The sequence below is a fragment of the Xenopus laevis genome, chromosome 1L (assembly GCF_017654675.1).
Source record: "Xenopus laevis strain J_2021 chromosome 1L, Xenopus_laevis_v10.1, whole genome shotgun sequence".
Taxonomy (NCBI): Eukaryota; Metazoa; Chordata; class Amphibia; order Anura; family Pipidae; genus Xenopus; species Xenopus laevis.
Genome location: NC_054371.1, coordinates 90,433,103 through 90,577,281, shown reverse-complemented (window position 1 = coordinate 90,577,281; position 144,179 = coordinate 90,433,103). Strand labels below are relative to the sequence as shown.

General features: G+C 39.0%; 3 protein-coding genes across 4 annotated transcripts; 2 read left to right on the top strand and 1 right to left on the bottom strand.

The window, feature by feature from the left end:
* The first annotated feature begins 58,603 nt into the window (after positions 1-58,603).
* hpse.L (heparanase L homeolog) lies at positions 58,604-85,791 on the top strand. Of its 2 annotated transcripts, none has more exons than XM_041591177.1 (13): positions 58,604-58,762; positions 60,802-60,961; positions 63,378-63,508; positions 63,914-64,045; positions 65,110-65,283; positions 66,551-66,722; positions 67,518-67,565; positions 68,766-68,859; positions 70,002-70,108; positions 72,788-72,902; positions 73,673-73,797; positions 74,068-74,214; positions 85,015-85,791. In XM_041591177.1, the coding sequence occupies exons 1-13, from the start codon at positions 58,723-58,725 to the stop codon at positions 85,055-85,057; spliced, it is 1,488 nt and encodes a 495-aa protein (XP_041447111.1). In that variant the 5' UTR covers positions 58,604-58,722; the 3' UTR covers positions 85,058-85,791. The 2 variants fall into 2 exon arrangements, with proteins under 2 accessions (XP_041447111.1, XP_018124376.2); XM_018268887.2 differs by lacking the exon at positions 85,015-85,791 and adding an exon at positions 77,227-78,068 and having other exon boundaries at positions 58,659-58,762.
* On the bottom strand, positions 81,642-105,248 carry hsd17b11.L (hydroxysteroid (17-beta) dehydrogenase 11 L homeolog). Its single transcript, NM_001092841.1, has 7 exons — positions 105,020-105,248; positions 90,021-90,128; positions 88,617-88,748; positions 87,941-88,047; positions 86,810-86,947; positions 85,463-85,579; positions 81,642-81,846 (listed from the first exon to the last, which is right to left on the bottom strand). The coding sequence occupies exons 1-7, from the start codon at positions 105,227-105,229 to the stop codon at positions 81,756-81,758; spliced, it is 903 nt and encodes a 300-aa protein (NP_001086310.1). The 5' UTR covers positions 105,230-105,248; the 3' UTR covers positions 81,642-81,755.
* Positions 105,249-107,447: 2,199 nt separating this feature from the next.
* LOC108711396 (UDP-glucuronosyltransferase 2C1) lies at positions 107,448-141,786 on the top strand. The gene is made up of 8 exons (XM_018253095.2): positions 107,448-107,455; positions 108,765-108,931; positions 127,751-128,326; positions 131,001-131,149; positions 133,672-133,803; positions 134,374-134,461; positions 138,267-138,486; positions 141,470-141,786. The coding sequence occupies exons 1-8, from the start codon at positions 107,448-107,450 to the stop codon at positions 141,744-141,746; spliced, it is 1,617 nt and encodes a 538-aa protein (XP_018108584.2). The 3' UTR covers positions 141,747-141,786.
* The last annotated feature ends 2,393 nt before the right edge of the window (positions 141,787-144,179 follow it).

Here is a 144,179-nt window from a genome sequence, read left to right as displayed (position 1 = left end):
TTTCTGGACAGTGGTCAATTCCTTACTTACAGAAATACTTGGTATCCGAATCCACCTGACACCGGCAATGGCACTACTCAACCAGGGCTTACAAGAGCTATCGCCCAATATAAGGAAAATTACATTTCACGTGCTCACTGCAGCCCGCCTGCTGATACCCAGGCACTGGAAAAACACGAGTATACCCAACAAGGACGACTTGATCACCCTAATAGACTCAAACCTCACACATGAGAAATATGCAGCTACGACCCCAACACAAATCACAAAAGACATTCCCACCCACAGTCTTTGGGACACCTGGAAAAAGAAACACAACGCAAAATAACTCAACAGCAAAGGACGAAGCGCACTCTGAACCTCTACAGAAGAAACCATGTAACTATGTCAAACCACCCCCCCCTCCATTAAGTTACAAACCAAGGACTATTACAACCCGCTCCATAGACTATCCCTATACCCCCCCCACCCTGTTCTATACTTACCTTTCTATTCACCACTTTTTTTTTTTCTCTACTGTTCTTCTCCTTTTCATTCTAAAAATCAATAAAAATTCAAATTATAAAAAATGTTATGAACTTATGAATTTCGTGTGTTAAGTTGCTGCAGGATTTGCAACAAAAGAGCAATAACAACCGTTTCCCGCCAAAAACAGTAGTAAAAAACAAAAACGGCAATAATGTAGTTCTGCAAAATTGACAGTTACTCGCATTCACTTAATTCTATATCGCAATGAACTGAATTTGGTGAAATTGTGCATTCATTTTCAAAGGTAAAGACATCTTTACTTTATCGAATATTTAGCACAAGAAAGCAACTTTATCATAATAACTGATGTCAGTTATTTCCTATTGTACTAAAATTACATTAGACATACTGGTAACAAAGTACTTTATTCCAGTCATACAAGATTTTAATAGTACTTGGAATACTTACTATGTACTATGAATACTTTTTAGCCATTATTATTCTTGCTGCTCCAGTACCAGAATAGAGTTATTAGAAAAATTGGCATTCTTAGATGCACAAATTAGGAAATTCTTAGATACACAAATTTACCTGTACCAGTAGTTCTTAAGTTATTCAAACATAATTGCTTTTTGAGTGCATTCACTTAGCTTCCCACTTTCTACCTTGAGCGGCAGAGTGCATGAAACCATTAAAATGACTTGCTCAGACTGAACTGAATGGCTGGGATGGCTGGCAGCCAGGTACTTCACAGGATGATATTGCATATTTTGCATGTACAGCCTGTTTATTGTGCACAGCATTGCAAAATGCATTTCAGTGAAAATATTTTTCTTTACAAAACATTTGATTGATTTGAATCCAAGCTAGTGGATGACTATTAGGGGTAGTATGAGCATTCTATAAGCAACAAACATGGGGTTCTAAGAACCCTTCGTCCATAGACAAAGGGTGATAGTTTTGTTTGGGGAGGCTAGATATAGCACTGAATTGCCAACTTTGTGTCTGAATGCATTTAGGGGCCCATTTATTAAATCTTGAATTTATCTTGGCGAGTGTTTAAAGGGAAAAATTAGAATTTTCAGAGGAAAAACAAACCTCAAATTTTTAGAGATTCATTAAACCCCAAAGCTGCTAAAAATGCAAACCAGAAAATACTAAATCTCAAACCTGTCGAGGTCATTTAGAAGCCAATGACAATGTCCCTGAAGTGTTTTCTTGACATTGTGATTTGTGCTGGATAATCCAATAAAGTCAGGTTTTTTAATAAAAAGCTAAATAACTAAAAAAGATTGATTGCCAATTGCAAATCTGAGTACAAAATATTGGCATTTCCACTGAGAAAAGTACTTTTTTTGTTATACACCATTTCTGGAAAACAATACTCACCTTCTTATATTTTTTCATAATTTTTTATGTGACACATAATACTTAACTCTATGCCACGTGTAGTGCCACCTTTTCTGTTTCCCAGCCATCCAGCAGTAAGTGCAGTAAAGTCCTATTTACTAAGACTAGAATTAAACAAATTTTTTTCTTAAAACAAAGTCGACCAAACTCCCTTCTACAATTTAACTCATTTATCAATAATTATTCTCAAAAAAGTTTGAGCTAAAAAACACTATGAAAAAAATCATGTGCAAGTTTGTATCCAGACGAAAACTCAATTTTATCGAATTTATGCTATGAAAACTCAACTTTTTTGGATTATCCAGCGCAGATCACGATGCCAAACAACTTCAGGCACATCTGAAATTGACTTCTACAAGACCTAGACAGGTTTTAGATGACGCATTTTTGGATTTTTAGCAGCAATAAACTCTCAAAATTCGAGTTTTTATTTTTCCACAAAAGATTCGAGTTTTACCCCTAAAAAAATCAAGTTTTAATAAATGGGCCCTACATGTATGACACATTATCACTAATTATGCAAATAGCTCACATATAGGGCAACTGAGGTTGTGACAAATATAACGGTGCAATAGTAAAAAATTACCCACTTTTTTGAAGTGAAATCTGGGGATAGATATGGGAGGCAAAGCCCGTGGCGACCTAGGTGCGCCGTAAAGAGAAAGCCGGCCCTGATAATATGCCGTATAGTTTGGTCTCCAGTGCTCAAACAGGACATTATTGAATTAGAGAGGGCACAGAGAAGGGCAACTAAGCTGGGAAAAGGATGGAAAATCTTAGCTATGAGGAAAGACTTGCCAAATTGGGGTTTTTCACACTGGAGAAGGGGTGATATGATAACTATGTGTAGGATTGTAAGATTTTCCTATAACCCAGGAAATGTTTTCGCCAGCTAGGCTGGGTCCTTTTTCCCCTGAGGGGAGGGGGAGTAGTTTCCCAGAGGGGGAGTAGTTTCCCAAAGGTTATAAAAAGGGATGTTGCCATGTGTTCTGCCTCTTTTTAGTGCACCCATTCGCTGAAGGAGGTGGTGTGTAGCTGGGAGGGCTTGAGGTGGAGGTAGGCCTCAGTATTAGAGCAAGCCAGTGTCAGGTCAGCAACTGTGATAGGTCACCATAGGAGTGACCGATAAGTTCAGGAAAGTTAGTGAGGTGCTAAGGCTCCAACGAGGAGTTAGTGAAGGGTTAGCACCCTGTGGTGACATTGCCTCCAGGTTAGGGACTCACTTGGTTAAAAGAGAAGGAACCCCTTTTGCAAAAAACCCTGTACCCCCCACCCCACGTAGACCCCCCTCCCTCCAGACTAATGCCCCATGCTCCATCCATCTTCTGCGTCCTCTGTAAGCTGACTAAGAGATCGGTATTTCTGCGCATGTGCAGCTGGAGCAGCTTGCGACAACTGCACATGCGCGGAATTACACGGAAATTGCTGATCTCCCAGTCAGTTTACCGAGGATGCGGAAGATGGATGTGTGGAACTCCGCTGGAAGAATCTGCATCGAGGGGTAAGTATGGAGTATGGGGCATTTTCCCCCTTGCTTCATGAAGTGTACCATCTGAGCACACATCTTGAATCTGTGACAGAGTATTGAGACTTGTACCATCAGTTTAATAAAAATTATGCTGTGTTAAAGAATCACTGGTGCCCAAAGTTTATTTGATCAAGAGTGAATACTGTGTGTGCTTATACCAAGTGGTAAAATCTTCCTCCAAACCATAAGTGGGGGCCCCACCTGAAGATAAAGAGTCTAATTATAGCGTGCCTACAGGGAGTTTCTGGGAGTTGGACCCCTTGCCCAGGTACTGAAACCAATGGATAGTAACCAAAGGGAAGGTTTAGGAAGACCCTGACCCATCCACCTGTTTCATATGTATAAATATATAAGGGGATCATATAATAAACTCTGCTTTATTTACCAGTAGGTCTTTCTAGCTGATGCAAGGTCACCCATTCCAATTAGAAGAAAGAAGGTTCTGATTAAATATTTGGAAAGGGGTTCTTTAGAGTGAAAGATGTGAAAATGTTTAATACTCTACCTGAATCAGTCATACAGGCTGATACATTAGATAGCTTTAAGAAGTGGTTGGATGGATTTATAGCAAGTGAGGGAATAAAGGGTTATGGCCGACAGCTTGTAGTACAAGTTGACCCAGGGACTAGTCTGATTGAAATTTTGGAGTCAGGAAGCAATTTTTTGCCCTTCTGAGTCAAATTGGAGAGGCTTCAAATGGGGTTTTTTGCCTTTCTCTGGATCAACTAGCAGTTAGGTAGTTAAAATAGAGTTAAAAGGTTGAACTTGATGGATGTGTGTCCTTTTTCAACCTAACTTAAGCCTAAATCATGCAATTATCTTGAACATAACTACTACAGTGTTTCTATTTGGCTCTCTAAATGATATACCTATATAAATATATGTACTAAACGAACTGTAGCCCTCACTGTGAAGAACCTCCTATGCTGCTTCAAATGAAAGTTATGTTCCATTTACCAGTTTAATTGCATGTCTGTACATTCTTTCCAGCTCATTAATATCCTTCTTAAGGACTTGCTAAGTTTTAGATGGGAAACTTTTTATTTATTTATTGTTTTAAACAGTTGTGAAAAAGACAATTCACAAATGAAAACAAAAGTAATCATTGCCTTAAAGTCAAGCAAGTACAGGTATGGGACCTGTTATCCAGAATGCTCGGTACCTTGAATTTTCCAGATATTGCAATCACACAGGGGACCACATGCTGGAGCCTTCCACTACCCTGCCTCAGGCGGAACACTTACTGAGGACTCATTTCCCCTCTCATCTCTAAATTAGGTCCAACAATTAGCTGGCCACACTAGGGAATTTCCAGAACATGGAGACGTTAACCCTATGGACCCTTACATAAATGAACACAAACCTAAAGATGAGCACTTCTTGACCAATGGAATCTTACTTCCATCAATTTCTTTGTGGGCTAAATATTAAAACATACATGTATACCTTTATTAGGGATGCACCGAATCCAGGATTCTGTTGGGGATTCGGCCAGGATTCTGCCTTTTTCAGCAGGATTCAGATTTCCTTCTGCCTGGCCGAACCAAATCCTAATTTGCATATGCAAATTAGGGGCGGGTAAGGAAATTGCGTGACCGATACGGTTCGGTGTTCGGCCGAATCTTTTGCGAAGGATTCAGGAGTTCGGCCTCCCTAACCTAAATACACCATAACTACATAAACACACCCATATTTTTATGTTAGTTAAAGGCACTAGGAAATAAGGCCTAGTCCTAGCTATCAGCATCTTTAACAAATATTTATTAATGGTATTCATATTATTATATAGACCTTTTTGTCTTTAATAATAAAACAGTACTTTGTACTTGATAGTAACTAGCATCGATGCTTGTTGGGGGCAAAATCATTCTACTTTGTTTTTTTTAACGTTTATAGGTTTTTAAGGGAATGAAGGCATGTTTAATAAAATTACAGTACAGAAAAAAAAATGTTATGCAAATAAAAAAAAAAACAATCGAAAGTCCCAGCCATTTCAAATAAAAGATCTCATACTGTATATGCATAATGCTTGGGCGTTCAAGGATATTTATTGAATATATTAAACACAGATCTAGCTCAGAGCTGTATATGCATAATGCTTGGGCGTTCAAGGATATTTATTGAATATATTAAACACAGATCTAGCTCAGAGCAAGTCTTTTGAATGATCACAGAGCTGTCAACTTCAGCGAATGGACATTGGGGGATCCAGCACAACGCAGAAGTGACATCATGTGTGACATTGCACCAACAGAAGTGACATTATGCACTTGCACAAATTGCTTTCCTGAGGCTGCTGATTTCTTCCCGCGCATGCACATGCTCCAAAATGATGTCCTGAATGCTTAAGTGCATGTGCCCCTGGAATTTAAACTGCACAAAAACGAGAATGCTTAAATTCCAGGAAAATGCAGTAGGATAATGGGAGACATGGGGTAGAGGACCAGAATTGTGTAACTACCTAAAAAATAGGGTGAGTTGACAGCTCTGGGTCATGAAAATATATTCAGTTTTTATGCTTTGTTACCAAGCCATGTCAAGTTTATTAAGTAACCATAGGGGCTAGGGATGCACCAAAACCACTATTTTGGATTCGGCCGGACACCCGAATCTTTCGCAAAAGATTTGCCCGAATACCAAACCCTAATTTGCATATGCAAATTATGGGTGGGAAGGGAATTTTTCTTTCCTTCTTTGTTCTGTGACAAAAAGTTCAGAATCTCCCTCCCGCCCCTAATTTGCATATGCAAATTTGAATTTGGTTCAGCCAAGCAGAATGGTTTGGCCGAATCCAAATCCTGCTGAAAAAGGCAGAATCCCAAACTGAATCCTGGATTCGTTGCATCCCTAATAGTCCATTTCTGATATGTTTATGTTTCATTAAAATTTTAAAAGACGAAACTGATAAAGCTGACAACACACCTGAGTTTAAATATACTATATAAGTGATCTCTTAAGGGCAACTATGTAAAGGTATATTCATAAATTATACTTTGCTGCATTCCTCCGAGTTAGTGATGAGCGAATCTGTCCCATTTTGCTTCACCGTCAAATTTGCAAAACTGAAAAACTTTGCGAAATGGTGAAAAATTCATGAAATGCAATAAAGGCAATGGGCATCAAATTTTTTTTAAGGAGTGACAATTTTTTTACACACACAATATGGGCATTTTTTATTGTGGCAACTTTTTTTGTCTCCGCTACTTATTGTCCAAATGTATTATGGTTTTTTTTTGTCTCCGACATTTTTATCTTGGAGACTTGTTGCTGCAAATTTTTCCGAAGTATATCCATGGCTGGCAAAAAAAATTCACTCATCATTGAGAGTAAATTCTTGCATTTATAAAGTTCTGGGGAAAAACTTCCTCCCCATATGGTATATTTTCCCTGAAACATTTGTTGTGTGAATTCCTAAATTGTTTGCGCTGCAGCTCCATGCTTTTTCAGGTGTAGTTTTTTTTACCATGGTAGTGCGGACCAGGAGATCCCCTGCCTGCTGGCATAGAAAGATAAGGATAAAAATATAACTTGAGCAAAGAAAAAGCTGACACTGCTGTTACAGCAAGTAGGAAATCACAGCTGAACAGTGTTAATAGAGTGTACAAAGGAAAGTTTATTTTGTACAGTATTTGCTTTCTCAAACTGATAATACTATGCTTTTGTCTGTCATTTTTCGAGTTGGATTATCATTATGCCATGCTTTAACTTACTGTTTATCTTGCAAGAAACGTAATTTAAAGACATGACTAGACAGATCTTATCCATCATCATTCTGTCTTACAAATACATCTGTGTTCCCACACCTTTCTCATGATTTCCTCATACTCCTTCAGTGGTGTTAAAAGATGTGTATGAGTTTTTTGTAATTTTTTTCACTATTACTTTTTACATTTAACTGTTTAAAAAAATGCAAATTAATTTACTTCATGTAGCAATAAGATTAGTGCCAATAATATTACCCCGAACGAACTAGAGTTTGGATACTAAAGAATAAGATTTAGTTAGACAGCTTAACCTGTTCCAGTTCCAGTTGCACAACATTGCCTAAAAACTTTGGAATCATACCAGTAATATTTATGGAGATTCTGCCAGGAATGCTGTAGTAGGTATGGCAGGCCGCACTGATTTTCCCATGAGGTGTATTTAAAAGGTCAACAAATGAGCCGGTGAAAACAGACAAGGACAATGGCTTAAATTTAATACTGAAGTATTTTTTAATATACAACTGTATTCACTGTTTAATGCTGTCTTTCCGTACTGGCTTTACTTTTTATCAATAACATATAAATAAACTTTTTTTGTGTACATTCAAGTGTTTTTATTTTATACCTTACAGTCTGCTAAGGTAATAAAGACCTTTTAGTCTTTATGTTGGGGGACTCCTGCACTAGATTAAGTTAAACTTCTGTCTGGTTCCTGGTGTCTAACCAGAAAACAGATTAATTCCACAGATTGATTATTCTTATATTTAGGCTTTCTAATGAGGCACTCTACTGCTGATCTTCTGACCTGTCATTAATATCACTGCCAGAGAACCATAGCAACCAGATAGCTTAAATTCCAGGATAGGACAACAGGATAGCTGGAAAAAAACAATACCCAAGAGAGTGAAAATAAGTGAATTTTAAAAAAACCCCATAAATAACAAATAAAGACCATAGTAAAATGTCATAAAATACCACTACATTTTCCTAACTGAATTAATGAATTGTATGCCCTAAACATATATAGGGGCCCATTTACTTAGCTCGAGTGAAGGAATAGAGGAAAAAAAGCGTCCAATTTCGAATGTTTTTTTGGCTACTTCGACCATCGAATGGGCTACTTCGACCTTCGACTACGACCTCGAATCGAACAATTCGAACTAAAAATCGTTCGACTATTCAACCATTCGATAGTCAAACAAAAAACGTTCGATCGATGGATTAAAATCCTTTAAATAGAATGATTCGAAGGATTTAATCGTTCGATCGAAGGATTTTTTGTTCGATCAAACGAATTGCGGTAAATCCTTCGACTTCGATATTTGAAGTCGAAGGATTTCAATTCGGCAGTCGAATATCGAGGGTTAATTAACCCTCGATATTCGACCTTAAGTAAATTTGCCCCATACCGTATACTGACTTATCTTTACTAATATCATTAAATGCAATTAATCAAGATGCAGCTCAGTGTGAACTTCTATGGTTAATTAAATGAAAACTCAGTCAAAGTCAATGGGAAATTTGGAATTAAATTTTTTCTAATCAAGTTGAATCTGGCTCATTGATGAGAAAAGCTTATCATCTAATTCAATTCCAGATCTTCCCATAGAGCCATGTGCAATTCAATAAGGAAGAACACATTTTACGATATGAAAACTCTATTTAAATCTTTGAGAAAAATAGAAAGTTAGAAGAGAAAGTTTTTTTCTCCACAAATTGAATCTCATCTACAAGTTTTTATGGAGAAAACCATAAGAAATTCCTGGTTGAATTCCAAAAAAAATTAGAATATAAGAAATTATGTTAGGGTATATCTTGCATATATTCACAGCATTTTACCTTTAGAGAAGTTGTCCCTTTATCTGAGTATCTATAGAGATACTATAACCATAATGAATTTGTACAGTATATTAAATGTAATGTAGTAAAGTAGAAAATGTGGTACAGGTCCATATTTGGAAACTTGTTATTCGGAAAGCTCCAAATTACGGATAGGCTGTCTCCCATAGACTCCAAATATCCAAAATTTAAAAAAAAAACAATTCTCTGTAAAAATAAAACACTAAGATATAATTAATGCTTATTGGAAGCAAAAACAGCCTATTGGGTTTATTTAATGTTAACATGATTTTTTAGTAGACTTAAGGTATGAAGATCCAAATTAAAGTGATACTGACACGTTCCTATAAAAATAGGAATGAGTCAGTATCAGTAAATAGTTCAGTCCTAATTTATTCTCAGCCTCTTTGACCCCATTCTCTTGTACCTTATCTGCTTGTCGCCTAGTAAATGACTTTTTACACTTTACACATAAATTGATATTCCTTTTTATTGGTCATTTGACCTATGAGCTGAATCTTGTATATATACCAGAGAACACCACAGCTTCATTGTAATCAGCTTGAAAAAGGAACTAAAATGTTCTGAAAGCTTGCTATGATTATATTAGTTAGCCAAAAAAGGTATTTATACCACTTTTGTTATTTTTTATTTCAAAGGGTTTGCCTGTAACATATCAGTAAATAGAAGCTGCACGTGAAATATAATCAGCTAAAAGCTCCCCAAAGCCGCCCCCAGCCTGGCGATCCTTAGTAGCGGCGACCCTCCAACACCATTAAATCATCTTGCCGAGTTGTTTCAGTCACGCTGGGCTGTGGGCGGAATGTGTCAGTATCACTTTACATACCTCCCAACTGTCCCGTTTTTTAGAGGGACAGTCTCTCTTTTGGCAGCTCAACCAGCAGTCCCTTTCTGCACTGAACAGCCAGAAAAAAAACAATGTTTGGCTTTTGGCAGAGAGCTCAGAACAGCCACAGCTGCATATAAGATACTTTTGTAACAATTTAGAGGTAAGCAAATAAGTAATTGTAAGGATAAAAGATAACAGGTCCCTTGGAAAAATGTAGACTCACAGCATAAAGGGCAATTCACGTTCATTATCAAAACTGTAATAACTGAAAAAAACAGATATGTTCAAACTTTCATAACCTGCCAAATTTTGTAAAATGAACATGGTAATTAGGAGGTGTGGCTACAAAAATGGGCATGGTCAAAACATTTTGCGCGGCAACTTTCTTGTCCCTCTATTTATTTCCAAAATGTTGGGAGGTATGCGAAAGATCAGTTATCTGGAAAACCCCAGGTCCCATACATTTTGGATTACAGGTCCCATACCTGTAATCAATGCTTGCTCTTGGAACTCAATTTGAGGAGCCACATGTGTACATTTTGTCCTTCTTTGATACACTAATGCAGTTTACATTTATTAAGACTTTTTTCCTAGAAGCTGTTTTACAATTTTGCATGATCAATCCACATTGCAGTTTCAGGTACAGAGTCTAATCATTTACTTCCATAAAAACCTAAAAGATAAAACAGAACTAATATTCTGTGAAACAGGCCGTTTGAGAAAAATACAAGCAATGGAATAGTTAAACATTAATATAAAGATCAACACTTTGGAAATTCCCTTTTACAGTTGTGATCATAACCTTATCTGTTGGTTTGAATGCACAGAAGGTATACATTTGTTGCATAGTAGTACAAATGTTAAATAAGAAAATACTAATGCTACACTGAGTCAAAAAAAACATCCCCTACTGTAGTAGACCAGAAAAGAAGCAGTTTGCTTTAATGCAATCTATTTATATCAGTATGTTAACATGTTAACAACTAGTTTCTGCAAAAAAAAACAAAAAAAACCCAGAAAGCTAAAACAAAGATCATAGATCAGCAGGCGCATGTGCACATTCTGTCTTGTAAGGTCCTTTGAAAATGTTTTCTTTCAATAACCTTCCTACCATGAAATAAGGCTGTCATTGACAGTAACTTCCAGAGTTTCCATTTAGGGCAGGACTTCACGGGCGGTTTCGCAGCGATCCGACGCGCTGCGCAAAATCGCAGCGTCACGTCGGATGCGACGGAAACAATGTAAGTAATTCAATTGTCGCATCATGTCGCATTGTTGATGTGATGCGACACGACTGTCGGATGCAGTCGTGTCGCGGCAACAATGCGACGCGATCCGACACTGCCATTACTTACCTTGTTTCTGTCGCATCTGTCGTGACACCTGCGATTTTGCGCAGCGCGTCGGATCGCTGTGAAATCGCCCGTGAAGTCCTACCCTTAAAGAGATACCGACATCAGAAGGATTAATTATATATTAGTTCGGATCTAGGTTCAGTTTTAGTATTACAGATAAAAAAGGAATATTTTTTGAAAATTTGGATTATTTGGATAAAATGGAGCCTGTGGAAGATGGCCTTTCTGTAATGCAGAGCGTTCTGGTTCATGGGGTTCCAAATAACGGATACCATACCTGTAATGCTACACAATGGGGCACATTTACTATGGGTCGAATATCGAGGGTTAATTAACCCTCGATATTAGACCATCAAAGTTAAATCCTTCGACTTTGAATATCGAAGTAGAAGGATTTACCGCAATTCGTTTGATCACAATCGAAGGAAAAATCGAATGATTCGAAGGATTTTAATCCATCTATAGAACAATTTTCCTTCGATCACAAATTGCCTAGAAAGCCTATGGGGACCTTCCCCATAGGCTAACATTGGTGCTCGGTAGGTTTTAGGTGGTGAAGTAGGTGGTCAAAGTTTTTTTTAAAGAGACAGTACTTCGACTATCGAATGGTCGAATAGTCGAACGATTTTTAGTTTGAAACGTTCGATTCGCAGTTGAAGTCGTAGTCGAAGTAGCCAATTCGACGGTCGAAGTAGCCAAAAAATACTTTGAAATTCGAAGTATTTTTTATTCTAATCCTTCACTCAAGCTAAGTAAATGTGCCCCTATGTTTTTATTCTTTTTTTAACTTTAGGGGGGTTATTTTATCTCCACATGTTTCTAGGCCAGAAGCCTTAATGTTGTTTTAGAAAAAGATAATATAACTAGAAATGGTTTAGACTGTAAAGCATAAATCTTGTGTTCTGCATGACAATGCCCTTTAACACACTGTTCTATAAATGAGTTTCTAGAGAGAAGGTCAATGCCTTTAAAAAAACGTTTCTATGTTCACTGGCACAGTAATTAAATGTTTACATTATAAAATCATAATCTGTATGGCTTCTTCCATGATCTTAACCACATCTTGGCTATTCTACAGAAGGAATCATTTCCTTTTAGTTTTTAGGAAATAATTACCATATGATTTGACAGATAGAATTCCTTTTCCCATGCAAATATAAACTGTCTGACTGGTATTTTTATATTTTACATTTAGCCACAAAAGCAAAAATATAGAGTGTAGCCTTCCAAATGAAAACAACAGATTGTTGGAAATATATATATATATAGCCAAATTATTCTGTCTTAGGCACTGTAAATTAATTGTCACACTGTAAAATCATAATTCACGATCATGCCTGCAATGATGAACCGGCATGCCAGAGTAACAGAGAATATCCTGGCTAATTAGGAGCCTATGGGTCCCTAGCCTAGAAACAACCCTTATTCCATAGGCATATACAACTTCAATACCATTTACCACTTACTATGTATGGAATATGGGAGACTGAGCCTTGGATATCTGGTGGGGCCTAGGTTGTCCAATCTGACAATAATTTTTGACTTGAATTGCATAATCATTGTGGCGTTGGTGGGTTCTTATTGTAATGGTGACCTGAGAAACTAAGGTTACCTTGAAGAAAATTCCACCAATAGCATTGTAATTCTTTAACCACAAAATTTTTTTTCAATTTCCTACTGACTTGTCTAATTCAAATATAAAGAGTTGACAGTATTTTTATTTTCTGTTTATTTTCCCAAGCTTCTGTGAAACTTTAAGGGCAATGGCAGATGGAATATTTAGGGAGTTTTTTCAACCCCATAAAATTTTCCAGTGGGTTGAAAGCAAAAGTCTTGTAACCACCCCTTTTCAATTGCAATCACCTGGACCACATGTGGCGGAATTACATGTGAAGGAGGTGCCCTCAAGAAAAAGAAACATTTAAAAAAAAAATAGTTGGAGTGGGTTGTGCTGGCCCCATGGTAAAATTGTGCTCCTGACAATTCCCTGTATACTTTTTTAAAGACTATTTTGGGTAACATATGACTTAGTACTGTATATTTAGTTAGCCTCTTTTGTTCTGGCTGCATGTCTCATTTTTGACACTGGCTACTATGGGAATAGTTGTTATGGAAACCTTACCCACATTCTGCTTAACAGTTTATTCTGTCTTTGATATACAGCTCATCTGGCTGAAGTTCTTGTTCGTTTGTAAAAAGATACAGACTCCAGGTGTCCTGAATCTTAGTTTTGACAATCTCAGTTTTGACATTTCTAAAAAAATTAAAGTTTTCTATATGTCCTTGCATTATTTAAAAACAATACTTCTATCAGATAGTAGATTCACATTTTCACGTCTGCTTTTGGCAGCAATTAGTATGCCAGAAGAGAGTACTTCCACTCTCAGTACACCCAAAACATGATTGTAGCTAAAAGTGACACCAATACAGTATGTTCTAGGTTTTTACAGGAAAAATGGATGATTTTATAAAAAGTCTCCTGTTACGTCAAGTACATGTTAAAGGAGAAGGAAAGGTTAAAACTAAGTAAGCCTTATCAGAAAGGTCCATCTAAATATACCAGTAAACCCCCAAAGTAATGTTGCTCTGAGTCCCCTGTCAAAAGAAATACTGCATTTCTTTCCTTCTATTGTGTACACATGGGCTTGTGTATCAGACTTCCTGCCTTCAGCTTAAACCTCATTGCCCTGGGCAAGAGCATGCTCAGTTTGCTCCTCTCCCCCCACCCCTCCCTTCTCTACTGTAATCTGAGCCCAGAGCAGGGAGAGACTCAGGCAGGAAGTGATGTCACACCACATTAATACTGCAGCTCCTATTCTAAACAAACAGAGTTTCTAGAGCTTTTTACTCAGGAATGGTAAAACATTCTACAGAATAAATATAGCATTCTAGCTTGCACTATTGCAGTTAATCTATTGGCAATAAAATGCCTCCGTAGCTTTCCTTCTCCTTTAAAGGGGACCCATCCCCCAAAAAATTATTTCAAATCCTATTTTATCAGGTCAAGCAAAATAAACTTTACTTACACTGTATAAATTATTTGAATCTTGTTTCCATCAGTCTGGGATTTTAGAAAGCAGACAGGAGCCATTTTGTGGACACTGTTATTAAGGCAAGCCTTGCATCATCTCAAAATCTTGAGATTCCCCCTCTGGTAAAGATAGAGGGGGAATGTGGGGAGGGCACTAACATCTAGGAAGTGCTGAATGCAAAGTGAAAGTAATTGCTTGCCCCGCCTCTATGCCTAGGCATAGAGGAGGGGCAGGCAATATTTGATTGACAGCTGAGATTTTTAAATGAGTTTACAACAGCTATGAATGTTTTAATAAAAAAAATTGGATTTCATATTTAATTTGAAAATAACTTTTATTATACAGCTTTTTATGTCTGGGTGACAGGTCCACTTCAAAAACCTTTGCCTCCATGCAGCTCCAGTTGTTCTGACACCTCATAAACCATGGCTGCTGCAGCTGTGGGTGATGCCTCCAAACATTTGCTTTGTCACAACTTGTTCTGTCTTCTCAATAAAATTTTGAATTTGGGGTCTCTGGGACACCAAGGGCTTACCAGAGAAGCCAATATCAAGTGCCTATCAGCTGGAGCCTTAAAACTTTTTCTTCTTACTGGGAAATCACAATGCTGGAGAGGTTAATTGTTCAAATGTAACTGATAATATAAGTTATTATAGCCTAGAAGGCAGGTTTTTCTGCCCACTAGATGTTTGTTTACTGAAGTCTATGGGAAACATTAGATGCATAAATCTATCACTGGAACCAGAGTGGCTGCTTCCAAAAAGACACATTCAGAACTAATTCCACGTGACTCTCCTGCATGTTCTTTTTGTTGTGTTATTACATATTTCATTTACACTCTGTAAATTCTGCCAGCAAAACTCCCCCATCTTTATTTAATTAGTAGCCTCCCTGGATTCTTCTGCTTATATGTGGCAATACATTTGGCCTTGATCATTTCCCTGACCCTATAAACAATTCCTAAACAAACTCTTTCCTATCTTTTTCACTGGCAATTAATGAAACATAAACAGAACCAGAAAAGGATAGAAAAGAGTTAATGCTCTGCACCCCAGAAAGGGACCATTAAGGTCAGGGATAATGGGGGGGAGAGATGCTGCCAATGAACATTTATTATGCATTCAGAATGTACTGAATGTACCACTGCAATAACAGGCAGTTGGAGTTAGTGATCATCGTGTAATAAAAATAAATCTGCATTAGACTTACTTTATGTCATTCTCCACTATATGTACACAAAAAGGCAACAACTAAGGAATAGTTTGTTATATATTTTTATATATTTTTTTAATTATAACATTTAACATTTTCTGCAATGCTATACAAAAGGTTAAAAAAAATCTACATATAAAAAATTAAAAGTTATATAACCATAAAGGTGGTGCTACATATTAGAGTTTAAAACCAATGAATCCTAGGCTCTCAGAATAAATAATGATCCACAAAAGCTCCATTTTTAAATAACACTAACAATAAATAAAAAACAGATATTTCCTAATTAAAAGAATGAGAAATGTTCAGAAAAAGTCCTTTTCATTAAACCCATGTTGAAAAAGAAAAGGAGGTATATAGTGTCCCTTTAAAGGACAAGGAAAGTAAAACTAAATAAGTAGATTAGAAATGTTATACATTATGTTTTGGGCTTCTGTACCAGCCCAAGGCAACCAAAGCTCATTATCAGAAGATCTGTGTGTCCAAAGATGCCCCATTCATTTTTAGGGTTTAGTTCTCCTTCAAGAAACCAACGTGAATCCACCTCAGAAGTAAAAGCAAAAAAAAAAAAAAAAAAATGAAAGTTCCAAACACTTTTTTCAGATTGTTCACCAGAAAAAAAAACCTTTTCCCAATTTTTTTACCTTTTTTCCAAAATGGAAGTTTAAATTTTAATGTTTCCATCTGTGGTGTTTCAGTCTGGCAGCTCAGTAATCCTGGTGATCGGTTACAATTTGCTACATTCGTTAATATATTTCTCAGCAGCATCTATGGAATATTAGCAACAACTATATCAATTATAACAGCTGTCTTAAAAAGGGGAACTCCGGCTTACAAACCAAAATTTGATAAAGAGGCCCACATACAACAGAACCCCCTAATATACCCATCACAGTTACTTCATCACTTCAAAAACTATGAATAAATTACATTTTCTATGCTCCAATGTAGCTGGTTAACAGTTCTTTTTTTTTCTGCATCACTTGAAATCCTGGCAGGGAAGGAGGGACTAAAGCACTGATGTTACAAAATGTAACAACTTCTCCACAGCTTACAGACAGCATGCATGAACTACATAACCCATAATGCATTGCACTATGATGTTCTGTTCCTTATTGAAATCACCTGTACAGGGAATGGTGGGGTTTGGAGGATGCAGGCTAAGGACAGATTGCTGCTGATACAAAGTAACAGTAGTCAGCCAGCTCAGCAAAGTAGTCAGAGAGATCAAGAGAGCAGGGGTCTTAGGGAACCATTAAAAATCATGAAAAGTCTGCATATTTTTTAATTGATGTATAATGCAAAGTTGTTTGAAATTGTGTTTACTTTTCAAAAAGCTTAAGTTATGTTTTGTAGAGTTCCCCTTTAATGAAACTCAGGGATTCTGCTTGGCAGGACCAAAGATAAGGAATGTATCAACTAAAAAGCAAACTGTGATGAGCACTTTTTTTAGATAAATATGCCCCTACATACCATTGTTTAAAGATACCCATATGCTCACATCCTGCACATCTGAAATACTTTATGTGAGTTTGCATGCACAGAAGGCCTTGAAAGAATAAGAACACGTATTGTTTTGAAGTTCAGGTTAAGTTTCATTTTATGTGACAGGGCAATACATCATCCAGATTATAAAACGCTTTATGCTTGGTCACTGAGAGATTACACAGTTCAGAATTCAAACTTGGCTTCAACTGTGCCACTGTCAAAAATAAATGTAAAAAAATGGGAAAAAAGACTTTGCAAAGACACATTTTACATCAATCAGTTAAAATCTCTTTTAGGTTTGTCATATGCTCCTAAAGCTGGCCATACACAAAGAGATCCACTCGTCTGGCGACATCACCCTCCATGGGCAAGGCAATATCAGGGTAATCCAAACATTCGGCCCTAGGGCCGAATGATCGGATTACAATGAGGAGCAATGGGCTCCAACGGGATGGTCGCCGGAAAAATTAAACTTTCCCGATCGATATTGTGGCCAGATATTGATCGGGAAGACCCATCGGAAGCCCCCATAAATGGGCAGATAAGATGCCGAATTGGTCTAAAGGACCAATATTGGCAGCTTTATATGCCCGTGTAGGGCCACCTTTAGGCAAAACACTGTGAAAGTTATTTGTCTTGTTTAGACTAGATAAAGGAAGATTATTTCATACTTACCGAGATCTTCCTTTCCTAGACGTACTCCATGTCAGTACGTTACGGGATAGCCCCTCCTCCCTGCTCCAATTAGAAGGAACCTCCCCAAGCCTTTAAAAGGCCAACCACACCCACCTACCGGCGTCTTTGTAACAAGCTCTTAAATTACCGGAAAAGAAAGGGCGGGTGTACTGACATGGAGTACGTCTAGGAAAGGAAGATCTCGGTAAGTATGAAATAATCTTCCTTTTTCCCTAGACGTACTCCATGTCAGTACGTTACGGGACATAGCAAGTTAACGTTATCCCATGGGAGGGAATATGCTTTAAGAAGAAACTGTAATAAGGAAAGGAGTATCTCTGACTAGATAGTCCACCATCATGCAAACTCCTTACCTTAATATAGAGAGTCCAGGTGAAAACCCCAGAATAAGTTCACCAGGCTAAGAATAGAGCTATAGTATAGCATATACTATAGAGAAAGAGAGAGAGAGCGCGAGAGAGAGATGTTAGCCCACTGAGAGTGAGGAACAAGTTAGCTCACTAACCACCACTTCACCCTCCAGAAGAGAGAGAGAGAGAGGAAGACAGTCCTGTAAAAGGCGAATTCAGCAAGCTGAAATACTTACTCTCCTACTCACCAAAAAGCATTCATCACATGTATGCCTAAATTCAGTGCAAATTGCTAGGTACCTGTAAGAAACACTTGGTAGGAGTAAGAACCCAAAACAGACACAATATAGAAATGATCTACTTAGGATATATCCATAAATGTAGGATATCCAATGTACCCTGAGGTACCCAAGGCCAGTACCATAAATATCTTCATATCAGAATGCATGTTAGTCAGGACTGTTCTAACCGAAAGCAGATCCTAAAGATCGGAGACAAGGGCACCTGAGAAAATAATTGGGATTAGAATTCCTTACCCTGTGTAAGGTCCTGTGATGAGGCAGACTCAATTAACTGTAAAGAGTTGAGCAACTCCAGTACCTAAGAAAGAGCCCCTGTTGGTTGACCCAACCTAGTACTCTGAGAGGTATAACTGAATACCCCTAAGGTTACAGATCCCAATAACCACAGTGCAACTAAAGGACTAATTCCAAGATTTATGGAGGCAGATTATATGCCCTGGATAAATGTTTCTAGTCACCCACAAACCTGTGTTCTCTCTACCCATAAGGGACCCACTTATATGTGGAATCAACTATACTACATATTTAATCGTTGAGGCTGACCTTGGAACTGGAGGGACGCTATGGATGTTCCAGTAAGTGTCAGAAGGGCCTCTGATCTACTAGAGTCATGCTGGGTCATATGTATCAGGAGTGGCGCAGGAATGTGAATCCGAGAACAAACCAGGATAATAGGAGTGTTGTATCTGGAAGTTACCTGGACATTGAGCTCTGTGCGAATGTTTCAGACACAATTTTCAGCAGGTGTAAATGTAATCCCCCTAGCATAGGGAATAATGTGACAGACATGGTCAAAACAGACAAAAAAAAAAAAAAAAAAATACTTCCAAGCATCCCATTTGAAGCTAGACAAACCTGTATGACAGATACATAAAATATCCTTAATTCATTCTCAATGAAATTAATGACTAGAAGTGGTAAGAGATTACACTCTACTGTAATGACTGCAACCGTCCCACTTAAGGGAAGACTATGATCCTGCTCAGAAGAGCCAAGTACATTTTCGGCCGAAACAATAGGACAAGTAGCAACTGCAGTATGTAACTGTAAGGAGGAAAGATCCAAAACTGCTGGTGTTCCAAGAGGGCACAGACATAGAGAGGGAAAATAATTAACGCTCCTAGGACGCCTCCATCTGCTGTCCAATCAGTTACCTATCTGGTGTGGAAGAACAGCCAGCCCTGTATTCTAAAAAACCACTAACTAGGGGATTGAGAAATCGAAGAAAAAAATAAATAAATGGGCCCAAAATAAGTGCCTTCTGGACACAGAGCCTTAAGTCACAAAGCCGTTTTGATGATAGTATAAGGTAGTATAAGCAGAATATCCCTATCCTGGGCCAGACTTGAACAGAGGTCATCTCTATGGACTAACCAGACACTTTGAGGACTCCTATAGCCTGAAAACCCTTGGTTTGAAATATATACCTTATGCAAATTCCCAGTGGCCTGATATGTATGTGTACCCTGTCTCTATAGACACCCTGTATTGGCAGATAAAATGTCCCATCTATCCTGACATTAAGAATATCAGTAGAAATAGTATAGGAATAACACTGGGTAGTGGCTCCCCTCTCTAATTTGTAGGAGGCACTAAGGAGTCACCCTAGAAAATGGTAGAAATACATCTGGGGATCCTTCAGCCAAGCATAAAGAACTGTATACCTTGTTCTTCCTTAAACCTATGAATATGGAATTTCCACAGGTTGCACCCTAGAAACTAGCCAGATGTCCTGGCTGCTATAGTGAAATTTATGGATGAAGAGTTCAAGTACTGATTGTTCCAGGAATCTTCAAAAATACTATATGTTGCATAAAAATATAGGTTTATTGAGCCAACGTTTCTGGTTCCAAAAAAGAACCCATCCCAAGGACACAAATCATATATAGATATCTGTGCAAACATATATACACACTCATATACATGCCTTAGTATTAAATATATGCACCTGCCTATGGCCCTCTTATAGATGCAAGCATATATGTTGCTTGGTAGACCAGTTGTATTATGGAGCTTATCCATTAATTGAGCATTTGTTCTGAAGGCAGTAGAATCCCCATGCAGGATGTGGGCCATGGTGCAAGCATATATTAAAATATGTGATAATAATATGTACCTCGGTCAGAGTCCTAAGCTCCTGGTAGAGCACAGTACCCGACCCCAGAGCTCGAGCTGCGTGGGTAGTAATAAACTGCACAATTGACTGGGCAAAGCAATTATCTGGTCCTCCATTCGTTCAGGCAGTGATCGGTGATACAAGGCTGCTGAATCTGGAAAAATTTACATTCAATGGTCCCAAAAGTAGTACATACCTGTGGTTATTGTTAACCCAGCAATCCTTATGACAGACAGGCTTCAGAACTCCTGTAGTGTTTATCAAGACAAAGTTAAGCTTACCTGCCATCGGGAAAAAATATTGCCTAGTGTCTAATTTATTAAGCCATATCTTATCCCAGGAGCAATGCCATGGAATGAAAAGACATTCATATGTAGGTATTCCTATCAGTAGTCATCTGGATTAAACCTGAATGTACCCCAGAAACAATTACAACCCCATGTAATGCATAGTTTAGGTTAGCTGCAGTCAGAGCAAACCTATATCCGACCTTCATAGCCACCCAGTCCAGTGATCTACATCTATTAGAGCTACTGGTTCAAGGTGAGCAATAATTAGAGCATATCATACTGCAGAGAATAGGAGCATACCGATATGATCACAGCAACATGTAATACATAAAATATTAGCTACTGCTTAGGGCAAGCGTAAATCTGGTCCTAGCCGTTCCCAGGCCTGTGCTTTACATACCTTAGGGCTACCTATTCCAGGTGAGCCATAGCCAGGGTATATACTGCAGAAGAAAATATAAGCACAGATTCAATCACAGTAACATGAAATACATAGTTTATATTAGCTGCTGCTTAGGGCAAGCATATCTCAGGGCCTAGCAACTCAAAAGGCCTGTGCTCTGCATCCATTAGGGCTACTTGTTCCATGAGAGAAATAGCCAACTCGTAAACTGCAGAAAACCTGTAGTACATAGTTAGGTTAGCTGCTGCTTATAGCAAGCATGTATCAGGACCTAGCAGCAAGACAGATCTGTGCTCTACATCTCACAGGGCTACGTGTTCTTTGTGAGCAATAGCCAGAGCATAAGCTGTATAACAAAATAGTAGCACAGGTACAATCACAGCAATATGAAATACATAGTTACATTAGCTGCTGCTTCGAGCAAGCATGTCTCAGGGCCTAGCTGCCAGCCAGACCTGTGCTCTACATCCTGTAGGGCCACGTTTTACCTGTGAGCAATATCCAGAGCTTAAGCTGTAGAACAAAATAGGAGCACAGGTACAATCACGGAAACATGAGGTCCATAGTTTAGATTAGCTGCTGCATAGAGCAAGCTTATAACAGGCCCTAGCATTCAGCCAGACCTTTGCTCGACCTCTATTATGGCTACCTGTTCTATGTGAGCAATAGCCAAAACATAGAATGCAGAACAAAAATAGTGCAATACATATTATGGATTATCTGATGTTTATAGCAAGTATATATCAGAGCCTAGCAGCCCCCCCAGCCCAGTGATCCATATTCAATAGGGCTACTGGTGTCCTATTTGTAAATGGCTTGTGCTTTCAGGCAGGAAACAATCATAACCAGGCACAGTGCAGATAAGCATATGAATATATAGCATGCAAGCAGTTAGTTAGACTTTAGTACACTGCAGAACAGCATATGGAGACACTCCTTACCTGCTGCTCATTATGCAAGGCTGGAAGCAGACCCTTTAATGTTACAAATTCCAGGACACTCTATTGTTAACGGGAAAACAGGCCTCACAAGTTTACTGACAACAGCAGGACTTACCTGAGGCTGCAGCTTCCTAGCTTGCTGAGTTAGAGAGTGGGCGGGGCCATCTCCACTTGCTTTAGCTGGACCTGATTATACTCAGCTGGTGTCTGCACTCAGTGGGGGGTTGATTATACTCAGCTGGTGTCTGCATAGGCAGGGAACCCAAAGCAACTGCGTAGGTTATACTGAGGCGAATTGGATAATTAGTGTTGGTGCTTCCTGCACAGGCCCAAGTTTGCTATAATATGAAGCCTATAGCGAAACTTTTTTTATATTTTTTATTTTTTATTATTATTTTAACTACCTCCACCTTAGGAAAGTCTGTTGAGGGAGGCAGTTGGCCATGACCTGCCCCCATTAAAACAAAAATAAAACAAAGGTAACAGGGGGCAGTAAGGTTCAGGCCCCTAACTAATTAGCCTAAGTTAACTGCCACCTCCCTCGCCCATTCGTAAAAATGGGGTGTAGGGGCCACATACACCAGTGCCGCCTGAGGCCCTCTGGGCAGGTCGGGAGGGCACACGAATGGGGGGACAAGCACCTGCCACCCAATGCTCTTGATAGCAATACAGGAAGGCAACTGAAATACAGGCAGACAAGGAGTAGCAAACATTGCACCTCAGTGCCTTACCTGATTCAAAAGCTGAAGTTCAGAAGACTCCAGGTCTGAGGTAGTGTGCTGGGGGGAAAAAAGGTCCCATGGACCAAAACCCCTGTCCCTAGGACGCCTTCCGGGCAGGCCTAATGCTTTCCTAGGCGTAAAAGAGAAAAACAAAAATTTGCTTCTAATGATTGAGGCCTTTGTTCAGAGAACAAAGCCAAGAGCATAAGAGAAGGAAAAAAAAGACGCCGGTAGGTGGGTGTGGTTGGCCTTTTAAAGGCTTGGGGAGGTTCCTTCTAATTGGAGCAGGGAGGAGGGGCTATCCCGTAACGTACTGACATGGAGTACGTCTAGGGAAAAAGGTTTGTGCATACCAAGTTTAAATGTTTGCTTAATTCCAGACATGTCAAGAAGATTGCTGGCATGATAAAAATGATCAGTCTACGCGCAAACCCATATTTTTCGAGCTGGATGGTATAAGAACATTTATTCTTTTAAAATATTAAGTGCTTCTAGTCATACCCTTTGCATTTTAACATCACATTGAAGGAACTGAAGTAGGCAATCTTAGATTAGATAAGCACTAATTATATGCAATGCCGTAAACTAGTCACTAAGACAATGAGACCCATTCCTCTAGAACAGTGCTATGTAACTGGTGACCCATGGCCCTCCATTGAAGACTCTGCCTACTCTACCCCACTTGTGTGTGCTATACTCTGTCTGCCCAGCTCTGGTGAGGTGAGCCTTGTATGGGTTTGTTCTGGGGGTTTGTTAGCATTTGTTGTTAGGGTGTCCCTAAGCAGTTTAATCATGTGCTGGGGAGGAAGCTGCATGTTCCAAAGGGGAGGCGCGGCATATAGATTTAAGGGTATGTCTTTATTGACAATTTGTTTTTAGAAAAATAGCCGCATAGCCGATAGCCCGCCCACAAAGCCATCCCTATCCGCAATCCCCCCTTGCGGAATGCTATAGAAGAAGCTGATCCTGTGGTCAGGGACCCCTGTTCCCTGTGACAGCAGGTCTGCTTCCTCTATAGTTCCGCCATTGAATTTGCTTAACACATGGTTAGCACAAATCAAACACATAACATAAAAGCCAGTAACATCACTACTGAGGTATGTATGCAATTTCTGCAATGAAATGCCAACACAATCAGGTTATATAAAATCAGTGATCTTCAACTTCTGGCACTTGATTTACTGTTATCAGAATAGTAGGAGCAAAAGCTACAGTTGAAGATTGCTTCATTCTGTACCAGAGAATAAAAAAGGGAAGCCTGTCACCTGGTAGTGTGATTGAAAATCTGGAAACTGCAAAAGCAATCATTTGCCTGGTTCACACGGTGACCAACCTATGCTTTCAATTAGTCTCTATAAATTGGAATTCATAGTAACCTGTCTATGAGCTTGATTTATTAAATGGTGACAATTTTCTGTTTAATTATTTTTTCTAAGGCATGCATGTTGTCACCACCATGCACAAAATAGGCTATATACTCATAGACTGGTGTTACGGCTGAACGTTTGTCCTGTATCTTGTGTTATCACTGCAATTTATTTGGCAGGGGGACACCAGGAAGAGTAATTGTATTTTCTAGTACTGGTCTAGCTGTGTCTACTTTGTTGCAGTTCTACTTCCATTCACTTTATAATACATCATAGCATTAAGATACACATAATTTGTTTTTTAGACAAGTTAGTAATATTGCAGCGGAATTGCAACTAATCTTTTCAGGCATACCAATTACAAGGCTGGATGCAGTGTGGGAAAGCTGATGTATTCTAATTTGTGATATCTCATAAAAACAACCACACACTAGTACTATGCGATTTTCTTGTCTAAAATAGTACAGTGAAAGAATGAAGTGGGCTCTTGATAAACAATTAAGAATAATAAAGGGTAACGTGTCTTACTACAATTTTCTTAGCCAACAGCTGTGGTTTATGAAGTGTGCAAAAGCTTTAAATATCAATTTATTCAATAAGGCTTCTTCAGTGTTAATAGAGGAACACTGGAAAGCAAAAAGCATACAACTCTTTAAATGGCTAAAATGTCGTATTTAAAGGGACAGTTTACACCTTTACTAATAGGACCTGTGTTGAAAATGGAAGTGCGATTCAAAGTCACGTGCAAATGTTGTGCTCTATAACAGAGGTGAAAAGACTGGGTCTGGTGTCTGAGTGCAGGTAATGGGAACAATTATGGGCAAAATATCAGTTTTACACTTCACACCTTACCCCCCTTTGTAAATGATTGTCTCCATCTTAATTAGCAATACAATAAGATATGGACTTATTCTTTCTGAATAAGAGTACACAATATTTGAGAAGAATATTTTATTGTGCACACCCTAATAATCCTGCACAATATTGTTTGTATGCATTAATGATTTAAAGAGGGACCTACCAGTGCAAATCATTTGCATTCCCAATTACAAAATCTATTACCTGCCTCAGTCTACAGGATATGCTTATATTTCATTTGAACATAGATAGTTAATATATGTTAACAAGACAAACTTTCTTTAGCTACCAGAAAGGCATTCATAGTACTCCAAATTAGCAACCAACGATTTTACATTCAAAATAATTTGTTTTCAGTTGGGGGGAAACTAATTTACAGAAAATATTTTTTTTTGATCAATTATTTTGTTTGAAACTGCATTGCACAGTTCTAGCTTTCCAAGTCAAACTCCTATTTTCTTAGGCCATCAAAGTGATTTAGGCACTCTTCCAGCTGCATTGATTACTTGCTAAAATGCAGCCTTAAAATGCTTGAAATTGTTGTTCCAAATGTTGCACAGTACCGAAAATTAACAAGAGCTTATGGCTAACAATATAAATTTCAATATAAAGCAGTTTAAAATGGAAGGAATTCTGCATGCCATTTATTAATATGATGGTGAAGAAATGAACTTTTAGCAACACAATGACAAAAATGTATAAACCTGCATAAACCGTAAATGCCAGGACTGCATTTGTAAACCTTAACCAAACCTGAATATATAGTACAAATAAACATAAGTTATGTAACCTTACTGAACAAGATTCCATGGCATTCACTAAGGTTACCCTTTGTTTTATCCTTTCAGTGAATAAAATGTGTCTCGCTGTGTAAATATTAAATCATTGACAGCCCCTGGATTAATATCCTGTATACCTCTGTTGAAAACTATTATTTGTCTCTAAGCAATCAATAATAACCAGCTGATCTCATTATTATTACATAAATGGCAAGCACTATTCTCTGAACTTGAAAAATGGCCTTTTACCAAGCATGGAATACAAAATGCATGACTGATATAAAGTAAAACACAATGCATTTCTTCTGATTCAAATACCATGGAGACTGCAGACAACCAAGAATTTGATTCAACAGTTCTTCAATATTTGACATGTTTTGTTGCATGCAGCGAAATATAGCACAAGTTCTCTCATTAACTTGTGCACTGAAAAGCAAAGGCCCTGTCCTAATGAAATATGTACATATATTTCCTCAATGTTCAATCTATGAATTCTTCCAGCTGTTGTGAAAATACTGCCTTTGACTTAAGAATTGCCTTCAGCGATGAACAGGATGGCTAAGGCTTCCAGTAACACTGTGAACAAGTAAACATGTAACATAATATCATTAGAAATGATACATGTGCAAATTTAAAGTTAGAAGTTCAAGGAAAATGCACAAACTATCCCGCATAATTAATCCCAGCTGTTTGCTTATGTACCCAGGATTTACTGGAATAAACTTAAATGTTCAGGGGATCAGAAGAGAAAGAAAATAAAATGACAAGTTCCAGTTCCAAATTTGAAATGCTGAGCAATGCATTAAGCAATAAAAAGGAATTTTTGAAGCCAGGGCTATTGGCTTATCTATAAAATTGACAAAAAAAAAATCCCCATTATTAACCAGAAATATGCTGTGACTAAAATACAGTAAATGCAACTCTTGGCAATAATCCTTAGCTAGAATAAAAAATAAGTACAATACCATTGACTTTGACGTAGTTGGCCATCTTAAATATATTGCAATATATGGACAAACAATCCCTGTTTAAAGGGTAAGGCATTTTTTAGTAGCTGTATGCACAAAATGTCTCTGGGTTGAGTGCAGAGGACTCTTGTATTTGTCTATATGTATTTTGTGGCCACAGCCTCATTGCACCCCTGCCTAATGATTTTAATAATTAGCGGTAAGCACAACTTTCCCTTGTTCGTTATAGTTTATATAGGAGCAGGGGCCAGATCCATGTTGTAGCCCCCACCCTTCCCAGCTATAGTCAGGTGATCCCACTGGTGCTTATAAAAGGGCAACCAAGTTAGTAGCTGTATGCACAAAATATATTGATAATGGGTTGAGTGCAGAGGACCTCTTGTATTTGACAATACCATTGTTATAGGAAGGGACAGTAGAGCTCATTTTACTGTCAAAGCTGGAATTACATTCATGATTCTGTTGTATGTATTGACATGTTGTGCGGGAGAGCCCTGGAGCTCAAAGGTGGTGGTAATTCCAAGGTTCCCAATGCAGGCTGTGTCAATAGACACAGAAGACGTACTGTATGTCTAAAGAATCATACCAATATAAAGGAGTAATGTACAAGCAGAAATTTGCATTTTAGAACATCAGCTACAATTGCACCAAATGCAAATTCACAGTCACAATTGTAACTTCAGGCAGGTGTGTGTTTTATTCACAGCAGGGTGGTACTTATAATTCCATAAAGAAAACTCGCAAATTAAAGTTCATTCTTCTAAACCACAACAGGCCATCAGGAATATTTAGAAAAACTATTTTTCAAAGTGTTTCAGTCACGAATAGTACAATTCAGCTTTCACAATTGCAGCACTTCCCCTTCTATTTCCAGGACATAGCTCACTCCCAACCTTGACCCCTTTTGGAACAGGTAATAAATTATTTTAAACACCTATACTGGCTTTTAAGACCGAGTGACCATTGCCCCTGCTCTACGTCATACAGCATTCTAGGAAATACATACCTCTAAGGGGTTTTTGGTTTTTCAGGTTACTGTGACACTAGTTAAAAAAAAATCTCAATGCTGTGCCATTTGTTTATTCTGAACTATTTTAATCATGGGAAGATCTTTGCCTCCTGGCTAGGGTTACCAACTTTTTCTTTCTTTATAGCTTTGCACCTCGGAGTTCCATGACTTCAGCCTCGTGTTTTTATGTCATGGAACTCCTCGGTAACTTGAGGATGATAAACCTGCATACATGGCTTATGGAAAAATAATTTATGCTTGTTGAACTGCTTTTGAACTCTCATTGTTAAGTGAGATTTTTCTTCACCCCGGCAGATATACACTGTCACTCCCTAATTTTCTCTGCAGTTGAGGTTGGCTGGCACAGATCAATTATAAATTAGTACCTACAGGTAGAGTACACAATATATATTTTCATTAAAACTAGTGGTTTACAAGCAATCATGTTACTCTTTAATGTATAACAATTTAAAGTCTAAAGCCACACATGGCATTTTTATGTGTCATTTGTAAAAATGTACTCGGTGGCAGAAATATGCCACAGTCATATGAAAAAGTTTGGAAACCCCTCTTAATTCTTTGGAGTTTTGTTTATCAATAGCTGAGCTTTCAAAGTAGCAACTTCCTTTTATTATATACCATGCCTTATGGAAACAGTAGTATTTCAGCAGTGACAACGTTTACTGGATTAACAGAAAATATGCATCAAAAACAGGTGCATAAATTTGGGCATCCCAACAGAGATATTACATCAATACTTAGTTGAGCATCCTTTTGCAAATGTAAAAGCCTCTACATGCCTCCTATAGCCTTTGAGGAGTGGATTCTGGATGGCTGTATTTTTGACCATTTGTCCATACAAAATCTCTCCAGTTCAGTTAAATTTGATGACTGCCAAACATGAACAGCCTGCTTCAAATCATCCCATAGATTTTCGATGATATTCAAGTTGGGGGACCTTGACAGCCATTCCAGAATATTTTACTTCTCCCTATGCATAAATGCCTTTGTAGATTTCGAAGTGAGTTTAGGGTCATTATCCAACCCTTCTATAACTTCAACTTTGTGACTGATGCTTGAACATTATCCTGAAGAATTTGTTGATATTGGGTAGAATTAATCCCTCGGCTTTAACAAGGGCCCCAGTCCCTGAACTAGCAACACAGCATGATAGAACTTCCACCAAATTCGACAGTAGGTAGCAGGTGGAATGCGGTGTTCGTTTTCCGCCATGCAAATCGCTTTGTTATTACAAAATAACTACATTTTTGTTTCATCAGTCCAAAGCACTTTGTTCCAAAATGACTGTGGCTTGTCTAAATGAGCTTTTGCATACAACAAATGACTGTTTGTGGCGTGAGTGCAGAAAGGGCTTCTTTCTCATCACCCTGCCATACAGATGTTCTTTGTGCAAATTGCACTGAATTGCAGAACGATGTACAGATACACCATCTGAAGCAGGTCTTTGGAGGTGATCTTTGGGTTGTCTGTAACCATTCTCACAATCCTCTGCATAATCTGCTCCTGTATTTTTCTTGGTCTGCCAGACCTGGGTTTTACAGCAACTGTGCCTGGGTCTTCCTGATTACATTCCTTACAGTTGAAATGGACAGTTTAAACCTCTGAGATAGCTTTCCCGTAAACCAGGATACTGAATAATCTTTGTTTTCAGATCTTTTGAGAGTTGCTTTGAGGATCCCATGCTGTCACTTTTCAGAGGAGAGTCAAACAAAAGCACAACTTGCAATTGGTCACCTTAAATACCTTTTCTCATGATTGGACATACCTGCCTACGAAGTATAAGGCTTAAAGGAGAAGGAAACCTAGTCGGCGCAAAAACCCTCCCCCCTCCCGTGTGTTGCCCACCCTCCCTCCTCCCCCCTGGCCTACCTGTCCCGCTGGGCAAATGCCCCTAACTTGTTACTTACCCTTCTGCGCAGGTCCAGTCCATGGAGTTCACAGACGACATCTTCTTCCACGCGATCTTCTTTCCCACGAGAGGGGTTTTTTTTTTTGCGCCGACTAGGTTTCCTTCTCCTTTAACAAGCTAATCAGTATTGAGCGGTTAAATGCATTCAAATTAGCAAAATTACTCAGAAAACACCCCAGTACTTAGATTTTTAATAATGAATTAAGCTTATTATGGAAAGCCATGTTGATGTGCAGAAGTATTATCGAAGCACTGGACTTTCTCACTGTCAATTACGGATTTTTTTTCAGCATATTGAATTTCACATATAAAGTTACAGTCATGCCTCATTAAAGCAAAACAGCAGCTATGTCTGACTTTTGTTTGAAAAGGGATTCTGTGATACTGATAAAATGATATATAAATGGAATGTCAAGCCAAAAATATTTTTTGCCCAATAAAAAAAAAAACAATTATACGCAACTTTGCAATATATAGTCATTACATTTTTTTCTATGATTTTTAATGTATTTGTGTATGTATTGCTATTGAAAGCAGTCTTTGCCTGTCTAATGTCTGCCCTGGTTACTCAAGACTGTTGATACCATGTAAGACAAGTCAACTGATGAACAGAACTGCCTTTTCTGGGGAACTCAGACTTTTGCAACATTGTAACTAATGGTACCAACCAGGATTTAAGCAAAATTTGCTTTCAATAACAAATGTTTTTACAAATAAATTTAAAAGCACTGAACATTTTTAATAAATGTATATAGGAACATTGCTTAGAATTATGTTTTCTTTTTATTAGGCAATTTTTTGGTGGGGGGGGGGTTGACTTGCCTTTTAAACTACAGGGCAGATTGTGATAAATATGGCTCCCTCTGTATTTGTGGTACATACTGTGATGAATAAGCACAGATTTGTGGAAAGGCCACAAAGGCCCGGCCCTAGAGCGGCAGAATTTTATGGGGGCGGCTTGCCACCCAACTTCACCCACATTGGTTTGGAAACACTGGTGATTCACAGGAGATATGTTTTTTTAAAATTTCCTGTGCACCAATCCCAAGTACTCTGGACCCAATGCTAAAAATCTGCGCATGTACACAAAGGAAGGAGATGGGTGCAGCAGCAGGCCTAGGGGCACCTGCTATGTAAATCTATGTGCACATAATAAGACTTTTACCATCATAAGCACAAGTGAAAAGTGCTAAAATGGAATGAGCATACATTGACGCTATTCACAAAGGTACTTGCACTCTTGCATGCTTCTCGAAACTTGAAGTCCAACATGCCCACATCTGTGCGGACACATCTTAATTTGTTTGATTGCATGCTAGAGTACTAAGGGAAAACACTACCTTGTGGGTAAAAAATCATTATGTGTCCAGAATTAAAGTTTGCAAAATGCACTGTAGTCATAACTGAAGCTTAATATTTCAAAAACAATTTACAAATGCAGATTAATCCTATACATGTATGGGATCCATTATCCAGAAACCCATTATCCAGAAAGCTTCCAGTTAGGGGAATTCATCTACTACAGACTGCATTTTAAGAAAATTATTTTAATTTTTAAAAGTGATTTGCCTTTTCTCAATAATAATAATAATCATAATAATAATAATAATAAAAAAAACCAGTACCTTTTACATGATCCTAACTAAGCTGCATGAATCCAAATTGATGGCAAAACAATCATATTGGGTTTATTTTATTTATGGTATGCTGATCCAAATTACAGAACAATCCCTTTTCTGTAAAACCCTAGGTCCCAAGCATTCTGGGATACCTGTACAAATATCTCAGAAATGTCACCATGCCCCTGCACTACAGAAATATTCTTAACAAACATTACCTTTCTTAAATAAGAATCTGCAGTGATCATGCCTGAAATCAGTTTAAACAAAGTGATGCAATCCCCAGTTTCATTTAGCTACTTCAGAGGCAGTCTTCCAAAAATCTGAGAATTCAGTATTGTCATATTAATCTTTATGGAATGTTGATCAAATTTAAATATAATTTTATTTCAAACAGATGGGAACAAAGTGACTCCCTGATGCATCTGAATTAGATAAGAATTAAGAATAAGTTAAGAATTAGGTAAGAAACCTGACAAGGACAAAAAGGGAATTAAATATAAACAGGACACACATTTTAAACTGATCAAGTGACTGCAAAACAGACTACTTTGATTTCACCTTGGTGGATGATAAATGTCTCTAAAAAGTGTGCATTCTGATTTGGATCCCTAAAACAGTTTTTCAAAAAATAAACTCTATTCTCATTCCCTTTCTGTGGGTGAACAAGATACCTCGTTTTTCTTGGAAACTACTTACTGCTCCAATATCCAAGGGAGGCTTGGCGCTCCCCCACCTACATCTCTACTTTCTCGCTAGCCAAATTCATTATATGCACAGCTGGCTACATATGGACGACACTGACACTGTTCTCCTAGCCTTACGTGTGGAGTTGTGGGAAGCCCTCAGGAACTTGCCATACAGAAAGCTCGGCGACTATCCATCATACCCCTCCACTATCTCAACACCGCATAGGGCCTGGACTCTAGCTTGTCAAATTACGGGTCATCCGTCCCCGATTCTCTCTCCCTTTCTGGCTCTCTGGAGAAATTCCCATCTCCCTCATCTAAAAAACCTACAAGATGTTCATTACTGGCCCCAAATGGGGATAAAGGTTCTGGGTGATTTGTTAGTAGAGGGAACATTCCCTACTTTGACACAACTACAAGCCAAAACAGGAGGGAAAGAGGTCCAATTCTACAGATTTCTACAACTAAGACATGCCTTCCAGGCACAATTCAATACGCTTAGTGTGGACTACACCTCTCCCCCAATGGAAGCAGTTCTCCATAACCCCCAAACTACTAAACTTATATCACGCCTCTATAGCTCCCTAATAGGCTCTACTCCTGCACCCTTCCTTCAGGCAAGACACAAATGGGTCCAAATTATCCCCAATCTAACCGACGACCAATGGGATGAAGCCACTGACTCGTTATATCGCGACCTAATATCCATCAAGGACAGGACGATCCAGTTTAAACTGATACATCAACTATATAGTACTCCAGTGAAATTAAAGAGAATGGGTCTTAGACCTGATGCAACCTGCCCTAAATGCCAAGCACCGGACGCCTCCTTTTTGCATCTTCTCTGGGACTGTCCCCCAATTCAACAATACTGGATAGAGGTACTTGACTATATGGTGGGCAACCTAGAGTTCCCAAATGTACGTAACCCGGAGGTGTGTTTATTGAGTCTTGTAGATGACCTCCTCCCGCTGAATAAATCTAGATCTCTGGCCAGGACTTTACTCTTTTATGCCAAAAAAGTTATTGTGATGACATGGATGGGTAACAAGCAACCCAATCTGGAGCACTGGATCAACTTGGTTAATACTATACTCCCTTCTATCAGACTAACATACGAATCTCGAGGCTCCCCTGCGAAATTTCAAAAAGTGTGGGCTCCCTGGCTTGATATTCATTTGGTTGAGGAATAGCTCTGCTTATGTGCTTAGTTACATTGTAGTTGGGCCGAATGTAAATTGTTCGTAGCGAGTTGAGCATACTTCTATGGTGCAGTAGCATTTCCATATGTACTATGATAAACACTGTGCATTCTCTCTTCTTCTATTCCTCCCTTTTCTTCTCTTCCTTCTTTGTTTATATGCAAAATGAAAATAAAAACCTTTAAAAAAAAAAAAGTGTGCATTCTGCTCCCATGGGGTTTGTCATAACCTGCCACAAATTCTTACACCTGATCCTCAGTGGAGAAATGTGTTCAGAACTGTCCAGTATAAGCAATGTAGTAGGAATGAAATTAAAAGAAAGCAATGTAGCAATATTGAACTTGTCTTATGCCACCATCTGTTATCAAGGACCGTGGGAGCACTCCAATGATTAAATAAGTATAGTTTAAATATGAATAGAATGCCACAAAATTGCTATAAACATACTAAAAGAAAACCAATGCCTGTGTCGTGGCCCATGGCTTGCTATATGTATTATCCTTGAGTTATATAACAAGGAAAGACACTTTTACATAGTTTTGTTTACAGAGATTGTTAGTCATCTCAGTGTAACTCATTCTTTGCAAGTACCAAAAAAAAGTCTTTAGTCACAATTTAGTGATCATATAATTGCTAAGCCACCACACATGATCTAATTATTTACCTCTGGCTATATTTTTCAGATATATACACCTCCCACACCTAGACAAACTATACATTAGTTTGTAGTGATGGGCGAATTTATTCGCCAGGCGCGAATTCGCGGCGAATTTGCGCGATTCGCTGCCAGCGAATAAATTCGCGAAACGCCCGCGAAAATTCACAGAAAAAATTTGCCGGCGTCAATTTTTTTTACGAAAAAACGGACGCCGGCGTCAAAAACGGGCGCCGTTTCGCGAATTTTTCGGCGCAAATTCGCCCATCACTATTAGTTTACAGTGTTTCATGAAAAAAGCATTCATTTTACAGGCTGCACTTCCAATGCTTTAGCTTTTTGTAGAGTAGAGATCTCACAGTGCAGCTGATATCAAAATATAAGTTTAATAATGCTACATTAGTTCGATTTTAAAGACATAAGACCACCAGTAATGGTAAGGGTGTTGGTGTGCTACAACCACATAGAACCTTGGTATACCTGTCAGCAGTATAGCTCTATATTCAAAAAATATCATAAAATTGCTAAGCCACCAAACTGTTTTCTTCTATGATCATAACTAAAAATATATATTTCAAAATAACATCTGAAAATAAATGCACTTGTAAGAAATATACCAATCTAAGGTGAAATACATGTTAGATGTTCTCTCTTGAAATAATCTTTTCAAATAGCTGAAAATTTTTTTAAAGATTGACGATTGCCATCAGAATTTCTTTAATGGGCGACATGATAATGTCATGCAAAAAAGATTATGAAGCCACAAAAGGGCCAGATAAAATTCTTGGAGAACGGAATCCACAATGTCTCTGCTTATTCACCATATCATAATTTGTCCATTAACCAAGCAAATATAAATACCTGTATATCAAATCACGGTATGTTTGTTTTAAAATCATGTGAATTTTTTTTTTTACTCGAAATTTGAATGGGAGGTTATTTAAGAAAAATTTTAACGTCTAAAACTCGAAGGATTAGAGACTCGAAAACTCGAATTTGAATCGAACTCGAATCAAGTATTTCTGAAAAAAAAACCTCTGTTAGGAAGGCTATTAAGATCTTCAAATGGGTCACTGGACATCTACATTGACTTCTACATTAACTCGTTAAGTTTTAGCTGGCGAATAGTCTAATTGTTCCCAGGGTAAAGGTTTGATAAATCTCAAATTTCTAATTTGAAACGAGTTTGGATTATTTACAATTCGAATTTGTGAGTTTTGACCAAAAATACAATTTGAAAATTTTAATTTGAATTTACTATTCGCCCCTTAATAAATCTGCCCCTTAAACTATTGTAAAATTTTTCATTGCCATCATAAACAACAGTAACTTAATCCACAGGGAAATATTAATCCGACATTCATTCTTATGCCACAGAAGCAGGGACTTTCTAAAGTTTATTGGCAGTGACACTAGGACCCGCTGCATTAGTTTTAGAATAATCTAAATAATAAACCATATATTTATGTGTATGTCCTTCTAGACAGTGAGGTGGCTCAGATCCCTTTGGTTGATGTGGAAGGAGAGGGGAAGGGTAAAATGACATATGCTTTTGTCACGTCTTTTTTTTTCATGCAAAGTGAAACAAGCCGTGTGGAGAATTTTTACGATATCGAGACTTGGAAGTTTTTGGCAAATCTGTACATGGATACATTTTTTGCTCATCACAAATCACAACATTAAACAAAAAGACCAGTTGCAAATTGTCTACATTTCATACTCTAAGGGGCAGATTTATCAAAGGTCAAATGTTAAAGGAAAACGATACCCCCCAAACAATGTAGGCCTCTTTATAAAGATATTCCATGTAGGCCTCTTTATAAAGATATTCCATAAAACAGTTCATATGTAAAACCTTGCTTCATGTAAACAAACCATTTTCATAATAATATACTTTTCTAGTAGTATGTGCCATTGGGTAATCATAAATAGAAAATTGCCATTTTAAAAAATAAGGGCCCAAGCCATCATCACAAAATGGTGGTTTAAGGCAAGAGATGTAAAAGGGCAGTATTTACTTAAATATATATTCCAGTTTGGTAAGATTGTTTAATATGCCCCTTAATATGATATAAATTATCTGTTGCTTAAGTATTCATTTTGGGGGTATAGTTTTCCTTTAAGAATTTTTTTTAATTCAAATGAACGCATAATTGCCTCAAATGATTAATTAATAAATTTGCCCCTAAAACATGCTCAATATTCATTAATAATAATTAAATAAACTGTCTTTTAAGCATTAGATTACCAAAGCTTAGATGGGTTGAGCATCCCTTTGAGTAAAATTCTCTCGAAATACATTTTCTTCAGTATCAGGTAGTGCATTTATTCTTGGATTGAATAGCAATTCTGTAGTTCTCTTCGGTTTGATTTGATCTGCTTTTTGTTTTAAGAAAATGTGTGTCCATCTAAATGGTTCTTGTCAATGATGCGAAAATAGCTAATTATATTTAGGCCCGTTTTTCTTTCCAAAAACACTTTTTGGCCAAATGGAGTTGTAGCATACACTCTAGTCCAGGGGTGCCCAAAAGATAGATCAGGATCTACCAGTAAACCTTTAGCTGGGGATGAGTAGATCTCAAGACACTGTCAACAAGCAGCTTGTCTAAATCACCCTACCATTTCATGCTTTTCATTCAGATATGTATTATGTTAAGGTCACATAAGAAATACAGTAGTTTGTTAAATATAGCAATATACATGTTCCCATTAATCTGTATTTAATTAATAAATACATAGTAAAGCATGGAATACAATGCTATCAATGCCTTTATGGATGTAGATCATAATGGGACAATATCACTAAAAGTAGAACTCAAATTAGTGTGAGCACTCCTGCTCTAGTCTAAGAGTAGATTATTCACCCAAGCCTTTTCTTTTAGATGCTAGAACCTGATTTTATGGAGCACCATTGTCAAATCATATTTATGGTGCTCTTGGGTAATAAAGCATCTTTTTATGAGTATGTAAAAACTTAAACAAGTGGACAGATACCCTTGACACTGTACCACATAAATCATTCTTGATTTTATTACCTTAGCCGTTTCTTTAAGAACAGTTTTGCATTCCAGAGGACATTTTTTTTCCTGTTTTATAGTCAGCAGAAGATCAGAATGACCTGAAAATATATAGCTCACTTTGATCTTGAATGAAGTGTTTGAATTAATATGTATATTTCCCTTCCTTTCATCTGTCACTATATAAGGATGTCTGTTCCATCCAAGCTGAATTAATGGGGCTTACACTGATTCCAATTTTCACCATTCTAAGATTTGACCCAGCTACTGTTAATCTGCTGAAAACAACACTGTCGTTACAAATTTTGAAGGTCTTTATAAGTGACAAGGAGAAAGAGAGACACATTTTCGGAATAGATACCCACAGAAAGACAGTTGCTTTGGTTGCTGGATCATGCTGGTGCAACAGCCTACCAATGGAATTCGCTCTAAGGAGCTTACAAAACTAAGATAAATAACATACTGCAACACTGCTAATGCTAAGAGCTGTAGCACATTTCTAAAAACCACTGCCACCCAACATTAATTTGTATTTATTGACATATAAATATGAATTGTAAACAAAAGAGCTATATAATATACATAAGAAATTAATGGTCTTGTGACAGTACATTAATTTAAAAAGCAAAGGCTACCACAGCTTGCCAGCTCATAATGGTCAAGACCTAGAAGGATAAATGCCTTGAGTAATGTTTCAGTTACAAACATGTTTTATACAACATTAATACTGAAATCAAGGAATACAACTGAAACTGTTAATCTAGTCTGGCAATAATGAAAGCCTCTTACTTTACTTGGCAGTATACTCTGGGACTTTCCTTTTGTAATTATTGGATCAGAAATCTATGCCTCCTGTGAGACTAGACTATCCATTGTGGTTCAACCAATAAGCATCTGCTAATAAATTTGGAAAAAGAGATGGATTATCCAAGAGCTCTGCTGCCACTTCAGATTTTCTTGCTGGAAGTATTTCATTTGGCAAATTTTCTCATTAGTGTTGGGAAATATTAGGTTTGTTTTGATTTTTTTGCAGTACCCATTAGTAAAAATAAATTGGAAGCACAGCAGAACTATAATCAAATATGAGACTGTTCATTATTCTATTATTGTGGATATTTGAAAAAAGAATTACTTTTACAAAATAAAAATGAATTTCATAGCATTTCTTTAGGGTAACATTTCTCACAGTGATTTAGGTTAATCATGGGAAAATGCCTGCTGTTGCATTTTCTCGTGATTAAGCTGAATTGTCACGAGTAATGTAATTTACTTGTGGCAATTATAATGTTAGCAAAGGGCAAAGCATTTTTGTGGAGAGAGTCACCTGTTGTAGCAAATCTTTAACACTATAGACAAATCTTCCATGTGGCTTATGATGCACAAAACCAATTTGTGCAAAGTCTATTGGAAACATTCTTAGGAGCAGGACATTGCTTAAAGGGCACCTATCACAGCCAAAATCAAACACATATTAACAATCTGACCAGTACAAGCTAAACACGTTTAATCAAACTACATATATAGTTTTTTGAAAAAACTGCAGGTTTTAAAAAAATCCCTTACTTTGTCAAATGGGTTCTTTCACTAAGGGAGGCCATATTGAGACTCTTAACAGAGACTCTAATGTGCAAATTTCAGAAGCATGCTCAGATTGTAACACTGCTTTGAGTATTCTACCCAGAATGCCTTGTTTTAGTAAACTCCTCCACTAGAAGTATCCACTAGAAGTGCTGCCACCTGCTAACTTCCAGCAGGTGGCAGCACTACTGTACAGCAGCTAACACACAGGTTTGGCTGATTTGAAAATAGCTTAGAAGGGTTGATAAGCAAACAAGGAATTTGAACTGAGCATGTGCGAGATTTCAGAGCTACAGTTGGCTGGGAAGATATAGGTAGGAGCAGGGCCGGACTGGGAGTAAAAAGCAGCCCGGCAAAAAAATCAAAGCAGCCCACATGTAAACACACAATGGTTTTGTACTCATCCACACATATAATGTATAATGTACCCCAAAACTCATAACAGATGGCACAAAGGCATTTCCGAGTATAATACCCCAGAACTCATAGGAAGATGGCACAAAAACAATTCCGTGTATATCAGTCCTATTTTTTTGATAGTTAAAAATCAGAATGGCTATTTAAGGGAAGAAAAGGGTGAATGGTGTCACAGTCGGAAAACAGAGGAAAAGCCAGCCAAATCCTTGCAACAGTTTTGATAAGGGAATTTTGGGGAACTGAACATAGTAAAGTAAGAAATTAAGGGGGATTTGTATCCAGCATTCATCTGCACTGATTGTTGGGGGGGAGAAAGGGAATCTGCAAATTAGGGAAGTACCATCCTGCCTTTTGGTCTGTTACACAGTTAGATCAGGTTGAAAAAAGACAAAGTCCATCACGTCCAACCCCTCCAAATGAAAACCCAGCCCCATACACACACCCCTCCCTACTGTCACATAAATGATATATACCCATATCTATACTAACTAAAGAGTTTATTATCACAATAGCCTTTGATATTATGTCTGTCCAAAAAATCATCCAAGTCCCTCTTATAGTCATTAACTGAATCAGCATCACAACATCACCCGGCAGTGCATTCCACAACCTCACTGTCCTGACTGTGAAGAACCCCCTACTCTGTTCCTTTAAATGAAACTTCTTTTCTTCTAGTCTAAAGGGGTGGCCTCTGGTACGTGATTCTCTTTATGGGTAAAAAGGTCCCCTGCTATTTGTCTATAATGTCCTCTAATGTACTTGTAAAGTCTAATCATGTCCCCTCGCAACGCCTTTTTTCCAGAGAAAACAACCCCAACCTTGTCAGTCTCCCCTCATAATTTAACTCTTCCCTTCCTCTAACCAGTTTAGCTGCACTTAGTCTCTGCACTCTCTCCAGCTCATTTATAAAACCCCGTACCCCCCACCCCACGAAGACCCCCCTCCCTCCAGGCTAATTGCCCCCCCGGGGAAATGCCCAATACTTTATACTTACCCCTCTGCACAGATTCAGGCAGTGGACTTCACAGCATCCATCTTCTAGCGATTCGGCAATTTCCGTTGAATTTGGCGCATGCGCAGTTGTCCAAACCGGCAAACAGCTCCAACTGCACATGGGCCTAAAATGCGGGTCTCCCAGTCAGCTTACAGAGGACCAGAAAGATGGATGCCATGAAGTCCGCTGCCAGAATCTGCACCGAGGGGTAAGTATAAAGTATGGGACATTTCCCCCGGGGGGGGGGAGTTAGCCTGGGGGGAGGAGGGAGGGAGGTCTACGTGGGGTGGGGTGGGGGCGGTACGGGGTTTTTTGCAAATGGGTTGCATTATCCTTTAAGGACTGGAGTCCAAAACTGCCGTCATACTCCAGATGAGGCCTCACCAGGGACCTATAAAGAGACATAATTATGTTTTCATCCCTTGAGTTAATGCCCTTTTTTATACAAGACAGAACTTTATTTGCTTTAGTAGCCACAGAATGACACTGCCCAGAATTAGACAACTTGTTATATACAAAGACCACTAGATCCTTCTCATTAAAGGAAACTCCCAACACCCTGCCATTTAGTGTATAACTTGCATTTATATTATTTTTGCCAAAGTACATAACCTGCATTTATCAACATTGAACCTCATTTTCCAGTTTGCTGCCCAGTTTCCCAATTTAGACAAATCACTGTGCAAAGTGGCAGCATCCTGCATGGAACCTATAGTTCTGCCCAATTCCAAAACCCACCAGCACACCCTGGCCTCTCATGCCAAAATTGGTTCGGTGCTCAGTAAAAAAAAGGGAATTGGCACCCTCAGCAATACGTGATAAAAAGAAAATTACTGGCACTCAGGACTCCATGCAAGCGGGCCAGGCACTGCGTGCTTATTAAATGAATGTTTCAGGGGGCGTACCCCTTCGTCAGTCTAACAAATGGGTACGCCCCTGAAATGTTACGTTTAATAAACACGCAAGGCATGGCCCGCTTGCATGGAGTCCTGAGTGACGGTAATTTTCTTCTTATCAATTATAATGAACTTGTCCCTATCTCAAGTGACTCTAGACAGCACAGGTGACTGTCAAGTGAGTGACCTGGGAGGACAAGCAACCCCAAGACAGCTGGGGGGGAGAAGGGGTCAGACGACCCCCCCCCCTCATGACTGGCAATACCCCCCCCCCCAAACACACACAGAGCAAAACTGGCAGTTGTAGAATAAGGAAACAGAAAAGGGCAGCCATGGAAGCAGACTAATAATCCTCAGCCCAGTCTATAACACACAAATGATACATTCCATCTGAAATCCCTGTAATTCTCATGAAGAGGTCAGTCCCCCCCACTTCATTCCCTGACCCCCCATATTCCTTCTGCCAGAACTGCCCTATTACCAACATCCAGACAAATGACAAACACCACATAACACAGGCAGGGGCCTTTGCATTTCATGATAGTCCACTCACTAAAACATTTTCTGCAGCTGTGCTGTCTCCTGTACTTCTCCTAACAATCGGCTCTCAGCTGACAGGCTGCAAACAGCATACGGATCAATGTGGTGCTCACTCTGCAATCCACTGATCATGTCTGCTGTTTGTACTGCAGCCTGCTAGCCGAGAGCCGATTGTTAGGAGACGCACAGGAGACAGCACAGCTGCAGAAAACTTTGCTCCACAAAGTCAGTACTAAGGGCTGGGGGAAGGGAACTTGGTCGGTTTTCTAAAAGTGCTGAGTTACAAGTCCCCGACAATAAGATCAGGAGCGGCCCATTAATAAAAAACAGAGCGGCCCCACGGGCATTTGCCCGTTTAGACAGGTTATCAGTCCGGGCCTGGGTAGGAGGAGCCAGTGAAATCCAAGATGCCTGCCTCAGCTAGAACTGCAGGGGAGATAGGGGAGATCTTGCAGAAGGTATAGTGAGCAGATCATTTACATTATACAAACAATTCTAACTGTTTTAAAAATCAAATTTCTTGAAGTTTCACATAGTGTATTTACTTAGTAAATGATTTTGGTTATGATTGGTGCCCTTTAACGGATAGGTCATGTAAAGCCTGCATTATCCTACCATGTATATAAGTTGGGTATGTCTTCCCCACCCAAGCCACATCATTTGTACTGCATATACCCTCCATTTGCCAATGCCATCACATTTTCCTAAAACAAATAGCTTTCACCAGAGGCCATTTTCCCCATCATCAGTAACACTGACATCTGCAAACAGAACATGTATGCTGTAAAGTTCATGCAAAGCAGAATGCAGGTTTACACAGGCACAACATACTTTGATAAAGTTCTGCTAGGGTTGAGCACTGTAATGGTTAAAGGAAAACTATACCCCCCAAACAATGTAGGTCTCTATAAAAAGATATTGCATAAAACAGCTCATATGTAAAATCCTGCTTCATGTAAATAAACCATTTTCATAATAATATACTTTTCTAGTAGTATGTGCCATTGGGTAATCATAAATAGAAAATTGCCATTTTAAAAAATAAGGGCCGCCCCCTGGGATCATAGGATTCACTGTACTCACAAACATACCAACAAACCATACATGTTAGGTCACATGAGCCAATTAACAGACAGAGTTGTGTCTTTTGCTTCCACACTTCTTCCTGTTACAGTTAGAGTTGAAGTATTTCTGGTCAGGTGATCTCTGAGACAGCACAGAAACCATCACGAAATGGTGGCTCAAGGTGAGAGATGTAAAAGGGCAAGATTTACTTAAATATATATTCCAGTTTGGTAAGATTCTTTAATATGCCACTTAATATGATATGAACTATCTGTTGCTTAAGTGTTCATTTTGGGGGTATAGTTTTCCTTTAAGTCGAGCTCAGGAAAGGTGGTTACAAGAGAAAAAAATAGTATTAGACAGCTAGAGCGGAGTTTTTTATGGGAACCATGCTATCTCTTCATTGGCTGTTAGATTGGAGGATGTGTAATCTAAGCCGAGAAGAATGGAGTATGCTCATAAATCAACAGCCAAAGTAAATTCCTGAGGGAGTGGGCAGAGTGGGTTAAAGGTGGAGAACGAGTTCTAAGTTATTAAAGGGATACTGTCATGGGGAAAAAAAATTTTTCCAAAATGAATCAGTTAATAGTGCTGACATGGGGCTAGACATTTTGTCAATTTCCCAGCTGCCGCAAGTCATGTGCTCTGATAAACTTCAATCACCCTTTACTGCTGTACTGCAAGTTGGAGTGAAAACACCCCCTCCCTTTCCCCCCCAGCAGCCAAACAAAAGAACAATGGGAAGGTAATCAGATAGCAGCTCCTTAACACAAGATAACAACTGCCTGGTAGATCTAAGAACAACACTCAATAGTAAAAACCCATGTCCCACTGAGACACATTCAGTTACATTGAGAAGGAAAAACAGCAGCCTGCCAGAAAGCATTTCTCTCAAGTGCAGGCACAAGTCACATGACTGGGGGCAGCTGGGAAATTGACAAAATGTCTAGCCCCATGTCAGATTTCAAAATTGAATATAAAAAAACCTGTTTGCTCTTTTGAGAAATGGATTTCAGTGCAGAAGTCTGCTGGAGTAGCACTATTAACTGATGCGTTTTATAAAAAAAACATGTTTTCTGATGACAGGATCCCTTTAAGGGGATGCTGCAGCCTTACTGTTAACCTTTTAGCAACCAGAGTGGCAGGTATCTAAAGGTTTTTAAAGAGGCTGTTCACTGATTACATTTTTGTGGGGATTTGCATGTCCTTTAATAGAAGTATTAATATCTTAGAAATAATTAATGTGTTATTGATTTTAACTTAGAATTGCTTAATACATTAAAATGGAATTCATAATATGTGTCCATTAACTTTTTGAATAGCTCACACCTAGTCTGGAAATCTGCTTTACAACCTAAGACTTATATTAGAGGAAATTACAAGGGGCCACGGTGACCCATCCTATTGCTTTCAATCCTGAGACATTGTAGCAGAATATTGACAGTATTAGAGGTGAACTAGTTTATGCTTTATTGTTTTACCAGTGTTGTGACTTCTGCTAGGATGACCCCATGGGAGCCAGACTCATACTTTAGGAGCCACAAGGCTATAAACTTTTCAGACAAGAAGCCATAGCCAGCTCTCAGTTTCTGTATCAGAGACTTTCTTGCATGGAGTTGGCGTTTTTTCTTGGTGCCTTGCATTGTGCACAATTATGCTCTTTTAATTTTGGCATGGACTCCTGTTCATAAATAGTCGTGTTTTGATTCCCTCAAGGCACGTTCCTTTGGTGCACATAATAGTGCAGTCAAGTGTACTCTGGAGGATGCAGTTAGCCTATTGAGTACACTGGCACAAATATAGACTTTTGCGCATTTGCATTGAGTTTTTAATACGAGAAGCATAGATGTCATTACAAATTAGTTCTAAGCCTGTGCCGAGTAATTAAGCCTATGATATACTTTGATTACCTTTTGCTGACATTGCCTGTTTGCTACCAGCCGAACCAAATCCTAATCCTAATTTGCATATGTAAATTAGGGGTGGAAGGGAAATTGCGTGACTTTTTGTCACAAAACAAAAAAAAATTTTCCCCTTCTTACCCCTAACTTGCATATGCAAATTAGGATTTGGATTCAGTTTGGTATTAGGCCAAATCTTTCGTGAAGGATTCTGGGGTTCAGCCGAATCCAAGATAGGGAATTCAGTGTATCCCTAAAAATAATTGCAGCTGAACGGAGGCTTTGCTTATCCAACAATAAAGTTCAAAGCAATGGGGAAAAGTATAACTTTCCGCAACATTCTTACAATACAGTGTAAAAGCCCACAGAACTAAATCAAGGTTTCAGTTTTTCTAGAGAAAGGGTTTCAAACATGTGGCTGTTCCCCACTGCAACCATCATACCATGGCTTTTCTGGCAGGTGATTTTCTGCTTCTGCACTAATGTTTGTGAAGTGATCGTATTTCAAAAAGAAACCAGTGAAATGCTCTGGAGAATTAAATTGCTTTCAAATATAACAAAGCTCTCTTGTTTGCAGTTATGAAACTGCTTCAGCAGTGAACTGCTGACACTGTAAATATAGAGAGAAGGTGAAGGGGAGGGAATTACTGCATAAATGGGTGATAAGAAAAAGGAAAGAGAATATTAATGGGAAAGTAGTAAAAGCTGGAGTGAGGAGAAAATGGATAGAGATAAATATGAAATGTGTGGTTAAAAAGGGAGATGGGATTGGAGACATTGGAAATAAAAGAGAAAGACTAGGAAAATTGGAAGAAAACTTGTAAAGAGAGCAATTGGAAGCAGGGAGAAAAGAGAAAGGCTAAAACAATAAATAAATAAAAAAAAAGAGGCCAAATATGGGCAACTAACCTGTGTGGAGGAATTGATTGTCCTTTAGGTAGTATCAGCAGCTCCTTTCACACAAATAAGAGACAGTACACCAGGTTTCCAGCTGATCTTTGCATGCGCTTTTACAGCAGCTTTCAACACAAAATGAAAGTTTGTAACATCTGAAGTTGGAGTAAAGCAAAATAGTTACAGCCTTGCTGGTGATGAAAAATGTCCTTTACAAAGGACCCACAGCCCAACTTGGGCAAGTTAAATCCAATAAGCAAATGAAAGTTTCACTCACAGTCCTTTTGGAGTTTCCCTGTGCTTTCTCTCTGAAGCAGGTGCAGCTCACTCCCAAGCACTTTGTAATTATATTTTAGATTTATGTGAATTGTATTCTAATAATGAACTTATTGTTACTTTTTATTCCAATGACCCCTTGTTTGTTACTACTAATTTATTGTTTTGTTGTACAGTGCTTTGCCCTCAAGGAGCGCTTTACAAATAAAAATATACATACATATACTTTAGGGCAGCAGATTGTAGCCAGTCCTTACTAGGGATGTAGCGAACGTCGGAAAAAAAGTTCGCGAACATATTCGCGAACTTGCGTCAAAAATGCGAACGGTTCGCGAACGTCGCGAACCCCATTGACTTCAATGGGAAGGCGAATTTTAAAAGCTAGAAAAGACATTTCTGGCCAGAAAAATGATTTTAAAGTTGTTTAAAGGGTGCAACGACCTGGACAGTGCCATGCCAGAGGGGGATCAAGGGCAAAAATGTTTCTAAAAAATCCATTGTTGACACAGCGCTGCGTTTTGTGCTGTAAAGGGCAGAAATCACACTACATTTCTAAACCTGTGTAATAAAATGCTTTAAAACGTCCGGCGTCTACATGCCAATCAAGTCGTGTAAAAGTTACAGCCTGTTCACACGCAAAGACGAAACGCGGTGCTTACTGCAACGCAAAAAGACGCAAAGAGCTTTAATGAATGATACCGTCAAGTGAGCAAATAATAGTTTTTAATTACTAGTTGCTTGTCACCTCCAGGATGTTCGTCCTGTTGGTGGCAATATTTCTGTAGTGGTGTGTTTAGCAGTCACCGTGCTTGTGCGCACGTGCACGGTCAGGCAGAGGTAATTCAATGTACAGTGAAGCGAACCAAAAAACACTGATTCTGCAGTGTGGGCCCAGTTTTGGTCTACTTTATTGATCACCTGCGGTGACCATAAAAGATGCGATTTTGCCACTGTTGCAGAACCCTGAAAAATTAGGCATGTGTACTTTCCTGAAAAATTATGTTTTTTTTGTCGCAGCCACTGAACCAGAAGTCCAGAAACAATATGCCATATAAATGCTGAAAATATTAATTTTTTTTTGTGGCAGCCACTGCAGCACAGAGGCCAGAAAAAATATGCCATATAAATGCAAACAATATTAATTTTTTTTGTCGCAGCCACTGCAGCACAGAGGCCAGAAAAAATATGCCATATAAATGCAAACAATATTAATTTTTTTTTGGTCGCAGCCACTGCAGCACAGAGGCCAGGAAAAATATGCCATATAAATGCTAACAATATAAAAAAATTTTGTCGCAGACACTGAAGCACAGAGGCCAGAAAAAATATGCCATATAAATGCTGAAAATATTCAATTTTTTTGGTCGCAGCCACTGAAGCACAGAGGCCAGAAAAAATATGCCATATAAATGCTTAAAATATTCTGTTTTTTTTTGGTCGCAGCCACTGCAGCACAGAGGCCAGAAAAAATATGCCATATAAATGCAAACAATATAAAAATTTTTTTTGTCGCAGCCACTGCAGCACAGAGGCCAGGAAAAATATGCCATATAAATGCTAACAATATAAATTTTTTTTGTCGCAGACACTGAAGCACAGAGGCCAGAAAAAAATATGCCATATAAATGCTGAAAATATTCAATTTTTTTGGTCGCAGCCACTGAAGCACAGAGGCCAGGAAAAATATGCCATATAAATGCTGAAAATATTCTGGTTTTTTTAGTCGCAGCCACTGAAGCACAGAGGCCAGAAAAAATATGCCATATAAATGCTTAAAATATTCTGTTTTTTTTGGTCGCAGCCACTGCAGCACAGAGGCCAGAAAAAATATGCCATATAAATGCTGAAAATATTCTGTTTTTTTTAGTCGCAGCCACTGAAGCACAGAGGCCAGAAAAAATATGCCATATAAATGCTGAAAATATTCATTTTTTTGTCACAGCCACTGAAGCACAGAGGCCAGAAAAAATATGCCATATAAATGCTGAAAATATTCATTTATTTTTGTCGCAGCCACTGAAGCACAGAGGCCAGAAAAAATATGCCATATAAATGCTGAAAATATTCAATTTTTTTGGTCGCAGCCACTGAAGCACAGAGGCCAGGAAAAATATGCCATATAAATGCTGAAAATATTCTGTTTTTTTTAGTCGCAGCCACTGAAGCACAGAGGCCAGAAAAAATATGCCATATAAATGCTGAAAATATTCAATTTTTTTGGTCGCAGCCACTGAAGCACAGAGGCCAGGAAAAATATGCCATATAAATGCTGAAAATATTCTGTTTTTTTTAGTCGCAGCCACTGAAGCACAGAGGCCAGAAAAAATATGCCATATAAATGCTGAAAATATTCAATTTTTTTGGTCGCAGCCACTGAAGCACAGAGGCCAGGAAAAATATGCCATATAAATGCTGAAAATATTCTGTTTTTTTTAGTCGCAGCCACTGAAGCACAGAGGCCAGAAAAAATATGCCATATAAATGCTGAAAATATTCATTTTTTTGTCACAGCCACTGAAGCACAGAGGCCAGAAAAAATATGCCATATAAATGCTGAAAATATTCTGTTTTTTTTGGTCGCAGCCACTGAAGCACAGAGGCCAGAAAAAATATGCCATATAAATGCTGAAAATATTCTGTTTTTTTTGGTCGCAGCCACTGAAGCACAGAGGCCAGAAAAACTCAGGATTTACCTGGATTCAAATTAAACCAGTAGGGTTTGCACCCTAGTTTGTAACGGTGGTGGAGGGAGGAGGACGCTAAAGGACAGCTGTATGTGGAGTCATGAGGCGTGCAGAGAAGGACAGCTGCATGGGGAGTCAGAATCAGAAACTCAGAACAAGTCTTCCGGCGTGCAGTAACCCTCCGAGATCCACCCCTCATTCATTTTAATAAAGGTCAGGTAATCCACACTTTTGTGACCTAGGCGAGTTCTCTTCTCAGTTACAATCCCTCCTGCTGCACTGAAGGTCCTTTCTGAGAGGACACTTGAGGCGGGGCAAGACAAGAGGTTCATGGCAAATTGTGACAGCTCTGGCCACAGATCAAGCCTGCGCACCCAGTAGTCCAGGGGTTCATCGCTCCTCAGAGTGTCGATATCTGCAGTTAATGCCAGGTAGTCCGCTACCTGCCGGTCGAGGCGTTCTTTGAGGGTGGATCCCGAAGGGTTCTGCCGCTGCCTTGGGCTGAAAAACATTTGCATGTCTGACGTTACAGAGTGGCCAAAGTGCTTTGTCCTTGCAGGTGCGCTCGTGGCAGGATTACTGGCACCTCTGCCCCTGGAATGTTGATGAGTTCCTGAAGTGACATCACCCTTAAAAGCATTGTACAACATGTTTTGCAGGCTGGTTTGTAAATGCAGCATCCTTTCAGACTTGTGGTATGTTGGTAACATTTCTGCCACTTTATGCTTGTACCGAGGGTCTAGTAGAGTCGCGACCCAGTACAGGTCCTTCTCCTTAAGCCTCTTGATACGGGGGTCCTTCAACAGGCATGACAGCATGAAAGACCCCATTCTCACAAGGTTGGATGCAGAGGTATCCATCTCCGCTTCCTCGTTATCAAGGACTGCATCATCCACGGTCTCCTCCCCCCAGCCACGTACAAGACCAGGGGTCCCCAAAAGGTCACCACCAGCCCCCTGGGAAGCCTGCTCCTGTTGGTCCTCCTCCTCCACAAAGCCACCTTCCTCCTCTGACTCCACTTCTGACACCTCTCCCTGCGTTGCAGCAGGTGCCTGGGTTCGTTCTGGTGATTCCGACCAGAAATCGTGCGCTTCCTGCTCCTCGTCACGCTGGTTTACAGCCTCATCTGTCACTCGTCGCACGGCACGCTCCAGGAAGAAAGCAAAGGGTATTAGGTCGCTGATGGTGCCTTCGGTGCGACTGACCATATTTGTAACCTCTTCAAAAGGGCACATGAGCCTGCAGGCATCGCGCATAAGCACCCAGTAACGGGGGAAAAAAATCCCCAGCTCTGCAGATCCAGTCCTACCACCCAGTTCAAACAGGTATTCGTTGACGGCTCTTTGTTGTTGCAGCAGACGTTCCAACATGAGGAGCGTTGAATTCCAGCGAGTCTGGCTGTCGCAAATCAAACGCCTGACTGGCATGTTGTACCGCTGCTGAATGTCAGCAAGGCGTGCCATGGCTGTATAGGAACGTCTGAAATGGGCCGACACCTTCCTGGACTGCCTGAGAACGTCCTGGAATCCTGGGTACTTTGAGACAAAACGTTGTACTATTAAATTCAGAACATGTGCCATGCAGGGCACATGTGTTAAATTGCCCAGTCTCAGTGCTGCCAACAGATTGCTTCCATTGTCACACACCACTTTTCCGATCTTCAGTTGGTGTGGGGTCAGCCACCGATCGGCCTGTGACTGCAGAGATGACAGGAGTACAGATCCGGTATGGTTTTTGCTTTCCAGGCACGTCATCCCCAAGACAGCATGACAACGGCGTACCTGGCACGTCGAATAGCCTAGGGGGAGCTGGGGGTGCACAGGTGTGGAGGAGGAGGAGGACCCAGCAGCAGAGGACGAAGAAGAGGAAGAAGACGAGGTAGAGAGCGAAGGAGGAGTAGAGGTGGTGGCAGAACCGCGTGCAATCCGTGGCGGTGACACCAACTCCACTGTCGTTGTTGAGCCACACATTTCCTGCTTCCCAGCCATGACCAAGTTCACCCAGTGGGCAGTGTAGGTGACATACCTGCCCTGACCATGCTTGGAGGACCATGCGTCAGTAGTCATATGGACCTTTGGCCCAACACTAAGTGACAGAGATGCGGTGACTTGGCTCTGCACATGGTGGTACAGGTGTGGTATTCCCTTTTTTGAAAAAAAATTGCGGCTGGGTACCTTCCACTGCGGTGTCCCAATTGCTACAAATTTGCAGAAGGTCTCAGAGTCCACCAGCTGGTATGGTAAAAGCTGGCGGGCTAAGAGTGCGGACAAGCCAGCTGTCAGACGCCGGGCAAGGGGGTGACTCGCAGACATTGGCTTCTTACGCTCAAACATGGCCCTCACAGAAACTTGGCTGGGGGCAGATGACTGGGAATGGGAACTGGTGGTCAAGGTGGAAGGCGGAGTGGAGGGTGGTTCAGACGGGTCAAGGACAGCAGAGGTAGAGCAGTAAGATGCTTGACCAGAAGGAGGGTGGCTTTTAGTTTGCCTGTTGCCTTTGAGGTGTTGCTCCCAAAGTGCTTTGTGCTTGCCGTTCATGTGCCTTCGCATAGAAGTTGTACCTATGTGGCTGTTGGGCTTCCCAAGACTCAGTTTCTGACTGCACTCATTGCAAATTACAACGCTTTTGTCAGAGGCACACACATTAAAAAAATCCCACACTGCTGACCTTTTTGAGGCTGGCAATCTGGGGGTAAAAGTAGAAGTCGGCGGCGTTGGCGGCAATGGCGGGTGCGTTGGCCAGCTGACCACAGGTGCCGATACATGTTGTTGCCCTACTGTTCCCTGCGAGCTGTCCTCCCTGCTTCTTCTAAGTCTTATTCTCCTCCTGCCTCTCTGACTCTCCGTCTCTCCATCTGAACTATCCTCCTCTTGCTCTCTTCTACTGGGCACCCACAAAACATCAATCTCCTCATCATCATTCTCCTCAGATGCATCAATTTCTTCTAACAGCTCACAGAAGGAAGCAGCAGCGGGGACCTCCTCGTCATCACTCATTATGTCCATCTCTGTTGTGTTCTCTGCCAGAATTAAATCTGGTGTAACGTCCTCATCTCCTTCATCTTCTTCTGCCAATAATGGTTGCGCATCACTCAGTTCAAGAAACTCATGTGAAAATAACTCCTCTGACTCCAGTGAAGAAGGGGCGCCTGTGGTGGAGGAAGTGTTACGTGGGGTGCCCATAGCAGTGGAGGATGAGGATGTTGTGGTAAAGTTAGAAACGGTAGAGGATGGGGTGTGCTGTGTAAGCCAGTCAACTACCTCTTCAGCATTTTGGGAGTTCAGGGTCATTGCCTTTTTAAAACTGGGCAATTTCCTAGGGCCACAGGATAGCATAGCAGCACGGCCCCTCTGCGTGGCGGCCTGCCTTTGCCTGGCATTATTTTTAAAACAAAAACAACAACAACTCAGGTGGTGTTTCTGGAGACGGTATTATTATTGATATTTAGACAGAATGTGAACAAGCTCACAGAGCTAGATGGGAGTTGTTTGAAAATGAAGAAGAAGAAGAACACACTGGGCAAACAAGGCCTACAAGGTCAACGTATACACTACTACAGCAGTGGATACGGAATATATTATTGCTGCCTGAAAAACGTCACTCGGGTGGTGTTTCTAGAGACGGTATTATTATTGATATTTAGACAGAATGTGAACAAGCTCACAGAGCTAGATGGGAGTTGTTTGAAAATGAAGAAGAAGAAGAACACACTGGGCAAACAAGGCCTACAAGGTCAACGTATACACTACTACAGCAGTGGATACGGAATATATTATTGCTGCCTGAAAAACGTCACTCGGGTGGTGTTTCTAGAGACGGTATTATTATTAATATTTAGACAGAATGTGAACAAGCTCACACAGCTAAGTGGCAGTGGTTTGAAAATGAAGAAGAAGAAGAACACACTGGGCAAACAAGGCCTACAAGGTCAACGTATACACTACTACAGCAGTGGATACGGAATATATTATTGCTGCCTGAAAAACGTCACTCGGGTGGTGTTTCTAGAGACGGTATTATTATTAATATTTAGACAGAATGTGAACAAGCTCACACAGCTAAGTGGCAGTGGTTTGAAAATGAAGAAGAAGAAGAACACACTGGGCAAACAAGGCCTACAAGGTCAACGTATACACTACTACAGCAGTGGATACGGAATATATTATTGCTGCCTGAAAAACGTCACTCGGGTGGTGTTTCTAGAGACGGTATTATTATTGATATTTAGACAGAATGTGAACAAGCTCACACAGCTAGATGGGAGTTGTTTGAAAATGAAGAAGAAGAACACACTGGGCAAACAAGGCCTACAAGGTCAACGTATACACTACTACAGCAGTGGATACGGAATATATTATTGCTGCCTGAAAAACGTCACTCGGGTGGTGTTTCTAGAGACGGTATTATTATTGATATTTAGACAAAATGTGAACATGCTCACAGAGCTAGATGGGAGTTGTTTGAAAATGAAGATGAAGAACACACTGGGCAAACAAGGCCTACAAGGTCAACGTATACACTACTACAGCAGTGGATACGGAATATATTATTGCTGCCTGAAAACGTCACTCGGGTGGTGTTTCTGGAGACGGTATTATTATTGACATTTAGACAGAATGTGAACAAGCTCACACAGCTAAGTGGCAGTGGTTTGAAAATGAAGAACACACTGGGCAAATAATGCCTACAAGGTCAACGTATACACTACAGCAGTGGTGGATACGGAATATATTATTGCTGCTTGAAAAACGTCACTCAGGTGGTGTTTCTGGAGACGGTATTATTATTGATATTTAGACAGAATGTGAACAAGCTCACACAGCTAAGTGGCAGTGGTTTGAAAATGAAGAACACACTGGGCAAATAATGCCTACAAGGTCAACGTATACACTACAGCAGTGGTGGATACGGAATATATTATTGCTGCTTGAAAAACGTCACTCAGGTGGTGTTTCTGGAGACGGTATTATTATTGATATTTAGACAGAATGTGAACAAGCTCACACAGCTAAGTGGCAGTGGTTTGAAAATGAAGAACACACTGGGCAAATAATGCCTACAAGGTCAACGTATACACTACAGCAGTGGTGGATACGGAATATATTATTGCTGCTTGAAAAACGTCACTCAGGTGGTGTTTCTGGAGACGGTATTATTATTGATATTTAGACAGAATGTGAACAAGCTCACACAGCTAAGTGGCAGTGGTTTGAAAATGAAGAACACACTGGGCAAATAATGCCTACAAGGTCAACGTATACACTACAGCAGTGGTGGATACGGAATATATTATTGCTGCTTGAAAAACGTCACTCAGGTGGTGTTTCTGGAGACGGTATTATTATTGATATTTAGACAGAATGTGAACAAGCTCACACAGCTAAGTGGCAGTGGTTTGAAAATGAAGAACACACTGGGCAAATAATGCCTACAAGGTCAACGTATACACTACAGCAGTGGTGGATACGGAATATATTATTGCTGCTTGAAAAACGTCACTCAGGTGGTGTTTCTGGAGACGGTATTATTATTGATATTTAGACAGAATGTGAACAAGCTCACACAGCTAAGTGGCAGTGGTTTGAAAATGAAGAACACACTGGGCAAATAATGCCTACAAGGTCAACGTATACACTACAGCAGTGGTGGATACGGAATATATTATTGCTGCTTGAAAAACGTCACTCAGGTGGTGTTTCTGGAGACGGTATTATTATTGATATTTAGACAGAATGTGAACAAGCTCACACAGCTAAGTGGCAGTGGTTTGAAAATGAAGAACACACTGGGCAAATAATGCCTACAAGGTCAACGTATACACTACAGCAGTGGTGGATACGGAATATATTATTGCTGCTTGAAAAACGTCACTCAGGTGGTGTTTCTGGAGACGGTATTATTATTGATATTTAGACAGAATGTGAACAAGCTCACACAGCTAAGTGGCAGTGGTTTGAAAATGAAGAACACACTGGGCAAATAATGCCTACAAGGTCAACGTATACACTACAGCAGTGGTGGATATGGAATATATTATTGCTGCTTGAAAAACGTCACTCAGGTGGTGTTTCTGGAGACGGTATTATTATTGATATTTAGACAGAATGTGAACAAGCTCACACAGCTAAGTGGCAGTGGTTTGAAAATGAAGAACACACTGGGCAAATAATGCCTACAAGGTCAACGTATACACTACAGCAGTGGTGGATACGGAATATATTATTGCTGCTTGAAAAACGTCACTCAGGTGGTGTTTCTGGAGACGGTATTATTATTGATATTTAGACAGAATGTGAACAAGCTCACACAGCTAAGTGGCAGTGGTTTGAAAATGAAGAACACACTGGGCAAATAATGCCTACAAGGTCAACGTATACACTACAGCAGTGGTGGATACGGAATATATTATTGCTGCTTGAAAAACGTCACTCAGGTGGTGTTTCTGGAGACGGTATTATTATTGATATTTAGACAGAATGTGAAAAAGCTCACACAGCTAAGTGGCAGTGGTTTGAAAATGAAGAACACACTGGGCAAATAATGCCTACAAGGTCAACGTATACACTACAGCAGTGGTGGATACGGAATATATTATTGCTGCTTGAAAAACGTCACTCAGGTGGTGTTTCTGGAGACGGTATTATTATTGATATTTAGACAGAATGTGAACAAGCTCACACAGCTAGATGGCCACTGGGCAAATAATGCCTGCAAGTGCACTACTATTGGTGCACTACTATGAAGAACAGCAAACAGCACTGGACACCTTAAAGAACAGTAAGATAAGTAAAATAAAAAAAAATTATATGTATATTAAAAAAAAAATATTCTCGGGTTGGTGCTGCTGAACTACTAGGAGCAGCACAGTAGCACACCAGTCCCACTCCCCAACACTGCTAGACTAATAGCACTTGGCTGTTAAAGTAGCAAAGTAAAACAACAAAAAAGAAAATAAAAGCAGTCCTTACAAGGACTATTGGGTTATTACAGCAGTCAGCAGATGAGATCAGAAGAGATCAGTGCCCACAGCAGGCAGCTACATACAGAGCACTGCAGTAGAAGGTAGATTACTAGCCAGCAAAGCTACCCTAAAATGTCCCTCAAATCCCTGCAGACTTCTGTCCCTCCAATACAGAGCAGTATCAAGTAGATTACTAGCCAGCAAACTTACTATCAACTGTCCCTCAAATCAGTGAAATCACTAGCAGCTCTCTCCCTACACTAGCTCTTCCAAGCACACACAGGCAGAATGAAAAAACGCTGCAGGGCTTCAGTTTATATATGGAAGGGGAGTGGTCCAGGGGGTGTGGGGGTGGTCCAGGAGGGAGAGCTTCCTGATTGGCTGCCATGTATCTGCTGGTCTGGGGTGAGAGGTCAAAAAAAAGCGCCAGGTAAGGCGAACCCAAAATGGCGAACGTCGCGCGACGTTCGCGAACTTGCGGCGGACGCGAACAGCCGATGTTCGCGCGAACAAGTTCGCCGGCGAACAGTCCGCGACATCCCTACTAAAGTTAAACTCAGTAAATTGGCACTGTGCAAATTAGACTATTATCATATATGAAACCATTCATCCTGTGCTTAAAGTAAGTAATAACAATAATGAATAAATAAATAATGAATAAATATTGTACAACGTGCCCCTTACATCCTTTAATTTGGTTAGCTGAACTGGAGATGCAAGAGACACAATAGAAATACAAAAATAAAGGAATGAGCGCCATCTATTGTCCATAGTACAGATGCATATTTATTGCACTGATTATAATTTAGCAATGCAGTTATAGCCAAAGCTGTATTTTTTACATAGCCAATTGATAGCCTCTATTGGGAGCTATTAGGTAGAATCTTCTGCTATGCATGTGCAGACTGTACTGGGGAAGGGGCAATCATATAATCAAAAAATGCATACACATCAGTATCTTAAAATATATGGACTGTTTTTCTTGCACATTTGTAACATCTTTTCTTTAATTTGCTGAGAACCCCACTATTGGATTCATAACACTTCACAGAGTTCGTTTCCATCAAAAGGTTGGCTTTTAGGTTGGGTCGCCATTTATAGCCCAAGATAGATTTTGGATTTAAGACTTTAGACAATGTCTTATCACTTTGTAGTGTAGGCCATTGGTTCTCTACAATGTCTTTAACCACAGATGAACCAGTGATGTAACGAGATTTCACAATAAATCAGTTTTGTTGTTTAGAAATCAGTTTCTGGCCCAAATTACATTCCTGTACCATATGATCATGGGACTTACTTAAAGATTTTGTTAACATAGATTGGTGATAACTTCTTATTACATATTGTATGTAGAAACTGTGAAAAAAGTAATGCTTTCTTAGAGCTGGGTGGATCGAAACTAGGGGAATAAAGCAGAGTGTTTCTGTCTGTGGGCTTCATTTTGTAACCCAGACCATTATTTTGCCTAGAAATTACAACATCCAAAAATTGGCTTTGTTGCACATCATATGTACTCAGGGGTGCTTCACCAATGAGGTGAGTTGAGGCTGTCGTCCCACTAGGTGCCCCTGGTACTTTAAGAGCGAATTTCCGGGGGAGGGGAGGCAGCAGTACTTATTTCATGTCTGCTGAACTTGTGGTCATCATCATCATCATTTATTTATATAGCGCTGTCAAGATAAGCAGTGCTTTGTGGTCACACAAGGGTTAACGCACTCCTCTGAAAAATGGTGATGGTGATGGTTCACTGGTGGGTCTATGCTTTTTGAGTCTATAAAGCATTTTCATGAGTATGTTGTTGTATCTTGATAAAGGTCCCCTTATACATCAGTTTTCTAATGTAGTGTTATGTAACAGCCCTTCTAAGGACATGTTTAGTATGCCTTGTTTATGTTTATTGCTATGCAGCACTGCTGACACTAGAGGGCCCCCTATAGCAGTCCAGGGAGAATCCTAGAGTATCCTAGGATTCTATGGTTATGACACTTTTTATGTGGAGCCCCCCCCCCCCCCGCGCTCGCGTGTGTGTGTGTGTATATATATTTACATGACCTGAGCTTTGTGGCCCTTTTTTCTCCCCAGTACAAATGATATATGTGTAAATGGAGAAATGGTTCATTGTCAGCTGCCTCCTTCACAAAGTCTTTCCTAAGGTTGAGGTTAAATCAACAAAAAGCTTGCTCCATAAGTCTTTCAGATAGAAATGTGCAACAGGTTTGGTTTTGTAGCCAAGTTAGTTATGAAACTTACTGTGATTTTGTTCAAATCATAATCCTCTATTTTATTGTCTTATGAGTATGCATCAAGTGCACAAAATAATGTTTAAAGGAATTGTTCAGTATAAATAGATAGGCTGTGATGTGAAAAAAATGTAATGTATAGAAATATCTAATCTATGAAGCCAAAACACTACTTCCTGCTTTGCAGCATTCTTGGTTTCCACAGATTGGTTACCAGGCAGTAACCAATCAGTGACTTGAGGGGGGGCACATGGGTCATAATAGTTTGCTTTTGAATCCGACCTGCATGCTAAGGATCAATTCCAAACTCACTGAATGCTTATGTCCCATGTGGCCCCTCTTAAAGGGATGTTGTCAGGGGATATAGTCATTTTTCAAAATGCCTCAGTTAATAGTGCTGCTCCAGCAGACTTCTGCACTGAAATCCATTTTTCAAAAGAGCAAATTGATTTTTTAAAATTTAATTTAGAAATCTGACATTGGGCTAGAAATATTGTCAGATTCCGAGGTGCCCCTACTTATTTGACTTGTGCTTTGATAAATTTCAGTCATACTTTACTGCTGCACTGCAAATTGGAATGATATCACCAGCCTCCTTCCCTCCCCAGCAGATAACAGCTCCCTCGTACATATAAGAACAACACTCAGTAGTAAAAAAACCCATGTCCCACTGCAACCCCATTCAGTTAAATTGAGTAGGAGAAACAATAGCCTGTCAGAAAGCAGTTTCATAGTGCAGCACTGGCTCTTTCTGAAAGCACATGACCAGGCAAAATTACCTGAGATGGCTGCCTGTAAGGTGATTGAAATGATGTTGTATGAAAATGAATGAGAACAAGTGTTTGGTATATGCATGTATGATATTGTGGGTGTAAAGTATTGAAATGTTTAAAATGGTGTAATTACAAGGGTTGTCCATTAAATGGCAGTAGTGTTAAGGCTATGTTCAGGAGGTTCCATGCTGGATAGCAGTGGGTAAGACACATGTATAGGATATGTGTAGGATGTGGAGTAGCACATGAGAGGGGCATGTTACAGTAATGATCAGGACTAAAAGAGTATAAAAAGTATAGTTTTAGTCAGAGTTTGATCGATTGGAAGCAGGAAAAATAGTCAGGTACATGTTAAATGGGGCACTAGGTGCCTTAGTCAGTAAGGCAAGTTAGCAAGGGTAGCTGACACCCCACCAAGGAGATAGAGGCCTAGTGGCCGTGGCTCGGCCACAGACAGGACAAACAGAGACAGTCAGGACAGTGTGGACAACCCAGGCCAGTGGTGTAAAATTCCTACCCGGAAAAGCCAGGGGCACTGCTGCGGTGGCTCGCTGGCCGAAGGAGGGAGGTGGCACATCGGAAAGTCCTACCGGGCCAGAGGTGGAGGGCTTGTAGGTCGTACGGCGGACTACCTGTCCGGTAGGTGGTGCAAGGAAAGGCCAAGGCTGGGTTCGCAAGTCTGATGTCTGTGGGGACTTTTACATATGCTGTACACCTGTGAAGCAGTATCCTGTTCATGTGTTGGTGAGTTGATGTTCCAGGAGTAAAGAAGATCTTCAATAAAATTCTTCAAATTTTTATATGTTTGGTGTAGTGTGCCCTTTAATGACCAGAGGGCCCCTTACATGCCTACACACTAATATTATAACTATAAAAACTACACTTAGATTAGGAATGACATTTTATATGGTAAAGTGAATTATTTGCAGTGTAAACAGTGTAATTTAGGAATATAAACAACACCATAAAAATCATGACAGAATTCCTCTAAAGTCACTGACTAACTCAGCTCAACACAAGTTGTGTTTTGTTCTGTTCTGTTAGACATCCAGTTACTCCAGCCTTTATAGATTACATTTTTGGCTAATTATATTAGAAATATTTTTTATTTACCTATGTATTATCTATGTAACCAGTTTTTATTTTGACACTATACTGTTTCTTTAAGGGATAACATTGATTAAATACTTAGCCAACAGATGAGTTTTGTCATAATAAATGACCTATTAAAGAATCTTACCATATTGCCATATACATGGCATATATCTGTAAATATTGCCCCTTTACCTTGAGCCACCATTTTGTGAGAGTCTGTGTGCTCTAGTGTTGTGCGGGCCGGCCCGAAGCCTGCGGGACCCATGGGTTGGGCAGGTTTCGGACTGACCATTGTGGGTGTTCAGGCTGAACTTCCCCATGCGCCATCCTGCCCACAATCTAACTATACCCTGCTGCCGCTAGTTGTGGAGTCATTTTATACTTCCGCGCCTGTGCTCCCATCCCCTTTCATGACATCAGAGAGAAACAGTGTATTAATACAAGCACTTGCCAGGTTAGGGTGGACCTGAACATCACTAGTGTGCTTCATCAGAGACCACTTGACTGGAAATAATGCAACTTTAACTGTCACAGGAAGTAGTGTGGCTCTGTCCATGCATTGGCAGTAGTGATTTGCGGGCCGACCTGATACCCGTGGGACCCGCGGGTCGGGCGGGTTCAGGTCGACCTCGCACTGCTCCTCGCGGGTGGCAGGCGGGTGTGGGTTGAGCTCTTCTCCTGCTCTCCCCGCTCGCCACCTTCAAATGCCGGCATCTGGGTTCCGGTTTTATAGTCTCACGGCTGCTCGCCCCGGCCCTTTTGTGATGTCATTGCGATGCCATCGGGCAGGTCAGCATGGGTCAATAAAAGGACCCCGGAAAGGCGGGTGTGCGTGGGTTGCAGCAAGGGCGGGTTAGGGTCGGGTGCGGGTCAGGAAAACCCTGACCCGCACATCACCAATTGGCTGATACAACCTACCATGTATCTGTACCCTTGATTTCTGTATGAGCAAACTGAGGGCACAGATATATCCTTAAATATCAGCTTTCTATTTAGGATTATCCAATGGTACAAATTACATACTACATCCTACTGGAGAAGTTATTTTTTAATGACAGTGGTTTATATAGATAAAGTATTGTTTTTATATACAGGCTGTTTTTATGCTAAATTAAAAGAATGCAATGAAATGTGACTGCAATAAAACAATGTTCTGAATGTACATGAGTACAACCTGGCAGACTGTAAATATATATTTATGAGTAATCTTCATCACAACCACCCGGGCCCACGTCTCTTCGCTTTACCTGCCTCACAACACTAAATCACATGACTGCTGGGAAGCATTATACAGGGGAAGGTGTGACTTAACAGTTCAGCTGTTTCCCCAAGACTGTGATGTTTGTGTTAACCCTTGCATGCCCAGATGTTGAAAAATGTTTTCTTATATACTTGCTTGAGAAGTGAAAGAGGAAGCGGAGGTTGATCACTTGCTTATTTTGACATCAGAATGTAATTATGTGCAACTCATGCAAAAAGTGAAGCAGCACAGAGCAGGGCACAGTTTAAATTGTTTCCTTTGTTTTCAGAATGCTCCAGAAAGAAAAAAAACCCTGCTTCCTGGTTTCAGCTTGTTTGTTTTAAAACATTCCTGCCGTGGCAGGCTATCTTTCTTAGACTCATATTCATTGTGCCTGTGGTAGTAATGTATTGAGCAATGTGTGCCTCTATGTGCTTGGTTTTTCTAGCTGCTGCATTAGCGAGGGCTGGCAGTAGTTCTGGGAATAACACTGTGGAGCTAACACTAGAGCTGAAGACAAAGATTAAATCTTCCCTAAACCCACGATTCCTCTCTGTAACTGTTGATGGCAGCCTTGCCTCGGAACCTAAATACATTGCATTCCTTAGGTAAGTCAATAGCTAATAGCTAATGATTTGCATGTAGGTTAATACAAAATCTGTTTACCAGAATGTTCTCTCTGCTATTATTCCATAGTACAGAATGCTTAAGACCTGGGGATTTCCAGATAAGGGATCTTTCCATAATTAGGATGCCTTTAAGGGGTTGTTCACCTTTGAGATAACTTTTAGTATGATGTAGAGCAGTGATCCCCAACCAGTAGCTCGTGAGCAACATGTTGCTCCCCAACCCCTTGGATGTTGCTCCCAGTGGCTTCAAAGCAGGGGCTTATTTTTGAATTCCTGGCTTGGAGGCAAGTTTGATTGCATAAAAACCATGTGTACTACCAAATAGAGTTTTCTGTAGGCTTCCAGTCCACATAGAGGCTACCAAATAGCCAATCACAGCCCTTCGTTGGCATCCTCCGGAACCATTTTCATTCTTATGTTGCTTCCCAACCCTTATTACATTTGAATGTGGCTCACGGGTGAAAAAGGTTGGGGATCCCTGATGTAGAGAGTGATATTCTGAGACAATTTGCAATTGGTTTTACAAATACCCTTAGCAGTTCAATTCAATAGGTTCAACTGTAGCTCACCTTTAAATGAGGATATTGTTCATCCCACGGGTTACCCAAATGATCAATCTAAGAAAATGTAGTTTGTAGGATGAATCCAAGCAGTCAATTTTCGGGCATGTTTCGGGCACAGCCCTTTATCAACTTCATAAAGGGCTGTGCCCGAAACATGTTGTGTGGTACACTTCCTCAATAAAGGAATTTTTTGCAGCTATATTTGACTGCTTGGATTCATCCTACAAATTATATTTTCTTAAATTCCCTTAGCAACCATGCATTGATATCAATAAGAGAATGGAATATGAATAGGAGTGGGCCTGAATAGAATATGAGTAATAAAAACTAACAATAACAATACATTTGTAGCCTTACAGAGCATTTGCTATTTAGAAGGGGGTCAGCGACGCCCATTTGAAAGCTGCAAAGAGTCAGAAGAAAAAGGCAATAAAAAATAAATAATGAAAATCAATGTAAAAGTTGCTTATAATTATAACATACTAAAATGTACCTTAAAGCTGAACCGCCCCTTTAAGTCTACTAAAAATGATTTAAACATTAATCAAACTCAATAGGATTGGTTTGCCTCCAATAAGGATTAATTATACCTTAGTTGGGATAAAGTGCTGTTCTATTATTGCAGAGAAAAGGGAAGTTTTTTCTTAAATTTGAATTATTTGATTAAAATAGAAGATGTTGTGTTATTACAAGCCCTCCTAAGTGACTTTTACTTAGTCTCTAGTGTGAAATTGTGTCACGTAAAACATGTAGAGTCAACTATAATGCAGAAAATATGAATCACAATTATCCAGGCACTGTTGTGCTTCCCTTTTTCTTTGCAGGCACAATAGTACTATAACCTTTCAATATAGTTTTACAATACTGGCAATCAATAGTTCCCTTTCTTGATATATATTTTGCATTATCAAAAGGGCATGCTGATATAATTTACATTTATTCTATTAACTTGCCATTATCCGTTTTTCAGTCATCACTTTTATTCCAATTTTACTCATTATTTTCTTTAACCCTTTGTGTGCTGATTGGCATCCCACAAGCAGAATTGCAAGTCACATCAGCTTTAAATAAACAGAAAATCTACAGCCCTGGCACTTGGTGATATAAACACTGTTAATATAGATTGTGTGATCTACTACGTGCAGTGTATTCGCATCTCCTTGTTTAGTACATTTCAGATTCCATATCACTTTTTATGTTCAGATTACTGTCTTTGACTTTTGACATTTCCTGAAGTTTGGACAACTATTTATCTGAAACTGTTTTTGATTCTATGGTTCCCATGCTTTACTTTACCAACTCTTGATTTGCTAGCCAGCTAGCCATAGAGGTAAGTAAATACTGGGAGCTATACTTGCCCACTAGCAGAAGAACCTAAGTGCTATGTCTAGTAGATATTATCAAGATTAACCGTTATGGATCATTGTTTTTTTCTCACTACCACAGTGCTGTGCACTTGTTCTGAAGAGAAGTGGTCAAACCTCCTGTAAACACCAGACACCACTTGCCAGAGACTTCTCACTTCCTCAGTATGCCTATGGCAGACAATGGTGGTGCTTTGGGCACTGCCAAAGGTCAACTGAAACTTACTGAGAATATAACCTACTAAAAGTTAGGTGAACTTCCCCTTTAATACCTCTGTCAATGGGAAAAAATGGGGCCAACGGGGACAATGTAAAATGATGTCTGCTTTATTATTACTGTTTTGATTTTGCATGACAATGCTTTATTCAACATTTATGTCCCATCTCCCATTGCCCTAAATGGAAAAAGTATGACTTTTTGTGATGTTACTGGACTGATGAAACCCCCATTTTATTCTTTGCTTGTAGGTCGCAGAAATTAATTGCCTTAGCCAAAGGTTTGTCACCTGCTTATCTTAGGTTTGGAGGAACAAAGTCAGATTTCCTTTTGTTTGACCCTTCAAAAAATGAATACCAGGAAGATCGACCAACAAATCAAGGTAAGTGCCATTTTTTAAATGTAAGTTATTCCTATTAAAGGGGAACAACATCCACTTATTTTTTTTGCATAATAATTTAATTCTCAATGAGGTACAAAGCTAATGAATGGGCTGAGTACCTCCTTCAAAAAGGAAGACACAGGCTAAAGGTCACTTTAAAGGAATGGTTCAGTGTAAAAATTTAAATTGATAAATAAAAATATTTCTAATATAGTTAGCTAGCCAAAAATGCAAACTATAAAGGCTGGAGTGACTGGATGCCTAACAGAACAAAACCCAAAAAATCCAAGCTTTTTAAAAAATAAATAAAAGGCAAACCTCCTTGTGACATTAGCAATACACAGGTGGTACTTTTTCTTTACTTGGTCATAAAAGTCTGACTTTTGTGCATCTGTATTTTTATAGCTGCCAACATATGTGAACAAAGGACTCTTACATCTGCTGAAGAGAAGATGTTACATTCTCAATGGTTTGCACAGGAACAGCAGATACTCAAGGAGAATTTCAGGAATCAGTATACAAATGCCACAATTACAAGTAAGGGTACTTAAACTTTTAAGAAGCATATTGGTAAGTTAAATTCTGTTTGATTAGTATTCTAGAATGATACTGTTTGTATCTATTGAAAATAAACAGTGGAGGGACTAAATTACCCTAGCAACCATGCAATGATATGCATAAGTGACTAGAATATGAATAGTAGAGGCCCATATAGAAAGGTGAGTAATAAAAAAATAGAAATAACCATAAATGTATAACCCTACAGAGCATTGTTTTCTTGACCCCCATTTGAAAGTTAGAAAGAGTCAGTAGTAGAAGGCAAATAATTCTAAAGAAAAACTATAAAACAAAATAATAGAGACCAATTGAAAAGTTGTTTAAAATTTGACATAAATCATCTATACAAGATACAACATCTATACCATACAAAAGTTAACTTAAAGGAGAAGGAAAGCTCCAATCCAAGGGGGAAGAGATCATCTTCCTCCCTTCTTCTTTGTTCAAAATGCAGTGACCAATGTCTGCACATTACTGAGAAAAGGCAAGTCCAGCATTTAACTCATGCTCATGCACGCCCTTGCAAAGAAAGAAGGAAGGAAGAGGATTGCTTGTTTGCAAGATTTCTGCAAAACAGGAGCAGCAGCCTAGGGGTATCAGGTAAGTGCCCAAACATTTGGCATCCCCCTTGGATTGGAGCTTTCAATCTCCTTTAAAGATGAACCCCCTCTTTAATAATATCCTACAATATAATTTAATTACTGTAGTAAAGGTCAATTTCCTGCAACCATCCAGCTGCAGACCCAAGTTAGTGCAAATATTCAATTTAAGCTGGACATACCAAGACTATGTAACTATATACATATACCATAAAACACATGTGGATGGCCAAAATGCCAAAGAGTCATCCATTTTGGCGATTCAGCTGCCAAAATTGCTTACTATGTCACCCTCACACAGTCTTGCCACGTGAAGCACCAACTGTGTGTCAGACATAAAATGAGTTTGTGAATTTCTCATTAACTACTTGCTCTATTGACTGATGTAACTGAACTGTAATTGGCTTCAGTTACTTGCAATATTTTTGTGTGTTATTTTTGTAGAGAGCACTGTGGACATGCTGTACAGGTTTGCAAACTGTTCAGATTTACACCTGATATTTGGATTAAATGTTTTGCTGAGGAATGATAACAATGAATGGAACACATCCAATGCCAAACTGCTTATTGATTACTGTTCCTCGAACAAATATAATTTATCGTGGGAATTAGGCAATGGTGAGTAAGCATTCTTAGATCTTGTTTCTTGTATGGTTGTTGCTAGGGTTTGCGGCCTAGTCCATATTTCACTAGCCTGGCTGCTAAAACTGATAATTGATGGCAATGTTACTAATGGGGTAGAAAGATAGCAGGGATGGAAAGGCTGGGGTAGTGGGTGTGTGGATTTTCATTGCTGGAAGACCCAATGATCTGTGTCTGCATCAAACCTGTTTCCTTACAGATCCCTCAAGTAACAGAAATGGTCCCCCTGTGGTATACAAATTTCTCACTGCCCTTACATGGAATGTATGCTACAGTATTTGCATATACATTTTTAATATTCTTCTCAGCTAAGCTATCAGAATACTTGAGTGAATTTGGTAGTTTAGCATCCCTGGTGTAGAAGGCAGATAATTTTGAATTTATTTTTTGGAGGAGCCACCACTCTTAAGAAAGCACAAATAAGAATACAAATGAGCATGTTGCAATGTAATATTCTTTATTAAACTTTTATTACCTTGCGAATCTTAATTGTGCATTGCACACTTTTAAGACATGCTTGAAGGTGGCGTAAACTTGGAGCAAATGCAACAGCTTTTTCAGTAAGATATTTTATTACATACACTCAGCACTGTGGCAAATTATAAAATTTGCTATCGCTATCCTACTGTCGTGTGAGGAGCAAAGGGTTTGCAAAATGTTCTTTACATTTACGCAAATGCAAAATTTTTGAAATGCAAATAAATATTACGTTAGAGACCTATATTACATTCCCCCATTATTGTCTTGCTGTTGGATATTAATGCATCCCTTAAGCCTTCATCTGGAAGTGCAAGAAGTACCTTAATAACAATTTAAAAGCATATTCTCTAGAGAAGAAATTAAAATATATTACAAAAAATGTATTTTCCATTGCTCCATTACATGCTATATAACACTTTCCTACTACATTAACCTTGTTTGGATTATTGCAAAATAACTTTCAACTACATAGTGCATAGTGTGGCAACCTATATAAATCAGTTAAACAGTGATTTACCCAAAGAGAAAACGCCCGGGGTGTTGCTATACATTATCAAACCATGCAATTTAGTTTCCTTTGACCCAATGTGAGTTGCAATGTGTTTGCAAGGCATTTCTCGACTGTGTAGAAAAAATATTCACACAGAGAAAAAAACTGTTCGCATTGCTCACTTTTTTCCCTCTAACACCATTTACTACATACCTTCATCATATGAAACAATATGTTGTTGTTGTTTTATACACTTGTTTACATTACATTTAGAACCCAACAGCTTCAGGAAAAAGTCTGGAATTTATATCAGCGGCTCCCAGCTTGGCAAGGATTTTGTGAGTTTACACAAGCTTCTCCGAAAGTACCCATGTTATCAAAACTCTGGGCTGTTTGGACCTGATATTGGCCAGCCAAAAACACAGTCACAGAAGATGCTCAAAAGGTACATTACAAGAGAATACATGTATAGTGTATGAATAATTTCACTGTTCACATGAGCTGTTGAAACAAGCCTAATAATAATAATAATAATAATTATAATAATAATAATAATAAATAAGCATCTAGAGTTAAATATACTGTCCATTAGGAGAAACATCACTTACAATTAAAAAAGTAGACTTTCTCAGTTGGCTCATTTATTATAAATACTGTAACTACTTACTGCTTACTAAAGGCAGGTGTTAGGTTTAGGACTCCCTTGCACCTATCAGGGATGCAATGTTATGCCGTTGCTCTTCACATAGCACAGCTAATACGACACAGTACCATAACATGGATTATATTAAGACCATTTTGCTCAAAAAGCTTTCTTTATTTGCATTCTGATTGTAGAAAAACTGCACACAAATTATTACCTTGTTGATAAGCATCTGTAAAAGATTTGGATTATACAGTATAAAAAGTTGAACTGAGAACCATTACAGATTGTTATTCCCATGTAATAAAGTAAAAGGGGCACCTAAATTAGTGAAAGCTAAGTAACACCAAAGTTTTACTTTCCTTATATCATGCATTTCTGTCAGCCTGCATAGCAGTGTACTGAGGATGTGAGGAAACAAACAATAACATATCTGTTTATGAAGGAATAGGATGCTCTGCTCGTCAGAGACTATGGTAAATAAGTTGCCACTTTGGCAAATATATAAATCAAAATGGGTCATTGCATTAATTATTATGACAAAATAATTTGCCTATATTGCTTAGTATATTAAACTTTTCTTTTTTTTACTTACAGCTTCTTGGAAACTGGAGGTGAAATCATTAATTCTATTACTTGGCATCAGTAAGTACAAGCATTTGTGGGTTAATTACGGGTGCAGACCTTATTTATGTATTTATTTATTTTAATATTTTAATACTTTTATTTATATAATAAAAAATGTCATAAAATGTCCTACTCTTAATAAGTTGATCCCACAACTAAATATTAATGAGTACTAAACATTACATTTTTCTAGTTTACATATAACTCCCAATGGCATTGACTAGAGAAAGGAGTCTGTCCAGAGATCCGGTAGGGTAGGGCATAGAAACCTGCACAGCCATGCTGGTTATCTCAACCAAACTATTAAGGTAAACTCCGCAATTGTGCAGATGGATTCAACCCAAAACCTGTAAAATGATGTTCATGAGTACTGCCTGGAGACAGGCTTTGTTGCATCTACGTAATGGCAGTATTAGTCTTGGTTATGGAGAGAATCCATGATCTGCTTCAAAATGAAATGTTAATCCAATATTTTTGTAATTTAAGGGAGTTTATCAGAGGTTTAATTTGAATTTCTGCTATTGTCCAAGTAGTCTTAATTCTATCAAATGTATTATTTATTATTAATGGCTTTTTATTTATCAAAACATTTCCTGCTTTCTCCACTATCTTTTTCATCAGAAAGTTCACCAGCTTTAAGCTGGGGTACTACAGTATTTCAATGTTTCCTATGGATTAGAAATGTCTGCTCAAATGTCTATCCATGAAGCAGTAAAGCAAACATTTGTGGAATAGTTGTGCTAATTTTCTTTAACTTTAAATTTGTAAAAATATATCCAGAAAATATTGCAAATCAGGAGTGATTTATGTTTTCCAGCAGTTACAACCATTATTATTCTAGAATTTTTTTTATCATTGGTAAATCTGCACTTTAGTGTTAAAGCCTTGTCCTTGCAGGTGTTTCAATTAAATAATGTCACAAACATGCATTTTCTCCACCAAAGGCAGATAAAATACCAATGCCATCAGTAAGGATATAGGTATGAATGCAATAGGCACAATAAGGGCAGATTCAGCAAGAAAATCCACACCAGAAAATGTACCTCAAGAGCAAAGCGACAAGCAGATACCATTTATATCCATTAGTAAACAGAGTGATATTTGTGTTTTTTCCATCTACATTTTTCTAGTGGCAGAGAAAATGTATACAAAATAAGCCTGAAGTTTTGAATGCTACAGTATGCCTGTATTTGATTTTGTTTCTTCTTCTTATGATAGCTATTATGTCAGTGGTCCAACTGCTTCTGAAGAGGATTTTATCAATCCTGACATACTGGACTCACTTGTCTCAGAAATACAGACAGTATTTCAGGTATACTTCGTATCTTTCATTTCTAAAATGTCAGACACTTGTTATGTTTCAACACCATTAATGCTAAACAAATGTTTTAAGCCTTACAAAAAAAGTTAGCATCACTTTAAAAACCCAATTTTTCCATACTTTCTGTTAAAGATGAGATCACTTTAGATCAGTGCTATCCAAGTTCTGTGGTAACAAGGGCCAGAATTTTTCTGGCCTACATGGTGGAGGGCCAATAATAGAAGCCAGTGTTAAACCACACCCATGTGATCACACGAAATATTAAGACAATACCCACATTAATGGTGGTAGCACACAAGAAAAACTAAATTGTTGGTGCTCACTGCAGGGATATCACCCAATACTCATATGTCATATTAAGACATACCCTATGAAGCACTGATTTAAACCATGGTGATTCATAAAATGCTCAGATTTGTATCAAGTCCTCTTTATTCAACTCCAGTCAATGTAATATGTATGACTTAAAATTAACTATACTGAATTGTGAACCAATTCTTACACATTTTGCTAGCACTGATTGCTGTTTGTCAGGCATGTATTTGTGGCAAGGCCACAAAGGCCTAGGCCTAGGCAGTGTCGGACTAGGGGGGTCTGGGCCCACTGGGGCTGCCACATCAGGGCCCCCATCTGCAAATCCCCACGGCCCCCCCTTAACCCTTCCCCCCTCAACAGCACATACCTTCTTCTTGTAAGTCTTCATGGGATCAGGTGGGGAGAAGCTTGGAAGGAGTGCAGGAGCTGTGGGGAGTGGGTCTGGGCTGGAGAGGCCTTTCTTCACCAGGTTTTTTCCCAGTGTCCTGCTGGCCCAGTCCAACCCTGCACAAATTAAGGAGCAGCATGCTGGTCAGCCACACTGGTGGATGATGCCAGCCTCTGGGCGCCCTGGCAAGAAATCCAGTCCTGCTCTTTGTAATACCAAATATAAACTACAGATTTAAAGATTCCTGTGTTTATCAATGATTAGAAATCGATCTATATTAAAAACGTGGTGATTTTGTTGGCAGAGAGAAAAACAAACCTATTTTTAATATAAATTAATACATTTCAGTGTTTCTTTTAATCGCCTCTGTAAACTGCAATTGTTGTATTCCGAAATCACTAAAAATGACTTAAAATAATATTTTAAACAGATAGTAAATGAGAGTGTACCAGGGAAGCGCATATGGTTAGGAGAAACAAGTTCAGCCTATGGAGGGGGAGCTCCTGGATTATCTAATACATACCTCGATGGCTTCATGTAAGTATATACAGGGCATTCTATAAACGTATAAAAGTTTTTTGATCTCCTTAAAACTTTTGGGAGCCCAGTGTTAAGAGCAGTTAAAGGGGATGTTCACGATTGTGCTAATTTTTAGTATAGTGTAGCGAGTGCTATTCAGAGATAATTTGCCATTTTCATTTTTTTTTTTTATAATTTGTGGTAGCAATTTGATTTTTAGATGGGGTCAGTGAAAGCTGGAGAGATTCAGAAAAAAATGCAAATAATTAAATAACTATAAAAATAAATAATAAATACTAATTGAAAAGTTGCTTACAGCTGGCTATTCTATAACATACTAAAAGTTAACTTAAAGGTGAAGTACCCATTTAAGGTGAGGTTTGAGGTATAAGGCTAATGGCCTGGTCTCAGGAAAATGGGAGGCAATTTCCAGTTATTAAGGCAGATCGCTTGAGTATATGTTTTACATGCAGTAACTGTAATTTTACTTAATAGCGAGTCATTTTTGGAAGATTTGTGGTTGAGTGGCTGACGCCACAATGTGTTCATATATGTGTACTAAAAGGGTAGTTATCTGGATACTAGGATCTAAATTACCCTAGTAACCAGGCAGTGATTCTAATGAGACTGGATGAATAGGAGCCTGAAAAGAAAGATAAGCAATAAACAATTACAAAGAAATTGTAATCTCACAGAGTTTATGTGCTGCCAGGGTCGGTGACCTCCATTTGAAAGCTGTAAAGAGTCAGAAGAAGGAAGAGGCAAATAATTAAAAAAAAAACGGTAAAAATGAAGACCACTTGAAAAGTTACTAAGAATTCTATAACATAGTAGAAGTTTACTTGAAGGTGAACTACCTCTTTAACAAAACATTTCTTTTTTAATTAATACACGAATTCAGAGTCTACTTATTTTGCCCATTTATAAAAGTATTTTGAGCATTTAACATTTTGGTCACTGCTATTAGTAGAAGCAAAATATACACCTACAGTGGATTTGCTTGTTTCCCATGTGCATTATTGGTAAGTACTCCTAATGAACCCGCATTGATTATTACCACCTGATCATGTGACCTGGAACCCACTGTGAAGCAGATTGATTTGTGTAGTGGAATTTCAATTTCCACATATGTCACAAGAAATGCAGCACTTACCTTTGACACCCAGGAAAGCACAAAACCACTACCTGTACCTGGCTACAAATATGTTTGATATTTTTCTGTTGGGACACGTCTACTATGACAATTACAAGTACAAGTAGTGGATAATAATCTCTCTGTTAACCTAACTGTTAATCCACATCACAAATATCATTCTTATGGTGGTTCAACATTAAGGGGCAAATTTATCAAGGGTCGAATTGAAAATTCTAATCTAATTCTAATTTTTTTTATTGTCGAAAATGTCGAATTCGACTCGGGAGTTATCCAAATTTGATCAGCGTTTTTTAAAAAACTTTGAATTAAATTTTTGTGATTTATCATACTCTCTTTCAGAATTTGAATTTGACTATTCGCCATCTAAAACCTACCAAAATGCTGTTTAAGTCAATGGGAGAGGTCCAGGGATTCATTTTGGAGATGTTTGCAGCCTTCCCGAATTTGTCCGAGTTGAAAAAATTTGATTTTATTAATAAATTTAGATTGGTTGAATTTCCAATTTATGGGAGTTTTATAAAAACTCACATGAATTAGAAATTCGACCCTTGATAAATGTGCCTCTAAGTTTTATGGTGGTTCTCTTTTAAGTTTTAGTATGTTATAGAATGGCCATTGGCCAATTCTAAGCAATTTTCCAATTGGTACTTTTTTAAACAGTTTTTTTAATTATCTGCCTTCTGGCTCTTTCCAGCTTTCTAATGGGGGTCATTGACCCCAGCAGCCAAAAAACTATTGCTCAGTGAGCAGTGGTGCAAATAGCAATCTGCACGCCCAGGCCAATTACACCTTTGTAATTACACTATGGTCTGTGAGGTTACTGTTGGTGTTATTATTTATTTTTCTCTTATTTATCTTCCAGTCTCTCATTCAAGCCACTGAATGTTGCCAAGGTAATTTGAACCCTAGCAACTAGATAACTGCTAAAATTCCAAACTGGAAAGTTGCTGAACACAAAGGGGCAGATTTATCAAGGGTCGAATTTGCAAAAAACGTCGAAATTGAACCATCGAATAGGTTAATTCGACATTCGAAGTCGAATTCGTAGGATTTTTAAGATCGTATGATCGTACTACGATCGTACAAACGTACTTTGAATCGAACGATTCGAACAATTTAATCATACGATCATACGATTTTACTTCGACTTCTTAAAACTTAGCCAAATGTTGCCAATAGGTTCTAGGAGGTCCCCATAGGCTAACATAGCAAATCGGCAGGTTTAAGGGGGCAAAGTGTCGAAGTCAAAGTTTTTTAAAGAGACAGTACTTTGATTATCGAATGGTTGAATAGTTGAAGCAAATTCACTCCGAATTGAAGTCGAAGTCGAATTTGGCCTATTTGATGGTCGAAGTACCCATAAAATACTTCGAAATTAGAAGTTTTTGAATTCGAATATTCACTTTGAATTCACTTCGACCCTTAGTAAATGTGCCCCAAGTGAAATAATTAAAACAAACACAAATACATCAGACTAAAACATAGTTCAAAGGTGAACATCCCCTTTAAAAACCTTGTTTGCTTGTAATGTTTTTCCATAGGTGGCTGGATAAACTTGGAATCTCAGCTAAATCAGGAATTGATGTAGTAATGAGGCAAGCCCTCTTTGGTGCAGGATCCTATAATTTGGTGGATTCAGATTTTGAACCATTACCTGTGAGTAAAAAAGCTACAAATCCACTTATTAATGTCATGTATTGCAATTATAAGTTAGTAAGACTAGTGCAACCAATTACCGACATGAAATGTATTAAATAGCAACAATTCAAATGATATATAAAAAATATTAAATTGTGGGGTGTTTGAAACATTTTTTTATTACAATTTTAGAAAAGCAAGGAAAACAGAACAGAAAAAGGTAACGCTGGTTTAAAAATTGCCACTCCTATAAGGATGCTGATGTGATGGGTGTAATGAACAGAGACTCTGGGATAAAAGGATCCCTCTACAATTAAATATTGGTGCTGTTACTTCTGAATATTGTGCTTACTGCTTAAAATGCCCCCAAAAATTTATATAATTGTGTTTTAACATGTGTTTAGATCTGTCTGTATACAGTATATACACAGTAGGTACAGAAAGCTCCTAATTACGGAAAATCTACCATAGACTCCATTTTATCCAAATAATCCAATATGATTGTTAAAAAATGATTTCCTTTTTCTCTGTAATAATAAAACATTCCCTTGTACTTGATCCAAACTAAGATATAGTTAACCCTTATTGGAAGGAAACCCAGCCTATTGGGTTTATTTAATGTTAACATGATTTTCTAGTAGACTTAAAACGAATATCCAAATTACGGAAAGATCTGTTATCCGGAATACCACAGGTCCTGAGCATTCTGGATAAGAGGTTCCTGCATTGCTAATATTAGATGTGACACTTTAAATTGATGCGTTTAAAACATGTCAATTTTATTTCAGGATTACTGGCTGTGTTTGTTATTTAAGAAGCTAGTTGGATCCATTGTACTGAATGCTGGTCTCAAAGGCACAAGCAGAGATGACAGGAAGCTGCGTGTTTATATCCATTGCACAAACAAGAATAAGTAAGCAGGAATTTTCACTTGTTAACTTGGTCTTTCTCCATTTGTCAGCTGGATACAGAACAGGCCCAGAGCTGTGTAGGAGTGCCCAGTTTGCTTACATTATCATGGCAGTAATATAACTGCCAGATAAATACAACAGTCGTTTTGATTGCAGCCAGAGTTATGTAATTTGCAGTACAGTACTGTATTTTGCTTCTCAGATAATTATTTTATAATTATAATAATTATATTATAATTAATTATTTTAATATACATTTTCTTCCTTGACAGCCCTAAATATGCAATGGGAGATGTTACCCTTTTTGTTTTGAACTTGCATGACACCACAAAAAACATACAGTTACCAAGTTCACTATCTGGAAAATTTATTGATGAATATCTGCTTTTACCTGCTGGGAAAGAAGGCCTACAGTCTGCGTAAGTATATATAAGTTTTAAATGGTGATCACCTAAAATGTAAGATATTAACCATGTCAAGTTATCTATAGTGATTTGCCGCAGGCAGCGAAAATTTGCCAGCAGAAAATCCACCACTTCGGAAAATTTCGGGCATATAAACAGTCGCACATCAAAATCACTCTGACACCCATTCATTTTAATGTATTTGGCCGAAATAGGCATGCGTATAACAATTGCCGCGGGCGTCAAAATGGACGCGCATCAAACTAATTTTGACTTCAATTCATTTTGCGAATTGTATGCAGTTTTGTCGAAGCGAAACGGGACAAATTCGCCCATCACTAGTTATCTAATCTATTTAAAAAATAAAAATAAAAATGTAACTGTAATGTATATTATAGTTATTTAAAAATCTCTGACTGTTACTTTAATATCTAAAATGATGTGGAGGCATTTCTTGCCTGTTTTCATACATCTTGTCAAACAGCACCAGGCTTGTTATGCATTAGCAAATAGTTTCTCTTTATGTTCACAACAAAGCAATAAAAAAGGGCCTGAAGGTGGCCATACACTCTAAGATCTGCTCATTTGGCGAGGTCGCCAAACGAGTGGATTTTAACCTGATATGCCCACCAAAGGCAGGGTGATATGGGTAATACGATCATTTGGCCCTAGAGCCAAACAATTGGATTACAATGATGAGAAAAGGCGCCGAAGGGACGAGGACCGCATCAACTAGCTGATACAGTCCTCGATTGAAAAGAATAATTAAACATGCCCGATCAATATCTCGATCAGTTATCGATTGGGGAGACCATTCGCAAGGCCCCCCACATGGGCAGATAAGATGTTGAATTGGTCTGCCCGTATATGGTCACCATTAGCCTGATGGGGCAATCTTTTGAAAAGCAGAGCCTTAAGAAAGCTTTACATACACAAATATTTCTGTGAAACCATTGAAAAAGGATAATTTGGTATAGAGAACAATCTTAAATACGAAGGCTGCAACCACAAAAATATGAAAAAATATCATAGATTGGTCGACAGAATGACATCAGAAAACATCATTCTTTGTCAGTGTTGCTCATTTGTTATTCTCAGGTTGATTATACATGAAAAGATTACTATTTGTTTGAGCTAATCCAACTCACATTTTGTCCTTGGCCAATTGACAAAATTATTTCTGTTTCAACTGTTCTTTGAACATACAGTAAGTGTCTGTACCTAAAGTAAACCATGCCAAACATCAGCATCTGTACAGTTATACCCACTTTAAGACTAGGGGGACACTGGCAATTAAGTGCCCTGTATGACCATCTTTAATGTACTTAGTGTTGGTTGGAAGCTATCTATTCAATTAGGCAAACAGAGAGACATGTCTTAGTGACATCCTGAGTGACTAGGGTGTGGTTAGGCCAAGAAGTATTGCCATCAAAACCAATATTACTTGGTATGGCACCCACTTGTGGGTCGGGCTGCCGGTCTCATCTAAATTTCTTATCTTATGTGATATTGTCTATATTTTACTCCTTTTAAAGTTTTACAAAACATGTTTCTGTCTCGCCCACTTTTGATGACGTCACTTCCGGTTTGCAGCATTGTCGCTTCCTGTTTGATGGTGGTCGGCGGGTCGGGTTGCGGATAAGGCTGTTGTGGGTCAGGGTCAGGTAGCGGATCAAAGTGGGTAAATATGCGGGTTGCGGTTCGGGTCGCGGGCTGCGGGTTTGAGTCCAATTCGGGTCTTAGAAATTGGTTCCAAGCAGGACTTGCCAAAGATTTCCCTGCAATATCGGACAAATTATCGTACATCCTCATACGTCCTCATCTCCCGACCTGCCACTAACCATTCAGATCAAACAAAGCAGTAAAGTACAGATCAGCCGATGTTCTGCCCCACAGCAATCGTAGGAAAGTTTTTGTCCAAAAATCTGACAGTCTCCCACTGAAGATCGTACGATCGGCAATACATGCAGAGATATTATCGGCAGCCGACATAAATTTTATAACTTGTCCGATCGACCAAACGATCTCTGCCGGACGAAAAATGTCGGGACTCTCCACACAGGGTCTGAAAATTGTACGAATCCTCAATTCGTACGATCGGATCTTTGCGTCTATGGCCAACTTTATTTGTGGGACTGGAGGGGCTGACATAAGATGCCATAGAAAGTCACTATTTAGTGGGCTGGTGGGGAGCTGATTTGGCCTCTCTGTACTGTAATGTCTGCGCCTATTTTTACTCCCAGTCCAGACTTGTTCACCAACTCTGTAACTGTTATAAATTGATACATTTAGTTGATGGATTTCTTATGTGTATCCCAGCTGAGCTGAATCCCTTTTCATTAAAGGCAGCAGTTATAATTGATACACTAGTTGTTAATATTCCAAAGATACTGCTGAGAATTGTAGCAATTAATGTAGCAACTAAACATATCAAACAGTAACAGTTCAGATTCTGCTCCTGAATTTACTGAGCTGCCAAACTGAAACACCAGACAGGAACATTAACCTTTAAACTTTCATTTTGGAAAAATGGTAAAAAATAAAAGAACGAAAGCAACTGAAAAAAAGTCTTTATCTCTGGAATCTGAAAACCAACTCAACTGAAAAAAAGTGAACAACCCGTTTCAGAGACTCCCAAAACACTTAAAGGGATACTGCCATGAGAATTTTTTTTTCAAAATTAATCAGTTAATAGTGCTGCTCCAGCAGAATTCTGCGCTGAAATCCATTTCTCAAAAGAGCAAACAGATTTTTTTATATTCAATTTTGAAATCTGACATGGGGCTAGACATATTGTCAATTTCCCAGCTGCCCCGAGTTATGTGACTTAATATTAATATTCACATTTTGATATTATTTGCTGTGGTGAATTTGCACTAATAAATGTCTGAGTGAGGTACTCTGCATGCTTTATTGAGTATTGCTGAGTTAAATATCTGCATTCAGCAGTCTACCTAGATACCTGACTAAAAGGAATTAGCTCTAATTGTGTTTTCCCAGCTGTACTAACTTAGATTCTCTTTGCAGAACTATGCTTCTGAATGGCGAGGTTCTGAAAATGGTTGATGATAAAACATTGCCTACTTTAAATGGAAGACTTCTGGTTCCTGGCTCTACCCTTGTCCTACCCCCTCTCAGTTTTGCCTTTTATGTAGTAAAGAATGCGATGGCAAGTGCCTGCCTCTAGGACCTGGAAAAAAAGAAATTTCACTAGCACATTTTTGCATTACAGATTATTTTATGGACTAGCATTGGAATTTGGTTAACTCAGTCTATATTGTGTATGGAAACCAACATTCATTAAACAGTCACAGGATCTCACAGCTACAGTTCCAGCAGATGCTACATGTGAGAACTGTCCCATAGGAAGCAAATCATAAGCAGGATGGCTATTTATAACACACAATGCCATACAGAAAAAAATCATAAGCATGTTTAAGCCCTATTTCTTATAACTTGCCATACCATGCATCACAGGTCAAAAAAATGACAACTAGGGTTGCCACCTATTTTGGGGAAAAAACAGCCTTCCTATATATTTATCTTTTTTCCCTATTAATAACAGTGGGATCAACCCTTATTTTTACTGGCCAGGCCAGGTGGCAACCCTAACTGCAACACAGTATGAGGACATATTGGACATTTTTGTAAGGGACGATGGTTTAAAGGGAGAGCATGCTACCGTGTTCTATCTAACATAGACTGCTGTTTAGAGAAGGGAGAAGTTTGTTTTTTAAAAGGTAGATAGGTAGTTCTGAGCAAATTGTCCTATTTATAAATGAGGGGCATTTTGTGATATAGCAATTCCAGTTATTTTGTACCAGAACAGTATGTAGTATGTAGTCCCTAAAGTCTTACACGCACAGGCTTTTTTTTTGTGTGTTTGACCTAAGTCTAAACACACCTAAAAGCATGAGCTAAGTGAGCACATTTTATTCTACTTGTGTGTACGCACCAGCATTCAGACCTGCATTTTGGCAAAGTTACAGTCTCTAAAATACAACATGCTGCATTTTTATGCATTCAACACACATTTATAATACAATAAACAGAAAGATGCTTGTTGAACTCACAAATGCATTTAGTTGAATTTATAAAAATGCATATGAACACAATATATGCATTTGTACACACAAAAAAGCTGGTGTAAGAACCCTAAAGACTTTCAAAACTATGTACACAGGCAAGCACCTACATAATGAAGGTTCAGAAAATATAAACAGTATGAAGGATAAACAGTATAAGGATCAAAAAGAGTAAGTGGGGAATAGCTGTACAACTGCAATTCATATTCCCTTTTTGTTTTCATAAAAAATTAAAGAACAAGTAAAACCAATTGAATCTTGTAAATTTATTAGTCATCTGTAATAAATGTGTGTGTGTCAGCAGTTGGTGACACACAGTTCCATAAACTGTGATTTTGAAGCCAGATCAGCAAAATGCAACTGCAGTCTGATCCCGGCACTTAGCAGGAACTCACCCCATACAGTATGGACCCCAAAAATAATGCTTACAATCTGCTCTTTTTCAATTGGGTACTTAGGCAAAGAGGCAGGCAAAGTTGCACAGTTTGTTGGATTTTAGATGGGCAAGGGGTGGGATTAGCCCTTCTGTGTGGAGATTGGGTAGATAGCAGAGTTCCTGGTCCCACCCCATAGCACCTTCATGTGCAATAACAAATGCAGGCATCGGCTTAGATGTGGGTATCTGTTACGTCAACTTATTAACATTTCTAAAGCCAGTGGCTCATTTACATATTAAAGACGGCCCTCATTTGCATTTTTAAAGCACTGGGTATTTGCCCGATCTCACAGATGGCCAGTCTGGGCCTGGAGGGAAGGGACCTGAGGTGGCATCCCTGGTGGGCTACACACACCCCAGTCTGACATTGTTGCGTAACTTTGACTCCAAGATCCATTGCCAGCTCATCTGACAGTGGAAAGCTAAGTTTTCAGTTCAGAAGTATTCTAGATGTTTATACGGATACCAATAGAAAGAGTTAGGACAGTGACAGATGAGATACTTTGTCACCTGTGGGAGATTGCTTCTCCCATGCACGTCAAATCACCTGAAAAATACCTTGTGCTCTTTAAAATGGAGATTGCTACATGTAAAAAATATATGTGATCTCCATTCAAAAGGTATTTTCATTCTTCTGTTTGTGGCAAATGCCCAAATCAGTATGCAGTATTGCATGGGTGCAGCAGTACTGCATACAAAGGTGGTGGCACCTGGGCTTCCCTTGGAAAGTTACTAGCTAGCATATCATTCAGGATGTACAACCTAGGGGATACAAGGCACTGTAAATTCTGGTTGCCCATACGATGGAGATTGCACCTTTCAGTCCTACAGCACTTGTGCCTTGGTAAAGGAGCACTCAAGTGTGTGCTTTATGGTACTGACACATGGTAATTCAGAGTGTTCTGCTGCACGCACAGTTTCCAAGTTGGCAGGCAAGCAGCAAATGCTCCACACTGCTTTACCTTAATATCAGCAGTCAGTGAGTGCACCAAGTTGGTCCCAGGCCAGGCCCTGATTTGTGGCAAGGCCACAAAGGCCCTGGCCTAGGGCGGCAAAATTTTAGGAGCGGAATGCCACCTCTGTCGCATCCTACAGAACACTGGGGACTCAAAGCTCCCAAGTGCTTTGGTGCTAGAGAGCATGTGTGTGGCCTCGGGTGCAGATCAGGGAAATCCAGCCCTGTCCCAGGGAGAGGCGTAACTACAGAGGAAGCAAACCCTGTGGTTGCAAGGGGGCCCAGGAGGTATAGGGGACCCCAGGATGCTCAAATAATGAGCAATTTTAACGTATATTGATAAAACAAGACATCCCCTGGATATGTTGGGGGCCCTAAAATTAATTCGCTTTTGGGCCCAGTCACATCTAGTTATGCCACTGGTCCCAGGGATTCCCACTGATGTAAATGTATCAGTTAAAGTGGACCTGTCACCTACACACAAATGTTTTTTTCATTAAAACAGCAATAGCTGTTATAAAGGTGTTTATATATCTGAGCTGTCAATCAAATATTATCTGCCACGCGATCAATTGCAGTCTACCTAGATACCTGACTAAAAGGAATAAGCTCTAATTTTGTTTTCCCAGCTGTACTAACTTAGATTCTCTTTGCAGAACTATGCTTCTGAATGGCGAGGTTCTGAAAATGGTTGATGATAAAACATTGCCTACTTTAAATGGAAGACTTCTGGTTCCTGGCTCTACCCTTGTCCTACCCCCTCTCAGTTTTGCCTTTTATGTAGTAAAGAATGCGATGGCAAGTGCCTGCCTCTAGGACCTGGAAAAAAAGAAATTTCACTAGCACATTTTTGCATTACAGATTATTTTATGGACTAGCATTGGAATTTGGTTAACTCAGTCTATATTGTGTATGGAAACCAACATTCATTAAACAGTCACAGGATCTCACAGCTACAGTTCCAGCAGATGCTACATGTGAGAACTGTCCCATAGGAAGCAAATCATAAGCAGGATGGCTATTTATAACACACAATGCCATACAGAAAAAAATCATAAGCATGTTTAAGCCCTATTTCTTATAACTTGCCATACCATGCATCACAGGTCAAAAAAATGACAACTAGGGTTGCCACCTATTTTGGGGAAAAAACAGCCTTCCTATATATTTATCTTTTTTCCCTATTAATAACAGTGGGATCAACCCTTATTTTTACTGGCCAGGCCAGGTGGCAACCCTAACTGCAACACAGTATGAGGACATATTGGACATTTTTGTAAGGGACGATGGTTTAAAGGGAGAGCATGCTACCGTGTTCTATCTAACATAGACTGCTGTTTAGAGAAGGGAGAAGTTTGTTTTTTAAAAGGTAGATAGGTAGTTCTGAGCAAATTGTCCTATTTATAAATGAGGGGCATTTTGTGATATAGCAATTCCAGTTATTTTGTACCAGAACAGTATGTAGTATGTAGTCCCTAAAGTCTTACACGCACAGGCTTTTTTTTTGTGTGTTTGACCTAAGTCTAAACACACCTAAAAGCATGAGCTAAGTGAGACCATTTTATTCTACTTGTGTGTACCCACCAGCATTCAGACCTGCATTTTGGCAAAGTTACAGTCTCTAAAATACAACATGCTGCATTTTTATGCATTCAACACACATTTATAATACAATAAACAGAAAGATGCTTGTTGAACTCACAAATGCATTTAGTTGAATTTATAAAAATGCATATGAACACAATATATGCATTTGTACACACAAAAAAGCTGGTGTAAGAACCCTAAAGACTTTCAAAACTATGTACACAGGCAAGCACCTACATAATGAAGGTTCAGAAAATATAAACAGTATGAAGGATAAACAGTATAAGGATCAAAAAGAGTAAGTGGGTGAATAGCTGTACAACTGCAATTCATATTCCCTTTTTGTTTTCATAAAAAATTAAAGAACAAGTAAAACCAATTGAATCTTGTAAATTTATTAGTCATCTGTAATAAATGTGTGTGTGTCAGCAGTTGGTGACACACAGTTCCATAAACTGTCCCTTGATGGTGCAGTGAACACATGAAAGCAGATCTACTTATCCTTATCTCTGCTGTGAACTTTGGCTTCAAACTTTATACTCTGAAATTCATTCAAAGCATTCAAAGCACGTTCTGGAAGAAAGCTGACAAAAAAAGAAAAGACATGTTTAGAAGCCATGTGATTGTTACTGACTTTTGCACAACAAAACTGTATAATTGAACTATATGTATAAATGCAATTTTTAAAAATTGAAGTTAGATTATTCTGCACTCCCATGTGTGCTGCAACAAAGTAACCTTTTCTCATGTCCCGAGCATTAATGACAATTGCTGGAGCAGCAGTTTCACACAAGATCAGAAAAAAAACGATGTGCCCCACCCCGCAGGGGGCTCTGCAGATCCAGACCAGCTACCTGATGGATACTGTGGGCCCCCACTCCTGATTGTGGCAAGATAAAGCAAAACACGAGTAGGAGGAAAAGCAAGGTAGATTAATTTCATCTGAGCTAGCATCTAGGGTGGAAGGTTCCCAATGAGGGAAGCAGTGCGGACTGGAAGGAAAAAGCAGCCTTGGAAAAAGTATCAAAGCAGCCCATGATAAGTATTTTCAAACCTAAGGTTAACTAGAACAACTGTTTATTAATAAATAGAGCTCTATTTCCTAGACCCAAGATGGGATCCATTAGCATAGACTCTCCTGGATTATTATACTTATTATACACCCTATGTGCTGAAACTGACCCTTGCAAGTATCTCACCCCAGTTTCTATCATGGCTACTCTTTTAATTGGATTGATGGCCCTATACATGCAGTATATTACCCCAGTCACTCTTATAAAAAGCAGCATTTTTTTCAACCACATAAACTAGCCTGTCTCAAGTTTTGGCCCCAGTTCCATGCCTGTGTGATTTTGAAGCCAGATCAGCAAAATGCAACTGCAGTCTGATCCCGGCACTTAGCAGGAACTCACCCCATACAGTATGGACCCCAAAAATAATGCTTACAATCTGCTCTTTTTCAATTGGGTACTTAGGCAAAGAGGCAGGCAAAGTTGCACAGTTTGTTGGATTTTAGATGGGCAAGGGGTGGGATTAGCCCTTCTGTGTGGAGATTGGGTAGATAGCAGAGTTCCTGGTCCCACCCCATAGCACCTTCATGTGCAATAACAAATGCAGGCATCGGCTTAGATGTGGGTATCTGTTACGTCAACTTATTTACATTTCTAAAGCCAGTGGCTCATTTACATATTAAAGACGGCCCTCATTTGCATTTTTAAAGCACTGGGTATTTGCCCGATCTCACAGATGGCCAGTCTGGGCCTGGAGGGAAGGGACCTGAGGTGGCATCCCTGGTGGGCTACACACACCCCAGTCTGACATTGTTGCGTAACTTTGACTCCAAGATCCATTGCCAGCTCATCTGACAGTGGAAAGCTAAGTTTTCAGTTCAGAAGTATTCTAGATGTTTATACGGATACCAATAGAAAGAGTTAGGACAGTGACAGATGAGATACTTTGTCACCTGTGCGAGATTGCTTCTCCCATGCACGTCAAATCACCTGAAAAATACCTTGTGCTCTTTAAAATGGAGATTGCTACATGTAAAAAATATATGTGATCTCCATTCAAAAGGTATTTTCATTCTTCTGTTTGTGGCAAATGCCCAAATCAGTATGCAGTATTGCATGGGTGCAGCAGTACTGCATACAAAGGTGGTGGCACCTGGGCTTCCCTTGGAAAGTTACTAGCTAGCATATCATTCAGGATGTACAACCTAGGGGATACAAGGCACTGTAAATTCTGGTTGCCCATACGATGGAGATTGCACCTTTCAGTCCTACAGCACTTGTGCCTTGGTAAAGGAGCTCTCAAGTGTGTGCTTTATGGTACTGACACATGGTAATTCAGAGTGTTCTGCTGCACGCACAGTTTCCAAGTTGGCAGGCAAGCAGCAAATGCTCCACACTGCTTTACCTTAATATCAGCAGTCAGTGAGTGCACCAAGTTGGTCCCAGGCCAGGCCCTGATTTGTGGCAAGGCCACAAAGGCCCTGGCCTAGGGCGGCAAAATTTTAGGAGCGGAATGCCACCTCTGTCGCATCCTACAGAACACTGGGGACTCAAAGCTCCCAAGTGCTTTGGTGCTAGAGAGCATGTGTGTGGCCTCGGGTGCAGATCAGGGAAATCCGGCCCTGTCCCAGGGAGAGGCGTAACTACAGAGGAAGCAAACCCTGTGGTTGCAAGGGGGCCCAGGAGGTATAGGGGACCCCAGGATGCTCAAATAATGAGCAATTTTAACATATATTGATAAAACAAGACATCCCCTGGATATGTTGGGGGCCCTAAAATTAATTCGCTTTTGGGCCCAGTCACATCTAGTTATGCCACTGGTGCCAGGGATTCCCACTGATGTAAATGTATCAGTTAAAGTGGACCTGTCACCTACACACAAATGTTTTTTTCATTAAAACAGCAATAGCTGTTATAAAGGTGTTTATATATCTGAGCTGTCAATCAAATATTATCTGCCACGCGATCAATTGCTGTCACTTTCCATACACCACTTCCTACATGTCACTGCACTCCTTACATTGCTCCTTCCCTCCTCAGGCTCTATTATTATGTAGGGCACTGCACATGGCCATTAGGTTCCCCATTTTGGTGCATGGGGAACCTAAGATTTTGGGGTTATGCACAATTAGTCTTAATAACAGTGTCCACAAAATGGCTCCTGCCTGCTTGCTGTGATTCCAAGACTGACAGAAACAACATTTATATAATAAATGTAGTGTAAGTAAAGTTTATTTTGCTCAACTAACATGATGTAAAAGAATTTGGAATTATTTCGTAGAGTAAAATGTCCCCTTTACGTTTATAGCAGATGTGCAAGTGAGAGTCACAGACTGGCCTCAGAATTGTAAAAATATTCCGCTAGACTGAAAACCCCAAAATTGTCATTATCACCCTAAAATTGATTTTGTTTTTTGATAAGATATTTGAAGGCTGTTTTAAGAAAATGTGAACTGTGGTTCAAATGTGAACTGTGGTTAAAATTTTAACACATTTATTAAAATGTGAACTGTGGTTCAAATTTTAACATATTTATTAATTAAGAAACTTTTTTTTGTATGGTCAATATGTTGAAGGTTTGTTTTAATACAAATGCATATTACAAGCACATAATAAACTTTTGTGTGTTTGTAACCTTTGACATCGTAAGAATCAGAAATCTCAAACTAAAAAGTGTTTCTCCTGCAGACTGATTTTTTAATATAAATTCTAAACAGTATGCATTCTTTGGTTTTGTAACAGCACACCCACTGTGAATATGACTCTGCACTGTGTGATACAATAAAGCCGGAAGGATATTAAAAGCAACGTTTTCTTCAATGAATGGCCAGCACTGCAAGCAAGGAATATTCTGAGTATGCATTCTAATGCAGATCTTTTGGACTGATCCCCATGTAGGGTAAACAAGTGGTGTGTGCCATAGAGGACACTACTTCACTTTCACAAGCTATATATTACATCTCAAAGCACTTACACCAGTAAGTAAAGAGATGGCATTTGAAAGAAAGAGAATACATTGCACAGAATTCCACTTTCTTCCTCTGGGAGCAGTTCTGAAATCAAGAAAAAGCAGCTTTGCTTACAGGATTAAAGCTGCCCACACATGCACAAATAAAATTGTAAAAACCATACCCAATGAGCTTTTACGTTGCCATCTTTTTGCAAACACAAGCAAATAATATATACTTACAACTGCAACACTGGGAGTACTGAAACAGTAGGAGGAATACAAATCATCTTTTTATTGATCAGAATACCATCCACCAGTGTTCGCGCCACATCTTCAGGCTGCAATACAGGAGCAAATCTAAAAAGAAAAAATAATGTAGCTAAGGAGGAAAGCTAAAATTGTGGTTGCCACTTTTTAACTGAAGACATTCAGACATTTGTGGGTTGAACAAATTAATAAAATAAGTGCAGACGTTTATTATTCATAATAATAATAAATATATATTAGAACAAAGTAAAAAGTCCCAAGCAAAAATGTTAGCCTGCCAATAAACACCTATGTAAATTGAACACTTCAAGTGAGGATTTGTATGTTTTGTTATGGAATGCCCTGTGGCCTTCTGTCCACATACCTGTAGATGTGAGTGCCCACCAGGCCCGGACTGGCAATCTGTGGCATCTGGCAAATACCAGAGGGGCTGCTGTAAGGTGCCATAGAAAGTCACTATTTAGTGGGCTGGTGGGGAGCTGTTTGGTCCTCTGTTTTGACTCCCTGTCCAGACCTGGTGCCCACATTCTGTAATGTGTATATATACTGGTTTGGGATCTGCTATCCAAAATGTTCAGGACTTGGATTTTTCCAGGGATCTTTTCATAATATGAATACCCATACCTTAAGTCTATTAAAATTCATTTAAACATTAAATAAATTCAATAGTATTGTTTTGACTCCAGTAAGGTTAAATTATACAGTATATCTTAGTTAGGATCAAATACATGTATGGGACCTGTTATCCAGAATGTTTGGAACCTAGGGTATTACGGATAAGGGATTTTTCTGTAATTTGGATAACCATACCTTAAGTCTACTGAAAAATAATTTAAATATTACATAAACCCAATTGGATTGTTTTTCCTCGAATAAGGATGAATTATATCTGAGTTGGGATCAAGTATAAGGCTTCTGTTTTATTAATACAGCAAAAAAGGAAATTTTAAAATTTAAATTCTTTTATTATAATGGAGTCTATGAGAAATGGCCTTCCCATTATTCAGAAGTTTCTGGATAATGGGTTTCCAGATAATGGATCCCATACCTGTACTGCTTTAATACCCCTAGACTAGCTTGTGAATTGAAGGTGTTATTTATTGCTATATGTGTTGTTCCTACAAAAAGTCTTTTGCTTTAAATACACCCATCTGACACTTAATCGTAGGCCTTAACTGTGGCTCTAAGTCTAAGGAATGTATTTTCATTGTTTATGTTATGTTTCAAGACAAACAGCTGCACTAGTTTTCATTAAGAGACAGTATTATGTTACAAACCACCATAATATGACCCAGACCATAAACGTTAATTTAACTGTACCTTGTGCTTGGGTTTTTCACGAAGCCAGTGTCAACAAAAACAGGACAAAGACATGATGTTTTGATACCAGACTTTCCCAATGCTGATAATTCGGCTGTCAGTGCCTTATGATAACCAAGTGCAGCAAACTTGGTAGAGCTGGGAAATAAGCCAATATGTATGATGTAAATGATTAACAAAAATTTATGGAACAGCACTGCACAATAGCAAAAGAAATATATATATATATATATATATATATATATTATTAGTAAGTGAATAATGTTTTAACTGCTGCTACAGTCTTTCTCAAAGTGACAAAAAGTCATGCTCAAACTTAAAAAAAATATGTTGTCAGGAACTGAACAGAATGGTGATACCATATATGTGATATCACACATACGACATAAGGTGATACAAAGAAGCAAAAAAGCTAAATAAGTCAAACATACAAACTCAGCAAAAAGCAAGCAAAAAATGTAAGTGTATTATCATAGTGCAATAACAGGGGTCATATAGCATGGTGGGCAAAGTGCAATTTGGGATGCAATCTCTATATTTTTTACCAAAATGCAGCATATCCCTATATTTCCTTCATAATGTACAAAGCAGTTACGTTTGCGCTTTGATGTGAATTGGATGCAAGTCGGTGAAATTTCCAACATTTGGCACCAGAGTGACATGTGCAGCCTATTCTGTGTAACTGTCGTGTGGAGATTGACAAAGTTTGCATGTGGTGGGGAAATCTGGGGAGCTCTGATTTAGAGGTGGTTGTAGCTCCAGGGTTGCTTAGCTTTCTCCACCACATATGCACTGCTGGCTTAAATGTGCAGTACATTCACCATTCCAGCAACTGAGGGTCATCTGAGTATCTATCATGCCAACCCGGTGTTACTGGCTCTGTAATACCTATGTTTAGGACAGATTCAGATTTTATTAAGATGACTATATCACAGGAGCCTGACTAAAACCTTATAACATTGGATCTTACCCATAGGTAAATAAATGTATCAGGTAGAAATCAAGTTGCCATATTAGGCTTCAAAATTATATTTTTCAACCTCAGCTGATAAGTTGCAAGAAACATTTTCTAAAAGAGGGGAAAATGGGTATGAACAGAGAACCAGAAATTAGCTGTACTATTATACATACCAATAGTCTACCATGAATGGAACACCAACAAAACCTGCTGATGAAGCAACAGTAACAATGTGTCCGTGATTGTTCCTTAGCATCGATGGTAAAAAAGCTCTTGTGGTCTACGGAAAGCACAAAATAGGTATCACTCAGTTTATGCACTTTTTATCAATGGGTGCACATCCACCAGGGTCCTTCCACTCCTGGATCAACTTGTACTCTATTATAGGCCGCACTTCATCATTATAGCTATTACATAGCCTTTATTTTCACATCAAGGGTTACAGCAAAGTTTTAAGCCTAAAATGGCTCTTTATCAAGCCCAAATTTAATTAAAAAATTAAAATTGCATTAACAAAGTTAGCAATTGACAAAAGATCTGAAATCACCATATTAGGAGGACACATAATTATTGCACAGTAATCTAACACATTGTAGTAGGAAGCAAGATTTGAAAGAAGACCAGGAGGAAAAATGACTTTTGCTAAATCGTTTCAAGAGACAGAACCAAAGAACAGAAAAAGATAAAAAAAATATTGCTTTCAGTTGCAATTATATTTACAAATAAAATTAAAACATGTATTTTGTAAAGTTGCTTAGAATTATATTTCTTAAAATTGTGTATAAACAATGTTTGGGTTCAAATGCCCTTTAATTGCACTTCTTTGGTTATACAAATGTTCACACTCACCCAAAAATGAGCAAGTATGTTTACTTCAAATATTTTTTCAATTTGTTGGTCCTGTAGCGTTAGGACATCAGCACAGAAGATAACTCCCGCATTGTTTAGTAAGATTGTAACATCTCCAACCTCTTGCTTTACCTGTAACATAAATGTATGTTTGTCAATGTTTGTCAATGCTTTGGAAATAAAACATGTAACTAGTGATGGGCGAATTTATTCGGCAGGTGCAAATTTGCCAATGAATGTGCGCCAGCATCCAAAAAACGGACACCGGCGTCAAAAAAACAAAACGCTGGCGCCGTTTCGAGAATTATTTGCCATTTCGCAAATTTTGCGGCGCAAATTCGCCCATCACTACATGTAACTATCCCCCATGCAAAATAAAAGACATTAGGGGGCAGATGTATCAAAATGTAAGTTTAGAGCTTAATAAATAAAAACTCACCCATGTTCTGTTAATTCCTATGGAAGTGTATTTATCAAATGGTAAGTTCTAACTTTAACCCATTGGTAAATAACCACATTCCCTCCATTTTGATCATCAGTGTACAGAGCAACTGCAAAAAGTTTTTGAAGCAACAGCTATTATTATTTAAAACTAACTGTATAAACTCATGCAGAATGGCTAGCTAGTTGGGAAAAAATAGATTGTGATGGCGCAAAAAACAAAAAACAAACAAAAGAACAGTAAGCAGAAAAAAAAGCATAAATGAAAGTTTGTCTGTCCAACATCTTATTCCAAAGCCAAGGGTATTAATACCTTTGCAGCCTCTTATTCTTCTGGTTAGAGTTTCCACTAGATGTTGGAACATTGCTAGTTGTATTTGCTTGCATACAGCTACAAGAAATAATGTGTTGGGTCACTGTGGTTAGGTGAAAAGGCTAGCTGCAGGCCAGAAAAAAGCTTGTAATACCACAATCATGCTGATCAGGGTGATGAGAGTAGGAAGCATGGAATTGTCAAAAATTTAATTGTACCCTGAACCAGGGTTTCTAGCACAAACAATGAAAATTAGTCCCAGGCAATCATTTATTTTTCTCCAAACTTTAGATTCAGAAAGGTAGTGCTCTTCTGGCATTCACCAAAGCGAAGATTGTGATTGTGCATAATGCTGTTAGGCTTCTTTATAGCTGCATGCCCATATACAATGTATGTTAAAATGTATGATGAACAGTTCTACTTCTAACATTGCTTCCAGAGACAGTTGGAATGCAGCAGTGAGTGTTCCGTTTCAGGAGATGTGGTGTGTGAATATTTTTGGACATATAAAATAAATACATATGAACTGAATTAGATGCAATACGGTGCAATTTGTTGATAGAAGAAAGGAATGTTTGAGAAGTGAGAGAGCAGGATATTTATTTAATTCTTCATCGATTATTTACTAGTTTGTTAATATGTTTTATTACCTTGTTGGCCGCTGTGTTGATTTCTTCACGCTTGCTGCAGTCCACAACATAGGTATAAACTGTAGCTCCACTCTTCCTGCATTCTGCAGCAGTTTCCTCAAGTCCTTGCTAAAACAATAGATACATGAAACCAAAATGCTGTGTCAGAAACAAATACAATACAGCCAGTAGACAGATTGGCACGATCATTCACAAACACTGGCATATTTTACAGTCGTGTCTTCCAGAGGTTTAAAGTTTCAATTTACTGCCAATGTTGGCCTATAAAAGGGCAAAAAATCTAAGGGATCGGCTAGTTAAAGCTGATGTGGGCAGTCGGAAGCCCCAGAGGGGACCTTTTATACAAAATCCCAAATTTGGCACTTTTCCCTGCCTCCATTGCTGTCAGTGTAATTCAGTAATAAAAGGGAGCACATTTCATCATCCACACTCTGGCAAACAATACAATATCAAACATTACTTCACGTGTGAATCGTCCTTTGTGGTGTATCTATTAAAGTGTCCTTGTGGCCTATTATATGTGGGGGAAACAACACAGAAAATTAAAGATCGTATATCTAAACATAAATCAACGATTCGTACAGGACAAACTGCCCTACCCATACCCGCACACTTTCAAAAATCTGGCCACACAGTGAGTCAATTAAAATATCAAGTGATTGACACAGTCCCAATACCTAGAAGGGGAGGTAACAGATTACTGGCCCTACACAAACTAGAAATGCAATGGATCCATAGACTAGACACAGTGTGGCCACGGGGGTCTGAATAAGGACTATACACCAGCAATGTTTATTTATCAGTAGGTATGCAGACTTGTTTGTACATAATTGTATCTTATTGAATATTTCTATATTTATGATTACTAAAGATATTTTCTTTTTTAAGGCCATTGAACAAAGAACAATCTGAAGACCAGTACCAGCACATGATCTACATACCCCGAAATGTTTTGAAAGGACGGGTATTTGATGCGGTAGAGGTACTACTTTTGAGTCTCAGATTGCTGTATTTTTATCAAAAAAAATTTCAAATTTTGTAAAAAATCTTTTTTCACATTTTGTAAAATTTTTTTCAAAATATGTATTTACACTATCTATTTTTACTGATATTTTAATATCTTATTAAGATACATGGATTTGCACAAGGTGTTTGTATGATGGACATTTTTTGAATATATTTTAAGGATAAAAGTGGAACACATTGGATCTGTAAATGTTTAACAAATGTGGATGTATTTTAACAAATTGTTAATTGGATAATTTCCTAGTCCCTCCCACTTGGTTGTCACACCACCCCCTTCAATTGTCTATTTAACACAGCACTTTGAATGTAATTTTAGGCTTGAGAAAGGGCCCTGTGCGGCCCGAAACGTTGCCATGTTTTTGAAGTCTGCAATGAGCCAATAAAAGTCACTTTTTGCATTATCAAAACTGAATTGTGTGCAACAGCTACTTTGGAATTTGTTGCAATTGTACTGGCTCTTCGCAGGGGGCCTTGTATGCTGTTTAGCACCAGACACCTGAAAAGGTTAATGGAGTAACAGGTGAGCGCTCTAAATTTTTGTGAGAAACAAATACAAGGACTTTGTAAATTATTATTTCTTAACCTTGTTCTTATAGCATCCACATTGAGACTTGGAAGGTGACCTTTAGTTTAAATGAGACATATGTTGTAGCTAAAAACCCCTCAGATCTTGTAGGAAATATTGGGCTAAAGATTAACAATATAAATGGCCCCTGTATCGGAACTCCCCATAGATTTGCTAAGGCCCCTGTCCATGTTTCAAATGAGGGGTAGGTGTGTCCTAATGGTCCCTGCCAGAAACATGGTAGCCAATCACAGTCCTGCAGTAAAACAAGCAAAGACAGGCTTCAGTTCCCTATTAGGTCAGCCTAGATGCTGATTCCTATCAAACAGTGCAGTGTGCTGTGTACCTTCCTCTCCCCTGCACAGCCTGGGAAAGGAGGCAGCAGGAAGTGGACGAGATAGGTGGGACTACTACTCCTTCTTGCTTTGTCTCTTACCGTATCTGGCACTTAATCTCTGTATATTTACATTTATTTTTTTATTGTAATACTTGTCCTTCCTGTGTGTACTCTTGTACTTTGTTAGAATGCGTAGTGCTGCATACCCTTGCATTGCTTTATAAATAATGTTATAAATACAAGCATATATCTTATTGGTTACTATGAGTTGCTGCACTTAAGCAAACTTAATGTATTTTATTAAATATGTGGTTAATTAATTATTTGTTAGTTTAGTAACCAACCATTTATTCCATCAGCAGATTTTACCTAACATTGACGTGAATAACAGTGCCAGCTTGCATTTGATAAAAGGGGTTATTCACCTTTATATTAACTTCTAATATGATGTAAAGAGTAATATTCTGAGACAACTGGCATTTGGCTTTATTTTTTTTATCATTTGTGGTTTTTGAGTTATTTAACTTTTTATTCTACAGCTCTCCAGTTTGCATTTTCAGCAATCTGGTTGCCAGGGTTCAAATTACCCTAGCAATCATGCACTGCTTTGAATAAGAGACTGCAATATGAATATTGTTAATAATAACAATACATTACAATACATTTAACAATAAAGACTTGGCATCAGTGACCCCTGTTTGAAAGTTGGAAAGAGTCAGAAGAAGAAGGCAAATAATTACAAAAAAAACCAATTGAAAAGTTATTTAGAATTGGTCATTCTATCACATACTAAAAGTTAACTTAAAAGTGAACCACCATTTAATGCAAGATATTTTCTCTGGCAGCAGATATGAAAGTTTTAATTCTAACCAGAATCCCAGTGCGCAACAAATATGGATTATCACTCAAGGAATATAACATGTATGACCCTTAGTTTAAGTTTTCTTCATACAACTAGAACATGCTCTGCCTTAATATTTAGAATCACATTAATGTCAAACAAATGGGAAAATCACATGCACCTTGTTTATATGCCACAAAACCAGCACACTTTGAAGTTCATCAAATATTTTCTCTGTGATCTTCCCTATTCCTATTCTCCTTTTACACACTTCCTTTTCAGTGGAATGAAGAGTTTAACAAAGGATTCCAATTATGAATAGAAAATAAGAAGCTGCAGCCAGAGAATTTTTTATAATTGTATCGTCTGTAAAATGTGGGGAGGAAGATTCAACTGTCCTGTAAATAAAACATCAGGTTCCTTGCAAGTCACAGCAAAAGGCTGAGCTCAAATTTGATTACCTGTCAGCTGCTAACACAAGAAAAATGCAGTAGTATGACAAAAAGTGGTCCCACGCACAGATCATTTTATGCATTAAGGATCACAGTGGTTCCATTCAGCTAACAAACAAGCTTTTATATTCACACACAGACAGACTTACAGAAAGTCAGTATGGAGCTTCTTGGAATAACATAATTAAGTGTCTCACTGTAGTTATTACATAGATATGCATCTCATGGTCATCTTCACAGTTTAGTAAGTGTATTTTGAGCTTTTATCTGTGCCTTTGTTAGTGAGAATATATTGCAATAGATTGGCCTGTAATTTCTTTTTCCTCCCAACAATTCACTGTTCATTAAAATAAAATCATTCTCCAGCTGATCAGGTCCCATTCCCATACCACCACCCCCCACTTTGAACCTAATATATTTTAATGTCCATTCTTCATAAATTATATTATATTTCCAAGTGACTCCCATACTTTTATTGTTTATTGACAAATTTAGCTCTAGTATCCTCTTTCAAAAATGGATAATGCTTCTTTAAAGGGGAACTCCACAAAAACATAACTTCAGCTTTTTGAAAAGTTAACACAATTTCAAGCAACTTTGCAATATACCGTATATACTAGAGTATAAGCCGACCCGAGTATAAGCCGAGGTACCTAATTTTACCTACGAAAACTGGGAAAACTTATTGACTCTAGTAAAAGCCTAGACACAACTACAGCCCTGTCTCCCAGCAGCGCACATTCCGCCAAACGACCCCCCCCCCAGTGATCAACCGGACTTCTTTGCAAAGTTGATGGTGACAGAGAATTGCCAAACGGATTACTGTGTGCATTGTCCCACTGTCCCACTACCATGTGCAGAGGGTGCTGTGTGATATTGCCATCACTGTTAATCCTTCATATAACCAACAGAGGGCGCTGTGTAATATTGCAGTCACTGTTATTCTTTCATATAACCAACAGAGGGTGCTGTGTGATATTGCAGTCACTCTTATTCTTTGATATAACCAACAGAGGGCGCTGTGTGATATTGCAGTCACTGTTATTCTTTCATATAACCAACAGATGGCGCTGTGTGATATTGCAGTCACTGTTATTCTTTCATATAACCAACAGAGGGCGCACTGTTATTCTTTCATATAACCAACAGAGGGCACTGTGTGATATTGCAGTCACTGTTAATCTTTCATATAACCAACAGAGGGCACACTGTTATTCTTTTATATAACCAACAGATGGCACTGTGTGATTTTGCAGTCACTGTTATTCTTTCATATAACCAACAGAGGGCGCACTGTTATTCTTTCATATAACCAACAGAGGGTGCTGTGTGCTATTGCAGTCACTGTTATTCTTTCATATAACCAACAGAGGGAACACTGTTATTCTTTCATATAACCAATAGATGGCGCTGTGTGATATTGCAGTCACTGTTATTCTTTCATATAACCAACAGAGGGCGCACTGTTATTCTTTCATATAACCAACAGAGGGCACTGTGGGATATTGCAGTCTCTCCCCAAGTGAACTGTTGGTATAGGAATGATTAAAAGTGACTGCAATCTCAGCTACTGCCCGCTGACCCAAGTATAAGCCGAGGTAGACTTTTTCAGCACATTTTGGATGCTGAAAAACTCGGCTTATACTCGAGTATATACGGTACATGAATATGCAGACTTTTCATGTTTTTTAATGGTTCCCTAAACCAAGCCCCCTGCTTTCTGTTGATCTATCTGACTACTTTGCTGAGCTGCATCCCCCAAACCCCACAATTCCCTGCACACGTGATGAACACGTGATGAACATTATAGTGCAATGCATTGTGGGTAATGTAGTTCCTGCATGCTGTCTGTAAGCTGTGGAGAAGTTCTTACAATTTGTAACATCTGTGTTTAGTTCCTCCTTCCCTGCCAGGATTTCAAATGATGCAGAATGAAAAGAACTGTTAAGAAGCTGGATTTCAGCATAGAAAATGGCATTTATTCATACTTTTTGAAGAAACCGATAACGGTGATGGGTATATTAGGAGTTTCTATGTAATGTAGGCCTCTTTATCAAATTTTGGTTTGGAAGCTGGAGTTCCCCTTTAAAGAATGTGCAAATAGAGATATTTTAAAACAAGATTAACTTGTTCTCACCCATGTTTTTTGCACACAATTGCAAAACCTCTTTGCAGACCTGCTGTGGGTGTATTTCTTCCAATGTCACTGAGAGTTTAGAAAATTAAGTCCTATGTACTAATTTATTAATTTTTTAAGCCAAAAAAGAACTAGACAGAAGACCTATAAGATTTTTTAAAAGCTCATTTTATTTGCCTCAAGCTCTACCAAATTTAAGAAAAATATGCAGCAGAATCAATTTTTGCAGGAAAAAAAACAGTATTACTAGCTAAGCTAAAGCAACGCTATGGCTTTTAGAGCTCTATACACTAAAGCTTTGCACCTAACCCATTATGCATTGTTATAAAATACTGCTACTGCACTCCAAAAATTCAGTGCAGATACAAGTGCTCCCCAAATCTTCTGTCCTCTGGAACCCCTCAGCTGACATGTTCTGAATGAAGAGCAAGTTAGTGGCATTCTAGGGCATACCCAAGTGCCCTCCCACACCTTCTGTATGCAGAACTTCATACAGAGTGAGGCACAGTTCTTTGCAATTTGTTCAAGGAGTACAAAGAGATGCATTTTTGCATAAGAGGCCCCACATGTGAGGAAATTAGTACTGATAGATCTCAAAGTGATTTTACCTATCAATAAAAATAACCAATTTCCATGTCTATGGATATAATAATGAAACACTTTAGATTAACTATCATCTAAGGGCAGCACCCTCTAACATGGTATATAATTATTAATAATGTCCTCATTAAAACCACATTTTTATAGCATTAAATCTTTAAAATGTGCTCCACTTGTTTGGAATGTGCTCGCTTACTTTCCCTTTAATAATAAAATTGTAAGAGCAAGCTGCAATCATTTCTGCTGCCCATAGATGGCATACGTTACGTTGCAAAAAAAAAAGTTTTTGTATTAGGTCCATTGTCCAGTCGAGCACTATGGGGCACATTTACTAAGGGTCGAATATCGAGGGTTAATTAACCCTCGATTTTCGACCATTGAAGTAAAATCCTTCCAATATCGAAGTCGAAGGATTTACCCCAAATCCTTCGAATCGAACGATTCGAAGGATTTTAAACCATCGATCGAAGGATTTTCATTCGATCAAAAAAGGCCTAGTAACCTTATGGGGAAGGTCCCCATAGGCTAACATTGGTGCTCGGTAGGTTTTAGGTGGAGAAGTAGGTAGTCAAAGTTTTTTTTAAAGAGACAGTACTTCAACTATAGAATGGTCGAATAGTCTAACAATTTTTAGTTCGAATCGTTCAATTCGATTCCGAAGTCGTAGACGAAGGTCGAAGTAGCCAATTCTATGGTCGAAGTAGCCAAAAAAACTTCGAAATTCAAAGTTTTTTCATTCTAATCCTTCACTCGAGCTAAGTAAATGTGCCCCTATGTGTTGTTTTCATTTGTTATTATCCAATTGCGTGTCCTGTTCTTGCTTAATAAATCAGTGAAGTGTGCAGAGTAAAGCAAATACTGTCTTTTTCATTTCCTGGCAGAATTATCCCCAACAATTCCAGTTTCAATATGCTTTGGTTTCACGTTACCCTGCTACTTCAGGCTACTTTCCTCTGTGCCATTTCCGCAGAGAAGATTCTAGCATGGCCAGCTGATGCAAGTCATTGGTTTAACCTAAAACTGATCCTTGAGGAGCTTGCAAGTAGAGGTAATGAAATTACTGCACTTGTAAGGTGGATAAAAATGGTGTTATGCGAAAAGTAGAGTGAATGATGGTGTAACTGTAAGAAAATGCCTGTTTTGTGTATAGTGTTAAAAGGTGTATTTTCAGGATTTGGCCACTAGATGGCAGTGGGTTCTCATTAGTTATATAAGGGTTATATAAGAATGTTATGTAAAATGTAATTTCTGCCCCGGCCACTAGAGGGAAGCAGTGGGACAGGGTAGAAAAGGTAGAAAAGGGATGGTTCCACCCAGGGCGTGGTCAGTCGGTTCTGATAGGTATAGATAGATAGAACTTTAAATGGGGCACTAGGTGCCATAGCCATTGAGGGCAAAGTTAGAAAGGGTAGCTGGCACCCCACCAAGGAGTAAGAAGCTTAGTATCTGTGGTTCAGTCACAGATAGGGAAAAGTGGTAGTCAGGACAGTGCGGACAACCCAGGCCGAGGTGAAAATCCTACCCGGAAAAGCTAGGGGTGCTGCTGTGGTGGCCCGCTGGCTGAAGGAGGGAGGTGGCACAATGGAAATTTCTACCGGGGCGAGGTGGAGGGCTCGTAGAATGCACGGCGGACTGCCTGACCGGTAGGTGGTGCGGGAAATGCCTAAGGCCTGGGTTTGCAAGTCCAATGCAATGTGCGGAATGTGAGTCACCTGTAAATTTGTAAGAGAAACTGTTCTGTATGCTGGTTGGTGAGTAATTTGTGACATCTGTCAACAGTGTTGGACTGGGATGCCAGGGGCCCACCAGAAAACCTTAGACTGTGGGCCCACCTTAGCCCATGGACTCACTTTATAAACTATTATTCCTCCTTTCCTCACTCAAACTCTTTATTATCCTAGTCTTTTAGATCTACTTTATAAATTCTTCCATTATTAAGCATTTGTTTCCCAAAAGGAAATAGGGAATGACCATAAAATATGCTAAATGGTTAGAAGCAAGACGGCCCACTGACACCTGAGCCCACCGGGAGTTTTCCTGGTATCCCGGTGGGCCAGTCCGACACTGTCTGTCAAATAAAACTATTATTAGGTTTTTTAAGAAATTAGTGTATTGTGCTTTTAATGACTGGAGGCCCCCTTACACACTTGTTCATTCAGCCAATATGCAAATAGATAACAGAAAACCAAAACACACCTTTTAAAACAGTAACAAACTCCACCCCCAATGCATTCAATTGGTGTCAATCTTCCATACTAACAAGTAACCCTTTAATCACCAATTTGTATCCAGCAATAATATTAAACACTAGTGTCCAGTATTCGTGTCCAAATAGTGTCCAAAAATTTGTATAGCCAATCACAATGTCCAGGAAGAAAAAACTTTTTTTTAAAAAATTTTCAGAGAATATATTTTCTGGATATTGACCCTATTAAAAAACAATATCCACTCCTGAAATCGATCAAGTGCTTCCCCACCACTTTCCATACTGTAATCTTAAAATAATACAACATTACAGTCATTTAGGGGGCACATTTAAAAAGCTCGAGTGAAGGATTCGAAGTAAAACAACTTCCAATTTCAAAGTTTTTTTTTGGGTACTTCGACCATCGAATAGGCTATTACGGCCTTCGACTACGACTTCGATTTTGATTCGAACAATTCGAACTAAAAAACGTTCGACTATTCGACCATTCAGTATTCGAAGTACTGTCTCTTTAAAAAAAACTTTGACTACCTACTTCGCCATGTTAAACCTACCGAGCTTAAATTTTAGCCTATGGGGACCTTCCCCATAAGGTTTCTAAGCTTTTTTTGATCTAATGAAAATCCTTCGATCTATGGATTAAAATCCTTCCAATCGTTCTATTTTTCCTTCGATCGTTCGATCGAAGTATTTGCTTTAAATCCTTCGACTTCGATATTCGAAGTCGAAGGATTTTACTTCGAGGGTCGAATATCAAGGGTTAACTATCAAGAATTAACCCTCGATATTCAACCCTTAGTAAATGTGCCCCTCAGTGTTAGCTCAGAATAACAAAGTACTATGTATAATAAAACCAATTATATCCACTACCTATTACAAGTGTGTCTCAGATGTGCATCCCCAATATTTTAAACTTTGTAGCATTAAAACATATTAAAACATATTGTAACATTAGAGCTTCACAATTACCAATTGTTATCTGGTGAGCATAGCTGTTACAGAATGATTAAAAACATTGTATCAATTTAGTAATACAAAATAAACTTGAAAATAGGTAAAAAAAGGTCTACCTAGCCAATTTTGATCCATGATCATGCAAAATTTCAAAAAAGGGGGTATTACCTTTACTACAAATCAATACATTACGTGTTTATTAACTATTCTAGAAAGGACATTTACCTTTATTATTAATCAACATATTATATATTAGTTGATAGGCATGTTAACCAAAAATAAGAATAGAAAGCACACCTTACCGTTCCCAAACTTTTGATCAATTAGTTTTGTAGAATATGAGGGACGGTATCACATGTATCTGCAGAGGGAAGAAAATTGTTTTAAAATGGAAGAAACTATTTTACTGCCAGTCACTTTACGCTACAAGATTCATTTAAACCTTTGGGGGCTAACGAGTTTAGTTTTAAAATACAGTTTGTTTCTCTCTGTAACAACTTTTGTTTAAAAATTCCACCTCTATTCAAAGGTTGGACTACCTCCAGTACTGCCCATTTTAGTTGCCCATGTGTATGCCTTGCTGAATGAAAATGCCTAGATACTGCTGTGTCTGCATTTGTGTCCTGTTTAAAACTACGGATATCCCCTTTATGTTCCTTAATTCTAGTTTTAATACTCCTTATCTTTTGTCCTACATAAACTAGACCACAGGGACATTTCAGCATGTATATCACACCTTTGGAATCGCATGTGGCATAATCATTAAGTTTGATTTTAGTGCCTTGTGTTCTCGCCCTTAATAATAGAAGCACAACAGACACAATTTAGGCAAGGAAATGTTCCCAGGAACCTTTCTTTACTTACTTTCTGGGGCACTGCTGGACACAATACATCTCTAATACTCCTCCCTTTCTTGTAGCTAAAAAGAATTGGTTCCACAAATAATTTTCCAAACTGCCTATCGCCTTTAATAATTTGCCAATATTTTTTTCCCACTATTTCTATCTCCATACTATGTTTAACATATTGTGAAACAAATGGGATCCGGGTATTATTCTTTTTCACTTTTCCTTTGCCCTGTAGTAAATCCTCTCTGCTTAGAGAGGACACCTCTTCCATAGTATACCTCAAATCGGAGGGGGAATAACCTCTCTCCACAAACCGTGAGAGCATGACCTGACTTGAACATTCATAATCAGTATTCAGAGTAGTAATACGTTTTGCTCGTAGAAATTGTCCTTTCGGAATCGCTTTAATTGTGCTTGGGTTATGAAAACTGTTGGCATGTAATATGCTATTCCTCTCTGTTTCTTTCCTATATAGCTTAGTGAGAATTCTTCCTTCATTAATCACCAAGTTGACATCCAAAAAATGTATTTCAATATCTGATACTTCAACTGTGAACTTAATAGTTAGCATGATACCCATATGCCTGAAGACACACATGATCTACTTAATAGATTGTCTAAAATATGAGCCCTCCCTTGTAACACTCTACTTGCAAGTATAGACATCCAGAGCCTTTATACCTCCATACTTCAAGAGGAGGGAATTAGGTATGTGGAACAGGCCCTGTTAGACACAAATATTGACAATCAATTAATTTATTTTTATTAGACTGTTTGACAGTGGTCTTATAAAAAAACTACTTTAGGTTCAAAAATTAGTTATTTTGGCAAAAACAAGGGACCTCAATGGGTGCCTTGGTGCAAACATCTTTTGCAAACATATTTGTCCACAAATTAGAAGAAAAACTGTTCCTGAAACACAGATTAAGTGAACATATCCTTTTATACTTAAGATTTGTGGATGATATTTTATTGCTATGGAATGGCACCCAAGAGCTGCTATTAGAAATGGTGAATGAGGCTAATTCATGTCACAAAACAGTTAAGTTCACAGTTGAAGTATCAGATATTGAAAAAATGTTTTGGATGTCAACTTGGTGATTAATGAAGGAAAAATTCTCACTAAGCTATATAGGAAAGAAACAGAGAGGAATGGAAGAGGTGGGCTCTCTAAGCAGAGAGGATTTACTACAGGGCAAAGGAAAAGTGAAAAAGAATAATACCCGGATCCCATTTGTTTCACAATATGTTAAACATAGTAAGGAGATAGAAAAAGTGGTAAAAAAAAAAATATTGGCCAATTATAGAAGGTGCCAATTCTTTTTAGCTACAAGAAAGGGAGGGGTATTAGAGATGTATTGTGTCCAGCAGTGCCCAAAAAAGTAAGTAAAGAAAGGTTCCTGGGAATATTTCCTTGCCTAAATTGTGTCTGTTGTGCTTCTATTATTAAGGGCGAGAATATTGATCATCCACACAAGGCACTAAAATCAAACTTAATGATTATGCCACATGCGATTCCAAAGGTGTGATATACATGCTGAAATATCCCTGCGGTCTAGTTTATGTAGGACAAACGATAAGGAGTATTAAAACTAGAATTAAGGAACATAAAGGGGATATCCGTAATTTTAAACAGGACACAAATGCAGACACAGCAGTATCTAGGCATTTTCATTCAGCAAGGCATACACATGGGTAACTAAAATGGGCAGTACTGGAGGTAGTCCAACCTTTGAATAGAGGTGGCAATTTTAAACAAAAGATGTTACAGAGAGAAGCAAACTGTATTTAAAAACTAAACTCATTAGCCCCCAAAGGTTTGAATGAATTGTGTAGCGTAAAGTGTTTCCTGTGACTGGCAGTAAAATATTTTCTTCCCTTTTAAAACAATTTTCTTCCCTCTGCAGATACAGTACATGTGATACCAGCCCTCATATTCTACAAAACTAATTGATCAAAAGTTTGGGCACGGTAAGATGTGCTTTCTATTCTTATTTTTGGCTAACATGCCTATCAACTAATATATAATATGTTGATTAATAATAAAGGTAAATGCCCTTTCTAGAATAGTTAATAAACACGTAATGTATTGATTTGTAGTAAAGGTAATCCCCCCTTTTTTGAAATTGTGCATGCTCATGGATCAAAATTGGCTAGGTAGACTTTTTTAGAGTAAACTTTTAGTATTTTCAAGTTTATTTTGTATTACTAAATTGATAAAATGTTTTTAATCATTCTGTAACAGCTATGCTCACCAGATAACAATTGGTAATTGTGAAGCTCTAATGTTACAATATGTTTTAATATGTTTTAATGCTACAAAGTTTAAAATATTGGGGATGGACATCTGAGACACACTTGTAATAGGTAGTGGTATAATTGGTTTTATTATACATAGTACTTTGTTATTCTGAACTAACACTAAATGACTGTAATGTTGTATTATTTTAAGATTACAGTATGGAAAGTGGTGGGGAAGCACTTGATCAATTTCAGGATTGGATATCGCTTTTTAATAGGGTCAATATCCAGAAAATATATTCTCTGAAAATTTTTAAGAAAAAGTTTTTTCTTCCTGGACATTGTGATTGACTATACTAATTTTTGGACACTAATGTTTAATACTATTGCTGGATACAAATTGGTGATTAAAGTGTTACTTGTTAGTATGGAAGATTGACACCAATTGAATGCATTGGGGGTGGAGTTTGTTACTGTTTTAAAAGGTGTGTTTTGGTTTTTGTAATTTCACTTGAAAAAGGATCCATGCAGATCTGAAACATGTTTGAATAAAATTTATTGCAGCAGAGTCTGCTTACTGTGTGCTCCATCCTACACTATTTTGAATGATTACATGTTGGTCTACTGGTGTGGCCCGATTGGAAAGTGAGCACTTTACACAGGTGGAAGGGTTGGACTAAATCCATTGTATTATCCCAAACTCAATGGAAAGACTGTGAGAAGCTATTTTCAAATCAGCCAAACCTCTGTGTTAGCTGCTGTACAGTAGTACTGCCACCTGCTGGAAGTTAGTGTGTGCCCTACATTTGCATAATAACATCACCAGCAGGGGACAAGATAGAGAAATCTCCTGATACTTCTAGTGGAGGAGTTTACTAAAACAAGGCATTCTGGGTAGAATACTCAAAGCAATCTGAGCATGCTCCTGAAATTTGCATATTATAGTCTATGTTATAGTCTCAGTATGGCCTCCCTCAGTGAGAGAACCCATTTGACAAAGTAAGGGATTTTTTAAAACCTGCAGTTTTTTTTCAAAAAACTATATATGTAGTTTGATTAAACGTGTTTTTGTTGTTCTGGTCAGATTGTTAATATGTGTTTGATTTTGGCTGTGATAGGTGCCCTTTAAGAGCTTCTAACTGATGGGTTCACAGACTGCCTGGTAAAGTGCCAAGTAATTTTCCACTTGCCATGGACGAAGCCTGGACTATTTTGAAAATTATATTCATAGCACTCTTCAAAATTATAGAAAAAGTTCAGTTCATCCATATTACTTAATTAAATCCGGCCAATGATTGGATTATTTAACATTAAAGCATGTTTATTGGTCTACTTTCACATAAAACACAAGGTATGTGTTAGCTGTCATTTATGGGAGATTGTATATATAGAAGGATATATTTTGCTCCCCTTGTAAAAACAGTATTTGCTTTTTTACTGCAGTTTCAAAGTAATAAAATAAATTAGTAGATGACGTTGAAAATCCGCCTATGCATCTGATATTGTTTAAAGAAGGTCTGTAAATGCATTAAAAAGTTGATAAGCCTTGGAACACCCCCCCCCTTGAAACAGTATGCAAGTGACACTGAACCTCAGTATCTATGCTTTACAGTTGTACATTGAACTCACATTGTTGTTGTTTTGAACTTTGCCCATGACAAGTTCAACTGGAATAAATGATGAATCAAATATCAATAAATGCAGAACTCTTTTTAAATCAGCTATAGGAGATTTTAATGAAAATAGACAATGTCACTGTAATGTCTGAATCTCCCTCAGGTACTGGACAGACTAACTGACCAGTAAATTATTATATGTATATGGTGTATCAAAGTGACAGAGAGATGGAATTTCTTGTGTAGAGATGTAGTAAAGATCCTGATGCACTACACTATGCAGAGCAAATGTCATTTACCTGACAACCTGCCTATTATAGGTTGACCTAAAAGATATGTGGAAGTTTTATAAAAGTGCAGAAGCATCACAAAAATGCATTAGTTTGATCTAAGACAAGAAGAGTGCAGGAGATGTGACCTGCAGATTCCAAACCCTGCTGACAAAAATGAAATTACTGCATATACATTACATTGTTATTTTAAACAACTTTCCTCTGAAATCTTTCAAACCATAACATTGGATTCTGTGAGGAATAATGTCTTAAGAACAAGCCCCACACCTGAGCAGTACCTTTTTCAAACTAAACATATTAGAGCCATTTCCTTAATGCTGAACAATAAACAAAGGCTAAGTAGATTCATAAAAAGTGAATCTCAGCTATAAGCTCACCACAAGGAGCTAGTGGGTCAGCAACAACAACACCAGGGTTCAAATTACATTAGCAACCATGTACTGATTTGAAAAAGAGACTGCAATATGAATATTGTTAACAATAACAATACATTTAACAATACAGCCTTACAAAGAATTTTTTGTAGATGGGGTCAATGACCCCTGTTTGAAAGTTGGAAAGAGTCAGAAGAATAAGGCAAATAATAACAAAAAACTAATTGAAAAGTTCTTTAGAATTGGTCATTCTATTAACATACTCACTTAAAAATGAACCACCCTTTAATGCAAGTTATTTTCTCTTGCAGCAGATATGAAAGTTTTAATTCTAACTAGAATCCTAGTGTGCAAGAACTTTGGATTATCACTGGAAAATAACATGTTATGACCCTTAATTTAAGTTTTCTTCATACAACTAGAACATGCTCTGCCTTAATTATTAGAATCACATTAATGTCAAACAAATGGGTATTTAAAAATAAGTTTAAAAAGAAAATCACATGCACCTTGTTTATATCCCACAAAACCAGCACACTTTGAAGTTCATCAAATATTTTCGCTGTAATCTTTCCTATTCCGTGTCCAGCCCCTGTGATTAGCACAATTTCTCCTTTCACACACTTCCTTTTCAGTGGAATGAAGAGTTTAACAAAGGATTCCAAGTATGAATAGAAAATAACAAGCAGCAGCCACAGAATTTCCAGTATAACATGCATCGTACGTTTTTGTACCGTCTGTATAATGTGGGGAGGAAGAATTCGACTGTTCTGTAAATAAAACATAAGGTTGTTCCTTGCACGTCACAGCAAAAGGCTGAGCTCAAATTAACTCTTTGATTACCTGTCAGCTGCTAACACAAGGAAAATGCAGTAGTATGACAAAAAGTGGTCCCACTCACAGATAATTTTATGCATAAAGGATCACAGTGGTTCCATTCAGCTAACAAACAAGCTTATATTTACACACAGACTTACAGAAAGTCAGTATGGAGCTTCTTGGAATAACATAATTAAGTGTCTCACTGTAGTTATTACATAGATATGCATCTCATGGTCATCCTCACAGTTTAGTAAGTGTATTTTGAGCTTTTCTCTGTGCCTTTGTTAGTGAGAATATATTGCAATAGATTGGCCTGTAATTTCTTTTTCCTCCCAACAATTCACTGTTCATTAAAATAAAATCATTCTCCAGCCGATCAGCTCCCATTCCCATACCGCCACCCCCCACTTTGAACATATTTTAATGTCCATTCTTCATAAATTATATTATATTTCCAAGTGACTCGCATACTTTTATTGTTTATTCACAATTTTAGCTCTAGTATCCTCTTTCAAAAATGTATAATGCTTCTTTAAAGGGGAACTCCACAAAAACATAACTTCAGCTTTTTGGAAAGTAAACACAATTTCAAGCAACTTTGCAATATACATGAATTAAAAATATGTAGACTTTTCATGTTTTTTAATGGTTCCCTAAACCTAGCCCCCTGCTCTTCTGTTGATCTATCTGACTACTTTGCTGAGCTGCATCCTCCAAACCTCACAATTCCCTCCCTGCACTTTGATACAGTTGATCACTCTCTCCTGATGCAGATTCTCTATTCGCTTGGCTCTCTTCTTACCTTTCTAACCGATCATTCACTGTCTGCTATGATAACAAAACCTCATCTCCAGTTCCACTTAATGTGGGGGTGCCGCAAGGCTCCGTACTTGGTCCGCTGTTGTTCTCCCTGTACACTCTGTCTTTGGGAGATCTCATCCATTCATTTGGCTTTAATTATCATCTATATGCTGATGATACCCAAATATATTTATCCACCCCTTCATTAACAGCTGAAACAGAGGCTCAGATCTCTAACTGCCTCCTGGCTATCTCAAATTGGATGAACCAGCGCCACCTCAAACTGAACCTAACAAAAACTGAACTTATCATCTTTCCACCTAAGCCTGGTCCTACTCCCCTATTTACTATCTCTATTGATGGCATGCTCATTAATCCTGTCAACTTAGCTCGCTGTCTGGGGTAATCTTTGACTCCTCTCTCTCCTTCTCTGATCATATTAACACCACAGTCAAAACCTGTCACTTTTTCTTACACAATATTGCCAAAATCCGTCCCTTCCTTTCACCTGATACATCCAAGACGCTCATGCATGCTCTCATCCTATCCAGACTAGATTACTGCAACGTTCTACTAACTGGCCTCCCTAACTCCCATCTCTCCCCTGCTGCAAGAATTATCCTCCTCTCATCCAAAAGGGTACAGCCCCCCCCCCCCCGCTGCTGAAGTCCTTATCATGGCTTCCTATAAAACAAAGAATAACTTATAAACTCCTCCTCATAACCTTCAAAGCCCTTCATTCCTCTGCACCTAACTACATCTCATCTCTTGTCTCTCTATATGTTCTTGCCCGAAACCTCCGCTCCTCTCAGAGCAACTGCTTGGTTGTACCCCCCACTATTACTGCTGTTTCCCGTATCAAACCCTTCTCTCTTGCGACTCCTTATATTTGGAATGCCATTCCTGAATCTCTCAGGAGAGAATCCTCCTTCAATGTTTTTAAAACAAAACTCAAAGACTACCTCTGGGAGCACCTGGATAACACCTGAACTGGCACATATATAACAGTGTAACTGTAACCCACAGCACCTTAATACCCCTCTGAATTGTGTCTATATGTTACCCTCCCATTTAGACTGTAAGCCCTACGGGGTAGGGTCCTCTAGCCTTTTGTTTCCTTGACACTGAGCACTTAATCTGCATTGTAATTATATTTCATATTTATGTGAATTGTATTCTAATAATGCAATTATTGTTACTTTTTATTCCAATGACCCCTTGTTTGTTACTACTAATTTATTGTTTTGCTGTACAGTGCTTTGCCCTCAAGGAGCGCTTTACAAATAAAAATATACATACATACATACACACTTGATGAACAAGTGATGAACATTATAGTGCAATGCATTGTGGGCTATGTAATTCCTGCATGCTGTCTGTAAGCTGTGGAGAAGTTGTTACAATTTGTAACATCTGTGTTTAGTCCCTCCTTCGCTGCCAGGATTTCAAATGATGCAGAATGAAAAGAACTGTTAAGAAGCATAGAAAAATGGCATTTATTCATACTTTTTGAAGAAACCGATAACAGTTATGGGTATATTAGGGGTTTTTATGTTATGTAGGCCTCTTTATCAAATTTTGGTTTGGAAGCTGGAGTTCCCCTTTAAAGAATGTGCAAATAGAGATATTTTAAAACAAGATTAACTTGTTCTCCCCCATGTTTTTTGCACACAATTGCAAAACCTCTGTGCAGACCTGCTGTGGGTGTATTTCTTCCAATGTCACTGAGAGTTTAGAAAATGAAGTCCTATGTACTAATTTATTATTTTTTTAAGCCAAAAAAGAACTAGACAGAAGACCTATAAGATTTTTTTAAAAGCTCATTTTATTTGCCTCAAGCTCTACCAAATTTAAGAAAAATATGCAGCAGAATAAATTTTTGCAGGAAAAAAACAGTATTATTAGCTAAGGGGAGCAACGCTATGGCTTTTAGAGCTCTATACACTAAAGCTTTGCACCTAACCCATTATGCATTGTTATAAAATACTGCTACTGCACTCCAAAAATTCAGTGCAGATACAAGTGCTCCCCAAATCTTCTGTCCTCTGGAACCCGTCAGCTGACATGTTCTGAATGAAGAGCAATTTAGTGGCATTCTGGGGCATACCCAAGTGCCCTCCCACACCTTCTGTATGCAGAACTTCATACAGAGTTCTTTGCAATTTGTTCAAGGAGTAGTGAATTAGTACTGATAGATCTGAATGTTTCTCTCGAAGTGATTTTACCTATCGATAAAAATAACCAATTTCCATGTCTATGGATATATAATGAAACTAACTAGATGTATCATCTAAGGCCAGCACCCTCTAACATGGTATATAATTATTAATAGTGTCCTCATTAAAACCACATTTTTATAGCATTAAGCATTAAATCCTTGGAATGTGCTCCACTTAGCTTACTTTACCTTTACTAATAAAATTGTAAGAGCAAGCTGCAATCATTTCTGCTGCCCATAGATGGCATACGTTACATTGCAAAAAAAAAAGTTCTTGAATTAGGTCCATTGTCCAGTCGAGCACTATGTGTTGTTTTCGTTTGTTATTATCCAATTGCGTGTCCTGTTCTTGCTTAATAAATCAGTGAAGTGTGCAGAGTAAAGCAAATACTGTCTTTTTCATTGCCTGGCAGAATTATCCCCAACAATTCCAGTTTCAATATGCTTTGGTTTCACGTTACCCTGCTACTTCAGGCTACTTTCCTCTGTGCCATTTCCTCAGAGAAGATTCTAGCATGGCCAGCTGATGCAAGTCATTGGTTTAACCTAAAACTAATCCTTGAGGAGCTTGCAAGTAGAGGTAATGAAATTACTGCACTTGTAAGGTGGATAAAAATGGTGTTATGCGAAAAGTAGACTGTAAGAAAATGCCTGTTTTGTGTATAGTGTTAAAAGGTGTATTTACAGGATTTGGCCACTAGATGGCAGTGGGTTCTCATTAGTTATATAAGGGTTATATAATAATGTTATGTAAAATGTAATTTCTGCCCCGGCCACTAGAGGGAAGCAGTGGGACAGGATAGAAAAGGTAGAAAAGGGATAGTTCCACCCAGGGTGTGGTTAGTCGGTTCTGATAGGTATAGATAGATAGAACTTTAAAGGATAAGTAAACCTTAAAAATAAGTGAATGTAAAATTGATGAGGGGGCTATTCTAAGCACTTTTGTCATTTACATTCATTGTTTATTTTCTTTTAATTCCAAGATATTAAGGGATACATGTACTGTTAATATGAATGAATTTTGTTACAACAGCGCCACCTGCTGGTCATTTTCCCACCAGTCTGACCAGCAAGTAGTCAAGGAAGTTGTCAGGAGAAAGAAAGAGGCTGCTCTGATGTTCTTCTGCTTAGGAATAAAATGAGAAACCTCAGATAATTTTTCTTACATCTTTCCTAAGCAGAAGAACATCAGCCTCTTTCTTTCTCGTGACAACTTCCTTGACTATTTGCTGGTCAGACTGGTGGGAAAATGACCAGCAGGTGGCGCTGTTGTAACAAAATTCATTCATATTAACAGTACATGTATCTCTTAATATCTTGGAAATAAAATAAAATAAATAATGAATGTACATTGCAGAAGTGCGTAGAATAACAACTTCATCCATTGTACATTCACTTATTTTTAAGGTTCACTTATCCTTTAAATGGGGCACTAGGTGCCATAGCCAATAAGGGCAAAGTTAGAAAGGGTAGCTGGCACCGCACCAAGGAGTAAGAGGCTTAGTAGCCGTGGTTCCGTCACACATAGGGAAAAGTGGTAGTCAGGACAGTGCGGACAACCCAGGCTGAGGTGAAAATCGGAAATTTCTACTGGGGAATGCCTAAAGGCTGGGTTCACAAGTCCAATGCAATGTAGGGAATGTGAGTCACCTGTAAATCTGTAAGAGAAACTGTTCTGTATGCTGGTTGGTGAGTAATTTGTTGCTTTCCTGTGCAGGAAAGTTTCTGCTCATGATTTCTGGGTTCTGAAATGCAGCAGTAGAAACTGTCATCTTACCGTTCAAATACAGGCACAGCCTAAACTTGTGGGGGCTGCCTGAAGAGTTTTGCCACTTCAGTAGGTGGGGTCGTGGGGACAAAATGAAGTACACAGCAGCTCTTTATGCAGGGTGGAATATGATCGGAACAGTGGGCAAAATACATAATGAACAGTGATGAAAAAGCTTCATTCATAAAATCAAAATATTCGGAGAAATACGTAAGGGGCTGGTACATTGCAGTGCAGTAGCTGAGTTCTTCATGTTCATACTGCCAGCATGTGCTCAGAACTAGAATGAACAGGGAGTAGCAGTGAGTCAGGCAGAAAGGCTATAACGGCTATAAAAAAAATTCTGCTTGTGCACACTGGCTCCTGCTTCTCTGTTGGTCTCACATGCACGTGCAGCTGGCTCCTCTCCAACTACTCTCACTGTCGAAGAGATAAGGATGGCTCAGAGAGGAAAGGGGGCAGAGCTTCACGCTAGAGCAGGAAATAGGTGAAATGATCAGGGGAGTTCCTCGTATTATTTAGAAACAACATTAAACTGAACTAAGGGACTAAGGTATGTTGCACTGGGGGGATGCTTAGAGTCATTTTAGAGTTAGAAAAAAAAGGTTTACTTATTCTTTAATGACTGGAGGGCCCCTTACACAATTGTTCATTCAGCCAATATGCAAATAGATAACAGAAAACCAAAACACACCTTTTAAAAAAGTAACAAACTCCACCCCCAATGCATTCAATTGGTGTCAATCTTCCATACTAACAAGTAACCCTTTAATCACCAATTTGTATCCAGCAAAAATATTAAACATTAGTGTCCAGTATTCGTGTCCAAATAGTGTCCAAAAATTAGTATAGCCAATCACAACGTCCATGTAGAAAAAACTGTCTTTTGATCAATTAGTTTTGTAGAATATGAGGGCCGGTATCATGTATCTGCAGAGGGAAGAAAATTGTTTTAAAAGGGAAGAAACTATTTTACTGTGTTTGATTATCAATATTCCTGCCCTTAATACTAGAAGCACAACAGACACAATTTAGGTTCCCAGGAACCTTTCTTTACTTACTTTCTGGGGTACTGCTGGACACAATACATCTCTAATACTCCTCCCTTTCTTGTAGCTAAAAAGAATTGGTTGCACAAATAATTTTCCAAACTGCCTATCACCTTGTATAATTGGCCAATATTTTTTTACCACTTTTTCTATCTCCTTACTATGTTTAACATATTGTAAAATAAATGGGATCCGGGTATTATTCTTTTTCACTTTTCCTTTGCCCTGTAGTAAATCCTCTCTGCTTAGAGAGGACACCTCTTCCATAGTATACCTCAAATTGGAGGGGGAATAACCTCTTTCCACAAACCATGAGAGCATGACCTGACTTGAACATTCATAATCAGTATTCAGAGTAGTAATACGTTTTGCTCGTATAAATTGTCCTTTTGGAATCGCTCTAATTGTGCTTGGGTTATGAAAAGTGTTGGCATGTAATATGCTATTCCTCTCTGTTTCTTTCCTATATAGCTTAGTGAGAATTTTTCCTTCATTAATCACCAAGTTGACATCCAAAAAAATTATTTCAATATCTGATACTTCAACTGTGAACTTAACTGTTTTGTGACATGAATTAGCCTCATTCACCATTTCTAATAGCAGCTCTTGGGTGCCATTCCATAGCAATAATATATCGTCCACAAATCTTTTTTCTTCTAAATTGTGGACAAATATGTTTGCAAAAGATGGCGCCACTGAGGCACCCATTGAGGTCCCTTGTTTTTGATTTTACTTAGTTTATTTACAGTAATTTTGTTCACAGCAATACTCAGCACTATATAATAAATTAATTGTTTACTCTTTATTCACTATATACTACTATAGCAATTAATTACATTTTTCACATTACTATTCTATATTTTTGCACTTTACAAATATGGATGAATTTTTGGATTGCACCACAAGGGTTGATAAAGCCAATTGAATATTTTGCTCCAGCATAACCACCTCACAAGACAATATGAATTTGACAAGAATGTTCAGAGACTTGGAACGTCTCTTGATAAAAGAACTATATACTTGGTGGGACATAGCTTTTCTGGAAAAATATGTAGATAGTCAAATGATCCCACGAGGTCTACGTATAAAGAAATTTCCCTCATATGTGGAGAAAGATGAGATATTTGTTATAAGCTGGAACAAAATATTGTCAGATTGCTCATTTAAACTAATGGAACTTATGATTGAATATAAGAGTAAAGCACATGAACAGTTAAAATTAGATTTGAAAAGAATGGTAAAAGATTTGGAATCTTTTGAAGGGCACATACAATATGCAGAAATCCATGAGAACACTAAGAAAAAGATTGATAGAATAGAAATGGATATTATGGAAAATAAAAAACAAACAATATGGAAACAACAGACTATGGCAGAGATCAGGTGTATACCTGGGCACAAAGAAAGAGAGAGATAAGACATACACCGGGTAATAGTCATACCCAAAGGTCAACTTTGAAACATACTAGCACCCCAAAAAAAGTCAGTTTCTCAAGTATGGAGGGGAATGATCTTTCAGAAGGCTCTTTTGCTGGCTCTTCTCCTGTTTCTTCACAGGTTAATAGGACTGTAAAGGCCCAAGGAGTTTTTTTTAGGAACAGAGGATGTATCAGGAACAGAAAACAGACAATGGACACAGAAAATGACAAACAGATCCCTATGGAAAACCAAGAACTCTATAGAAGGACAGGAAATACCAAGGGAAAAAGACAGAGAAAGCTATGCACTGAGGAAGAAGATACCAAGAAAGTACTAAATCTTTCATCTAAAAGTTTGTGTCACGACCGGCACCCAATACCAGAACAAGTGCCAAGCACCCTGGTCTCGGCTCGGCTTCACCAGTAGTGTGACCACCGTTGGGCTTCGTGAGGAGCCCTCAGCTTACTTGGGAGCCACCTGGACTTAACGAGAGGTGCAAGGCGAGATGTTCTAGCTGGCAAAGGGGCACGGCTGTTAGCAGAGTCTTTTGGGCCGAAGGTCACGGTACAAATGGAGCAGGCAAGAGAATCGTCAGACAGGCAGGGTTGAGGCAGGCAGATATCAAGAATCGTCAGGCAGGCTAGGGTCAAACCAGGTTGTCAATCAAGGGGTTAAGCAGGAAGAGTTGTCGTAGGCAGGTGAGGGTCAGGATACAGAATGCAGAATAGTCAGGAACAGGCTGGGTCAAACACGGGTAATCAAACAGACTAGATACAGAACAGATCAGACGCACAAGGCTCAGGAACCACTAGAAACAAGTTCTATCACGGGCATCAGTCAGCAGTCTGAATGGACCTTTTATAGGGCAAGAATTCCACTCCCAAGAATGTGCGTTTTCGCGCCAAAGCGCACTGGCGCAATCACGCCAGCGCGCCTGCGCCTTTAAGAGGCGCGCAGGCGCGCCGCGCGCGCCCTAAGAGCACTAATGGCGCTGGGAGGAGGAAGGAGAAGGAGCGCGGTGGTATTTTTATTACATTAGATAGGGGGGGCCACTGGACCCCCAGGCTTCCCAGGAATTTTTTGATGGAATTTCTTTCTGAGTTGATCAGCCTTGATGTCATCGACTGAGACCCAGGAGTTCTCCTCAGAGCCATAGCCCTTCCACTTAATAAGATACTGGAGCTTACCCCATACCAGACGAGAATCGAGGAACTCCTGGATCTCAAATTCAGGCTGACCTTTGACTAATACTGGGGGAAGAACAGGAATATGACAGACTTGAGTGGCTGGTTTTAGGAGAGAACCATGAAAATAATTAGATATTTTAAACTCTGCAGGTAATTGGAGACGAACAGAAGAAGAATTGATTATCTCAGTTATTGGATATGGACCAATGAACCTGGGCCCCAGTTTGAGAGAGGGGACCTTCAACCTAATATTTTTGGTAGATAGCCAAACAGAATCTCCCACCTTGTATTGAGGAGCCTATATCTGCAGCTTTCTTTGAGCAGAGGAAGCTGCAGAAAGAGAATGATGAACTTGAGACCAAATTTTAGAAAAATGCCTGACAGGAATTAGCAGAGGGTACAGAGGAATCTAAACCAGAAAAAGAAAATGCTTATGGATTTAGCCCATTTACAATAAAGAAAGGAGACTCCCCAGAAGAGGAGTGAGTGGCATTATTGTAACTCTGCTCAGGGCAACAATTCAGCCCAAGAAGACTGGTTATCAGACACGTAACACCTGAGATATTGCTCAAGGGATTGATTCACTCTTTCAGTTTGTCCGTTGGTTTGGGGATGGTAAGCAGTAGAGAAGGATAAATCAATGCCAATTAAAGAGCAGAAGGCTCTCCAAAACTTTGAGACAAACTGAACTTCTCTGTCAGACACAATGTTAACAGGAAACCCTTGTAACCTGAAAATATGAGATAAACAGATCGGCTAAGGTTTTGGCAGAAGGGAGGTGTGGAAGGGGAACAAAATGGCTCATTTTACTAAACCTATCCACCACCACCCAAATTACAGTTTTACCCTGAGAGGAAGGCAGATCTACAATGAAATCCATCGAAAGATGGGACCATGGTCTCTCAGGGATTGGTAACGGATTTAACAGACCCTGTGACATTTGACGAGAGGATTTAGACCTTTGACAAATTGGACAAGAATTTACGAAAACCTTAGCATCCTGTTTAAAAGAAGGCCACCACACATGGCGGGTTAACAAGGAAATAGTTTTGGCTATGCCAGGATGCCCAGCCATTTTGGAGTTATGAACCTCTTCCAGAACTTGTTCCCTCAGCTCCTCAGGCACTAACATTCTCCCAGAAGGAGTGTCTGCAGGAGCAGAAGATTGGACAGGTGACAACAAGGTGGAGAGGTCAGAATCCAATGCGGCTACAATCAACTCCCTAGGAATGATGGGGATGCACTCACTAGAGTCAGAGGAGGTAGATTCAAAACTCCTAGAGAGTGCATCAGCTTTGCTGTTTTTAGATCCAGGCCTGTATGTTAAAGAAAAGTTAAACCTGGTGAAGAACAATGCCCATCTAGCTTGCCTAGGATTTCGCTGTGTGGCCGATTCTATATAAAGCAGGTTTTTATGGTCTGTATATACTGTTACCATATGTTTAGCACCTTCAAGTAGATGCCGCCATTCCTCAAAGGCCCACTTGATAGCCAACAATTCCCTGTTTCCAATATCATAGTTTGTCTCTGCAGGCGAAAACTTCCTAGAGAAAAAGGCGCAGGGATGTAACTTGTTGGTTATAGGGTGCCTTTGGGAAAGGACTGCCCCAGCACCCACTTCAGAGGCATCTACCTCCACAATAAATGGTAAGGCAGTATCTGGATGCTGCAAAATAGGGGCAGAACTGAACTCTTTTTTGAGGGGGCCAAATACTAGGGTCAGCACCCTTTTTGGTCAAGTTGGTGATTGGGGCAACTACCAGGGAAAAATTCTTGATGATTCGGCGGTAATAATTTGCAAAACCGAGGAATCTCTGGGTTGCCCGTAAAGAAAGGGGTTGGGTCCATTCCAGGACAGCTCTCACCTTCCCTGGATCCATCTCAAGACCCCTGTTATAAATGTTAAACCCCAAAAACTGAACAGAGGCAACCTCAAAAGTACACTTCTCTTTATAAATTTGAAGAAATGTCGTCTTACAACGCAGATCAGTTTGCTAAGTTTTCAGCGGTCTGGACGAGGTGGCTTATGTTTAAAGAAACAGACGTGTACAAATCTTACCTATAAGAGGAGCGAGTAATACACCTCCCTGCTGCACCCCCTTTCCCCCCTTTTTTTTTTTTTTCTTTCGTATCTTCCTCCTTTCCTATCTTTTTCCTACTTTAACCACAGTACACAAACTTCTTTTGGTGAGAGTAACAACAACATTAAAGCAGGTTATAGGATACGATTACGGTGTTATAATGTTTTATTGACTGAACTGTTATGCTGTTGGTCAATGTATATGTGGATGATACCATGTAAGAAACTATATTGTATGTGCTATACGTATTCATTCTTTTTGACTCTGTATTGATGGAAGTTCTTAATAAAGCTTTGAAAAAAATAAAAATAAAAAAATAAAAAATTACACTTCTCAAGTTTTGCATACAGATTATTTTCTCTAAGTCTACGCAAGACCTCACAGACATGATTCCTGTGTTCACCCAGATTAGAAGAGAAAATAAGAATGTCATCAAGACAGACCACTACGAATATCCCCAGCAGGTCCCGAAAGATGTCATTGACAAATTCCTGGAACAGTGCGGGGGAGTTAAAAAGACCGAATGGCATCACCACATATTCGTAGTGGCCATCCCTGGTGTTGAATGCTGTTTTCCACTCATCCCCTTCCCTGATACGAATGAGGTTATAAGCCCCCCTAAGATCTAGTTTAATATAAATCTTAGCATACTTGATCTGATCAAACAACTCAGAGATCAAGGGAAGAGGATAGCGGTTTTAAATGGTGATCTTATTGAGACCCCTATAATCAATACAGGGACGAAGACCCCCATCTTTTTCCCCACAAAGAAAAGCCCAGCCCCAGCAGGGGAACAGGAAGGCCGAAAAAAGCCTCTTTCCAGATTTTCCCGAATATATTCTTTCATAGCCTGGGCTTCAGGCAATGATAGAGGGTAGGTTCTCCCACGAGGAGGTGTAGACCCTGGGATTAGATCTATTGGGCAATCATATGGCCGATGTGGGGGTAAGGTTTCAGCAGCCTTTTTACAGAAAACATCCTCAAATTCTGCATAAACTGCAGGTAACCCTTCTAGAGAGGTAGTAGCTACTACCTGAGGAATACAGACCCCCTCACACCCAGAACCCCATTGAACTACCCTCTTTGAAACCCAATCAATTAGAGGGTTATGCCTCTGGAGCCATGGTAACCCCAAGATGAGAGGAGAAGTAGCACCCTCAATGATGTACAGCGCTATCTCCTCACCATGCAGATGATTAATAGACATAGACAGAAAAACTGTCTTCTTAGACACTATACCCGACCCCAAGGGTCTTTTGTCCACTGCCCAAATTTTCAGGGGGGAACTTAGAGGAACCAATGGAATGTTATGTTTGGCAGCAAATGCAGCGTCCAAAAAGTTCCCCTCTGCCCCTGAATCCAAAAAAGCGGACACCCTGACAGAGCCCGTAGGCCAGGTTAGTTTGACTGGTAACAGAACCTTAGAGGCAGATTGGGGAGAGGAATTTCCTGCACCCAAATGGAGCTCCCCATCTCCATTTAGGCTTCGGAGTTTCCCGGCCTCTTAGAGCATTGGTTTAGAAAATGTCCCTTTTCACCACAGTACATGCAAAGACCCAGGGAACGCCTGCGTGCCTTTTCCTCAGGAGATAGATGGGATATGCCCAGGGGCGTTACTATAGAGGAAGCAGACCCTGCGGCTGCAGGGGGCCCAGGAGGTATAGGGGGCCCCATGAGGCTCAAATTCATATACAATTTCAATACATTTTGGTAAAACAGGACAACCTCTGGATATGTTTGGGGCCCTAAAATTAATTTGCTGTGGGGCCCAGTAACATCTAGTTACGCCACTGGATATGCCTAATTGCATAGGCTCCTCCTGAGGCAAAGGCACAGAGGGGTTAGAAGATTTTACATTGGTTACCACATTAGATCTTAGATTAGTAACCCCAGAGAAGTTTGTACTCCTCTCACCCCTTCTCTCCCTTTGCCTTCTATCTACCTGGATGGCGAAGGACATGAGATCATCCAGGTTAGAAGGTAAGGGATAATTAACCAGACTATCCTTTACAGAAGCTGATAACCCCAAACGGAATTTACTCCGTAGAGCCAAATCGTTCCACCCAGTTTCTACTGCCCACCAGCGGAATTCGGTGCAGTACACCTCCGCATCCCTTTTCCCATGGCGCAATTTACAAATAGCGGTATCGTCAGAAGATGCACGATCCGGATCATCGTAAAGAATTGCCATGCTGTTAAAGAAAGTATCAAGGGAATAACGAGCAGGGTCAGAGGAAGGCAGCCTGAGGGCCCAAATTTGGGGGTCACCCGAAAGCAGGGTCATGACGAACCTTACTTTCTCCTCACCCGATTGGAAAGAGTGAGGAAAGAAACTAAGGTACAGCTTGCATGCCTCTTTAAAGACAAAAATCCCCACTGAACTTTCCAGGGAACACAATTTTAGGTTCATGGTGTCTGGTTGAACCCACAGGAGGAGGAAGAGGAGCAGGAACAGGAACAGATCGCTGCTGTGAAGCTTGCGTAGTCTCCAGCTGTCGGGTTAGGTTGTGGAAACCCTGCAGGAGATAATTTTGCTTCTGTTCATGGCCCTCCAAGCGCTGTAGCAGGGTGGTAAGAAGCGCTTCGGTGGTAGTTGGAGGAGCAGCAGCAGATTCATCGTGACTTTCGTCCTCCATGGCCCGTGATAATGTCACGACCGGCACCCAATACCAGAACAAGTGCCAAGCACCCTGGTCTCGGCTTGGCTTCACCAGTAGTGTGACCACCGTTGGGCTTCGGGAGGAGCCCTCAGCTTACTTGGGTGCCACCTAGACTTAACGAGAGGTGCAAGGCGAGATGTTCTGGCTGGCAAAGGGGCACGGCCGTTACCAGAGTCTTTTGGGCCGAAGGTCACGGTACAAATGGAGCAGGCAAGAGAATCGTCAGACAGGCAGGGTCGAGGCAGGCAGATATCAAGAATCGTCAGGCAGGCTAGGGTCAAACCGGGTTGTCAATCAAGGGGTTAAGCAGGAAGAGTTGTCGTAGGCAGGCGAGGGTCAGGATACAGAATGCAGAATAGTCAGGAACAGGCTGGGTCAAATACGGGTAATCAAACAGACTAGATACAGAACAGATCAGACGCACAAGGCTCAGGAACCACTAGAAACAAGTTCTATCACGGGCATCAGTCAGCAGTCTGAATGGGCCTTTTATATGGCAAGAATTCCACGCCCAAGAACGTGTTTTCACGGCAAATCGCGCTGGTGCAATCACACCAGCGCGCCTGCGCCTTTTTTTGCACAAACTAGTGACATTGGTTGCATTAGCTTATTCAAAAGATCTAATTAATGACATAATAAAAGATTATCTTATACCCGAATCTCCAATTATACCTACCTTTTTACTCCGTAGAGCCAAATCGTTCCACCCAGTTTCTACTGCCCACCAGCGGAATTCGGTGCAGTACACCTCCGCATCCCTTTTCCCATGGCGCAATTTACAAATAGCGGTATCGACAGAAGATGCACGATCCGGGTCATCGTAAAGAATTGCCATGCTGTTAAAGAAAGTATCAAGGGAATAACGAGCAGGGTCAGAGGAAGGCAGCCTGAGGGCCCAAATTTGGGGGTCACCCGAAAGCAGGGTCATGACGAACCTTACTTTCTCCTCACCCGATTGGAAAGAGTGAGGAAAGAAACTAAGGTACAGCTTGCATGCCTCTTTAAAGACAAAAATCCCCACTGAACTTTCCAGGGAACACAATTTTAGGTTCATGGTGTCTGGTTGAACCCACAGGAGGAGGAAGAGGAGCAGGAACAGGAACAGATCGCTGCTGTGAAGCTTGCGTAGTCTCCAGCTGTCGGGTTAGGTTGTGGAAACCCTGCAGGAGATAATTTTGCTTCTGTTCATGGCCCTCCAAGCGCTGTAGCAGGGTGGTAAGAAGCGCTTCGGTGGTAGTTGGAGGAGCAGCAGCAGATTCATCGTGACTTTCGTCCTCCATGGCCCGTGATAATGTCACGACCGGCACCCAATACCAGAACAAGTGCCAAGCACCCTGGTCTCGGCTTGGCTTCACCAGTAGTGTGACCACCGTTGGGCTTCGGGAGGAGCCCTCAGCTTACTTGGGTGCCACCTAGACTTAACGAGAGGTGCAAGGCGAGATGTTCTGGCTGGCAAAGGGGCACGGCCGTTACCAGAGTCTTTTGGGCCGAAGGTCACGGTACAAATGGAGCAGGCAAGAGAATCGTCAGACAGGCAGGGTCGAGGCAGGCAGATATCAAGAATCGTCAGGCAGGCTAGGGTCAAACCGGGTTGTCAATCAAGGGGTTAAGCAGGAAGAGTTGTCGTAGGCAGGCGAGGGTCAGGATACAGAACAGTGTCGGACTGGCCCACCGGGAAACCGGGAAAAATCCCGGTGGGCCCCAGTGCTTGTGGGCCCTTCTGGCCACAAGCATACTCTCTACCTAGCTTCTTTACCAAAAATCGGATTTTTTTTAAATGCTCCAGCTTTGTGAAAAATGTTTTCGCCCACACTTCCTGCCACCCCCCCCCAGACCTAGTGGGCCACGCTGCCGCTACTTCCCCTGGCGCCTGCTACCGGACTGTCCATGCTGCTCCTTTGCCTGTGGCACTTCGGTTGCGCGCATGTCTTCACATGCCCGGCGTCCTTCACATGGGGGGAATCAGAGACAGGTGCGTCAGGGAGATAGCAGCTGTGGATGTGCGGTTCCTGGCTGGCTGGATCGATCATTTTGCTGGGCATTTTAGTGGGCTGTCTGCTGCCCTTTACAACCACCTTCTTCGTGTTGCCTCTGCCTGCCAATTCGATCTGTAGTAGATAATTAGGATCAGCTGCCTGGGCCCTCTACTACTACTGTGCTGGTGACGTATGTTGAGTTTGCCTGTCTGGAATTTGCCTTGTGGAGGAGGAATGAAGCTGCTGTTCAAAGTGGGCCTTAATTACACCCATAACCCACACTGTATGTAGAACCCTCAGTGCCCACCATCAACTTCTTTAATTCCATTTTACATTTAAAACCATGAGGTTTCTTAAATTCTGTTTGCCCTATTAAGTTTTCTTTTTTTTTTATCTTATTGCCCATCTCCATTCTTTCTATCCTTGGTTAAGCTATGGGGATGGGATTACTTGCAATGAATGCTTTAAACATTAATTATATAAATGAAATACTCCCTGAATTACTATTTGATTAATGAAGTGTAACATTATTTTCTAGTCGTGTAATGATCAATGAATTATAAAATGTGTCTGTATATATACTGTTACGTACTTTAATATCACGTGGACTGCCTTTCAAGTTTCAGTTGCGTGGACTTTGCTTAACAGATGTTATCACAGTTTTATCAGTCCCTGTCCAGTGAGCTTACAATCTAAAGTTCTTATCACATTTGCATCAATCCCTGCCTCAGTGTGCTTACAATCTAAGGTCCCTATCACATTCATATCAGTTCCTGTCCCAGTGAGCTTACAATCTAAAGTCCCTATTACATTCATATCAGTCCCTGTGCAGTGAGCTTACAATCTAAAGTTCTTATTAAATTCATATCAGTCCCTTATATTGAGTAGCTCTGTGTAAGTAAGACTGATTGGTGTGAAAATAGTTATTCAATGACAGGCAGGCATATTATACCCATACGTTATCAGGGAGAGAAAGATAAGCTTTGTGATGGCAAATGCTAAGTTTCCTCCTGTTTTTGACATGTTTTAAGCATGATGCTGCAGCATGTTTGCATGACATTTTATGCATGGTGTGTCAGTTTGTAACTTGATGTTCTCTTGCATGCATCACAGTTTTTCAGCATGGACATGATACACAAAATAGTACACAAAATAGTACATATTATAATAGTATATTGGTATACATTTATTTATTTTCCTTTTCTGGCTTTTTTGAGTAAATGGGGGCCTTTTACACTAGGTTCTCTGGTGGGCCCCAGGTGCCCCAGTCCGACACTGATACAGAATGCAGAATAGTCAGGAACAGGCTGGGTCAAATACGGGTAATCAAACAGACTAGATACAGAACAGATCAGACGCACAAGGCTCAGGAACCACTAGAAACAAGTTCTATCACGGGCATCAGTCAGCAGTCTGAATGGGCCTTTTATATGGCAAGAATTCCACGCCCAAGAACGTGTTTTCACGGCAAATCGCGCTGGTGCAATCACACCAGCGCGCCTGCGCCTTTTTTTGCACAAACTAGTGACATTGGTTGCATTAGCTTATTCAAAAGATCTAATTAATGACATAATAAAAGATTATCTTATACCCGAATCTCCAATTATACCTACCTTTTATCATTTACCAAAAGTACATAAAGCTCAGAGGCCACCTATTGGAAGGCCAATTATATTGGCTCACTGAATGAGCACCTGTCCGAATGGATAGATGCACATTTACAACCATTAATACTACGCCTGGATAGCTATGTAAGGGACACCACAGATGTACTGGGTAAATTGGAGCAGATTGTGTGGCATGAGGAGTACAGTTGGGCCACACTTGAGGTGACCTCGCTTTACTCATCTATCCCACACGATAGAGGATTGGAGGCTATTAGATATCATTTGCATAAATACAGTGATTACACAGAGGAGCTAAAGGAATTTCTTCTCCAGGACATAAGATTTCTTCTGGAACATAATTATTTTCTGTTTAATGAACAATATTATCTGCAGCAGTGTGGGACAGCTATGGGAGCGAAATTCGCTCCCTCATTTGCCAACCTGTATATGGATTGGTGGGAGGAGACCCACATGACTGCAGACAAAAATCAATATCTGAAGCTATATATTCATTATATTGACGATCTATTATGCATTTGGACAAGTGAAGAACAACAGTTTAGAGAGTTTGTACAGAGAATTAATACCAATGAGCTGAACCTAAGATTTACAGATAAGTTTTCAGAAATAGAATTTTTAGATGTAAAACGTATGGCTAAAGTAAATACTATAAATATAACAATTTGTCGGAAACCCTGCAGTGGAAATACGCTGCTCCATGCACATTTGTTCCATCCAAGAAGCCAAATAGCTGGAATCCCTACTGGGCAATTCCTACGGTTGCAGCGGAACTGCTCTACTATAGGGGTATACAAAACCATGGCAGATGTTATGAAAGATAAGTTTAAAGAGAGAGGGTATAACAATAAGATTATTCAGAGAGCTTATGTGAGAGCGGAAAATATGGATAGAGATACTCTTTTGTTTCCACAGAATAAAACATACAAAAAGATTGTGTACGTAAAATATCTTTTATTACGAGATACAGCAGGCAATATAAGAGAATAGTTAAAGTAGTGTATACAGTTTTTGCCAATTCTATAGGCAGATGGCAACTTCTGTGACGCTCTAGGCCCAGGGATAAATGATGTGGCAAAACGGGCCTATACTCTTGGTGACTTGCTGTCTCCCAGTTTGTATAGGGAAAACAAAAACAAGAAGAAAGATGATTTTCTGAGATTCAGTGGGTGCTTTAAGTGCGGGCATAATCGTTGTATTACATGCAAGTAATTAAAGATCTCAAAAGAATTTAGTTCAACTGTGACTAAAAATGTATACAAAATTAAACAATACATCAACTGTTGCAGTAAAGGAATTATTTACCTCATCACATGTACCAAATGTGGTAAACAATATGTGGGTTGCACCACTAGATCACTCAAAGAACGTATCAGAGAACACATTAATCAAGTGAATAATACCAAACTAAGTAACAAAACCAATGTCACTAGACACTTTAATGAATGCAATGGGAGTACCTTACAGTACTTCTCTATACAGGGGATAGAACAAATTAAGACAGGTATCAGAGGAGGAGATCTCTTAATGAAATTAAAGAAAAGGGAGGTATTTTGTATTTTTCATTTACAAACCAGGCTGCCACTTGGATTGAATTATGCTTTTGATGTAACTTGTTATATTTGACTATATCTATATGTAAAAAACTTTTATATTGTCTAAATTATATTTTAAATATCCCATAACATGGATTATTTAACACATAGATAATTTAAGTTTACCCAAGCCATTAGCCCTGTGTATAATATATGGCATTTGTAACACATGTGTAAGATTGTAATTGGTTTTATAATGGGGAGGGACTATGAGAGCTAGTATTTAAGGAACAAAAAGGAATTGACTAGTCAGAGATTGCCTATGACTAAGTGCTAGGTAAGCATGAAAGGCGTTAGGCGCTATAAGGGGATTCTCTAATGTTTTTTATAATATTGATGTAATAAACTAAACGTTTTTTACCCACAAGCATGTTCTGGAACATTAATTAAAGGGATACTGTCATGGGGAAAAAAAAAATCCAAAATGAATCAGTTAATAGTGCTGCTCCAGCAGAATTCTGCACTTAAATCCATTTCTCAAAAGAGCAAATATATTTTTTTATATTCAATTTTAAAATCTGACATGGGGCTAGACATTTTGTCAATTTCCCAGCTGTCCCCAGTCATGTGACTTGTGCCTGCACTTTAGGAGAGAAATGCTTTCTGGCAGGCTGCTGTTTTTCCTTCTCAGTGTAACTGAATGTGTCTCAGTGGGACATGGGTTTTTACTATTGAGTGCTTTTCTTAGATCTTCCAGGCAGCTGTTATCTTGTGTTAGGGAGCTGCTATCTGGTTACCTTCCCATTGTTCTTTTGTTTGGCTGCTGGGGGGAAAAAGGGAGGGGCTGATATCACTCTAACTTGCAGTACAGCAGTAAAGAGTGATTGAAGTTTATCACATGACTTGGGGCAGCAGGGAAACTAACAATATGCCTAGCCCCATGTCAGATTTCAAAATTGAATATAAAAAAATCAATTGCTCTTTTGAGAAATCTTCTGTAGCAGCACTATTAACTGATGCATTTTGAATTTTTTTTTCCCCCATGACAGTATCCCTTTAAGTATATATGGTTGTACCTCTGTTTGGCCACTGGAGGACTCCAGCATGCTACCATAATATTTACTAGACTCTACTCCCAAGTTGATTAAATAGTTAGCAAGAAAGGTAGCCATATTTCATCATGTCCCCAGTGGAATCATAAGTACATGTATGGGATATGTTATCCAGAAACCAGTTATCCTGAAAGCTCCAAATTACAGAAAGCCATCTCCCATAGACTCTATTATAACATTTCATATAATCTTCATATTCAGATATAGTAGTCAAGTATCCCTCAAATGTGTAATAATGCAGAATAAAAAAGAGTTTTGAAAGCAATTTACCTCCTAAAACTGCCACTATATCAGAGCTGCAGCATACTTCCCAACATTTTGTAAGTAAAAAGAGGTACAAAAAATTTTTTCGCACGTAGCGCAGCGAAATTTTTTGACCACGCCATTTTGGTGGCCACACCCCCTAATTAACATGTTCATTTTACAAAATTTGGCAGGTTATGAAAGTTTGAAAATATTTCTCCTTATCTTAACTGTTTTTTTGTGTCTCAAAATTGTTACAAAGTACCTTATTTGCACCCGTTAGCTGTTCTGTGCTCTCTGCTAAAAGCCAATTAAGTGAGAAACTTTGTTTCTTTTTCTGGCTGTTCAGTGCAGAGAAAATAGGGACTTTCCAGTATAAATGAAGGACTGCAGGTTGAGCTGTCAAAAGAGGGACTGTCCCCCCGAAAAAGGGACAGTTGGGAGCAGAGGCGGGCCACGCTGGGCAGGCGCCCTAGGCTAGCCGGGCAGAAGCGGCGCCTGTGCGAATCTGCGCATGCGTGAACCTGCGCTCACATGCGCAAACCTGCGCTCGCGTGCGCATGCGCGAACCTGCGCTTGTGTGCGCATGCGCGAAATGGAGTTTTCGCGTATATGCGCAGAATCGAAAAAGAAGCGATAACAATCAGACAGTCAGGAACCGGACTTGGGGTAGGCGACAGAGGAGGTACGTGCCTGGCGCCCCCCCAGCTTTGCGCCCTAGGCACGTGCCTACTCTGCCTACCCCTAGTTCCGGCCCTGGTTGAGAAGTATACTGCAGAGAGGTCCTTACTGCAGAGAGTCTAAGCTGAAATGAGATGTGGGAGTGTCTGTTCATTCTCTCACAGGAAATGACTGACAGGCTGAAATCTGCTTCAGCTCGGAGAAGCCCTCCCACTGCCTGTGTCTGTTCCCAGCTGTTCATAGCTGTCTTTGCTGCTGCCTGATCTAGTTGTAAAAGAAAATAATACTCAGCAGTTGTGCTGAAATAAGTGGATGAAGGAAGTTGTTATGAAAAAATGTGGAAAAGGCAATAAAACTCAAGTCCTGTCAAGCGTTCCTGCTATCTAGTTATGTGTGCTGTAAGGAGGAGCTGTAGAATGAGCGACCTGTAGGGTTGCCACCTTTTATAAAAAGCATGATGTCAAAAGGGGCAGGTGTGATGTCAAAAGGGGCGTGGCCACGCGACGGAGACCTGCGGACGCTAGAAGAGGCAAAAAAAGGTAAGTTGCAGGGGACTGGGGGCAGGCCGAGGGCTCCTTTTGATTGTATTACAAATTTACCGGCAGCTGCATTGCCGGTAAATTTGTAATACCGGCCCCGGCCTTGGCAGGTATTTTACCGGCTCGGCCGGGTGGCAACCCTAGCGACCTGGGGAGTGAGAGAGCCAGTGAGGGAGGGGGAGCTGATAAGAGAATCCGCTGGTCTGGAATCTGTGGATGATTGGATTCTTATTTTTTTTTTCCAAGGGAGGGGTGTGAATGTAAAGCAGTGTGGAGAGAAGAGCAGCACTGAGAAGGACCCTAACGGGACAAGGCATCAAGATGACATCAGCAAATCGCCCCGCCCATGCCTGTATGCCCTGTCCTTCTCAGTGGCTGAGGATAGCTGGGGAAAAGCAAGAGACAGCCAACGGCCACACACAGTCTGTGTGAGTCACAGCACAGGAAGTCTTGAGAGAGGGAGGAGCGAAATCATTTGTCAAGCAATTAACCCCTTAAGTTGACCCTAAAGGTATATAATAAAACATGTTCCCTTCAATTTTATGGTATGAGGAATGGATTAATGAGGAGTTAAAAATGATGGTATATGTCCCCTTTAAAAATGATTTCCTTTTTCTCTGTAATATTATTCTTAAAACTTATTTGCTTTTTCTCTGTAATAATAAAACAGTACCTTGTACTTGATTCAAACTAAGATATAATTAATCCTTATTGGAGGCAAAACCAGCCTATTGGGTTTATTTAATGTTTACATGATTTTGCAGAAGGCTTAAGGTGTGATGGTCCAAATTACAGAAATATCCGTTATTTGCAAAACCCCAATCCCAAGCATTCTGGATAACAGGTCCCATACCTGTACTATACTTTATTCGAGGGGTACACTTTTGATGTCCTGGATTTCAAAAAGTTGTATAGTCAAACATTTTAGAATACATAATCTAGTGCCAAAACATGGTAGCAATACTATTCCTTGGGTGACTGAGATAGTTTAATTACATCAGACAGTAAAGGCGATTCAAGTTAGTTGGTTGTGGCAGATTGTGGAGATATTCTTACTATGCTTACAGTATTTTACTTATTTCCATATATTATTGTTACTTATTTCCAAACCTTGTTCCTTATAATAATTCCAAATAATGAAGTTATGTGCTTTTAAGAATAGCATCTATTAACGCAGTCCTTTGTCTCATATGTCTGTTTATAATTCTAAGAAACCAGAAATGCATTTTAAATAGCCTATAGATGGTGCCTTCTAATCTGCGTTCCGAAGTTCTTGTTTTCACAATCATCCAATCAGATATCCAGTTCTCCTGTAAGTGAGTGCTGAGTAATGAATCTGTACCTTCCTGTGTGGAAGAACTCCTCCATACAAGCTTGGCTTTAACATGCTTTGGTTTCGTGTGTTCTTGCTGCTACAGCTTGGCTTTTTCAGGGCAGTTTTGTCAGAGAAGATTCTGGCATGGCCAGCAGATGCAAGTCATTGGCTCAACTTAAAACTAATCCTTGAGGAGCTTGCTTATAAAGGTCATGAAGTTACTGCTCTTGTCCATTCAGCCAACATGCTAATAGATCACAACATACCTTCAACTATTAAAGCTGAAGTTTTTCCTGTTGCATTCACAAAAGAGGAGTTTCTAGCACTTCAGAATGATTTTTTACATTTTTGGATGTATGGCAGACATAATATGTCCTATTGGGACATATATACACATTTCAAGGTAGTCGTGGCAAACTCGTTAAAGTTACAGAGAGACACTTGTGACGGTGTACTGAAGAATATGGATCTTTTGTATAAGCTTCAGAATGAAAAATTTGATATTGTTGTTGTGGACCCCGTAGCTCCTTGTGGTGAGCTTATAGCTGAGATTCTTGGAGTGCCCTTTGTTTACTCATTCAGGTTTTCCATGGGTAACTCAGTGGAAAGGCTGTGTGGGCAACTACCATCTCCATTTTCTTATGTACCTGGTGCTATGACTGCACTAAGTGATAAAATGTCCTTTAGACAAAGGTTGACAAATACTATGTTGTATGTATTTCAAGATTTGACATTCCTTTTGATGTTTCAAGAAGATTGGGATAATTACTACAGCGAGATACTAGGTAAGTATCGCTTGCAAACAGTGGAGACACAATGCTCATTGCTTTTAAAAGTGGAAGCAAAGAAACAGTAGGTTTCTACAGCTCACGTGGGAAGATACATAAAAGACTTTTCTAGACACTGACCTTTCAAATGTGAGCAAAGTCTAACTGTGTAAAGGTAAATAACTAGTAACAGTATGCAGAGGGTAATGGCGTTGCAATCTGTTAACAGATATGCCTGAGCAGCCACATTTTTTATTGTGTAGTAAAGACATACAGTACACAGAAGACCTGATAACAGTAAAAAAGGCTTGTGTGTAGACGTGGCTGAAATTGACAAGGGATAACACACACCCTACTGTAGTGTTGATTACTTAGTGAATAATTTTAGAAGTATAATCTGCGTTCATTTATAAACTGTGCACAAATTGCATCCACAGCCATAAGAGTATCATATGGACATCTGTGTCTTGTTAAAGGGGCTCACCTTCCAACACTTTTTTCATTGAATTTATTTTCAGATAGTTCACCAGAAGTAAAACTTTCTATTATGTATTTGTGACCCTTTTTCTGATATTGTAGTTTAAAGTTTGATTTTTCACCTTATTATGTCTTTTTGAAGCAGCTCTGGTGAGGGGGTTGCTGACTCTGTTAACTGTTTTAAATTGATACAATTAGTTGATACATGTCGTATATTTGGCCCTGCTAAGCAGAATCTCAGAGTTTCATTAAAGGCAGCTGTTTGAATTGAATTGATACAATAGTTGCTAATATTCCACATAAGTTGCTGAGAAATGTATCAACTATTGTAGCAAATTGTAACCGTTCAGAATCTGCACCTGGATTGCTGAGCTGCCAGACTGAAACAGCAGAGACAGCATTCACTTAACATTAAACTTCAATTTTGCAAAAATGGTCAAAAATAGAAAATGGAAAACAACTGAAAACAGTCTTTATTTCTGTTGAAAAATCTGAAAACGACTTGTTGTTCATAGGGCAGGGAAACCTGGGTTCCACATAACGGTGGTACAAAGCTTCTATATCAATACTTTTATATGGAGTGCTGTGCCATTCCCCTATACAGTGGCTAAGAATTAAATTTTTCAATTACACTGTTTTAATGCAATGATTTTGCACAGGACAATTTGTCCAAGTTTCTCGTACTGTATGTATGCTGTATTTGGGACTTCAATATTCTAAAAAAATTGGTCATTTTATATTTTATTTGGAAAGACAGAAGTAAAACCCCCCGCTCACTTATTACGAAGGAAAAATTAATTAATAAATAACTTGTGAATTCAATTAATTAATTATAATATTTTTATTTGATGAAAGAGTGTACAGAATTCATCAATCAATTAAAGTTCCAATGCTTGAATATTATGCTCAATACCTATAAATATTGGATTAATAGCTTATATTTTTTTAAAAATATAATTGATTAAATCCTTAAAAAACTTACCATCAATTGTGAGAAGATAAATTGAAATAAATTAATAAGATTACTAAGTGTTCCTGCTAAGGAGTCGCAATTAAATTAGATTAACGTTGTGAGCTTGAATTCATTAAGTTAAAGTGCTAGTGCTGTGAAATAATCTTATGTCCTAGACCGTCATTTGAAGATTGAAGTAGGAATAGGAAAATGATAGAGGTGGAGAGGTCCCAAAAACTTGTATCAGAGGTATTTTCTATGCCCTGGGACTCCACACGATAAGAAAGTCAAACACTGGGGACAGTGTTCTCAATTGTAACCGTATCTATCTCATTTGGAAGAGGCTAAACTCGACTATAAAACCACAGATCTTCAGTGTCATTGATAATAGAGAGAAGAAAAGGATATCAAATGTGGTACTAGGATGGCTAGAGAGCGCTCAATTAGGTTAAAAATCCAACCGCTTTTAAAAAAGGTTTAGTGAGAAATAAGGTTAAAATCAATAATAATAAGGTAAAGGACTATGCCAACGCGTTTCGCAAATAGGCTGCGCTGGCGTCCTCGTGATATTTATGCATTTCCGTGTTTGCAATTATCACGAGGTTTGCGCAGCGTAATGATGTAACCGCTATCTATTGCCGCATTCACATCAGAGCGTGTGATCGTCAGCACGCATTGGCATTGGGAAACTTCGAAATTCGAATTCAAAAAGACCAACCGAAATTAAGTCGAAGTTTTTTTTGGTCCATTTTCAATTGAATAGGTCCGTATTCGGGCAGATTCTAATTGTGCGAATCGAAGTAATATCGCATTAGATTGAATTGGATTCTAAGTTTTTCCCATAAAAACTTTGATTTTTCAAAGTCCACCAATTGACACCAAATAGGTTTTAGGAGGTCCCCCATAGGCTAAAAGAGCAAGTCGGCAGGTTTTAGATGGCGAATGGTCTAAGTCAAATTTTTAAAGAGACGGTAAATGATAAATTTCGATATTCTAAATTTTTTTCAAATTCGAATAGCATTTGGACTATTCCCTAGTACACAAAAAATAACTCGAAATTTATATTTTTTTGATTCAAAAATTCACCTCGACCTTTGATAAATCTTCCCCAAAATATAGTAAGGAAACTTTGTGTTTTTAGGGGGGCTCGGTGCATATCCTGCCCCCGGGCGTGGAAGAGGGTGGTTACGCTACTGCTACTGTATATGCTTAAAAATGATAATTAATTCTAGTTACATGTGTACTTATTTTACCCATCTTAAGGTCATCCTGCAAATCTTTGCGAAATCATGGGGAAAGCTGAAATTTGGTTGATTCGAACATTTTGGGATTTTGAATATCCACGACCAATTCTACCCAATTTTAAGTTTGTTGGTGGCCTTCATTGTGCTCCAGCAAAACCTTTACCAGAGGTACAGTATAAATTCATTTTCTGTTTTTTGAAAGTAATGCTGTAATGATGGAATTAAAGATGCTTCTAATTTATATTGTGATGAACTGAGTCAGGCCAAAAAATATTATTTTTATTTTTTTATCAAGTTTTCCTCTAGTGCGCTCGGTAGGCTGTAATTACTTGCAGAAAGTCTCTGGTCATGGAGAAAATGTAGGTAACGGGTTAAGGGGTACAGCCCAATTCCCTTTGAGGACCACCTATAGTAAACGCATAACAAAGGCACACTGAAGCCAATCTAAAGCTGGCCATAGATGTTGAGATTTTTAAAAGATCAGATCCTGATCGTGAGACCACGATCTTCTCAGAACGATCGTACGAATTTACCATCAACTAAAATGACCAATTTGCCAGGAAAACAAAGGGGAGCTGCCTGCTTGGCCCTGCAAACATAGATAGATTGCACTGGGGCCGACAAAGATTTTTTGACCTGGCCGATCAATTTCCTGACAGATGTCGGCCGAAAAATCATAAAAGAAGTACGATCATTCGAATCCCACTAACTGCACGATAATTTTGAAGGATTGTTTGGGCTTCCCTAAAATCGGTCGTTCGGCAAGAAGAATCGACGCGTCTGTGGGGAGCTTAAGTGTATCACATGCATTTATCATATCATGGAGCAGAGACAAGATTTTGGAGGCATGCCTCTTCATCAGGCATCAACTTCAACAATATACAATGATGGGGCATGCTCTGGGAAAAATTAAAATGTATTTACCAAGTTGGGGTGGCATGCAAGAGCAAATGTTATAAATATATTTCAAAATGGTTACCCAGCATTCCAGCTTCAAGATACTTATACAGTATTTTTGTATTATATAATTATTGTGATTATTCTGAAATCAATCTAATGAAATGTATTTAGCACTTACATTCTTTTAAAAAAAGTGAAAAAAACACACTTACCAACACAAATACTATCTTCATCTTCCACCCCACAATTTTAGGGACTGTAGGTAAAGGAAGTACAGGTATGGGATCCATTATCCAGAAACCTGTTATCAAGAAAGCTCTGATTTATGGAAAGGCTGTTTCTCATAGACTCCATTATAATCAATTAATCCAATTTTTTTTTAAATGAGTTCCTTTTTCTCTGTAATAATAAAACAGTACCTTGTACTTGATCCAAACCAAGTTATAATTAATCCTTATTCGAAGCAAAACCAGTATATTGGTTTTATTTAATATTTAAATGATTTTCTAGTAGACTTGAGGTATGAAGATCCAAATTACTGAAAGATCTGTTATCCGGAATAAAACATAGCCTTGAATCTGTATGCCTCCTCAGCACAGCACCCCCCAGCACATGATTATACACCTTAGGGGCGCTTAACAACAATTCCCAAATGCTAACAAACCCGCCCCAAAAAAACCTACCAGGCTTACATTCCACAAGCAGGCAGGCAGAGTAAGGCACACAGGAAACATAGGGCAGGAATAATATAATGCACACAGGTAGCATAGGGCAGAAAGAGTATGGCACACACAGGGAGCATGGGGCAGGAAGAGTATGGCACACACAGGGAGCATAGGGCAGGTAGAATATGGCACACACAGAGAACATAGGGCAGGCAGGGTATGGCACACACAGGGAGCATAGGGCAGGCAGGGTATGGCACACATATGGAGCATAGGGGAGGCAGGGTATGGCACACACAAGGAGCATAGGGCAGGCAGAGTATGGCACATACAAGGAGAATAGGGCAGGCAGAGTATGACACACACAAGGAGAATAGGGCAGGCAGAGTATGGCACACACAGGAAGCATAGGAAAGGCAGAATAAAACAGGAGACAGGGAAACAGGACGCTAAAGGTGGCCATACTCGGGCCAATCTTACATTTGTTCAAAATCCTATTTTATCAAGCACAACTTTAATTACACTATATAAATTATTTGAATATTGTTTCCTTCAGTCTGGGAATTCATAATTATTGCAGGAGCCATTTTGTGGACGCTGTTAATAAGACAAGCTTTGCATCATCTCAGAATCTTGTTTGTGCACCATAATAGGGCACCCGATGTCCAGCCCCATGCCCTGGCTACACAATTATATGGTGACGAGAACGGGAAATGTGTGGAGTGCAGCAACATCTAGGAAGTGCTGAATGGAAAGTGAAAGTAATTGTCTGCCATGCCTCTATGCCTAAGGCATAGAGGAGGGGCAGACACTATTTGATTGACAGCTGAGATTTTTAAATTCACTTACAACAGCTATGAATGCTTTAATAAAAAATAGAAATTGGATTTCATGTTTAATTTGAAAAGTACTTTTATTATACAGCTTTTTGTGTCTGGGTGACAGGCCCAATTTAAGTAATTTTTGCTCTGCCCCGGACAGCAACCCCATCCATCCTTTGTTAATGGTCCCCTTCTCTCCAGTCGTAGCAATGTAGCTTGGAAAAATGTTGAAATTTTTTTAAAATTTTTTTTATATTTGGCAAATAGATGAATAATTAGTGATTTTATTTGCTTCCCTTTAAAGGAAATGGAAAAAGTGGTTGAAAGCTCAGGAGAGCATGGCATTGTAGTATTTTCCATGGGCTCTATGATTAAAAACTTGTCTGATGAGAGAACTAATGTCATTGCTGCTGCACTAAGCCAACTGCCACAGAAGGTAAATATGAAATAAGAAGACAGCTAATTATTTAAAATGCAATTTCTGATACTCTTGCTAAAAATCTGAGTTATTTTTTGACTACAGCTTCCACCAAGGCACTGAAAGGAAGCTTAGAGTTACAGTGTAGCTGCAAGATTAAAGGTCATTACATATGCTGTATAGGCCACTAAAGGTGAAATACACCCAGTTTAAAATTCTAAATACTGTTCTAACTCTATGTTAGATACTACATTGCCATTAACAGCATACTCTTGTTACCCCACCCATATGTTTTTTTGTCCATGGTACATACAAATCAGTTCAGCATCTAACCCACCTCCCTACAGCACATTCTGAGGAACAATTTAGGAATCTCTTCAGGATTTCTGCTTTATGTAAGCTTCCTTCATAATTCTGTGAATGCAGAATTTTACTTCTTAATCACTGTATTCCCCAGGATCTTCACACAAATTGAAGTCATTGCTAGGGAGAGGAAAGTTAGAATTACTATATTTAACCCTATTGCATGTGTAAGACAAACAAATACAATTCCTATTCATCTCTGACTTCTCCAACTCCACTCCATAGGTGCTATGGCGATACAGTGGGAAGAAACCAGATGCATTAGGAGAAAACACAATAATGTATGACTGGATACCACAGAATGATCTCTTAGGTAAGGCTTCTTTTTAATTGGGGTCCAGCATTTATTAAGCTATGATTTCCATGCTTTAAAGGGACATTATACCTTCTTTTTCAACATTGCATTAATGAATGTGAAGAGCACACTTTTTGCCTATTGTTTTAATTAAGAAATATCTATCTTTTTTGTTTTTTCTAGCACTTAAAGGACCAGTAACATAAAAAAAAATGTTTAAAAATTCATTAGTGCACAATGAAAAATAAACACCAAGACAAATGAAACTTTTAAATAGCAAAGCCTTTATTAAGAAATAACTTACAGAAAGTCCACTTCCTGTCCTCTTCAGAAATGGCGAAAAGGCGACATCCATAATACTGCAGTGATCGATTTCTCCTCCCTGGCTATTCACAGACATCCTCCTCCCGGCATCCAGCAGCAGCAGCAGCAGTGTCACAGGCTCTCCTCTCCTTCACCATGCATCGGCTTCCCTCCTCCACTCTCCTCACCTCCCTCTCAGTCTTCCCTCCTCCCCTACATCCCAGTTATAGGCAGAACAGAAAGGCGCACGTTACAGGCATCCAGCAGCAGCTGCACAGGCTCTCCTCTCCTTCACTGAGCAGTAAGCAATCCTTGTCTGAGCCCTCCGCTCCCACCTGGGAACTGGCCTGGGATTAACCCTATCGCTGCTAACTGATCAGGATTGCTCAGCAGAGAACCTGCACAAAATCAGAAGTCATTTGTTAGAGGGAGATGAGGAGAGTGGAGGAGGGATGCCGATGCACGGTGAAGAGGAGAGCCTGTGACACTGCTGCTGCTGGACGCCAGGAGGAGGATGTCTGTGAATAGCCAGGAAGGAGAATTTGATCGCTGCAGTATGGATGGTCGCCTTTTCTGAAGAGGACAGGAAGTGGACTTTCTGTAAGTTATTTCTTAATAAAGTCTTTGCTATTTAAAAATTTCATTTGTCTTGGTGTTTATTTTTCGTTGTGCACTAACGAATTTTAAAACATTTTTTTTATGTTACTGGTCCTTTAAAGGGATTCTGTCATGATTTATATGATGTCGTTTTTATTTCTAAATTACACTACAAATAGGGTTGCCACCTTTTCTAAAAAGTTTTACTGGCCAGTGGGTTCGGGAACAAAAAGGGGCGGTCCGTGGTGTAAAAGGGGGCGGAGGCATGTACAGTGACACAATTGGGGGTGGGGCAACATGTGCGATGGCCAGAAGCCTGAAAAAAAAACGGTAAGTACTGAGCGAATTGAGGGCAGGCCAAGGGCTTTTTCTTGAGGGTATTACAAATTACCGGCAACTACATTGCTGGTAAATTTGTAATACCTGCCCCGGTCTTGCCAGGTGTTTTATCGGCTGGGTGGCAACCCTAACTGCAAATAATTCACTCTATGATGTAAAATGTAATTCCTGAACCAGCAAGTGTTTTTTTTAAGTTGTAAAATTGGTGTGTAGGCAGCCATCTCAGGTCATTTTGCCTGGTCCTGTGCTTTCAGAAATAGCCAGCACTTTATGATAGAACTGCTTTCTGGCAGGCTGTTATTTCTCCTGCCCAATGTAACTGAACGTGTCCAAGTGGGGAATTTACTATTGAGTTCTGTTCTTAGATATACCAGGTAGCTGTTATCTTGTGCTAGGGAGCTGCTATCTGGTTACCTTCCCATTGTTCTGTTGTTAGTCACATGATTTGGGTACCTGGGAAACTGACAATATGTCTAGCCTCAAAAATTAAATATCAAAAAAAAGAAATTCAAAATTAAATATAAAATAATTTGTTTGCTCTTTTAAGAAATGAATTTCAGTGCAGAATTCTGCTGGATCAGCACTATTAACGGATGCATTTTCCCGATGATACCATCCCTGAAGTTGCTTGCTAATTACTGGGCTTAATGAACAAGGTCAATACAAATAAGCAGTCCACTGATGCATAATGAGCTGCTACTTATCTTACATTCTAACTGGCTGCAGCTGTGGGAAGTGAGAGGGTTACTTATACAGACACTTCTCTGCTGATTTGTTTTGACTTAGCTCATTGGGACTAGAAAGTCAAGCAAGAAATAACAAAAAAACAGATATTTCTTAATAAAAACAATAGATAAACAGTATCTTCAAGCTTCATTTATTGCACTCATATTGTCCCTTTAGTAGAGGGGGGTTGAGTACCCACCATTGCAATAGCTTCCTTGCATTGAATTTTGTTAAAAGGAAGTATCTCTGGCTGTAATAAGCATCTTTCTTTAAGCTGCAGTTAATGAAGGTTTAAGAAGGAAGATTGTGGGACAATAAACTGCAAACCCGAGAGATTGAGTAGTGCTCCAGAAACATAAAACAAATAGCTAACCAAGTTGATCGTGTGGTCCAGGTGCACCAGCCCCAGACCCTCAGCTTCAGGGAGCAGCAAATTGATGTGTACAGCAAAAAGAAAGGGCTATCCGTCACTCAGTGGAATCCACAGGGCCAATAAAACAATTTAATAAAATAAGTCTTTATTGATCATAGTTCAAGATCAAGTATAAATGCATCTCCATAGGCCCTACATGTTTCATACCTCCAAGGTACTAAGTCATTAAGCATACCTTGGATGTTTGAAACGCGTAGGGCCTTTGGAGATGCATTTATACTTTTAACAATGATCAATAAAGACTTATTTTTTTAACTTATATTACTGGCCCTGTGGATTCCTCTGAGTGACGGATAGCCCTTTCTCTTTGCTGTGCAGATCAGATCATAAAGGGCCCCAGATGTGCATCAGCTTAGATGCAGTTTTACAAGTACAGTAAGAGGCGGTGTTAGGGTTAAGGCATTTGGCATACTTTTGGAGTTTACAGTAGGCCAGGTTTCCGATTCATTCCAAGGAGCCCAGAAGGTACCTACTAATATAAGATTGTGTGGGATCAAAATGAAGCCAGCCATGTATATGATGTAGCGGTCCATCCAAGTGTTAGTAATACATATGTGGGAATGCCAGACTACCCTTTTCTAGGGATTTGTTAGGGTTTTCCATGATAGCAGGGGAAGCCTTAATCATCCAAATGAAAGACATTATTACATTATTAGCTTTTGGAGGGATGACAATTTGTGAGTTTAGTATTGAGAAATGTGAAGAGATATATCATTTTAAATAGGTTCACTTCCCCCCACAGGGTTAATGGCAGGTTTGACCAGGTCTGTTTAGAAGATAGAAGTCAAAATTTGAGATGATGGGTTTAAGTTTGTGATCTGTTGGTACCAGTATGCCCAAGTATTTGAACTCTATCACACATCTTAGATCACTGATTGTTGTAATTGGCTCATTAATTATTGGAAAAATCAGCGATGACTATGGTTAAGCCTGAGAACTGGCTGATTTCTGAGAGGAAGGCTAAGCTTTTCACTAGTCTGTTTGCAAGAATTTTAATTAGAGCGATTAGTCACTGAGTTTTTTTCAGTTTTATAAATTGACTATTAGAGCTTCATAGGAGAGGTGACAACATTTTTTTTCTATTTTTGAAATTGTCATTATGAAGTTGTTGAGTTAGTAAGCATCCAAGATGGTTATACCATACTGTGGGGAGAACGTCAATGCTTGAAGTTTCTGGCAGGGAGAGAAATTATTTTTAGAGCTCTGTTTGTGGTTGTCGTCAAAGCAAATCCTACAACTTACAACCAAATTTTGTACTAAACCAATTCAAAAATGTGTGTCTATGTGTTGCTTAAAATTAATCTTTCAATTACACTTTTAAAAATGGGATTTTAACTTCTTAAACCAGAATAATATTGCCACATATATTAGAAAATTACATTAAAATTAAGTTGTTAATGTGTTTTGTTCTGTGTTTTTTATCAGGCCACCCAAAAACAAAAGCTTTCATAACTCATGGAGGCACAAATGGCATATATGAAGCAATTTATCATGGTGTCCCTATTGTTGGCATTCCTCTGTTTGCTGACCAGCCTGATAACATGGTTCATATGAAATCCAAAGGCATGGCAATAATGCTTGATTTCAACAAAATGGAAACACAGGACTTGATAAATGCAGTTAAGACAGTCATCAACAATTCCACGTAAGATTTTTCCCTTTTAAATCTAGAATGGTTTATTTCGCTAAGTCAAAATTCAATACAGTGCCATCATTTCCATTATTTACTTTAATCACTTTCCTCACCTCTCTGACGCTCTTTACTTTTACCTACTGCTCCCCCATATACTCTCCCGAACATCTTGTTTCCCTCTCTTACCTCCCCCCTCCCAACTTCTGATTATTTATTATTTTTAACTCTCAGGCCCCATTAAGCTCTCATCTACTTTTTAAGGCTCACCACTTTTCTTTCCCCGTTCTTCCTCTGGGAAGATCCCCCTTGTCCAGCTACACGTGACTTTTTGGTGTGGCTGTCAGGGGTCACTAACTCAAGTCCCAAACACCAAGCACCACCCACAAAACACATACAAAGAACTTACTGCCATCAATCTCAGGATTTGAGGTAAACCTTAATTTGTTTTACAACATACATGATTCCACAGCCACTAAAGGGCTAACTAGCATACACACAGAAATAGCATTTCTATTCCGCATGTAGAGGGCTATGGTATACCATCACACACTTTTGGGCTAGGGTCATTTAGAGTATTAAAGACAAACTTATTAAATGTCATATTTAATATTATAAAAGGTATAACTGCAAATTTACAAAAAGATGTTACAAAAAAGACATATATAAAAAAATACAAACAGTTTTTAAAATAAAAGGGAAAAACATGGAAAACCTGTACTTAGCTTCAAATATAGAATTCCCTGTTCCTGGAGGCAAGGGGAAACAAATGGGATAAATCCCCATGTAAAAGGGACCTCATAAGTAAATACAAAGTTTAGTCAGAAGAGCTGACTATAATTGATTTCAGAGGCATCAGTTAACTGGAAACCCCCTCCCTTAAAGGAATTGTTCAGTGTAAAAATAAAAACTGGGTAAATAGATAGGCTGTGCAAAATAAAAAATGTTTCTAATATAGTTAGTTAGCCAAAAATGTAATGTATAAAGGCTGGAGTGATTTGATGTATAACAAGTCAGTCAGAGCACTACTTTTCAGCTCTCTTGGTTTACACTGACTGGTTGCCATGGTTACCAGGCAGTAACCAATCAGAGACTTGAGGGGGGGCCACATGGGTCATTTCTGTTGCTCTTGAATCTGAGCTGAATGCTGAGGATCAATTACAAACTCACTGAACAGAAATGTACCATGTGGCCCCCCTTCAAGTCGCTGACTAACTCAGAGTTATAGAGCTGAAAAGCAGGAAGTTGGATTCTGGCTGTTTTATTAGACATCTGTTCACTCCAGCCTTTATATATTACATTTTTGGCTAACTAACTATATTAGAAACATTTTTTATTTTGCACAGCCTATCTATTTACACAGTTTTTATTTCCACACTGAACTATTCCTTTAAGAATGGAAGGTATGGCCTAGCAGGACACACTGAGTTTTTTATGACCTCCTTTGAGTAGGAACTGGACCTAGGATATAATAACCATAACTCCTAACAAGAACACTGTAGAGACATGATATAATATGCAGTGGTCATACTTCTTTCTACTGGGTCCATAAATACCAAATATCAATACCGTGTGACCTGCCCCTGCCCAGATATTCCCATCTGATAAACCAAGAGTCAAATTTAATCATATCTAGACTCTTTTGAAAGCTAATGTGGCATTGAATCCATAACCAGTTTTTATAGCGTTGGTACAACAGGTATGGATTCTGGGATGATAGAGGTATTTGAGTAAATTTATATTGTAACCTCCACATCACCTATGAGGGGTCTTAATGTAAAAGTTTCTCTCTAAGAACTGATATAGACAAAAATGGAACACAGAGATTGACTTAGATTTGACAAGCATTTAATTCTGTCACTTTTTCTGTTTTGCTATTGCTTCCTTTTTATTTATGCAAGAACCATGTCCTGCATGCACTTTTCACTTTTATTTCCGAGTATAACTGCAGTTTTACATGAACGTTCTGCACAGACTGTCATTGTCTTTGCTCCCTCTGTGCAATCTTGACCAGCAGTCAGGGCTCTGCACTTCTACCTTGACGGTCAGCTCTCCTTCATCCGATGAGCCCTCTTGCATGCATTCACACTTCTCCTTCCACAAACCTTACGCTAATCTGAAAGTCTAATGTTAGGGGAGATGATTCAGGTGTACGGACAGAAAATGCAGGACGGAGCAGAAAGAATGCCCGAGTGGATGGAGGAAGATGTGCCAACCATAATGGTAGGCATGCACAGCATGTACAACAGCTTAACATTATAGGGAGGTCTCAGAAAAGATTACAAATCATACAGAAGGCTCAAGTATACCTGTGGGGAAAGCTCAGACCAGACATAATGAAAACTGCATGTTTTTAATAATTTTATGCCATTGTATCGATTATAAATTGTCTTTCATCTGCATAAAATTTGCTGTCATACTGTTATCATTTGTTTAACATGAAAATCATTTAAAATAAAATATTTTCAAAATAAATAAATAGAAAACTGCATGTAAGACAGTGTAGTTGCAAGATGTCTAAACATAAACAGGATACAGTTATTCTAATTGAATATTGAAAAATAGGAAAAGTAAAGCCTGGCACATTTTTTTATTTCCCTTTCTATAAACAGTGAAGTGCCACTCCGTGTTTTAATTAGTAATCCGTGCTATTAATATCTGGCAGGGCCTAGTGGGGGCTTGGGAAGTGTCGCGGCTAACAACCCAGATAGCCTTGTTGTGACAGGTATGTAGGCACCACATATCATTTGAAATGCTTGGTCTGTCCTATGCCCCACTGAGAACTTCAAACTCATGCAGACTCCAATGAGGCCCACATGCTATCTTTTCAAGGAAATGAAATAGATCTCTTCTAATTTTTCTTTTTGCATATTGCACTTTACATATAAAAGTGTGCTGCCATACGATAAAGTAAGTATAAAAGCTGTATGTAGTAATGTCTAAATTAGTACAATTGAACAGTATATGTAATAACACGAATGCTTTCAATGTGCTGTAGATTTAAAGAAAATGCCATGAGGTTATCACGCATCCATCACGACCAACCTGTTAAGCCGCTAGACAGAGCAGTCTTTTGGATAGAGTATGTAATACGCCACAAAGGAGCCAAGCACTTGAGACCTGCCTCCCATGAACTGACATGGTACCAATACCATTGCCTGGATGTCATAGGATTCTTTTTGGTTTGCCTGCTAGGGTCTTTCTACATCACAATTAAATTCCTCAAATGTTGCTACAGGAAATGCTGTAGAACCAGAAAGGAGAAGATCCAGTAAGAAAGAAATCCAAACTGCAGCACAGCATATTGATAGTAATTTTAAGTGAATATTTTTTATATACAGTATAAACTATACCTCACATAACTGCTGCAACATTTACAAAGCACTTTTTACTTGATGCCAGGATACTCCCGGAACAAAAGTTTTTCCGATCATTTCTGAAAAACAGTTCTACACTCAAAGTTGTGCCTCAAAAGTCTTAATTGCAGGTCATGATTTTAATAAACATTGATTGTTGAGATTTTAACTACAACACTCCGAGGAGAGCAGTCTTTTTTTGTTTATAAGTACACATTTTAAGGCTTCAGCTACACAGATTTTATTGCATACATTAATTACGGTGCAGGCCAGAAACTAAACTTGGGTTAATTTTCACTTCTTTGACTTAAATAGGATGACCCTTAGGGGTTTTATTTATTGAGTCAAGTTATTTTCCCCATGAAAATTTAGAGTTTGAGGGCAGTTTTCAGTAAAAAAAAAATTCCGGTAAAAAGAACAAAAAACAATTGATCAGGGTTTTAAAAAAATAAATAAAATTTTCAAGATTTATTATACCCCAAAGCTGGAAATAGCTTGAATCCTAAATTACTCCAACTATTACCTGTTGAAGTAATATAGAAGTCAATGGCAGAGGTCCCTTGAACCATTTGAAGATGTTTGTAACCTTCATGATGTTCAGGGTTTTGTTTTGGTGGTTTTTGCTTGAAAACTATCAATTCAAGTATTCAAATTTTTCACCCCGATTACACTGATTCAAGTTTTTTACACTCAAGTTTTTCATAAATTAGAAAACATTCGAGTTGTGAGTTTATTAGAGGTACAAAAAAATCTCACAAACTTTGATAAATAACCCCCCTAAAAGTTGGTGTTTAAAGCTACTGTGATTAGTCAAATTAGAATGCCTCTTCCAAGACAAGCAACTTTGAACCAAAGTTGTATTCTAACAATATTGGACTCCATCACCTTTTCTTAAGTTCAAACTTGTAGACAAGGATATTTTCAGGAATTCCAGTTGGCTAAAATTTTAGTCTCTTGGTGACAAAGACTACTGCTCATGTTGCCCTAGTTCTTTATAGAAGACAATGCCCCCTAACTATTGGAAAACATGTCATGTAAATTAGAGTCACAGAATCCACTATTTTGGGATTCGGCCAAATGCAAAGAGAGGGTTGAAATGAACAGCTTGCATTCCCAATTTCCTTGATCATGAAACAAAGTCATGTGACATACCCTAAGTCTAGAAAATCATGAAAACATTATCTAAATCCAAAAGACTGGTTTTCTTCCAATAAGGATTAACTATATCTTAGTTTAGGTTAAGTACAAGGTACTGTTTTATTATCAGAGGAAAAGGAAACCATTTTTAAAAATTTGGATTATTTGGCTAAAATGGGACTATGGGAGATGGCCTTTGCGTAATTTGGAGCTTTCTGGATAACGGATTTTGAATAACAGATGTCATACCTGTATAGTAAATTTGTTTGCCCTATATGGCAAATACATCCATGCCTGTACGGTGTTCTGCAAGTGAAATCTCTTAAGTCATTTTATGTCGTTTAAGATCTGGAGAATAAAACAGATATGCTGCAGGTTTGTAAACCTAATCAGTCAAAGGCTGCATATAAGTGCGAACAGGTCTGCCTTTAAACACCTTAGAATTAAGTGCTGGCACCAAATAAATGATCTGATCATACTTCGTTTTAGTATGCAGGCAACTATATTTTAATTGTCTTCACCCACATATTACACACGGAAATGCACTTTTGAAAGTAAGGTGGTTTGCTAAACTGTGGAATCTAGATACATGGTCTGATAAATCATTGCCAATATTCTGAGTGTTGGATATGTGCACATCTGATTTTTAGCCAATTACTACTACAGTAGAACCTGATTTTAAGTTTCCCCTCATTTTACATTGTTGTTTTGTGGTCCCACCTATATATTATGCATAATACATTTCTGTATTTAACACCATTTTTTTCTGGTCCCCTGAAAAACGTAAAATGGGGGGTCTACTGTATATTTAGGTGTGACCTAATATAAAAAAAAGTTGTGGCCAAACACTTTTGTTTGGAATACGCATGAATCACAAAACAGAAAATATGGATCTACTTAAAGGAGAACAAAAGTTAAAATCACTGGAGCATGCCAAAATGTTAGGCAGAAGTGTTTACAATTATTTATTTACCCGATAGCCCTAACCAGTGTTTGTTAAAAACTGCACCGGATCATCGTGATAGATCTGCTTCTATTCAAGTACCCTGTGCCAGTGAAGTTTTTGGCCAACGTCAGCACCAGCAGGGGTATCAGGTAAGCAAATATAATGACTGGGGGTGCCTAACATTTGTTGATTTTTAGTTCTTTACATTTTCTTTTGTAAAAATGTTTTAACCATATTTACCTATATATTTAATACCTGTACTACTGTAT

Excerpts from the sequence above, each read along its gene's own strand:
- hpse.L (XM_018268887.2), top strand. The coding sequence starts at position 58,723 with ATGCTGTACACCTGTGAAGCAGTATCCTGTTCATGTGTTG. Across the intron at positions 64,046-65,109 it reads TACAAATGCCACAATTACAA|AGAGCACTGTGGACATGCTG; the intron begins GTAAGGGTACTT and ends TTATTTTTGTAG. Across the intron at positions 65,284-66,550 it reads ATCGTGGGAATTAGGCAATG|AACCCAACAGCTTCAGGAAA; the intron begins GTGAGTAAGCAT and ends CATTACATTTAG.
- LOC108711396 (XM_018253095.2), top strand. Across the intron at positions 108,932-127,750 it reads TGAGGAGCTTGCAAGTAGAG|GTCATGAAGTTACTGCTCTT; the intron begins GTAATGAAATTA and ends TTGCTTATAAAG. Across the intron at positions 131,150-133,671 it reads CAGCAAAACCTTTACCAGAG|GAAATGGAAAAAGTGGTTGA; the intron begins GTACAGTATAAA and ends TTCCCTTTAAAG.
- hsd17b11.L (NM_001092841.1), bottom strand. The coding sequence starts at position 105,229 with ATGCATGTTATACTGGAAATTCTGTGGCTGCTGCTTGTTATTTTCTAT. Across the intron at positions 85,580-86,809 it reads GTGAAAAACCCAAGCACAAG|ATTTGCTCCTGTATTGCAGC; the intron begins GTACAGTTAAAT and ends TTTTCTTTTTAG. Across the intron at positions 81,847-85,462 it reads GTACTCCCAGTGTTGCAGTT|CTTTCTTCCAGAACGTGCTT; the intron begins GTAAGTATATAT and ends TTTTTTTGTCAG.